Below are 144,179 nucleotides of genomic sequence, written 5' to 3'. Positions count from 1 at the left end.
AAAAAGATTTAACATTAGCTAATGTAGGTTTAATCCCTTCCTCATTTATAGTGTGACCCAAATAGTTTATTTGTTTATGAAGAATTTTACATTTTGATGGTTCAATCTTGAGGTTGTGCTGTTTTAATCCGTTTATAACTTTCACAAAATTCAGATTATGTTCCTCTTCTGATTCACCAAACACTACAATATCGTCCAAGTACACGAATGCCTTAACGGGTTGTATAGCGTAAAGGACAGTGTTCATAAGTTTCTGAAAAGTTGAAAGACTATTTTTCAAACCCATTGGCATTCTTAAAAAATCATAATGTCCTTTGAACGTTGAAAATGCTGTTTTCGCAGCGTCTTTACGTGCTATCGGTATTTGGAAAAACCCGGATTTCAGATCAATTGTGGAAAAATATTTACTTTGGCCAATGTTATCCATTATATCATCTATCCGAAGAATCGGATAAATGAAAGGCTTTGTAATTAAATTAATAGCTCGAAAATCAACAACAATTCGATATTTTCGTTCCCCATCAACATCAGATTTTTTTGGTATGCACATCACGGGAGCATTCCAAGGGCTCTTACTAGGTCTTATAATTTGTTGCTTTAACATTTCCTCTATATGTAACTCCATAATCGTATTTAATGCTGCCGGAAATCTATATAGGCGTTTGTAAATGGGAATATTAGAGTTTGTTTCTATTTCATGTGATGCTGCATCTGTATATGTTAAATTATCCCCTGGCAAATAAAATATATTTTTAAAATCATTAATGATATTTTTTATATCTTTCGCTGTAGTCTGTTCTAAATGATCAAGACTAATTTTTCTCAACAATTCCACGTATCTCTCAGAACCTATCAGTTGTATCTCCTTACTTGTTTCAACTACATCACAATCTATTTCTTGTTTCTCAATAAGTGGAAGTAGTTCGAAATCTTCTGGTGGGGATGCTAAATCGCATTCAATGCTATCAATAGGTAATTTTTCAATATTACTTTCATTGACCTCTCCGTTAACTGGAATTTTTAAGGATATGCTTTGAAAGTATTTATCGACTTTTACTGTGTATTTCTTTAGATATTCTACCCCCAAAATTCCTGGGACATTAAGTGTTTTAATTATATAAAATTATATTGGGTATGTTGACCTACCAATATGTAATTCAATTAGAATTGAACCTACTGTGTCGGATACTGTTCCATCAAAACTAGCAAATTTTATATTATCATTATAATCGATTGAAGATGCCCCAAGCTCTTTTGCTAATTCCAAACTTAGAAAGTTAAAGCAGGCTCCAGTATCAATTAAATAATAAATTTCTTTTGCTCCCATACATTTCGATAAAATTTTGGCCATTAATTTACCGTCTTTAATATAATCGATATTAAGCAATTCATTCTCTTCTACAAAATCGCTACATAAACCGTTGTCAGATTTATTCTGATGTTCTTGACATGAACCGAAGAAGAATATATTATTTTGGCTTGTAGGAACACCAGTGTTTTTATTAATATTACTAGTGCTCCTTGTTTTAGTTTTTTTGATTCACAGTCGGATTATCGGATTGTTGGTGATTGTGTGAGCTGTTAGAGTTAGTGTAGAGGTTGTTTTGAGAAGGCCCTTGTGTAAAATTATTTTGAGGTATTGTGTTTTGTGTGTTATTGTTTCTATATGGTGTAAAGTATCTTCTCGGACGTGAATAATTATTATTAAATTTAGGAGGATTAGTATTATATGCTGTACTGTTGTGTTGGGGTATCCCAAAATTATTAATATGTGAATGGTTTAAGCTACTGTTACCATTATCGCAGCGTTTTCTACTATCAGTGCTACAATCTACGTTAGGAGCAGTTTGGTTATTTGGATAGGTGTAATTATAGCAGTTTTGGTACGGGTTCATGGAACTCTCATTGCTGTAAGTTTCGAAAAATTGCGTGCGATTTAATCTTTCCTCGATCTTTCGGATATGTTCAATTTGCACTACCTCTTCCTGGAGACATTCCAAAAGTTCATTAAAACTGAGATGCTTATTGGTTCTCGCAAGAGTTTTTAATTCCGGGTTCTTTAAACCAGCCAAGAAATGTATTTTTAAGTTTTTAAGTGCGTATAAATCTTCCGTATTTGCTCTATCGTTATTAATAATATGTTCTTTAAGTTTCATCACTCTTTCTTTGTATGTATTCTTTGTATTCTTTGTCTATATTGTTCTTTGTAAAAAGGTTCATTGACCTCTTGTTGCAGCGTCTCGACTTGCTGGAAAATGGCTTCCAAGTTAAACTTTTCTCGAAACACTTTTATCAGATTCATTTCAACACTATTCCACGAATCATCCAAAATTCGATTAAAAGAACCCGCAGCCTCTCCCTTCAATTTGAACATTACCGTTCGTATAAGGTCTTCTTCTGATTCCCCTTCAGGAATTTGTTTCGCAAAATACTCTATTTGATATAGAAAACCGTCCAGATCTTTTGCTGTTCCGTGATATTCCGGAATGTAAAGCATTGATTTCTCTATCGGAAATTCATAAGCCACACTTGAAATTGTACCGTTTAACGCTCTCTCGATTTCGACACTTTGGTTAAGAAGCTCTGCTTTGAGGATCTGGAGGCGTTCTTTATAACTATATTCCTGATTCATACAGGATTCGCTAACAGTTGTGGAGTTTAAGTTGTATGTAGGTTGGAATGCACAAATATTAGTTAAGCTACCTGTATTAATTTGAATTGCTCTATTTCTAAGTGCTAACACCCTATTGTTCATCACCTTACGCACGAATTAAAATGAAGGATTTGGGAATAAATTACAAAGAGAAAGATCGTACAAACTATCTTAACTATTTATGTATTTTTTTTTAATTATATTTAAAACGAATTAACAAAAGATTAAAAAGAACTTATGTGTAGTATTATTCACTATAATTTAATATCACCTACTATAACGCTGCTATTTTCCGCCACCACTTACCCAAAAAAAAATTTCACCAGCTAATCCCGTTTTTTTGCACACCATGAGACTACCACCGCCATGCTTGAAAGTTTTGAAGCAGTACTTCGGATCAAGAGCACAATTAACAGGGCGCCGAACCAACCTGCGTCCGTCCGACCCCTATCGATTGAATTTCGACTCGTCTGACCACAAAACCCTGCGCCAATCCGCTTCATCGAAGAACATGTGCTCAATTGCAAATAGCACCCGTGCGTTTTTATGCGCAGGTGTTAAATTGGGCACTTTGACTGGCACTCGCGCGAGTAGCCCGGCACTGACCAATCTTCGCTGAACTGTTCTCGGCGTCACCGCCAATTTCAGTCTGCCTCGGATCTCTGGTGCCGAGCTAAACGGATGTTTCTTCGATATGTTTACAATCTTACGGTCTTCCTCCGCCGTGGTCTTCCGAGGACGTCCGGGTGACTTGCGCGTTTCGGTTGTCCGAAGCGCGTTCGCCACAAAAGTGCACGATCGTTCCATCACGAACTCGATCGTGCTGCGCTTAATGCCAGCAGCCGCCATTCGCTTAATGATATGGCGCTGATAATCGGTACAATGTTTACCGTGACCCATTGTAATAAAAATTGCTTGCTTAGACCGTCAAGAACACACTGGTTAAAAACTTGAACACGACTGATGCCGTGCACTGCCTGCGTTCTGCTTTTATACGCGATGAATCACATCGTTGTCGAGCAGCAAAAAATCGTATGGATAAAAACTATCAATGAGTAAGCGAGTGAGCATCTACCCATTCAAAACCAGAACAGAATACTGCCGCGCTCATGAAACATACAGGGTTTCCCACGATTTATTGGTCGGTTCCCATCAATTTTTGGTGGGTTCCCATATTTTGTTGATGCGTTCCCACGATTTTTTGGTCGTTTCCCAGAATTTTTTGGTCCAATTGTATTGATATCCAATCGGAAAATACCAATAAATTATGGGAACGAACCAAAAATCTATGGGATACGACCAAAAAATCGTGGGAACGCACCAAAAAATCATGGGAACTGACCAATAAATCGTGGGAAACCCTGTAACGCCCATTGAAAAGAACACCTGCGCGCTTGCTCAATGCACACACAAAATTTCCCATGCGCACACAACGTTCAACGCAGAGATGCACACAGGCCTTTCAATGGCGTGCACTGGCGAAACACCTGTGAGGGAATGCCGAGTTCATTGCTATTGTGCGCGTTTCCATTTCGCACCGCTGTCGCAATCACATTCATGAAACAGCACACCTGCGTTCTTGTCCGAAGAACATTTGCTGCTATCGATGCAAAATTTAGCTTTTATCCAAGTGTGAACGCACGCTGTTTCACATGATAACACACATTATCAGAATACTTTCAACGCAATATGACATCATGGCAAGCTACGTTTTTCAGACACAAACCCACGCACTCACACACACACACACACACACACACACACACACACACACACACACACACACACACACACACATACACACACACACACACACATGAGAAGGTGACCAATTAGTCCCAGAGGATCATATATAGACATGAGTATTTTCAAAATCTCTCTCTTTGTAGGTACTCGTCCCTGTAGTAATGTATGCGGCTCATATCGTGGAGAGATTTTGAACGTAAACACATGCGTCTCCGTGTTCCACCACATGCCGAGTACTTTCTCAGTCGCAAGTTCAACTTCGACAGATTATTATTATTATTATTTATTTCATCTTTAACGGGCCGTATGGCCTAATTAAGATGTAACAGTTCAATTAAAAAAAACATAGCAAAAACAAGATTTACATCGCAGATGCTTCTGCTCCAGGCTCAACCCGGTTCCTGTGCTAATTGGATACCTTCATCTTCAGTTTCTATACTAGAGAGCATTGATGACATGCTGTGTGCTGTAGTGCTCATATTTGATGCATTCGACAGCCCTTTGATATTGTTCTTCAAATCTTTCTGCGTTCAGATTTTTTACATAGTGCGCGGTGCTTGGAGAACATGCTGCACCAAACGTCATAACCTGTAGCACATATTGTTGAGGAGTGCTTCCAATTTTTCCATCATTCCAGAGAAACATCTGACTTCGTTGGTCTCGCGGGTTCATCCGCACTTGAAAAAAACATTTCTCTAAAGTCACCGGTTACTGCTACCTTATATTCCCGACAATTATAAAGGACCGTGAGCAGTCCTACAAGTTGATCCAGTCCGGTCAGTAAAAACTAATTTAGGCTGACCCCATTCACCTTTGCAGCTGCATCAAATACTCGTATCTTGCCAGGTTTGTTCGGGTTTGTGGCAGGAAAAATCGGTAGGAACCAGTCATTTGGCTTTTTGCTGCTTTGTTCTATCGGTGAAAGCTTTCTGATGTACCCTTTTTGCTCGTACTCTGCAATTTTGGAGTGCATGGCTTTATTCAGTTCTGGATTACGGCGCAGTTTTCTCTCCAGACATTCGTGACGCCTCAAAGCCATCGCTTTATTATCAGGAAGTTTTATTGTGTCGTACTTCCATGGAAGGCTCGCTTCGAAATGCCCATCTACCAACCGAACATTCGAAGAAAGAATTTTAAGCGCATGTTCTTCGTCATCAGAGCGCAATTGTTTCATTGGTCGATATACTCCTAGCGATTCTAAAGAGAAGTATTCTTTTAGAGCCAGATCCATCTCGTCGTCTTTTTTTTATAGCACGGGCAGATATGGACGTTCATAAATGTATTTCCGTCGTACCGGTTACAATCTGATGCGCCACTTGAACATGGCCTGTAAACTACCCATCCAAGTCGGGTTTTTGATGCTGACGGCTCGTTTGCCCCTCTTTCGACCGTTTTAAGGGTTTGGCTCAAGAAGCAATTATCAATGCCAATTAGGACCTTCGCAGTGGCATTTTGATATAATGGTAGTGGAAGACCTCTCAAATGGCTGTAGTGAGTCGCTTATTGCGTCGGTTCTACTGATTGATCACATAAGCCAAGGTTACGAATTGTATGGACCGTGTTCATGTCATATACGATAGATGACCCAACGCCAAATATCTTAACAGATAATTCTACGGACTCGTCTTCAACCCTGCTTTGGTTACCGGTCCACGATATGCACAATGTACGATGCTTGCCACTGATGCCTAGCTGTTTCAACAAGTCATGCTCCATAAACGTTGCCGACGATCCGTCATCTAAAATAGCGATAGTATCAACCTTCCTCCCATTCCCATATAACGTAACCGGCACATACTTGAACATAACTCCTCCGGAAGTAGCAGAGTGCACGTTACAGCTGGTGTTGACTCGACTCAATTCTGGCGGGATGTGTGATGATATTTGGTTGCTACCGGACGAGTGTAACAACTGATGATGACGGCGTTCGCACCCATTTACTCCGCACAACGTAGTTACTGAGCATGCTCCTGGGTGTTTGCGGAGGCACGTTCTACACAGTGACGCACGCTTTATAGTTGTCCAACGCGAACTCACATTCATGCCTAAGAACCTGCTGCAGTTGAACACGTTAGGACATCCATCCCCACACACAGAGCAACGCCACTTGTTGCCCTCAGTTGTAACTGGTTGTGATGTTGTTACTGCTGTCTGACCTGTGGAATGAATGCACTGATAAGCGTACTTACGGTCGTACTGACGGATATTATTGTCATGTTTCACCTCCCTACGACCGCTGGTATGCTTTACACCTCGACTGGCTGCGCGTACAAGCTCCTTCACCCACTTGTTGAAAACTGCCAGCGTGGTATGTGTACAGCGGTTCTGGTAATAGTACCAGTTCAGCCTTATATACGGCGGCAGCTTGTCCACCAGCTCCTTCAGCAGGGGTCCACCATCGAAATAGCTGTGCAGTCCAGATCCCGTTATCGATGCACAGAAGTTCCTCACAGCGACACCATAATCCACTAAAGCGTCAAACCGGTCTTCCTTCGGGGGCGGCATGCGGCGAATATTGGCCATCAGCGTGTTCACCACTAGTTCTGGACGGCCGTAGCACTCCTTCAAAATCTCGATCGCTTCAGGGATACTATCGGGATATAGCAGACAACTAGCAACTGCTTGACGAGCCTTTCCCTTCAAAGACGCCTGCAGCCGCAGCATATTTTCATCGTTTGTGTAGCCGCATATCGCCGCAGAGTGTTCATAGTTCGAAATGAACGCCATCCATTCCTTAGGGTCACCACTGAAGACAGGCAATTCACGACTCGTACATTTTCGCGCTGACACTTGACTCTGGTTAAATAACGGAAAGTTTGCAGAGTAACTTTGCGCTGTGGGGTGTGGTGTTGTCCTTTCTGGTATCACTGGCACAAATCTAACGGCTGGTCTGTACTGGTTAGCTAGCCTTTCATTAGGTATCGCGATTGGGCTTGTAGAAGGACGGTATGATTCTTCCAGTATGCGTTTTTTCTCCGCCATACGACATCGTTCACACCGTTCGATCGCGAGCAGTCTCTCTTCAAGCAGCTGTTGTTCGTACTGCTTATTGATCCGATGAAGTTCCTCTTCAATCGCTGTAGATTGCACGTTCGGTTTTCTACATGTCACAGGTGGCACTTCGACGGCGTAGGGAGGTAGGAGATGGTTATCCGAACGCATCGGCCCAGTAGCGGTGGCGGGAATATTAAATTCCAGTGGCCGTTGGTCCAGCTCTCCTACACGATCCGTATTATGCAGCCACTCCTCTATTTCCTGCTCCTTTTCAGCAATCGAAGACGTTGATTCTACAACAACGTCTGCTATCTCGCGTTCGATTGCCGCTAGCTCACGTTTAGCTTCGCGGGCTCTCCTCACCAACTCGTTCAGGGTGTCGTTTGCGGTTTTGATGATGCCCTCGACGATGGTCTCGATGACGCCCGTCCAGTGTCCGCAGGCCTGCAAGTAGAGTTGACCAACCGATCTGCACTGGTTCTGCTGGATCTGCCAGTACTGCTTGGCCTTCTAACAGAGGGGGGAAGCGGCTCCAGCCCTTCGAATAGAGGCTCTCCTTGATGAAAGATCGGCGTACGGGACATTCTGCAGGTGTTTTTGCAAGAAGCCGCGACACGAATATTTCCTCACGAATTAGGTATTTTCTTTTACTAAATTGTGCGATTAATCACGAAAGTATAGATATCACTCGCGAACACGTCTTCACGACCCGATGGCCTTCGAACGAAAAAGAATGATCTCCCGTTGCTTGATCCTTTGATCACTCTCTCGCCGGACGTTAGAGATCGCATTCCTCTTACATTACACGTGGCGGCGAGACGTGACGTCACGCGATTGGTCGAGAGAAAGATTATAGTATCAACGCGTTCGAATTCGTGTGCGAATAGATTCGCGTTCGGGCTTATAGAACGAACGTATTCTTCTTATAGCTTATAGCGAATTCGGCTTATAGAACGAACGCAAGTCGACTTCTTTCTCTGTTTCGAGTGGACCGTTTTATCGGTCACCAGCAGGCTTCACTATTCTCACTCGACCGTTTATTCTTTAAAGAGACCGTTTGTTCTGCGCACGGTGTATTTATCCCTTTTTTTCCCGCGATGGCCGTTGCGCCATCGCGTTACGCAGCGAACGTTGCCCTTTCTTAGATGTTCGAAATTCGAAGATCGATCTTGTCACCCTATCTAAACGTCTAAACCTATCTCCTGTCATTTTAGCTTGTTTACATTCCGCATGCCATAATAAAGGACACGCGGTTTGTCGGCACGGTTACTCGTAACAGTATGCGTGGGCAGGACCAGCAATCCAAGCATTTGAATGTGTGCGTGAATGGCGGTTTGTGCCGTGCTGAAAGTTTTTACTTTAGCTGCTGCTAGTGTAAAAACTTAAGGAAATCTTGAAGTAAAAATTTTTCACACGGAGCGCCTTCGGCAATTGTTGGCTGGGAACATGGCTTATACCACGAACGTACCAGAAAGGTATGCATGCTTCACCCATCAGGATCTAAAGGCAAGGACAAGGCAAAAGAGACACAGAAAACTTTCCTCACGGCTACACATGTCCTCTAGACGCGTTGTCTCTGCGTCTCGCTCGGTATCATAGCGGCATACGGCAGGTAAGCAGTACAAATGCTGCTACCTGATACGCACACATGTTTAACGAACACATCTATTCGGATTGGCTAGGTAAAGGGTTTACCCGACGGAGTAGCCGGAACGTGAAGGCGCAGACTTTTTCATGATTTTGTATGACTTCTGCTGTTTTGGACTGTACGTGTAGACACAGCCCAGTCCGCAAAATCGCCGCAATTCGCCGAAATCGCACATCACTCCCGCACATCCTTCCACAACGAAAGGTCTGGACAGACTGAGGATGCCTAACACCCGGATGAGTGCGATAGCAGAAAAAATCATGGTTGATCGAGAAAGATGGGTAGACTCGGTGTAGCGCAATCCGCTGGTAGATGCATGTGTGGGTGACCAACGAAATACTTCAGACCGCGCTCCTCGCGTTTTTCATCCATCATTTTTCGTCACACGCACACACCTCTACACGCGCGGCGGTTTGCCGTCCAAAATCTAGAGAGAGAGAGAAGACAGGGCATCTCGCTTTGGCACACAGAAAAATCTTTGAACAACTTCGGCTCTGCTACTTGGGAGGCTATCGCTCGAACCCTTGCTCGACGTTGAGTGGACCCAACAGACAAATCCGAAGTCGCTCGAAGGAAATAACCCAACGGTCAAAAGCCGAAGAATTTATATTGACCTTTGGCTTTTTCTATCTGTCTCTCGCTCTAATTTGAGTGATTTTTCCTTCGTGAGTATCCACGAGCTCCCTCGTGTGGTTGTTGTTGTTGGAAGTTGAAACCGAAACCCGCTCGTGCGCTGCCAAAATCAGCGAAGAACGAAATCGAGTGGCTCAAGCGAAAGAACGAAAAAAATGATGAACGACCCAACAGACAAATCCGAAGTCGCTCGAAGGAAATAAGGTTCGAGATGGGTTCGAGGGAGCTTATCGCTCGAACCCTTGCTCGACATTGAGCGGAAGCGATGGCTCGAACCTTTCTTCGTGTAAAAAGCCGAAGTTGGTTCGGGCTTCGAATGGGAAAAAAGTAAAACAACACACGCAAAGACACTGCGCAGTTTGATTTTGAGGCGTGCCTTTTTTTCGTGTTTGCCTTGGGGGGCAATTGGGGTGGGCGGGTTAAGGCTGAGCCCGCTTGTGCTTTGTGGAATCCTCTTTGCTGTCTGTTTTCCTGTGAACTGATGGAGAGTTATTTTTGTATATGGATTAAAGGGTACTTACTGCCGGGTCTTGATCCAGTGTTTGTGATAGAATAAATGTTTAGAACCAGCCGGTCAAACAGTCAAACTATTTACTAACAACGTATGATTTTTGTGTAGCATCACAGGCGTAAGTATCCGCGCAAGGAAAACCCGCTTACTGCTGAACATTTCAAATATGTGTGTAAGAAGAAAGCAGATTTTTTATGAATATCTTTGAAACTATTCATCGTATCCAAAACGATCTTCGAGAGTTAGATTCAGCAACTCAAAATATACTTAGAAAAAGTTTTTCATATATTTTTTTAATAACGGGTTCGGAAACTATTTCAAATGTTCAGAAACTTCGAACATCGAAAAATATCGATGGATTATATTGATCTTAGCATTGCGGCTTTTTTACACCGTTCCTTATGAAAATATTATCGATATAAACTTTCACGTGTCTTAACTGTATAAATTTATCAAATCAAAGACACTATAATTCTTAACACGATTGTAGGTTGCTACGGCCTACTCCGTCGTGTGGACTGTATTTCGTGGGAGCAGAACTCCCGAGCAAAAGCCTTTAAAAAGGCTGGCGCCTCGAAGGAAAACTCCGCTTCACTAACTACGGAATTTCCTACCGCGGTCTTGCCACTCTTATAGAAAATCGAATTTCTCTAAAAGAGCAATGCTCATCAAAAAGTTGAAGAGAGAACTTAGTAATTAATACTGGAATTCTAACTTGATTTATTGGTGATTTCTGGGGGGTTCTTATCAGGAGCCGACGTGCTCCGTTAGCGATACATACATTTTCCTGTTTAAATCCTGTTAAGTTGGCTATATTCCAACTGGATTCTTTGGGATTGAACTGGTCTAAATGGGAATTCTGTCTAATGGGAAAATACATGTAATGCGTGTTGCCTATGCATAGGCGTTGTTAATTCTTTGCCTAACTCGCGGGTGTGTTCTGCCTATCTCAAAATCCAACATTCTGCCACCTTAAAATTGAACAATTTTAATAATTTCTAATTGATAGGCAAAACACACAACCTAACTAGTGGCCTAGTGATGTTCATTTTTGTACTTGTGCGCAACGTTGCTACCCTAATCTTTCCATCTTTTCCTGGATGGACTTCCGTAACGCGTGCCAATGGCCATGTCGTTGGTGGCACATTGTCCTCTTTGATCAATACTAACGTACCTGGTTTAATCTCTTGTCCTTCGCTTATCCATTTCGAACGCGGCTGAAGCTGTTGAAGGTATTCCCTGGACCATCTTGTCCAAAAGTGGCGTTTTAGCTGTTGTATGAGGCGCCAGTGAGTAAGTCTGTTTTCAGGAACGGTCGTCGTTTCGGCGTCTGGAACCTGCTGCAGATGTGACCCAACCAAAAAATGGCCTGGGGTAAGGGCTGTTGCGTCAGATGGATCCTCCGTCATCGGGGTGAGAGGACGAGAATTCAAGCAACACTCGATCTCAGCCAATAACGTCGTCATATCTTCAAAAGATAGAGTGGTGTTTCCCAGAACTCGAACCAGGTGGTGCTTGTAAGTCCAATACCCGCGTACTGTCGACGCTTGAAGCGCCTGTTGAAGTATTGCACCCAATATGCCACAATCCTTCGAAGCCTGGAGAATGATGAGTATAGCGTAAAGATGCGATGTGGTGGTTTTTCTGTAACTGGACAAGCTACTGTGGTGACTCGCTGCTCTGCTGCTGCTGCTTCACATGATGATGGTAATGGTGATTCAGGCCACTGGTCCTCGGGTAGACAAATCCAGGAAGGACCCTGCCACCATAGCGGATTGTCTAGAAGGTCCTTGCTCAAGCAACCACGCGATGCTAAGTCCGCTGGATTGTCGACTCCGGGGATGTGCCGCCAAACACTTCCTTGGGTCAAGTGTTGCACTTGGGAGACGCGATTGGCGACGAATGGTTTCCAGCAATTTGGCGATGCTCGTAACCAATGAACTACGGTCATGGAATCCGTCCAGAAAGTTGCAGGAGACGAGAGCTTGACCGCTAATCTGACCCGATCATATAGCAAGCTGGCCAATTGTGCAGCGCACAATTCCAGTCGAGCAATGGAGTGTTTGCTATTTATCGGTCTCACCTTAGTTTTCGACGCGTACAGTTGCATCGTGATGTTCCCTTTGTCATCTCGGCTTCTGATGTAGCAGCATGCGCCATATCCCTTTTCCGATGCATCGCAGAAAAAATGGAACTGGCTTGATGTCGAATCGGGCCTGATGGCTACACGAGGAATGTGTAGATTTTGTAAATGTATCAACTGGTTGTGGAAGTTGATCCATTCTCCTTGTAGATGATGTGGCAACTCGTCATCCCATCCCCAGGGCTGTTGCTGCTCCGTTTGTAGGGTCCAGATGCGTTGGAGGAACTGCTTGGCCATGGCTTTTACGGGATCGACGATGCCCAAAGGATCATAGATCCTGGCGATGCACGATAGCACCTTTCTCTTGGTGATTGCCCCAATCACGTATGGGGTGTTGATTTTAAACTGCAACGTGTCAGATGCTGGGTCCCAAATCAAACCGAGGGTGGCGAGAAGTCCCTTCGATCCACTGGTAGCATAAAGGCTGGATGCTAATTTCTCCTGGTTCACTTCTGAAGTACTGATGGGTCGCTGGACGCCCACTTCCGCAGCTCGAATCCTGCACTAGCGTAGAGTTGCTCAGTTTGCAGCTGCAGCATCTGCGCCGCTTCAGATGATTGCCCGCCGGAAACGAAGTCATCTACGTAGAAGTCACAGGAACGTTCTGCGGCGACTGGAAACTCTCCTCCATGGTCCGCTACGATTTGTTGCAACGAACGCACTGCCAGGAATGGAGCGGATGCTGTCCCATATGTTACCGTGTTGAGCTCGTACTCCTGAATCGTATCGTTGGGTGAACTTCGCCAAATGATGCGTTGCAGTGATCGGTCCTTTGGATGAATCCAAACCTGCCGGTACATTTTGGTGACGTCAGCGGTAAGGGCGACTGGTTGAGTCCGGAACCGCAGCAAAATAGAAGTGGCATCTTGTTGAATTGTCGGTCCGACCATTAGTGTGTCGTTCAAAGACACACCCGTTGAAGATTTGCTCGATGCGTCAAACACCACTCGACACTTCGTCGTGGTGCTGTCGGTCTTGAAGACCGGATGATGTGGTAGATAAAACGATTCATCGTTCTTTGAAGAAGCTGCCACCTTGCTCATATGGCCTAAGCGAAGGTTCTCTTCCATGAAGTCCACATAGGCACGTTGGGTGTCGGGTTCTCGTTGAAGTCGACGTTCTATCGCTAGGAACCGTCGAAGTGCGATAGTCTTTGAATCGCCCAGCTTGCCAATCATTTCTGGCTTGCGTGGAAGCTGAACCATGTACCTGCCATCCTCTTCTCGTGTGGTGGTTGCAGTGTAGTGGTCCTCACAGGCTCGTTCTTCGATGCTCCAGCTCGGTGTGTTGCTCAGGTCTTCGATGGCGAAAAACTGCTTCATCAGGTTGTCCAACTCGTTCGTGTGTGTTGCCACCGCACACATTACTGGAGACATGGGTTCGGTGATGGTAGCACTGCCACTGACTACCCAACCAAATTCAGTTTCCTGAATGGTTGGCATGTTGTCACCCAGGGAGAGTCGTCCGGTCCTCAGGATCTCGAAGAAGTGTGTTGCTCCCAAGATGATGTCAATGGTTCCTGGCCGATTGAAGAATGGATCAGCCAAGATGCAGGTTTCAGGTATCTTCCAATGGCTGACATCAATCAGTTGAGTTGGTATGTCTGCTGACAGCTTCGGTAGCACAAGCAACTCCAATGATGCAGTATAGCTCGAGCATCGAGAATGGATGGTGGTTTCGATGGAATGTCGCACATTCGATCTTGTACTGCCACCAATACCTGATAGTGGAAGATTGATTAGCTTCCGCGGCAATTCCAGGAACTGTGCCAATCTGCCGGTGATGAAGTTGGATTGAGCTCCGCTATCCAAGAGAGCTCTTGCTGGATGGCTAACTCCGGCACGATCGGTGATGTTGAGCACTACTGTTGACAATAGCACTGTGGATGGCACTGCTGTCGTCAATGAAGTCATCGATGCCCCGATGAATGTTGGTTGAGCTGCATCGACTGGAAGCTGATGAGATGTTGCAGCGGCGTCTGGAGGCTGAAGAGATGGTGCTGCTGGAAGCTGCTCCCCATGAAGTAGATGATGATGACGTTTCTTGCAGATACGGCACGTCCATTTCGATCGGCACTGCGAAACCGGGTGTCCAGCGCTGAGGCAATTGAAACAGCGTTTCAATGACTGTACTTTACTTTTCCTATGCACTACGGACATCGCGATGAAGGTTGGACAGTTCTGAAGAGTATGATGCTGCTGGCACAGAACACACGATGGATTGGCAGCTGTGGTGGAGGTGAAAGCTTTGGTGCTTGTTGATTTCCGTGACGTCTCTGGCGTGCAGCTTTCGAGCACCTCACATTGACGATTGATGAAATCGAGAGTTTTGAAGAGATCCGGAAACTCTCCATGTTCCAACGAACTCTCCCATGCTTTCCTTGTGTCAGCGTCCATACATGAGCTGAGAAGATGTGTGATGATGAGGTTGCTGGTACTGTCGATAGTCTGCTTCATAAACACTAAGCCTTCCACATGACTCTTGCACGTCTCCGCTAGCTTCCGCAGGTCCTTTGCAGATTCTCGGGGTGCATGCTTCAGCTGAAGCAATCCTGCGATGTGCTTGTCGACAATCAGCCGAGGATTCTCAAAACGCCTCTCCAAGACGTCCCAAGCCGCCTGGAAGTTGTTGCCATTCAGAATGGACGTGTTCAGGATGCCAGCTGCTTTCCCTTGCAGCGCTTTGTTGAGATGGTGAAGTTTTACTGCATCCGAGTCATTAGTCCGCTTCATGATGTCTAAGAACATGGCCTTGAACGTTGGCCAGTGTTCGTATAGACCATCAAAAGTCGGCATTGGGATGTTGAGATGATGCTGAATGGAGACCGATGATGATGCAACTTCAGGAGGTGTTGTAGCTGACGATGGCTTTTTGTCGATTACGACCAACCTTGCTGCCTTAGAAGCATATAGTGAGTGGAATGCTTCGTCTTTTGCCAAATCTTCGTCTACGTCATCTGGCAATTCTTCGAGGATTAAATCCATGACATGGCTCTGCACCGCTTTCAGTTCTTCCAGCATACCTCGTTGGACTTGAGATATGCTGTCGTCTTTCTGTTCGGTGTTTATGTTTGCCAGCTTGCGGAATAAGCCTTTGTGTTTGGCGCGTAGACTTTGGATGTACTTTGAAGAGTTTGGCTGCGACGCTTCACGTCTTTCTTGACCATTGGCTTGTGCCATTTCGATGCCTTCCTGCTCTTCGATGATTTGCTGGTCTTCTTCTTCTACAGGAGGTGCACGTGAGACTGACATTTGGCAAGTCTAATTTCCACGTATTGACGATGATCGCTGTTGTCTTTGATGTACTTGAAGTAGGACCAACATGCCTGGGTGTCCGTCGAGGATGGGACCAACCCGCCTGGGTGTCCGTCAAGGATGAAATCAACCCGCCCGGTTGTCCGCTGAAGATGCATCCCTTGTTGCCGAAGAATGCAATCCGTCCGATTGCCGAGGATGGGACCAACCCGCCCGGTTGTCCGTCGAAGATGCAACCCTTGTTGCCGAAGAATGCAATCCGTCCGATTGCCGAGGATGGGACCAACCCGCCCGGTTGTCCGTCGAAGATGCAACCCTTGTTGCCGAAGAATGCAATCCGTCCGATTGCCGAGGATGGGACCCACCCGCCCGGTTGTCCGTCGAAGATGCAACCCTTGTTGCCGAAGAATGCAATCCGTCCGATTGCCGAGGATGGGACCAACCCGCCCGGTTGTCCGTCGAAGATGCAACCCTTGTTGCCGAAGAATGCAATCCGTCCGATTGCCGAGGATGGGACCAACCCGCCCGGTTGTCCGCTGAAGGTGCAACCCTTGTTGCCGAAGATGCAATCCGTCCGATTGCCGAGGATGGGACCAACCCGCCCGGTTGTCCGTCGAAGATGCAACCCTTGTTGCCGAAGAATGCAATCCGTCCGATTGCCGAGGATGGGACCAACCCGCTCGGTTGTCCGCTGAAGATGCAACCCTTGTTGCCGAAGATGCAATCCGTCCGATTACCAAGGATGGGACCTTGGTTCTGGTTGCGTAATCCGGTTCGAAGGACCAAAATGTAGGTTGCTACGGCCTACTCCGTCGTGTGGACTGTATTTCGTGGGAGCAGAACTCCCGAGCAAAAGCCTTTAAAAAGGCTGGCACCTCGAAGGAAAACTCCGCTTCACTAACTACGGAATTTCCTACCGCGGTCTTGCCACTCTTATAGAAAATCGAATTTCTCTAAAAGAGCAATGCTCATCAAAAAGTTGAAGAGAGAACTTAGTAATTAATACTGGAATTCTAACTTGATTTATTGGTGATTTCTGGGGGGTTCTTATCAGGAGCCGACGTGCTCCGTAAGCGATACATACATTTTCCTGTTTAAATCCTGTTAAGTTGGCTATAGTCCAACTGGATTCTTTGGGATTGAACTGGTCTAAATGGGAATTCTGTCTAATGGGAAAATACATGTAATGCGTGTTGCCTATGCATAGGCGTTGTTAATTCTTTGCCTAACTCGCGGGTGTGTTCTGCCTATCTCAAAATCCAACAACGATATGAGCTCGGAATATTTATTTAAAAATATTTCATTTTTACTCCCCAGAATTTCAAGATTGTCACATGAAATATGAATAAAAAATAAATGATAATAATATAAAACTGAAAATGTTTTAATAACAATAATAAAGGAAACAAATATTGCATAGAAAATACAGTTTTTCTACATCATAAGCATGAATCCCGCCGCGCGAAAAAGCAGCACACCCTTCCCTCAGTAGCCTTTGTATTCCACTGACCAACCCAAATAACCAAGATTGCGAAAATGCCACCAATTTCCTGTATCCAGTTGCATGAAACAAATCCAAAACACTGTCAGTTTGGTGGGTTAAACCACACATCTACAAAAGCGAATGAAGTGACAATGTTTGTTAAAGTCAGTTTTTTATTTATCACCCCAAAATGTGTTTAATTGTGCAAAGGAAGCAATGAAACTTATGTGTTTAAGTTCATTTGTTGTGAAACACATTTGTGTGAGATGTGGATGCGTGTGTTTGTTTACTTGCAAATGGACTGTTTCATTTCGATGGTCAGAGCACAGTTTATTTATTATTAATATTGCCGAAGTTATGCTGTGATGTAAGTGTATGAGTTTAAGTAATCGATGTGTTAAAATCATGTGCAGTATATTGACCTTAACCCGCACTTGATCCATATTTTTCTCGTCAACATGCTTGGAAAAGGTGGCAGGGTGGCCACTCGAATCAGGATTTAAATTTCCCGGTTTTTCCCGGTTTTTCCCGGTTTTTCCCCGGTTTTTCCCGGTTTTTATCGAATTTTTTTGGAGTTTTCCCGGTTCACTATGCTTCGTGTGCCGGTTTTATCGATACTTCAATTCCAAATTATTATGTCATACGTTTTCAAAAATCGTTATGTAGAGGATGGTAAGTAAACACGAGCATTACAGGACAAATGGACACTTGTCATGAAAACTGGATAAAATTTATTAGTGAGTTATTCAAAAATATAGTATCCAATCTGGAGGTGTCACAACACATTTGAGAACCATTTTTGGCATGATTTCTATCAAATTTGTACCAACTAATTTTCAATCATGCGCTCGTTTGTGGATCTAATTTGGCTACTATGGATCTTAAGCTATTTAAATATGCATTCTTTATATTTTTGGAAGTTTTTTATGAGCAAAAAACTGATGAAAAAACTACAAAAAAAAAATTACAAATATTGCTTTTTGATGGTTTTGCATCATGACACTAACGTGTAAAGACTTTAACCCGTGGCCAAGATATTTTTCATCGGCTATCAATTGTTGATTTACAGATGTAATCTTTTTTTTTTCTTTGGCTCAACAACCGATGCCGGTCAAGGCCTGCCAACCCACCACTTGTGGGGTTGGCTTTCAGTGACTTATTGATTTCCCCCCATAGCAGGATAGTCAGTCCTACGTATGGCGGCACGGTCTATTTGGGGCTTGAACCCATGACGGGCATTTTGTTAAGTCGTACGAGTTGACGACCATGAGACCGGCTCACAGATGTCATCACATAACCTTAAAAAAGTTGTTGTCCTGTTGTTGTCCTTACATGTTGTCCTTAAATGTTGTCCTTACACATTGGTTGTACACATGTTGATGGCCTGTGGTAAGTTGGAAACAATATACGAAACATCCCAATAATAGAAAATACACTTAGTACGATGATAAACAGTGATAGCAAAAGTTTGTGATAATTTCCCGGTTTTTTGGGAGAATTTCCCGGTTTTTCCCGGTTTTTCCCGGAAAAATAAAATTCACGGCTAATTCCCGGTTTTCCCGGTTTTCCCGGTTGAGTGGCCACCCTGAGGTGGGCTAAGCGTTAACAAGGTTAATATATCTTACAGGGTTTCCCGCGATTAATTGGTTGGTTTTCATCAATTTTTGGTGGGTTTCCATATATTTTTGGTGCGTTCCCACGATTTTTTTGCCGTTTCCCATAATTTGATGGTCGAATTGTATTGATAACCAATAAATCGTCGGAAACCCTGTATTAGAACTGACAGCTTCGATTGTTCTAAAATTTGGTGGGTTAACGACTGAATCGACCACCACTAACCCACGTGGGTATGAATTGGCTTTACAGTGGGTTAAGGCCGAGTTGGTTATTTGGGAAACCACGAGGAATTCTTCGGGTCTCTTCAACTGAACGAGAAAACCCCGCTGTTTCCCATCTTCTTCCATACATTCGCTCAACGCACACACACACATTGCGTTTGCAGCTGTAGAACTTGATGCAGAATGCATGCTTTCTTGCTCTGGCACAGAGTAAAAGGCTCGAGCGAATTCGGCTTTGTCTGTTGGGTCATGCTATATCATGAGCAGGCCAACAAGAGAGAGACAGAGAGTCAATATCATGACGAATCAATATTATGATGCGAAGTATACCGAGAGATAGCAACACAAATTGAGATTAAATAATCGCTGAATACATAAAAACTGAAGTTGTTTTTATATAAAAAGTTTTTCTAAGTAAATAATAATAAATCATACACACATGTGTAAAACCTGGAATTTTATCAATTTGAATAAAACGTTGAAGTTGTAACAAAGGCACAAAATCGCAAGACAGAAGAATAGACAGAAGGCTGAGGGTGTTGTAAGTACAACAATTCGTAACAATCTTCTCGTAGCAGCTGAAGAGTGCGGACGCGTCCTACCAAGCGCTCCCCGACTGACTCGTATTTTATACCCCCGTGATCAGTGCAGTGCAGAGTTACCTGTGTCCAAACAGTGCAGTGCTGGAAAGTGTTGTTCGTGTTTGTTGTTTCAGGAGTTTTGTGCTGTAGTATAGTGCGTGTGGGAAAAACAAACTTAGACATCCCTTTACGTCGTTCGTTGTTTTCACAGCGAGACGTTAAAGTTGAATATTTATCATTTTTAAGAACAATCCTAACGCACTTTACGTTGTTCGCTTTTCTCAAAGCGATACGTAAAGTGTTGTGCCCCAAGGTTGTAGCCTGTTTTATGAGTGCAGATAGTGGAAGTTTCTATGAAGTGAATGTTTAAAGACATTAGTCTGGTGGACTCTCTAAAGATATTTGTGTTCAGAAGTGAAGTGGTATTGTTATGCAGTGGACATTGTGGAAAACTTGAGACAGTGAAGTTTTTGAAGTGCCATTGCTGAGAGGGCCGACAATATGTTGGACCCTCCTCCTGCCGCGAGAGCTAATCCCCCTCACGGCACGAGTTCCCGGGCTAGGACATACCCGGATTGGTTTAACGGCGAGGAAGGAGAGCTAAAGTATCTTGTACTGACCACCGAAGAAGCAAAGCCGCTATCAGACCCGTTCATCGTAGGCAAAAGTCTACAACAACATGTTGGACGACCGGTAGAAGGTAACCTGATTAACAATAATTCCAAATACCTCTTGAAAACCCGATCATTGTCCCACTACAAAAAGCTATAAACACTAACTAAACTTATTAATGGAACACTTATCACCATCACACCCCACACTACACTTAATATCGTCCAATGCGTAATTTTCTCTACCGACCTTAAACATTAGAAGGATGAAGAAGTTTTAGCCAATTTAAAAGAACAACAAGTTACTGAAGGGCATCGTTTTACTCGTAAAGTTAATAGTGAAATAATACCTACCAATTCTTTCCTCCTCCGTATTGCTGCAACACGTGTCCCCTCTGCTACCCGCCTTGGACCACTCCAAGTGATTCCCCGTACATATTATCCCAAACCCATGCTTTGTCTTAATTGTGCTCACTATGGTCATACCAAGCTGAGATGCAAAACCTCACAGGTTTGCCACAATTATGGTATTCCTGCCCATGGTGAATGCACTGTTCCACTGAAATGTGTGAATTGCAAAGGCAACCAAAATTCTTTTGACAAATCCTGCCCATGTTATCTCAAGGAACATGAAGTAATTAAATATAAAATTGATTACAACGTGTCTTTCTTTGAAGCACGAAAATACATAGATTCCCAACTGCATGAACAGAGCGCAGTTCAACAAAGGCTCACTCTCGCTCAAGTTGTCTCCTCGAATCCAAAAACTAACGTTGCCCCATCCACTAAACCCGTCTCTAGGGACGAAGAAATAGCCAATCTTAAAAACAAAATGAAGAACTTTTGAAAAACTTAGTCCACCTGTTGCCACTCCTGACCCAAAAGACAAAATTATTGCCAGACTTAAACAAGAAAATGCTTATCTAAATGAGAAAATTGATCTACTAACAGAAACTATCAAAAACATGCAAATCGAACAAACCAAATTTTTTAACACTTTTAATCACAACAAAACCACTGATAAAGTTGAAACAATGGACCTATCCGTAGAGTCTGACTCTTCTTGCTCCTCGTCCCTTCTGGACGGAAGCAAAGCGACCTCTTCAAAGGCGCTTAAAAAACGAGCTCTCTCAAAGGGCTCCTCTTCCTCCGAGGTAAAAAAAACCTCCCTCCCTCCCAAAAATCTCCTTCACAAAAAATCCCCCACATCTTCCATGCCTTTCTCTTCCAATCCCCTAAATTCCGAGAGAGAGGAGCAGTGTTGCGAACGGTGATAGTCGTCGACATCAAATTTTATAAAATGATACTTTTTGAAGCATCGCATTCTAGATCCACGCATTCATTCGACAATCACAGAAAAAATATCATTTGACACGATGATATTTTTCTGCTACAATCATTTGACTTTTTGATTTTGCCGTACCTCAAGTGAACTAGATCTTCATCGAAAATGGGTCCTTTTTCGTGTTTTCGCGTGAATTTCTATACTCCTGTAAGAGAACACCATTTTCCGGGTTGACTGAGTGAAAATATCAAGTGGTCTAATGGCTAAGTATCGATAAATGCACGATAGAGCAGTTCTGGCGTCTCATGAAAAATGTCAAATGACATTCATTCTACAGTTTTTGCAATCATGTCATCGAAAAACCATTGATTGTTATTGCATAAATGATTGTCGCTTTTGGAAAGTCGTGTCATGGTAACCATGAATATCATGATCAAAAAATGATTTTGACACCCGCTTACTGCGAATATCATAAAAAAATGTCGACAATTAACAACACTGGAGAGGAGCCCCTTCTCTCTCCCGATAATGCCCCATTCATCGAGGTGAGGAAGACACAGAGGAAGAAAACTTCTAAACTACAATGACTACATCTGCTTTTTTAACAACTTCAAACATTCATTCTACAAATTCCCATCCTCCGTTAAATAATAATACACCTTTGTTTGCCATGTCCTGGAATATTAGGAGCATGAGCCGTAACTCTGATGAACCAAAAATTCTAATTACCCGCTACAACCCAACAATAGTCGCCTTACAAGAAATAATGACCATATCAAACCTAAAAAGTTCTCCATTCAATAACTATACCTGGCATTTTTTCCTAACACCAACCAACATGCATTACTCCGTTGTCATAGGCATACCAAACACATACCCTGTAACCCTGTTAATATTTTTACCAACATACCCGCAATAGGCGTTAAAATATCTTCACCAATAGAATCCACAATTGTTAGTCTCTACCTTCCCCCTTCACTATCTCCTTCTATTGTTGTTCAGGAAATGGAAACTATGTTATTATTATTATTATTATTATTATTATTTATTTAATCTTTAACGGGCCGTATGGCCTAATTAAGATGTAACAGTTCAATTAAAAATAAATAATAGCAAAAACAAGATTTGCATCGCAATTCACTGCGGCCACGGCAAAATCCAGAGACGTTCCTTGAAGCACTGAGTTGAGATGTCGAAGTCGAAGCAATCCGAAACAGTGTTGAAAACAGCCGACATGCGGAACATAGGGTCCGACCGACCAGCACTGGAACGGGGTTGAGCGAGCCGTAGAGTTTCTCTAGACCTAAGTATTCGGGATGGTGCGTAGATATCGACTCGATGCAACAAAGCCGATGAGTCGATAGAGCCATTTAGCAATCCTGCGATGAAAGAGCACTGTGCATTGCGTCTTCTAACCGAAAGAGGTTCAAGACCTAGAAGACGGCACCGCGCAGCATACGGAGGAAGATTATTGCGATCCTGCCAGGGAAGTAGGCGTAGGGCATATCTCGTGAGCTTACGTTGAATCGCCTCAAGTCGAGCAATTGAAGAAGCGGTAGTTGGGCTCCAGACTACGCACGAATATTCCAGAACCGAACGAACGATACAGTTGTACACAGCTTTGATGCACATGGGGTTGCGGAATTCATTAGTTGTCCGGATAACCACGCCAAGTAATTGATTTCCTCTGGCTACAACGTCATCGATATGCTGTTTAAAGTTCAAACTAGAGTCAAGCAGAACGCCCAGGTCTTTGGCATGATTCTGTCGATTAACTGCAGTGCCGTCCATGAAGTAGGTCCCAGTCACTGGGCTCCTGCATCGACTAAAAGACACACAGTAGCATTTCTCGATGCAGATAGTCAGTCCATTACGCTTGCACCACGAACAGAACATTTCGATGCAGTCTTGCAGGAATGTACAATCACCTGTGTTGTGAATAGGCGCAAAAGTTTTTGCGTCGTCGGCAAACAGACTGATACTGTCGGGAGGTAAAGCGAGGGTAACATCGTTGATAAACAATATGAACATAGCAACATAGCGGGCCAATATTGCTTCCTTGTGGCACACCCGAGCTGCTGACTATTTCTTTGGACATGTGCTTATCAATTTTCACGATGTATGTGCGATTAATTAGGTAAGACTTAAGCCACTGTACGAGCGAGCTGGGAACTCCTAGCTTATCGAGTTTAGCGAGAAGAATTGCGTGCGGAAGAGAGTCGAATGCTGCTTTCAGATCAGTATAAATTGCATCGACTTGAGCTCCGGCATCAATTTGACTAGTGCAATAGGTTACAAATTCAACCAGTTTCGTGGTAGTCGACTTTTTTGGCACGAATCCATGTTGATACGGGCTTAGGTAGCTGCGGCATGCATGTAGCAGATTTTTGTATATCACTAGTTCGAACACCTTGGCAATTGCACACAAAGATGTAATACCCCGGTAGTTGATGACATCTGTCCTGTCGCTCTTTTTGTAAATAGGAACCATCCAAGATTTCCTCCATGTTTTGGGAAAGTAGCCATTGGCTAGCGATGTATTGAACAATTTTGCAAGGATAGGTGCTACTGTCGTTTGACAGCGTTTCAGCACGGTAGAAGGAATTCCGTCGGGTCCAGGAGCGAAGGATGGCTTTAGTTGCGCTACGGCAGATAAAATGATCTCACTGTCGATGAAAGGAGTGCTCATGTTAATTGTGCCAGCCGGAGTGTTGACGAGAGCAGCATCAATGGTATCGGTATCATTCATGGCCGGTGAAAAGCAATCTGCGAAGCGATCCGCGAAGAGATTGCACATTTCATTAGTGTTGGCACTTGTTGCTCCTTTGTACGTAATGGATTTCGGTGTATGCGTGGATTTTGTTTTGCTGTTGTAGAAGCGCCAAAACGAGTCAGGCCACCTGCAGAGGTTACGTTGAATTTTACTAAAATATCTGCGATATCGAAACCTGTTATAGCTGCAGTATAAAGAGTGCGTGTCAAAGTAGATCGAGCGAGATCTTTGGCAGCGGCGCGTTTGGTAGTGACGATAAGCAGCTCTTTTTACACGTTTGAGTCGTTTGAGTGTGCGGTCCGCCCAGGGGGGGTTAGGTTTAGGACGCTGAACTGGGACGCATACAACAAAGGCTTGCAGCATGAAGGACGAGAATGAACATACTGCTTCGTCAAGTGAAACAAAATTGGAACAATGAAAGCTATTATTAAACATTGATATCATGTCGTTCAGTTTCACATAGTCAGCTTTAGCAAAGTTAATACGATAAAATGCGGTTGTCGTCGAGTTTTGTCGAGTCGTCGAATTGCGTCGGGTCGACGAGTTAATACGTATATTGAAGTCAAACGCTGGATGGTAGGAGTTAAGAGGTACAAACGGAACAACACTTGGAAAGACAGGCGAACACAATTTAGCTGCAGCATTGTTAGCGTAGAGCAGGTCAAGCATGCGTCCGTGCGAATTATTGATGTGATTAAGTTGCACTATACCGTTAAATTTAAATCCATCCACAAAGGTGTTGTTGGCCAGTGAGCGCGCAGTTGGTTCACAGTGCGTGATTGATGAGTATGCTGGCGAGGACGAAGGATCAGCTGTGGACCAGCTTATGCTAGGCTGATTGAAATCGCCAATAACAAACAGCAGATCCGAAGGCTTCAGTGTGAGAGTGAAGCCGCTGATACAATCATGTAGAGAGCAAAGAGTCGATATCTCGGAGCTAAGCTGCGGTGGAATGTATACTACCATGATGTACAGATGTGTGTTATTGCAGGTGATGCGCACACAAATATACTCGAGAGAACGATCACGGGAAGGTAATTCTATCGACTCGTATGCGTTAGAAACGGCTAGCAAAACACCACGGAGCCGCTGAGAGAGCGATCACAGCGGTAAACAGAGAAGTTGTTGTTGAAGAGAAGAGCAGATGGAATGTTGTCAACAAGCCAAGTTTCCGTGAGGGCGATAAGGTCGAAGTCAGCCTCCGATACAGTTAGGTGAAATTCTTTTGTTTTAGTACGCAAACCTCTAACGTTTTGATAATAGCAGCTTAAATACTCAGCGGTAGCGTTGTCATTGTGGTGGTTGGATAAAGCGGGTGTACGGTAAGTCAATTAAGCTGCGTTGTCAGAGCATGAGGCTTGGCGTGTTTGTTGCGTGCAATGAGCGGAACTTCGTCTAGTTGAGAAAAAGCGATCGATTGTAGACTGGTGCAGGTGCGGAGATGAAGCGCGGTGGTTTTGGGGCGGTCCAGAAACAAGTGTTGAGTTGGGTGCTTCCAAAGTATCATTCACCAGGGGGTGACACTGTTGTGATGATGTTGTTTCAAGACCAGGTGGAGTAGACGTGCGTGCTGCTAAACGGTGAGTCGTTGTTGGTGTGCGTGTGGTGTAGCGGTGATCAGTACTAGTAGCTGGTGTGCATGTTGTAAAGCGGTTTCGGGTGGCTATAGGAGATGAGGTTTGGTGGTCGTGTTGACGGGATGGAAAAAACTCACGTACACCGATACCGACGGGCCAAGTGGATGGTGTGAGTGCCGCATCTCGAAGGATAGCCGGGACTCTCAGTTTGAATGAAAGCCAATTCATGCTGTCCACACTAACCCCTCTTCTCAGCAGGCAATACGCTATAACGTCATCGGTGGCTAGGCGACGCTTTACAGAAGCGACCACTTGTTCCACAGTGACGGCCGTTGATAAGCGGGATAGGCGGATCCAGATCCTATCTGTGAATGGCTCACGAGGTGCAGCTTGAAGCGGTGATGATAACGGATCGGTTCCCACCAGTTCATGCGGTTGTGTAGGTGCCGGCTGGACGGCAATCGTGGTATTGGTGTATGCGTTTGGCGATGACGCGGCACAAAGGATGTTACCGCGACTGTTTACAATTCTGTTTGCACCAGGAGATGACGAATCCTCGATTAAGCGCCTCCGCTTTCTACCAGTAGCCGGTCGAGGATCAGGATTCCGAATGTGAGGCGTGGATGCAGTTTGAAGGAGGGTAAAACCACTGCGAACTTCGGCGACAATAGGCTCAACGAGCTTGCCGATAGCTGCTACAGCTGAGGTGAGGGCGGCTTGGAAACCGACCTGGGCGCCTATTTCTTTTACCGAACGGCAAATAAAAAAAATTCTTGGTTCATTTGCAAGGTGTGTGCGATGCGAATTATAAATTCACAATAATTGATGTTGGAGAGTATGGAAGATGCAGTGACAGTGGAGTTTTCAACAGCTCAGCTATGTTCAACATGCTGGAAACTGGGAAGTTGAAGCTCCCACAAGCCAAACCATTGCCAGGGACAGATGAAAACATGCCTCACGTTTTTCTAGGAGACCAAGGGTACCCTTTTAAAACGTATTTGTTGCGTCCATATGCAGCACACAACATAACACAAGAGCAAATCTATTTTAATTATAGATTAAGCAGGGCCAGACGATGCATCGAATGTGCTTTTGGCATCGCCACAAGCAAATGGCGGTGCCTTAAGACAGAATTACAGTTGACAGCGGAACACGTTGGTATTGTTATAAAAGCTGTTTGCCTTCTGCATAACATTTGCATAACGTTTCGAGACACTGATGATACAGTTTTGAATATTTGTGCAAATAGTACTCAAAATAATTCTAATGCCCGTGTTAATAGATCGTAAAGACATGGGCGGGGTAATAATCATCCATCGCGAATAGCCAGAGCGACGCGTGATCGCTTTAAAATGTATTTTAATGACGATAAAATATGATATGGAATAGATGATATAGTACTTAACATTTATGATTAGCTTTGCGGTTGCATACGTTTTCAATTGTAGATGCGATAAACATTGCACTTCACGGATTCACGGCTCGTTTCATTGACGGGATTGATATACGGTCGTCTTCCAATCTCGAAGCCCACTTGGTGGTTGTTGTATGCGTATAACTGATCGTATCAAAGATTTGGCTTGGTCAACAAGCATGTAATGTAGCGGTTGTAGCGCCGGATAAGTAAGTAAGTATACATACCAAAAGGCAATCATGGATTCCTTATATCCTTGCACTTACATCCCTGTTCAGCAATCCCGGTCTGCACGAGTTAAGAATCAGAAATATCGATGAACGTGGCAACATCATCGATGGTCCCGATCGCTTAGCTACCATCGATATGCACCGTTAGCAGTTAACCGGCTAGCAACAAAATCGCAAATAGACAAAATTTACCCCATGAGATAATTCGGACAACGGTGCAATCTGATACACTTCCCCCACACCTTCCCTTTTCCTCATCTACCCAACACTTGTCGATGAGAAAATAAATTAATTCATTCAGCAATTGGCATTTCACTAGGTGTAGCGTTTCGGATTGTGCTGTGAGTATTTTTTAGGTCGTGTGTGAAAAGTGTTAATATTATAAGTAAGTTGCGTTTGCGTTTATTAACCCACGCCAAAATATTACTGATTGTTAACGCTACAGTAAATTTCCGTCGAAAAAGGCCCTACGGCGCCAGCCCATCCCTTTTTATAGCGAATTGCGCCGCCTACGCTTTTCAACTTTCCAACTCGCGCGTGTAACCACTACTCGTCACCCCAATGCACAATGGGCATTTGCCGGGATGAAATTCAAAAAATCAACTTTGTAATAGCGCAATTCCAAATAGAAGGTTTTAATACTAAGGGTTAAACTAAGAAATATACCAAATATGAGTTCTTTATCTTTTCTGGTTCTCTAGAAAAGACCTCTCAAAGTTGAGACTTGTTAATAAAATGCAGAAAAATCTTCACTTTTTTGGAAAACTTTGAACCTTTGTAACTTTTTCAAATATGAACCGATTTTGATAAGTTTAGCCATTTTTCAAAGGATATTTAGGCAGCTTTATAAAAACATAAAAGATTTTTAGTTAAGTTAATTTTATGCAAAAATATACGATAATAACTGAAGAAACTTCATGAAAATTTTCATCATTTTAATTTTTGACTTGATGCCATCATGAAAGTGGCGTAGAGTGGCGTTGTCTCATATATGTCGCATGATAGTGTAATATATATACTGTCAATCTGTGAAGAAATATTCTGCGAAAGTTTGCGAACGCGAATTTTATTGAAGTTTTTCCACAACAACTTTTTAAAAAAACAGACACATGCGTAACTAGGCGGCTCCATAGGTGCCTAGTGTAGCGTATTTCGTGTATTCTACAAAAAATAAATTAAATAATTTATTCTACAAATAAATAAAAATAAATAAATAAATTACGAAGCTGTGTATGTAATTATCTAATACGTAATACGTATCTCATGTACTTATCTAATACGTAAATTGCTATTCTAACCTAGCTTTATTTTTAAATCTAATGAAGCAAATCAGAACCAAATACCTTTTGGTCCTACTCCAGATTATAGACGGATGTAAGGAAAATAATTCCAAAATTATATGCATAACAGGAAAACGTTATGAATGCACCAGCATCTATTGGCGTTTTGGACGAAGAAACTCCCAAAAGTCATGACAAACTAAATATAAGGATAGAGGGGAGTGTGCTGTAAAGAATATTTAGCAAGAAAGAAAATGCATCCAAAAGGACATTTTGTATAATGATCTGTATTCCTCTGATTTGTTAGCCAGTTCAATATCAGTAGCTAAACGCACTAAAACAAAGACAGAGTTTAACTTTACAAATGAAGTAAATACTATGTTTGTAGCTATCGTTGAATTCTGATTTTTTAGATAGTTGTAAAATCAACAACATCAGATTTTTATTTTTTAACTCCTTCTGAAGGCAGTTCAGGACTTGGAAAAGTATTGGATGAATTATGTGTGATATCAGTGGCCAGGAAAATGTGTAATTTCTATTTTTGTTAAACAACAGATTTAAAATTTTAACCTTCAAAGACAAACAATATGTGCTGCTTTTCATTACGAATTTAGGAACTACTTTATTTCAATGTACCTGCTCTATCAAAATATTTAAATGCCTTTATTCATATCTTTAGAAATGTGAACTAGAAGTCAGGAGCTTGTAATAGCATCCACCTAAGTTATGTATGTAAATTTTTAATACAGGTGGTCCCCGAGATACATGGTACCTCTTATACGTGGATTCGAAGATATGCGGTTATCCAAATTTGACAGTTCTTTGAGCAAATTGTACTGATTTGACACATCCATTGTGAAATACCAAATAATTTCCGTATTGAATGAATGTAAAATACTATTTAAAAAGGTTTAAAATTGTTCAATTCATTAGAAACATATCAAATAATTAATTTGGTGGCGAAAACCACTCCCTACTTGCAAAATTATACGAAAATTAGTGATATTTTGGCTGGAATTCACGAGATTCGACTTACGCGGAAATTCGAGATACGCGGTATATTGCGGTCGTTTTCGGTCCCCATTAACCGTGTATCTCGGGGACTGCCTGTATTTGTACTACCTGCGAGTAAAAGTGATGAGAATTAGCTACAATTGTCCTATACAAAACAGAAAATATTATCTTATTCAAAATTATTATGTTTTGTTCATATATTATAGAACATTACAGTATATTTTAAAATGGTTTATACTATTAGAAACAACAAATACAAGAAAAAAACACAACACATTAATAAAACTAAGCAAAGATCCCTTAAACCACTATTTTATGTATCGCCACCTGATGGTATGGATGCGAACTACATATAAAATGTTATTTACTATCATAATACTTTACTACAAACGATAAAAACTTACAATTTCTGCAAACATAATTTTATCCCGCAATTTGTTCTAAACTGCCCATTGTGCAATGTTTACGTTCTGTAATGTTTACGTTTTCCAACTCTAGTTAACAAAGTTTATTCCAAGTCCGAAACTTTAACTCACGCATACCTGCTGAGAATTTGTACATAAAACCGTTCTAATACTACGCTTCGCAATCAAAATGGTGTATAAACAAAAGAACAAGAAACTATTAATTATGTGGTAACTGAAACAAAGCAAAATGTTTTAATGATTCTATGAGAGAACTGCGGAATAAACTAAAGCCATTGAACAAAGCAAACGCTATTTTACACCGCTGGGTATTCTTTCTGTATGAGGCTGTTCAGATATAACATAAGCAGTGAAAGGTGACGCGGCCGATTCTTTTGTTTTTTCGGTGGTGCCTTGGCTTTTCACTGCACAACTGTGATTTTTGCGTAGCCAACAAATGAAACAAAACAAATCACCGACCTTCTCCGAATTTGAGTGTAGAAACTCGATTTTTTTTTCGGATATTCTTACTGTTGTTATTATACTTAGCCGGTCTCATGGTACAGTCGTCAACTCGTACGACTTAATAACATGCCCGTCATGGGTTCAAGCCCCAAATAGACCGTGCCGCCATACGTAGGACTGACTATCCTGCTATGGGGGGAAATCAATAAGTCACTGAAAGCCAACCCCACAAGTGGGTTGGCAGGCCTTGACCGGCATCGGTTGTTGAGCCAAAGAAGAAGAAGAAGAAGTTATTATACTTACCAGAAATTTTTAATTTTTTGGCAATCGCTTGCCACTCCTTACTCCGTAGATAAACATTTTTGCAATCCGGATCCTTGTGCAACTACAAGCATGTTTTTTGTTGCACTAAAGAGATCAGCAATTCCGTGTCGTTCGACATGTTTACTTTTCTGAAATGCAGGTGTCAACACGGCATCCGCACAATGTATCTACATCTAGACGTTTCAATTTGACAGCAGTGATTTGACAGACAGCTGCGGGCGTGTGGGCAGATACAAAAATTGATTCAGACGCACGCATAGCCGCTGCGGGTGTCAAATTCCATACATTTTCCGAAAACGCACGCACGCCCGCAGTAGCGATTACCGCTGTCCTACTGTCTTCAACGAACGCACCGTGTATCAGCTTGCCGGTCAGCAAAACTTCAATCCGAAAAGTTTACGTATGCATAACGTCGAAAGTTCCCACGGTTTGGCATAACTGGAAATCCGGTCCTCACCTGAAGCATCACATAGATAGCAATTGTTACGCAAGGTCAAATTCGATTTGTTTACCGCGCCAATCGCAAAGTTCTAACTCAGCGCTACCCCCAGGCCTATGACGCGAACCCGTACCGCACCAACAACATTTCTTCATCGCAATGAGGACGATGTTGATATCGAAAGGTGTTGATCTGAATTGATGTCGACATATGATGCGTGAAGTTGGGTCAATTTCAAGGTGGGTGTCAATTTCTATCACAACTGCTTTTCTGACCAACATCTCCTACGGAAGTCTTGCTGAAGTTTACGGAAGTTACAGCCAAGCATGAGGACGATAGTGATATAAAAAAGAACTGACCCTGAATGATGTCGTTATGTGATGCGTAAGGTTGAATCAATCTCATAGTGGGTGTAAGTACTGCTCCCGCTGATCGGCATCTCCCCCAGAAATCTTGTTAACGTTTACAGAAGTTACAGCCAAGCATAAGGACAATGTCGATCAGGATGAACCTGAATACTGAACGACACCACGATGATTGTAGTTCAACAGCTCAGTAGGCTACAACCGATGCCACAACACCCGAACATGACGCGGCGGTGGAGGTTGGTAGCGGGGTCAATCCATAAAGTGGCGGAAGGTAATGCACACGGTGAATCAGAGGAGATGACAACACGGCATTCGATGCACATGCAGTAACAGAAGTGATGCGCGAAGCTTTTTCAGTATTCCAAGTATGAGCGATGATAAAAGAATAGCCAGCGGCCGGATTCATACTAAATGGCGGCATCGTCATTGTCATTCAATATGAACAAGATGGCGACCAGACAAAATGCAAGTGCTGGAAGGCTGGTGTCTTTGGGGTTGCAGGGATCGAGATCGTTGTAGCTGGTGAATCTGGCGTGATCTGGCCTAGCCATCCCGCCATGCAATTGACAGCGATTTGCGCCATAGAAGTTCACAGCCCCAGAGCTCTCGCATTAAAGAGCTTGCGAGCCTTGGCAGTTTTTTTGCCGCTAGTTTTAGAAAAAGTGATCTTTTCGACATATAACATAGAAAAAAAAATTGTGAATAAAAAATTTATATTTTTTAAAATGTCTTAAGATTTCGAGCAGATGATACCATTTGCAACCCTCGCAATGTTTGACGGGATGAGGCAAATCGTTGCCTAAACATCGAATTTGCTGTCTATACCGACAATCACACACAGAAGTTTCTCATTTTTGCCCATCGTGATGGCAGATGGTAGTGTCATCTCACACACGAACACACAAACTCTTCGATTCACAATGTTGTACCATGGTGTTTACGACAGGAAAGCGAGTGAAAGCGATAAGACATATCCCACTCCTGAGATGTAAAACCTCGAATTTTATCAATTTGAATAAAACGTTGTAGTTATAACAAAGGCACAGAATCGCAAGACATAAGAATAAACAGAAGGCTGAAGGTGTTTTCAGTATAACTACAGTAGAACGTCGATTATCCGGGGGCGGATTAACCGTCGGGCGGCTTAACCGTGCGCATAATTGTGACAGCTGCCCAAACATGCGGCGAAAATTTGCAGCTATAGTCAAGTAAGCAACCATTTTTTTGTGCAGCTCTGTAGCGTCTAGTGGTATTTTCGGAATTAATTTTTGTTCATGAACAGTTGCTAAACCTCTAGTTCTTGATAAACAAAATATTCTACTAACGATTAATCGATAAATTCAATGGGAATTAATCATAAAACTAATGAATTTTATAATTTTTATATGAATTTGACATTTCTTGGCCGATTATCCGTGCAAATCGATTAACCGGCAACCGTCCGGTCCCGAGCTGCCCGGATAATCGACGTTCTAGTATCCTTAAGGGCCGTGTCTGTGCTTCGTCGCGTGCGATTTTATCGCACGTGCTGTCAAACGCTTTTTCGATTCATCTTACGATTATTTGATGATTTTAATAGTTTAACGATTATGAAAAATTAGTTTGTTGTTGTTCCTTCAAAATACCACACATATAGTTTGACAGATAACATCGGATGCGGCGTCCGACGAAATCTTTTTTTTTTTTATTCCGTCGTACGACGAAATCGCCGACGTTCCGACGTTATCTGTCAAATTCCATATAAAATTTTGACAGGCCTTCCGATAAAATCGCATCCGATGGTGCACAGACACGGGCCTAAACAGATGATCTTTATTTTGACATATCAGGTAATCGCACAGTTGTCACGGTGATGGTAATATTCCGATCCGGCATATTGGGAACTATGGTCTAATAAGTGGTCAAATCTCCAGGGTATTACACATCAGGTCTCGCACTCCATGCAACTTCAAAGCCCCAGCGCCCTCGTATTTAAGTAGCTTTTTTGCAGTTTTTTTGCTCTCAGTTTCACTGAGGGAATAGTCGTGCAAATTTAGATCCCAAATTTAAGTAGTTTTTTCTCCGTTTTTAGGCGCAACTGGCTAAAATACTTGTACAACATATTTATCCATCACTTGCATAACTTTTCCAGTCTAGTTTAAGTAAAAAATCATGGCAAAATAACATATTTTCTGAAGCGGCCAAATTGTCTGAAAATGCTTCCGTCAGCTGCCGCCAGATGCGCAAGTGTAAATATAAATTACACTAGGGAGTACGGACAATGCACCCCGGCCTTAACAACGCAACATATACAGTCTGTTCCCGAGTTAGGCCCGTGTCTTTGCTCCATCGCATGCGATTTTATCGCACGTGCTGTCAAACGCTTTTTCGTATAATATTGCGATTATTTGGATGATTTTAATAATATAACGATTATGAAAAATTAAGTTGAGATTGTTCCTACAAAACACCACACATTTAGTTTGACAGATAAAATCGGATGCGGCGTCCGACGAAATCAAAATTTTTTGATTCCGTCGTACGACGAAATCGCACGTCCGACGTTATCTGTCAAATCCCATATAAAATTTTGACAGGCCTTCCGATAAAATCGCATCCGATGGAGCACAGACACGGGCCTTACACGGTTCTCGACTTACGCGGATTCGGAGATACGCGGTTTTCTAAATTTGACAGATTAAATGTCAAATCAGTACAATTTGCTTCAAGTTAGGAATAAATGGCATTTTTGCTAACAAATAGAAACCGCTTAAAAGTCAGAAATATTAAAATTTTCTGCACGAATTATCTCAAATAAATGATAAAGTGTATAAAAGAACTAAATTAAATCAAAAACTCCGAGTAATCAATAGTATTTTAGTCAAAAAACGTGAAATTCGACATACGCGGATATTCGAGTTACGCGGATTCGTCGGGAACGCAGAAACCGCGTAACTCGGGAACAGACTGTAGCTAATTAAATATTTGAAATTTGATGTTTCTTTTAGATAAATCCACAAAAATTTAACGTGGGCTCTTGTTGAGGAATTAAAAAACAAAATATTTATGCGGGAACGATGTAATTGACCAATACAGGTGGTACCCGAGATACACGGTTAATTGGGACCGAAAACGGCCGCAAAATACCGCGCAACTCGAATTTCCGCGTAAGTCGAATCTCGTGATTTCCAGCTAAAATATCACTAATTTTCGTGTAATTTTGCAAGTAGGAGGCGGTTTTAGTCACTTTATGAATTGTTTGATATGGTTCTGACTGAATATAACAGTTTTAAACAATTTGAAATTGTTTTTAACATTCGGTCAAAACGGAAATTATTTGGCAATTTACAATTGATGTGTCAAATCAGTACAATTTGCTCAAAGAATTGTCAAATTTAGAAAACCGCTTATCTCCGAATCCGCGTATTAGAGGTACCGTGTATCTCGGGGACCGCCTGTACTTGCGAGTTATTTCGCGCAAGAAAAACTGTTGAAAACACTCGCAATGTTTTGCGGGTCTGGTTAAATTTTAACGATTTTTAATTTATACAGGGTTTTTCAATTGAGTTTACACAAGCAACATACTTTTTTTGCATCGTCTCAAAAAATTCTTGACTAGCATCCTATATTTCATACTGCGAGTAATGGACTTATGATTAAGAGCAATTGATTTCAGCAGACCGGTTGCTGACGCGGAGAGATCAGATTGTTTTTGACGGTTATCGGTAGGAAATGTAAATAAAATTCGGTAAATTTCGGTTAAAAACATCTTTTCATTCACTCCAAAAATCATTGAAGTCAATAGGGGAAGGTAGGTAAAGACGGAAACGTTGAGGGAAATGGTAAAAATCTAATGATAAATAGGTGCAACGACCATGAAAATGTGCATTCATTATCTGACACTAATGTTTTATCAGAAAATGTGTTGAAATTTTTAAGTTTCCATCGATTTTTTCGTTTTTTTCATGAATGAAAAACATGATTTTTTTCGTGCAGTTTTGAAATGTTTTGCCAAAAAAAAAAAAAAGTTTTGAACCTGATATGGGAAAGATGGACACCATGAAGGCTAAGATGAAACCTTTAGAAAACGTTGGAAATTGAGAGTTTTACAGTATTTTATTAAATTCTATCGCTTACCACGTCCTGGTACGTTTATAAACCAATTCTTGGCCAATTGCAACGACGATTCATTCAGCCGTGAAATTAGGAATTTTAAGCGGCGCTCCTAATAGAACGAAGCATGCAGAATCTAAGGCATCTTTTTTTAATTTCGGACACTAACAGTGGACGTTACACCAGCTTGCAGAATAACAATTTAAAACTTCGCTTTAGGAAATTATTCCGCGGAAAGTCCTCGACCACTGCATATTTGAGGGACTTGTTAATAGGTCCAGCAGTTTCTTACATTGAAGATTGAACTTTTTGATATCTGTAAACCCATAGAATCTTTCATCTATTCCTGAACGATTTGATATCAGTACTTTATCTTTTTTTTAATTAAAGTTGTCCAAGTCGTGACAAAACATTGGATTTCGTGAAGCGCCTCATCAGCGTCGAACGAGTAGTATCATAACGCATGATTGCTATTTTGACCGGTGTTTCATTTCTCGCTTATTTATTACTTTTTCTAGTTGCGTAATGGTTCATATCTTCAAAATACCCTTTGGTTTTAGATCATTTTGAATTTGTTGATCGGGGAACGCTGAACGTTAGCGGTAAACCGTTAGCGTTAGAACCGGTTTGTTCATACCGGTTCTATAGTTATAAGAATAATCACAACGTAGGAGAACTTCAAGAAGAGAACATCGGAAATAAAATCGAGCCGAATTAACTACCGCGATTAACACTCACACTATAGAGACGATACGAACATTGGTGCCGTTGACCAGGATCATTAGATAAAGTGTTAGTGCGGATACTGTGCAGAGTAGTGTGCAGTTAGTGACTTCCAAGTTTGCGTAAAATTCACGTGAAGGCGAAAAGTATCTGTGCAAAATTGTGCACAGTTAGTTTCCTGAAGAACGTAAGTGAATTACGCGTGGTTTAATTGTGCCCTGAAAGAGGCAATCTCGTGCTGATAGAGTGTAGGGAAAGTGTACACGCGGACGCGTACACACATGTACACGTACATTGGAAAGCGGGCAGAAACCTACCAGTAAGCCAGTGCAGCGAGAGTGTAAGGAGAGCGAGAGTAAGAGTAACGTGCACACGAAGCGCGCTATGGGAAAAGGTTGTTGAAAACAGATGGAAACGCGTGCGAAATTTAAAGTAAGGACGACAGTACCAGCAAACAAAATTACTTCGGTGAGCAAACAGATTCTTCGAAAATCTGCAGTGAAATACGTTACACCACTAAAGAAAAATACTGATACTCCGCTCAAAGAAAAGGTTGTAAAGAAAATGGCTGAATTAGAGTTGAAAGTACGCCGAAGAGATGCATGCATGGTTGCGCTAGACAGCCATGCGGTTTTCGTTGAAAACAAAATGAAAGGAGATAAATCGATATTGAAGTGCCGCCTCGATAATGTAAATGATTTATATAAACGATTTGATGAAAACCGTCAAGCGATCGAAGACGAGTGTCCGGCTGCTGAACTGCCAATGCATCAAGAAACGGCGAACAAATTTTTGGAATTATTCTACAAAACTAAAGCTGGCCTTCTTACTGCACTAGATGCAGAGTCAAGCTGTGATGAAAGGAAAATTGCGCCATTACTAGTAGAAAACAATGCACAAAGCATGAGGCTACCGAAAATCACTCTACCTGAATTTTCTGGAAAATTCGAAGATTGGCTGTCGTTTCATGATCTATTTGTCTCATTAGTGCATTTAAGTGGAACTCACAAAATGTGTTACATGCGGTCATCTCTAAAGGGTGAAGCACTAAAGGTCATTGACACATTTCCAACGTGTGATGCCAGTTATGAACCCGCATGGGAAATGCTAAAAAAGCGGTTTAACAACAAGTATGTTCTGACAAAACAACACGTGAATGCGATCATTAATTGGCCAAAATTGAGAAGCAAAGGCACCGAAGGCATACATAACTTAGTGGATGGATTTGAACGGCATACGAAACTGTTGTCCCAACTAGGGGAAGATGCATCAGGTTATGGTATGCTGCTAACTCAACTTTTGGTATCTAAGATAGATGAGGAAACCAAGCACGGTTGGGAGGTGCAGGTGGAAGCGACAGGTAAACACTCGATCAGGGAACTCTATGATTTTCTACATTCACAGACTAGAATTCTTGATGCGGCAGCGGCGGATTATCGTCTCACAGGAAGGCACCCTCAACGGCGTTTAGTGGCGAATGTCTTGGCTAGCAACTCACCAATAATTTGCGAAAATTGCAACGAAGCGCATCATCTAGGGCGATGTGGCGCTTTCCAATTATTAACACTCGAGGAGCGGGCTTCATTTGTAAGAGCGAGAAAATTGTGTAACAACTGTTTATCTCCTGGACATTGGGCGAAGACATGTAAGTCGAGATTCAGGTGCACTCATTGTTCTGGTAAGCATCATACCTTAATGCATGGTAATTTAAAGCTCGAACAGAGCATTCAGCCACAAGATCGACGTTTCGATGGACAGCACGAGGTAACCAATTTGACGGCTATTAGTATTCCGGTAGCAAAAGCGAATCAAGTGTTGCTATCTACGGCAATTATAAAGGTTAAATCAGCAAACGGGCAATGGATTTTTGTGAAAGCCCTATTAGATAATGGTGCACAAGTCAATTTGATGACAGAAGCCCTTTGTGAACGACTTGGTTTGGCGAAAAACATAAATGACATGCGGCTGTTTAGTGTTGGTAGGCGGAGTGTTTCTACCTCGAGATCCGTATCCACATCAATTGCTGCTCGAAAAGAGAAGTATGAGCAGTAGATGGATTTTGTGTTGATGCCGAGGATTACGGGATATCAACCAAGTGTAGACGTAGCAGCAATAAGAACCAACTTACCTAGAGATTTCGACTTTGCCGATCCAAATTTTGATAAAATGCAAGAGATAGAATTGCTTTTGGGATTGGAATTTTTTGTCGATTTTTTGTCAGTCGAAGGAAACCGACCTTATATTATAAAGGCCGAAGGACCACTACTAGCTTTAGTCAAAACTGTTTTTGGTTGAATCACCATGGGTAAAATACAGTGCATCCCTCGATGTAATATACCTGAAGCTAGCGTGTGTACTGTCAGCGATGAGTACGATTTTGCCAAACAGATAGAACGGTTTTTGGTAGTTGACGAGTTACCTGTTTCAACTAAACAATCTCAAGAAGAACGTGATTGTGAGGAGCATTTTCGGCAGTATCACACAAGAGACATAGAAGGTAGATACGTAGTGAAGCTTCCATTTAAGACTAATTTCAAGGAGATGATTGGGGGCTCTCTGGATACAGCACTTAAGCGTTTCCTGCAACTCGAGCGGCGATTCAAACGCGATACAGAGTTGAAAAGGGGCTATGAAGCTGTCATCGATGAGTATATGACTAGAGGATATCTGAACAAGATATCAGAAGAAAGAAAGGTCACACATTAGCCGATCTGTTATCTTCCACATCACCCGGTTTTAAAAGCATCCAGTACAAGCACGAAAATCAGGCCAATATTTGATGGTTCTGCTAAAACTTCATCGGGTTTCTCTTTAAATGATGCTCTACTTGTAGGACCGGTTGTTCAAGATCCCCTATTTGTTCTATTGCTGCGTTTTCGGATGCATCGTGTAGCATTGGTAGCAGATATAGATAAAATGTATCTGCAGGTAAAGGTACATGCGGATCAGACCCCTTTTCAGCGCATTCTTTGGCGATCGTCCGAAGAAAATCCAATTGGCACATACGAACTACAGAGAGTTACGTTTGGACTCAAATCATCATCGTTTTTAGCCACGCAAGTATTGTTACAGCTTGCTGTTGATGAAGGCGAAACATACCCCCTTGCTCAAAGGGCTCTGCGAGAAAATTTCTATGTAGATGATTTTATTGGCGGAGCGAATAGCGAAAACGAAGCTTTACAATTGCAAATGGAATTAATTGAAATATTAAGGAAGGGAGGCTTTGAATTGAAAAAGTGGTGCTCGAATAAGACATCGATAATGAAAGCTGTTCCTCCAGAAACACGGGCCACTGAAACACGGGCTCCTTCGACACCTGCTCCATTAACAAGGCGTTTGGCATATTCTATGGTTGCAAGACTGTTTGACCCCCTAGGATTAATTGCTCCGGTCATTTCTTGTGCCAAGATTCGCATGCAGCAGTTATGGATTGCAACTAAGGGCTGGGATGATCCTTTACCCATCGAGCTGGCTGAGTAATGGACTAAGTTCCAATCACAGCTACCGTTATTGTCGAAATTAACGGTTCCACGTTACATCGTAGCCACAGAAGCCTCAATATTTGAATTTCATTGCTTCCCGGATGCATCGGAAGCAGCGTATGGAGCTTGTTTGTTTGCACGATCGGTTGATGATGTGGGGAAGATAAAAACGATGTTATTGGCTGCCAAATCAAAACCATCCCCTTTGAAAAGAGTTAGTTTGGCTAGACTGGAGTTATGTGGTGCAGTAATGGCGGTAAAACTCTGGAAAAAGGTGACCAATGCGATGAAACTTGAACAAAACTCCACTTTCTTCTGGACGGACTCGATGGTCGTACTTCATTGGTTAAGGTCACCCTCCTATACCTGGACGACCTATGTTGCCAATCGCGTCGCTCTTGTGCAAGAAGAATGTGGAAATCACCAGTGGCTTCACGTAAAGGGATCGGAAAATCCGGCAGATATCGTATCAAGGGGCACTTTGCCCTAGGATTTATTGGAAAAAGCTGAGTGGTTCCATGGCCCAAAATGGTTACATTCTACAGACGTATACAACTTTTGGGAAAATGCAGACCACCTCGACCTACTTGCAGACGTTGTACCAGAAAGGCGAAAGGTAGTACTAACTGTATTGAAAGCAGAACAACATCCGATCTTGGATCGGATCTCAGAATATTGGAAGATGCTGCGTATCACAGCTGCGTATTCGCTGCATATTCGATATTTGCTGCGTATTCGAAAATTCGCAAATTACGACCATATTTGGATAAAGATGGTCTACTGCGAGTTGGTGACCGCCTAGGTCTTGGCAGCGCCTGTTACGCAGTAAAGCATCCTTGGATAATGCCAGCAACGGGAAATTTTTCGAGAGCAATCGTCGAAGCCTATCATCGTATGTCGTTGCATGGAGGACCTACATCAACACTTAGTTCTCTCAGGATGGAATATTGGATTCTTAAGGCGCGTACATTGGCAAATCATATTTATCGAAATTGTATTGTTTGTTTTAGGTTGAACCCTGAGCCCGTGTTTCAACCCTCCGGATAACTACCAATAGATCGTTGTTGTGCGAGTTTCGCATTGCGTTTGCTGCTTGGGAAAACTGACATATGTCACAGGGATTGGGTTTGTCGCTTGGGTTTGTATTTTTTGTGACAGTAGAATTCGGAGTGCGACACGCACACATTGAAGTGATAATAAATGAACTTTAGTCTTGCATGCGACATCAACGAAGAAAGATCGTCTTGTCCGTGAGGGCTCCCGATTTATGGTGAAAGAAAACCTACTACCCCACCCCCTCAAGTTACAGTCCACCGCTAGAGATACAACATTGTGGTCCTTCGAACCGGATAAAGTTACCCAGTGTTGTGATAAGTGGTTTGTCTTTCTCGCGTAAAGTCGGTACATGGGAACATCCGAGACCGGGTGTTAAGGGCTCTAGACGCCCTACAGTGACGTGACTTTTGGTGCGTTACTACTGACAAACAGATCGAACAGTATCCGTAAACGCGAGTGTTTTCGGTCAGTGCTGTTCGACGGAAGCAGCCTGAGGGCATTCCAGACAACAAGAAGGGAAAAGTGTTCTTTTAAGGAGAAGTGTTTGGCTTGGGTTTTAGCGGTTGCAAATGGCGTGCCGGTGCAAGTGAATGTGTGTTAGTGCGTTCAGCTTGGTTTCGGTTCGTGTGCAATTGCGCAGCGGAGCAAGCGAATGTACGTGTACGTGTATGCGCGTGTGTGTGTGACAGCTTAGCTTGGCGCGGATTCTTGTGCAAAGGCTTGATACCACGTTGATGGTGTGTGTGCATGTGTGACGAACGATGCCATCACCATTTACTCGATCGAAAAAGCTAAAACGAACACCAGTTAAGCGTGGGACGACATCACCGAAACCAACATCATCACAACAACAGCAGGTAGAAGACAATTCCGACGAAATGGAGGCACAGCTGAAAGTGTTGGAGAAGCAACGGGAAGCAGTGTGTGGAAAGCTTAGTCGTGTGTGTGCAGCTTTGTGTGACAGTGCAGAGCAGCCTAACCTCAACGTAAAAAACGTGCGTTTCCTTCAACTCCAGGAAAAGGCTTTAGAAAACATCTATAGTGAGTGCAACGAAATACAGAACAAAATCTACGAGTTAACGCTGCACGATGACCAGGACAAAGAGCAGAATGACAAATTTTTGCTTCAATTGTCTCTCCAAAGGCCATCAATTGCGATCATGTTTATCCAGTTCTTGCCGTCGTTGCGGTAAGAAACATCATAGCTTACTCCATGAAGATTCCCCAAGTCAGGTTGCAACTAACGTAGGTCAAACGACATCTAGTGAATCAGTGATAGAATAATCCCAAACAGCCTACGTACAAGCTGAAACACCGACAACCCTGTGCGCGAGTGACGTGGAACCGGAGAAGCAGACCGTCCTTTCGGCTGCCATTGTTTTAGTGGATGGTTTGTGCGATTCTCCCTACCCTTGTAGAGTGGTAGTAGACTCTGCTTCGCAGATGAACTTCGTCACTGAGCGATTTGCAAACCTTCTCTCCCTTAAGACAAAACCCGCCGACGTCACGGTCAGTGGTCTGAACGGCAATAGAACTCGCCTTTGCCGTAAACTGCGCACGACGATCAGGTCTCGTGCCAGTGACTTTACAGCTGAGTTAGACTTTCTAGTGACACCACGAATCACTGGGGAACTTCCGACGAAGTCTTTCGACATATCACAGTGGCCCATCTCGAGCGAACAGGTGCTGGCCGACCCTACCTTCAACAGAAGAGGACCTGTCGATATGCTGATTGGCGCTGGAAGTTTTTGGAACTTGATGCTTGACGGCCGATGTGAACTCGGCCCGAACCGACCTGCGCTGCGATACACAAAGCTGGGTTGGATCGCTGGAGGTGTGATCGCGAGCGACACGACGGTCGTTGCGCGTACACTTTGCCAAACTGTTGACGATGAGCCGCTCATCGAACTGCTGAGGAACTTCTAAAAGGTAGAATCCTGCGACGAGCTCCGCCCTTACCCGAAGGCGGATGACGAAGCGTGCCTGGAACACTTCCGGCGCACACACGAGCGAACTAAGGAGGGACGGTATGTAGTCCCCCCCGGACCCAGGATCGGTTTTTTATCTACCGCACCACTGCGTGCTGCGGCCTACGAGCACGACAACCAAGCTGCGAGTCGTGTTTGATGGATCAGCGAAGACGTCAACCGGCGTCTCGATCAACGACGTTTTGATGACTGGACCGACGGTTCAGAACGATCTTACTAAATTTTGCTTCGTTTCAGAGGATTTCAGTACGTTTTCACACTCGACATTCCGAAGATGTTTCGTCAAGTGGTGGTCCATCCGGATGACACAAGGTACCAGCGAATCTTTTGGAGGTACAATCGGAACGACCCACTTACGGTGCGAGAGCTGCTGACAGTTACGTATGGCTTGGGACCTTCCCCGTTTCAAGCAACCATGGCTCTGAAGCAAGCTGCAGAAGATCATCACGATGAGTTCCCAAGGGCCGCAGAGGTGGTCAATAGGGAGACATACATGGATCCTGACTGGTGCCGATACCCTTGCTGAGGCTTGCCAACTACAGTGAGATGTGACTGGACTACTAGCGAAAGCCTGCTTCAGCGCTCACAAGTGGTGCGCCAACCATTCAGATATCGTTTTAGGTGTAGCTGAAGAACAACGAGGAGACACTTTCGAGGTTACGGACGACACCTCGAAGACCATCGTTAAGACACTGGGCGTGACATGGAACCCGTTGGAGGACTGGTTCTCGGTGTCCGTTCCTGACTTTGACAACCCAGAAGGAATGACTCGAAGGAAACTTCTGAGTCAACTGGCCAAAATCGTCGACCCACTTGGATTCTTTGGCCCAGTAATCACCTACGCGAAGCTGATCTTGCGAGAAGTAGGTGAACTACAAATCGATTGGGACGACTCCATCCCAACCGAAATCGACGAGAAGTGACGAAACTTTCGGACCGAGATGACATCACTGAGGGAAATCCGAGTTCCGAGATGGATTTCCTGGAAGGATGTGTTCCAGCTGAGACTACAAGGGTTCGCTGACGCATCCGACCAAGCCTACGGTGCCTGCTTGTACGTGCAGGGCACTTTCATCGACGAGGAGTCCAAGATGCAGCTTGTTTGCAGCAAGTCTCGGATCCTACCGAGAAAACGAAGTCCGAAGGAGAAGGCCATCACGACCCCTCGAGCCGAACTGTTAGCGGCACTGTTACTGGCTCGAATGATCGTGAAGTTCCTGAACGCTACGGAGCTTAAGTTTGAATCAATACATCTTTGGAGCGACTCAAAAATCGTCTTAGCTTGGGTCAAGAAAACGCCAGAACTACTGCAGACATACGTATCAAATCGGGTAAGCGAGATCCAGCAGCTTAGCCAATCCTTCCACTGGCATTACATTTCCACACATGAGAACCCGGCCGATTTGATTTCACGTGGAGTTACACCGAGGAAATTGATTGGTTCAACTATTTGGTGGCGGCCCCAACCAACACAGCAACTCATCGAGGATGAGGACGAAGTGGAAATTCCGGATAATGAGCTACCGGAAATGCGAGCAGGAGTGGCTTTAGCCATGACTGTTCCGATCGAACGTTTTCCGGTCTTTGACAGGTTGAGCAGTTACACACAGATTGTAAGGAGTATGGCCTACTTGGTGCGACTAGCTAGGTTCATCAAGTCACGCAAAGGGGAGGTGGTAAAGGGCCGACTGACAGCGAAGGAAGTGCGTACAGCGACGCTCTTAATAGTACGGCTGGATCAACGCGAGACTTTCCAGCCCGAAATCATCGCACTTATGGACGGTGCGAATACAAAACATCGACTTAATGGACTACAAGCGTTTTTGGATCCTGACGATGGGATCATACGAGTTGGAGGCAGAATCAAGCGAGCCTTCATACCTTACGACAGTCGACATCAGATGCTGTTGCCGGCTAAGCATCCAATCACTGAAGCTCTCGTTCGCGAACTACACATCGGGCAAAGAGGTTTGCTTGCAGTTGTACGTCAACGGTACTGGCCACTGAATGTGAAGAATACAATTCGAAAGGTGGTACGGAAGTGCATCGTGTGTTTCAAGGCAAACCCGTTGAAGACGACGCAACTGATGGGTGACCTACCGTCGTATCGCGTCCAGCCAGCCCCCGTCTTTTCGAATACCGGTGTGGACTGCGCCGGTCCCTTCTGGATAAAATCAACGACTTCTCGCAAACCGCAAATCACTAAGGCGTACGTGTGCTTGTTTGTGTTTTTGCAGACTCGGGCGGTTCACTTGGAATTGGTTTCAGACTTGACTACAGACGCCTTTCTTGCGAGTTTCAGACGGTTCATCAGTCGACGTGGATGCCCAAAAACGATACGCTCTGACAACGCAACTAATTTTGTCGGTGCTAAAACCGAGCTACATGAACTTTGGCGTATGTTCCAGAACGATTGCGCTATGAAAAAGATCACCAACTATTGCGTCGACAAGGGCATTGACTGGTCGTTCATACCACCACGAAGCCCACACTTTGGCGGCATTTGGGAGGCTGGTGTGAAGCATGTCAAATACCACCGAAAACGTATTGTTGGCGATAGGAAGCTGTCTTACGAGGAGCTTTACACGACATTGACCCAGATAGAAGCGGTACTAAACTCTCGTCCCTTGGTACCGAGTTCAAATGACCCATCCGACTACACTGCGATCACGCCTCCACATTTTCTGATCGGACGTGATATGCAGACGGTTCCTGAACCTGACTACTCTACCTTGAAGGAAATCATCTCTCACGATGGCAGTTAGTGCAGTCCATGCTGCAACACTTCTGGAAACGATGGACCGCCAAGTATCTGCCGGAGCTGCAGAATCGATCGAAATGGCTGAAGTGGAAGGTGATTAAAGTAGGATCACTTGTGCTACTAGCTGACCAGAATGCGCCACTACTACCCAAGTAGCACAATCCTGTTAATAAACCGTTAAAAGTATGCCTAAAAGTATTACTTTTAGCTTTCCATACAGCAGTAATTCCAGGGCTTAAATTACTGCGTAACGTCATCTTTTCTTCGTCGATTTTCGTTCATTTTTTCGTTAAAATTCAAAATGGCGTCGGCATTTTTTAACGAAAATGATCAAATTTAACGAAACTACGAAAAGGATGGAATATATGCCTATCCTGCTCCATTACTTTATTGCCTGCTTCTCATACCCACAACCTCCTCGAGCTTCCTTTTTTGCCCTCGAACTGAATCGTTCGAGTATAAAGAATTCGTGGAAAATTTGGTACATTGCATGCATTGTTCTCACAGAATAAAACAATAAGTCAGAGGAGCAAGTTTTTTATTTTTCAATTGTATGAGGCTGAATATCACAAGCACTGCGTATTTTGCAATTCTGCAGGTATTGTGCTTAAATTTGCTCTTGGTCAGCTGATAACCTAGTGTCCTGTGTAAGGTAATATTTAAAGTAAGACATATAATTTAGTTTTAAAGTAATTGTTCATTTTTCACTATTAAAGGATCATAACAATGGGATTTTCCATTGTGGAGACCTTAGGCCCTAAGGGATATGGAGAATTATGTCTTGTGCCTGATGGATGGGTGCAGGGAACTAGTAGTGGAAAATATTACTTGTTATGGCCCAATATTCCCGGAAAATTGGCATCCAAACTGGTGCGAAATGCTAACAGTGTTCCTGAAAGTGGATGGACAAGACAAGAATGCTGTGTAAAAAGATCAAACATTTCGTCTTACGAGACTGGGACGAAAATTTTAGCTGAAATGTCTGACGAATCATCAACCGATTATATGGAACAAGGCACAACACAGCATATAACAATTGGAAATTATGAGCAAATATTCGCACAGCGCGTTTTAGAAAACGATGCTATGGAAACTGTAAACTACGATCTCGACACATCTAATTTTCATGAGGAATACTTAAACGATCACCTAGAAAATGAAAATGTTCCTGAAGAAAATTCGAAATGTTCTCATTGTCCATGTTTCGAAGCATTAGTAAAGTTCCAGAAAGAAGCATATGAAGATCTTCAAAAAGGGCAACAAAAAATTTTGAAAAAGATGAGCATAATAGAACGCCAAAATGAAATGCTGCTTAACACAACAGCCCAAGCTGTGGAAGTAAACGGAAGTAATATATTAGAATTTGAATTCAATCGTCTAACTAATAAGAAAGATCTAATGCAGTGCGATGAAAGATTAGGAGAAACAGATTATTTTCAACAGGTGTTGGATTGGCTGAAATCTAAAATCATAGATACGGATGCGGAAAATAGGATGCTGGAAGCCCTTGATTTAATTTTCGAAAAAACACTATTGGTAGAATGTAGTTGGACAGGTATAGGGAAAGGTTGCACTAAGTTTGAAATTAGACTGTTGAGAAATTTGATGAATTTGTTTCAGACTATTGGAAGCACTAAATTTCATAAGGTTAGCGAAAATATGCTATCAAAATTTTTTCAACGTAAATTGAAGCAAGCAAAACAACGATTGAATATTCAAGGAGTGCGTAAACCTACCAACCATAAGAGGCAGACTGAAAAAAATTAAAAAAAAAAACCGTTAATATTGCTTGAATTCCCTCTATACTGCATACTGCGTCCATACTGATTAACGCAACATACTAAACAACTCTTACACTTAATCGAACTTATGTTTATTTCTGGCAGTGATTTTTCAAAGAACTTAAAGAATCAATTATGATATATTCAAAGAATGAGAGTTTTTGAAGTTAAGAAATGCTAAGAGAATGAATTAATGGAATAAAAACTGTTTCCGAAAGTGGATCTAAATTTACTGCAACAAGCTTGCATTTTATGTCACTCACACTCAACTGGATATCATTCAACGATAAATCATTTGAGAATCCCTTGTAAATATTTAAAACACTTGATGGAAATGGTGATCTGAAAAAATCGGACTTGTTGTTGAGCATTCTTCCGCATACTTGAATCGAATTTCCAACTTGTGCTGCATTTGAAAATTTTGCAATACAATTTTCTTTGGTTAAAAACCATGAGTTGCATTCATCGTTACGTAATATGTAATCTAGTAATTTTAAAACTATCTTTCCATTCTTCTGCACAAATATGCTTGGCTTAGACACTTTTTTCGAAGCAAACGAAGTTGGTATATGAAACTCCTCTAACTCTGATAACCTTTTGAAAACTTGTTGAATTTCATTGTAACCTGACCTCATTAAAGCTTTTAATATCTGAAGATGATTTTCAAACGGATATGTAGAAAAGGAATACAACGGACCAAACTTCAAAACCTCCTCGCATATATGTTGCAAATTGTGAATATTACTTGTTAAATATCTTTCCCCGTAAAGAGCTTCGAAATCGATTACAAATCTATTTAGCATTTCTCCTGCCATTTTCCAATTATTTATGTATGCTTTTGACGACATCAATGTAATTGCACAAAAAAACAGTTTGAAATGTTCGAAATACATTTCAGACATTCGATCTTTCAAAATTACAATGCTGGCGTAATGGAGGAAACTTCCATACTCCGTTGCTTTCCAAAAACGCGCCATATCAACTCCTCGAAATGACCTATGTATTTCTACTGGAAGTCGAATTTTGACTAGCAAAGAAGATATTTCTTCCGCAAGTTGGGCTGACCACTTGGTTTTCAATCCTAATTTTCCATCCCTCCATCCTAAAACAAAACGGCGCATCATACCATAATGTATTAAGTGAAGAATATCTGCTACTGGTATGCCTTTAACAATGTCAAATTTTTTCAAATCAATGAATGGTGACCTACATTTGTGATGGTTTCCATATTCTTCACCTCTAAAACCTTTATCAGTTCTTGGAGGGGCGTTAACTCCTTTATAAACCATGCACCTACCATCCTCATTAAATTCTGCTTCGCATGTGCATTTGAGACATCCATCGGCAGAATTAAAATTCGCTACACCTGAATTGTCGAAACGATAAAATTAGTAACTTAACAATTGAATAGTTTAAAATTATTTTGCTACACTACCTTTGATAAACGATCTAGCAGGAGTATCTGCTATGACGGCTCGCACTCGAATTGCTATTTTTGTCTGGTTAATAATTGTTCCTCCATCAATAAGGGTATTTAATTCTGACACTAATTGCTTCAGATATTTATCCAGATCATTTGGCTTTGATCTTCCGGCATAAATTGCTATAGTAAATGGCGATAGTTGAGGCATTTCATAAATATTTGCCAATATAGGCCAGAACTGCGTTGGACTGCTTTTACTTAGTGGTAGTCCATCTATAAAGATGTTCAGCGAAAGAGTGCTTGGCACCTTAACAAAACTGATGAATCATTGGAAAATGTTTTAACAATATGCATCTTACCGCAAATGCTTGGTGAGGCCCTCTTTAACACCGCGATACCAAAACAGACCATCTCCAATTTTTGATATTTCTGGTCCATTTCTATTTGTTTTCAGGAAAGTTCTAGCATCCTTTGGTAGACACATGTTCATTTTTTTCCTCAATATTTTTAACAGCATATTCATTGAATAATGGGTTTGTTTGGTGCTCAATGCCCAATATTTCAAACAATCACTCGTGTCCATTTTATCAAAATCAGGCTCATCCAACATTGCATCGTCATCAGAATGTTTATCCAATCCTGTTTCATCATCAGACATGCTTTCTACATCACTGAACATATCATCATTGTTATTCGAAGAAGTATTAGATTCTGAAATATTGCTGTCATGTTTACTTCCAGTACTTTCACAAATAGCGTCGGACACATTATCATATGTAAGGGTATTGTCGTAAACAGATCGATCAGCAACACGCACGGACACTTTATGAAATTTATCTGAAACAAAAATACTTGCATTAATGCCATAAACCTGTCACGAAAAAGAATCATCATTCATAATGCATCACAGTCCACCATTTTAAGAAATTCCATATTCGATACCTTCAGATGGTCTAGCTGTAGTTGTATGCAGTAGTTGATTGTATTGGTCACCATTAATGCGTCTTACTCGTTCTACCCGGTCGCGAGCTCTATACAACTGGCCACTTTTTTTTATACGTTTTGATAACATGTTTTGATAAACACAGATTTACAACAGAGGAAAAAAAAGATTCACAACACATGCATTAGAAAGAAATAACCAAGAGATTAAACAATTCTTGGTTTTCGGACTTAATGTTAAAGACGGCTTGTTCACTGAGAGTGTATTAACATGAAGTGAAAAGACGCGCGAGTGTATTACGCATTATGACATGACACGCGATCGGAGAGTGCATTGCAGGGTTTCTAGTCGTGTTTTGCTCGATATCCTTTTTTATTCTTGTGATGATTTATTGCTTGCTCTCACTTTATTTTAAATTGTTTCCCCAATTAATTGAAATTATCGAACAATTTTTGAAACAAATGATGCAAATCATATTGGGAATGTTCAAAAATCTTGAAACGATTCCTAAACCAATTGAGAAACATACACAGGCACCATGGCAAAACTAAAATATTATTATTAAAAACCCTGTAACACGAGACGCGTTGAGCTTGACGAAACAACACATAACCTCAATAAGCATTTATCATGTACAGTATGATATCAACATACGCTTCACTCTACATAAACTATACGAGTATATGAGGTTAAACATCGTATTTAACCTTTTTTTAGCATAGCATCGCATGCGTTGAGTAAAATAGTTGTTTTATTACCAAAGAAAGTTGAAAATATGTCATAATCTGATTTATGTCATGGTGATTTTTATGATAATGTAGTTCACCACGAATCAAAGAAGAATAAACAACAGTAAAACAACTATACATTTATGATGAAAAATTGTATTAATATTTGTTTTTTTTTTATAATTGGATATATATTTGTTTTATTTTAACATTAATTAATTAAAACATTAATTGCATTTGTTGATTGCTGCCTGTATCGTTACAATACAGCAAGGAAAAAAATATGTGTAACGCTTCCAAACGTTACACTGTAACGCAAGCAAATGTCATATTCCCTTAAGAAACTCTATTTGATTTTTAACGGCCTTAAAATACTGTTAATAATCAAATAGAGTTTCTTAAGGCTACTTGGGTACAGTGACCACTTGCCAGAATCGTTGCCGCACATCCTGGAGACGATGGTACAATTCGTGTCGTTACCGTTAAGACAGCGAATGGAGCGGAATTCAAGCGTGCGGTAACTGAGGTCTGTTTTCTACCGTTAGACGAGGATGAAAATTGAAATGACATTTCAACGCCGGGGAGGATGTTGTGCGAGTTGCGCATTGCGTTTGCTACTTGGGAAAACTGACATATGTAACAGGGATTGGGTTTGTCGCTTGGGTTTGCATTTTTTTGTGACAGTAGAATTCGGAGTGCGACACGCACACATTGAAGTGATAATAAATGAACTTTAGTCTTGCATGCGACATCAACGAAGAAAGATCGTCTTGTCCGTGAGGGCACCCGATTTATGGTGAAAGAAAACTACTACCCCACCCCCTCAAGTTACAGTCCGCCGCTAGAGACACAACAATCGTATCACCCCATCGCGACCGTTTTAGATAGTGGGCATAGACTACTGCGGCCCAGTGTACCTCAAACCAGTCCATCGACGAGCTGCTCAACAGAAAGCTTACATCGCCGTGTTCGTGTTCTTCAGTGTAAAGGCCATACACATTGAGCTTGTAGAAGATTTGTCGACACAAGCATTCTTGGCAGCGTTTCGGCGATTCATCGCATGTCGGGGCGTTCCTGCGAAAGTATTTTCGGATAACGGATTGAACTTCAAAGGTGCCAGTAACTGTTTAAGGGAACTCTATGATATGTTTCAATGCGAGAAAAGTTTGAATGATATCCAGGTAGCAGCTACAAGACAAGGTATAGAATGGGAGTTTATTCCGCCTAGGACACCGAACTTTAGTGGCCTTTGGGAGGCGGCTGTAAAAGCAACCAAGAGAGGGCTTACGAAAGTAATAGGCACGCATAAATTAACCTTTGGTGAAATCGTTACGGTTCTATCGCAAGTGGAAGCACAATTAAATAGTAGACCATTAACGACATGTCCGAAGATCCTGAGGAAATAGATGTATTAACCCCAGGCCATTTTTTGATCCCAGAGGACGATATTACCCTAAAATCAGAAAATAGACTGCACAAATATCAGGTGCTTCAGCAAATAGTACAGCGTCATTGGAGAAGATGGAAGAAGGAATATTTATCCGAGTTACATAACGTTCAACAGCGTGATAGGAAGATTATTCCGATTAAAGTAGGCCAAATGATATTGTTAAAGGAAGACGACTCTATGCCTTTATCGTGGCCCTTAGGACGCATAGTAGAACCACATCCAGGACCAGATGGGATAGTTCGCATCGTGACGTTGAAAGCACGTGAAGGCATTTTAAAGCGTCCGGTGTCGAAAATTTGTCTGTTGCCGTTTGAGAGGTTTAATAATCAACCAGAAAAGAAAACTCTATAGTAAATTAAATAAATTTAGGTGGCCGCTATGTTCGGTTTTAGATCATATTGAATTTGTTGATCGGGGAACGCTGAACGTTAGCGGTAAACCGTTAGCGTTAGAACCGGTTTGTTCATACCGGTTCTATAGTTATAAAAATAATCACAACGTAGGAGAACTTCAAGAAGAGAACATCGGAAATGAAATCGAGCAGAATTAACTACCGCGATTAACACTCACACTATAGAGACGACACCCTTATTTCAGGTGTTTGAAAAAATACATATATTCATCACCAATTGATATAAGAAGTAAAATAGCTCAACAAATTTGGTGTCCATCTTTCCCTATGACAAAGTGTCCGTCTTTCCTGCATTGGTGTCAGGATGTTTAAACCAGCAGAAAACAAGATTTTTTAATTCTTTTATCCTCGTTCTTTTGCCAGTTTTTTTCTTAACAATCATGATAAATCTTTCATATAATAAAACTTCCAAAAATATAAACAATGCAAGTTACAGAGCTTAAGACCCTCAGTAATCAAATTAGATCCACAAAAGTGCGCACGGTTGAAAATTTGTTTTGTTCATGAATTTACCCAAATAGCCAGCTCGTACTTTATAGCTGATTTAGGGCTGTTTAATGAAAAATCGTTCCGATGTCGTACTTTTTGGCTGATTAAGAGATAGACGGTACTTTGCGGAACTATGGAGCTTTTTAACAGGCACATGGTACTTTTTAGAACTTTGCGGCTGATTAGCACTATGTGTAGGGTTCATGGTGGAACTTGAAGGCTTGTTAAGAAAGCGTACCGAACTTGGTGGAACTTTATAGCTTTTTAATGCATGACATCGGTACAAGGTGGCTCTTGTCAAAGTGTCAAACACGGACGCCGGCAATAATCTCATTGCTGCTGCACAAGTTAGATTCGTTAATTGAAGAATGAATATTGAGTGAAGTGATTGTGAATTATCAGTAAATTGTGTAAAAATTTGTATAATTCATCAATACAAAAGATTTAAAAATATACATATGTTTTTAAACGAAACAAATCTTGTTGTTTATTTCATCGATGACGCTTGCTTGAAAAAAAAACACAAAGAAAAATAATCCCTGGCATCGTGGCATAAGGAAGCTGCTTAGGAGCTGTTTGAAAGACCCACATCCCAAGCGCCACAGATTAAGCTTAAACGACTGGAAAATTTAATATCCATAGAAAAAAAATGAAAGCTCCACAGCTTCATTGGTTTGATCAATAGATGGCGTATTACAACTCATCATTATATTGCTATCCTTTTCTTGCAATGTGTTTCGACAAGTTTCTTCTTATTATGACCTATACAGCCTTATAACTTTCTGAGCAAAAATCTATATGAATGGTTGTTGATACGTGGGTATCAACACCAACGACCATTACTCAAATCTCACTTGCTTCTGTGCTGGTGGTTTTCGTTGGAGTTTAGTATTTAAACAATCGTATCGCCGTTCTAGTTCTAGCGATGCATAACTTCAATGCGAAACCATACAACAGTACACAGGAAATGAGAAAGCCCAAATAGCCAGCTTGAACTCCATAGCTGATTTGGGGCTGTTTAGCGAAAAATCGGTCCGATGTCGTACTTTGTGGCTGATTAAGAGATGAAACGGTACTTGGTGGAACCATAAAGCTTTTTAACAAGCACACGGTACCCTTTGGAACTTTGCGGCTGATTAGTATTATCTGCAGGGTTGACGATCGAACTTTAAGGCTTTTTAATAACGCGTACCGAACTTGGTGGAACTTCATAGCTATTTAAGACTGAAAGACGGTACTCTATGGAACTTTGCTGGCAAACTGACCAAAATATTATCATCTGTCAAATGACGGCGTCGTAAATCACCTGAGTGAAAAATTATTAACGGAATACACAAACAAACATGTTTTCGCGCGTTTTAAAAAGATCTGGAAAAATATATCGAAAACGCGACAGTATAAAGCGGTCATTATTTAATGTGAACAACTCCGTTGGGAGTGAAATATTTGGTACTACAGGTTTGTCGCGTTAGAACAGAATATAGATACATATTCTAAAAGCATATTTTTTTCTTTTTTGTTAGGGATAATTACTGCTGCAGATGTTCAATCTTCTGATAGTTCAGATTCTGAAGATGAATACGGGGCTGTAACAACGGATTCTAATGAGTTTGACACTATGGACTTTGAAGAAGGAATGCAATTTTGGGCTTTATACACCAACCAAACACATCAATCCATAAACATGATGTTAAAGTTATTAAAATCAAATATCGACTCAGTAAACCTTCCAGAAAATGCTAGAACGCTGCTTCGTACAAAGAGGACTCCGGCGGAAATAACAAAGATTGATGGAGGTCAATTTTGGTATAATGGAATCCAAAAATGTCTTTCATCCTTCTTTTGGTAAGATAATATATCTTTTTTGGTTATAATCAATATCTAACTCTAAAATTTAGTAAACAGGGACCACCATTCGAAACACTGTCGCTCAATTTATTTGTGGATGGTTTACCTCTTTACAAAAGTAGCAGTCTCCAGTTTTGGCCGATTCTCTTCAATATACATGATATGCCCAATGTTCGTCCAATGATTGCTGGGATTTTTTGCGGCAATACCAAGCCGGGAAATGCGGATGAATATTTGAAGAAATTGGTTGAAGAATTAAAGATAATATTGGTGAAAGGAACAACCATCAATGGTGTAACCATTGCAATCAAACTTCGAGCAGTTATAGCTGATTCTCCAGCTAGATGTTTTCTAAAAGGTAACAAAATAACAAAGCTAACATGAATTTTAGGTTTAAATATCATCAATCAATATTTATCATTACAGGAGTGACAAATTTCAATGGATATAATAGTTGCTTGAAATGCACATGCCACGGAGAATACAACCATGATTCACATACTGTTATTTTTAAAGGGGTGAATCATAAAATGCGCACAGATAAGAATTTCCGAGCTAAAGCATATAGACAACATCAGAAGAAATGTAGCCCATTGCTTGAAATTCCATTTTTGAATATGATTCGAGACATAATTGTATCAGATAGGTTACACCTGATAGATTTGGGAGTGCAGCGAAGATTGTTTCTAGGTTGGAGAGATGGTACACTAGGATTGCATGCAAAATTATCAGCTTCTGCCATCAGTGAAATTTCGGAATTGTTGCAACGCATCAAACTTCCATCAGAAATACACAGACCATTTAGAGGTCTGAACGTACTAAAATATTGGAAAGCAACAGAATTTAGTTCATTCTTGCATTATGCCGGAATAGTAGTGCTTAAAGATGTTTTACCGGATTATGTATATAACCACTTCTTGCTACTGTTTTGCTCTATTACAATGCTATCAACAAACGTGTATAAAAATAATTGGCATGTTGCAAACGAAATGTTAAAAGAATTCGTTGTCCAGTACAGTAATGTTTATGGAGACAAATTTCTCACAAGTACAGGGTTTTCCAGGAGTTCTCATAGCTGTGGGACACTTTATTGACTGCTTCTTACGTGAAATGAACTAAATGTAATGGGAATTGGACTCTATAGCACCCTTGTTGGACAAATCCAATAGGAATTTCCAATAAGAGCTGTCCAAAAAAGGTGCCATAGAGTCCAATTTTCATCATATGAAGTTCATTTTGCATAAGAAAGAGTCAAGGAAGTGTCTCACAACTATGAGAACCCCTGGAAAACCCTGTAATGTGCACAATCTTTTACATGTGTACGATGAAGTGTTTTTTTTCGGACCGTTAATTACTTTGTCAACTTACCCGTTTGAAAATTTGTTACAAGTTCTGAAAAACCTACTACGTGGTCGACGACAAGAGCTTCAACAAATTATAAACAGATTATCGGAGCTGGAAAATTTTTATCAGTACAAAGGAGAAACACAAAACACTAATAGCATAGATTTTAAAATGCAAGACAACGATCGCGATGGTTGGGTATTGACGAAACAGAAAAAAATTGTCCGGTTCATTAAATTAGATTCTAATTCTTCCTCTTTACATAGCTTTCATGGCAGAGAAGTCCTGAAGCAATGGGATTATTTTGAATACCCTATCAAATCATCTGCTTTAAATATTTATGCTGGGAAATTATCAACTTTGTCAGGGGCGGAAACTACGTTCAATTTTCACGATATCAAATGCAAGATAGTTGCAGTACAAACCAGGACACCCGATCTTTATGTTTTTATTCCTTTAATTCATACATTGAAATAATAAATTCACATAGTTTATTGTTATACAACAAAACAATGAATTCAAACAGATTCGAACTTGTGCTGTGTACTTTTTCGCAATCCCTTCGAATAAGCTCGTTTTGTTGCATTTTTGAGCTTTTTCATAAAAAAACGAGCCAAAACTTTATCGGTGACCACAGCCTCTTCTGTGCTGCCATGAAGTCTAAATAATTCAAGAATATTTTTATGTGTCATCATAGGAACTTTTTCTTTTCCCTTACCTATGCCGGTCCAACTACAGAGGGTCAAAAATTTTTTTGAAAAAATTAGATCCAAAATTTCTATCATCCTATTTTCGGGGGTGATTTCCCATATGTTATGTTCTAACCATGACGAAACTTCATTGAAATAATCTGGTTGGGCCAAGTTTGATTCTAAAATTGACAGCTCTTCTATGCTACTGACCACTTGAAATCCTATGTCATTTCTCTTGCGACGCATGGATACCGGAATAACTGTTTTATCTAGAAGAATATCCAATTTCGCCAAAACTGTAGACATTGCTCTTTCTAATTTTTCCAATCGTTCGTCAATACTAGGAGAAAGTTCAGGTGTGGTAATCACTGTTTTGTCTGCAAGAATATTTAATTTTGATAATACAATAAACAAAGTATTTTCTAATCTATCCAAGCGATCATTCGTACTGAGATTTGCAGGTTCCGAATCGTGTAGTTTAAGTTGGTCAACTTCACTGCTAGTTTCATCCTTTTCCAAATATTCCTCTTCCTCAAATTCTATTGAATTGTCTTCATTCAAGCATTCTATGGCCTCGTTACTCTCTTCTTTTGGCTGTTCCTCAACTAACATTTGTTGAAATCTGTTGTCTGGTTTGAAAGCATGTTGCTTCGTCTTTCTAGGTTTGCATAACTTTTCTTCGTGCACAACACTACAATCCGTTGATGAAACCAAACACATATCCTGTATAATGCGATTAGCTTGTGCGATTGTTTCCAGTCCTGTACGTTTTATCTTGCACATTATTCTCTCCCATGAATTAGAAGGCATGCTTGAATCATCTAGTAAAAGCGCGTTTAAACTATCGGCTCGCCGGACGTTTGGCCACATAAGGTAATTTATCCCTTTGCTTGTTCCTTGAATCCATGTTTCAGGGACGGCCAACAGCTCCTTGTGGCCTCTACCATCTACAGTTTCAACGATGTTAAAAGGCATTTTCCAGACTATATTTATGATGATGGAAATAGATACGTATGCCTGGAAAAGTCATCAATTGGAATTAGATATGCAACAAAATACAAAAAAAATCTTTCGTTCAACCTCACCGTAGATTTTCTGCTGCCTTTCTGCCCTGTGTGTTCTGCCTGAATGGTACGGGTTGTCGTTTGGAAATACATTGTTGGTTTTGTTCCAGGAATTTCTGAGACTCAGCGAATATCTGCAGTTTGTCTATGTGGTTGCAATGTTGTGATGATTTCGGATGGGTGAATTTATTTTTATAGCTATTTGATGTTACATCGAGACATCAGGGCAAATAGCTAACATAGGAAAGGGAAATGACATAGACACGGAGGTCGACTGTTCAAAACTCACTAATAAAGACAAATAACACTAAATTCTAACTATAACTATAACACACACATCAAACTAACTTAACACATTAAGCATATACAGCACATACATACAATGAATATCAGAAGAAAGCTCACATCAACCCAACACACCAACACATTCACACAATCCATGCCTGACAAGTGTGATAGCGCGCCTTTTTTTTTGAGGTTATGTAGTCTTACTTGACAACAAAACGCTAAGGCAAATTTTCTTGCAAATCCATGACACGAAGCTGCTTAACAGCTTTTTGAAAGTCCTGTCTGGAACTTTGATGCTGTTTATCTACTGCAAAAGGCGAATTAGAGCAGCGATCTTTAGCGTGCCAAAATGAGCTGCTTAAGCAATTCTGGCTATTTGGGTAACCAATTTCGCATATATTACACGAAAAATGTTCTCAAATGTGTTTTTTAACCTCCTGTTAGGATTCTACATTGTTGAATTTCTCAAAAATTACCTTTTTCATGCATTTTTGAGAACCCAAATAGCCTGCTCGTACTCCATAGCTGATTTGGGGCTGTTTAACGAAAAATCGTTCTGATGTCGTACTTTGTGGCTGATTAAAAGATAGACGGTACTTTGCGGAACTATGGAGCTTTTTAACAGGCACATGGTACTCTTTAGAACTTTGCAGCTGATTAGCACTATGTGTAGGGTTCACGATGGAACTTGAAAGCTTGTTAAGAAAGCGTACCGAACTTGGTGGAACTTTATAGCTTTTTAATGCATGACATCGGTACAAAGTGGCTCTTGTCAAATTGTCAAAGTCTCACGCCGTCAATCATCTCATTGCTGCTGCACAAGTTAGATTAGTTAATTGAAGGAGGAATATTGGGTGAAGTGATTGTGATTGTTCAGTAAATTGTGTAACATTTCGTATAATTCATGAATATTAAGGATTTAAAAATATACACATGAACACAAACAAAACAAATCCAGTTGTTTATTTCATCGATGACGCTTGCTTGAAAATAAAACACAAAGAAAAATATTCCCCAGCACCGTAGCATAAGAAAGCTGCTTAAGCGCTGTTTGAAAGACCCATCCAGAACTTTGATGCTGTTTAACTACTGCAAAAGGCGAATTCGAGCAGCGATCTTTAGTGCAAAAATGAGCTGCTTAAGCAATTCTGGCTATTTGGGAAGTGTCCGTCTCACCCGCAGTGTCCGTCTTTACCTACCTTCCCCTATGTATGGGTAAATACATTAAAAACTCTTTTCTTTTTTTTATTTGAAAAATTTAGTTTTATTGTGTTCAATCCTGTACTGGTATTCGATCGAAAATTGATATAACTACATATACGCTGAACAACTTGCTCAATGAACAACGGCCACGCTGAACAACTTGCTCAATCCTACTTATAGTTCGGTCATGCCTATGGGTCCACTACTGCATATTTCAATTTAACCGTTAAGTGCTTTTGATCTGGATTGTTCATTCATGAAATCCAAACAAAATCACCGAAAACATATCAGATAAAATATCTCTTATTTTGTGGATGATATAGATAGTAAAACAAATCCTTTAAAGTAATTGGTGGATGAAATTAAATAGTATCCACAGATTATTATTCAGGTAGATCTGTCACACCGAGTGTTATAAACGCGACGCTCTTAGGCTGTCATGCAGGGACCTGCAGAAATCAATTGCTGCTAGTCAATAATCCATTACTCGTAATCAAAAATAGATTATGATAGTCAAATACCTATTGCGACGATACAAAAAAAATATATACCACTAGTCTAAATTCAATTAAAATACCCTTTAACTATTTCTTTCGCGATGCCGGCTACTGCTTCCACACGACCATCTTTTGTACCGCGACATAATTTTGCGAGCTCTTTATTCTAAAAAAAAACCTTCTCAATTTTAGAACAAAATCAGGGGCAACCGAGTTTAAAGCGGCTTTGTGAGTTTTTCACAGACGAAATAACCCAGCTTAGCCATAATTTCGTGCTAAAACACAGACAGTTCCATCTATCATGGAAAGCGTCGCCAAACATTGTCGCAGAAGATTTTTTGGGTCGTCTAGACATGATAATGTGGTATTACATGATAATTATTTACATCTAGCAAGAGGATGCACCCGCGTTTGGATGCGATGATGAATTATCATCACTTTGATTTGATTGACTTTCATATCGGTTCTGCAAGGTAGATAATGCGGATAGCAGTCGATTGTTTGCCGCATCTAAGGCTGCAATTTGTTTTCCTTGAGCTTCAATTACACGTTGTTTGTGTGACAAAACTAAAGACATTTTGTATTGCTCTTGTCGCAGTTCTTCCTCCATAGTCAGCAATCTGAAATAAAAAAAATATATTCGTTAGATGTTTGGCTCTTTTAACATGTTGAGTGCACTAATGTTTCATTTTGAATGTCTTAAGTCTTTTTAGGCCGTTCACAAACATAAAGGAAGCGTGGTAGGCCCAAATTGAGATGAAAGGATGGCGTGGAAGCGTCCGCCATTACGGCCGGGATAACGGCTTGGCAGACGAAGAAGCAAGTCCGTGAGTGACTTCGGACACTCATTAGACAGGCTAAGACCGGAAAGCGGTTGTAGCGCCGGATAAGTAAGTAAGTATATAGTAAGGTTTTGTTTGATCACATATTATTTTAGCAAATTTAGAACAAGATTTTTTTTAATGTACAGTTTTGTTACCCATTTTTTAATAATATTGCCTTACACTGGTATTGTATTTCCTTCTTTTTTGCCCCAGACTCTCCAGTTAGCGTACCAAGGCGTTTTGAGCGTACTAGTTACAGTTCGGGTCTAGAGCTCTGAGTGAATAGACGTGTTTAGAGAGAGAAAGTGATCAAAAGTACAAGTCCAATACATCCGTCATGGCGTCAGGAAGAGCTTCGCTTAGAGTGGACTTCTCGAAGATGGCTGTGAAACCAACGTTAAAGGAAGTAATGGACTTCATCACTTCAAAACTGTGCAAGAACAGGTGAGTCATATTCAGCTATGAACAACATCCACATGCGCCTATATCGACGTAAAAGACCAGAGCTTGGCTCTGAAGATTGTGGAAGAACACGATGATAAGCATGCCCTTTTTTGTCAAGGCACACAAATATTCATTCCCATTACTATTTATATTTTATTTATTTTCTTTCAATTTGTTTTATTTATTTTATTTCATTCAAACTGCACGACATCTCTCCCCGGATTGCGGTTGAAGAAATTAAATACCGCTTTGAACGCTATGGGAAAGTGCTCCATATCTCTAAGGATATTGGAAAGAAGAAAAACGAGATTTTGGTCTACCAAACGGATATCGCTTTGTGAGAATTGTGATAGCAAAACCTATCCCTTCTTATATATAAATACAAGGTGAATCCACGCTGGCCATACACAGAGGTCAAAAACCCACATGATGATGTTGGCAACACGTACACCACAGTATAATGTGCAACTTAAATCTCCGGCTAATAAGTCAAAGAAACGACATTAACGATCGGCTAACCAATACTTACGCAGCAGCGACAGCCGTTAAGGTCTTATTAGACGGAGGAAAATACTGTCATTTCTCGATTGGCATTTATCGGTCAAACTTGGACATTGGCACAAAAATACCTCTCGTACGTGTAATAAGGCAAGAGAATTGTTCTGTCACCTTTCACATTTATTATTTAATTTATTGATTTTCTTGGCTTTATCCGAAAGAATCATTCGTTGTTTCTCATTTTTGTTGTTTGTATTCATCATTATAAAGAAATCCAATACGGTCTACCGACATTGACAGTAAAAATCTACTCTCGAGCAAATCGGAATTGAGCATGCCGAATTCCGATTTTCCGACTGGCATCTATCTGTCAAACCCTGTTTGAATGATAGATTCCAAAATCGAATGACAGTATTTTCCTCTGCCTAATAAGGCCTTTAGGGGACTGATAGGGGACTGATACACTTGTGACACGTTCCCTACACAACAAAACTTATTCCATACAAAACGGGCAAAATTTGGTTCCAATTCTGTTCCCACCTTGTGAGGCAGAAAAGATCCACGCAAATAATGAGACCCCAAATTTTGAGTGATTCAGGCCGAGGGGTATGAGGAAGCTTGAGGAAGCAAGGAGAAACGCGCTGCGATGAGAGTTCGCATTCTATTTTACACGCGCGCTTCACTAACATCAATGCAAATACCGTGCTTTGACGAGCCGTCTGTGAATGTGTGTGTCTTCTTTCAGCGAACTCAACAACTTGGAGCTGCTCGTCACATCGTGTTGTCTCGCTTACACTACAGCATCGAATGATCGCTCCGTATGTCCCCCCTCCTACGCGTACAAAACCACCAGTACAGCGCGACGCTTTGCCGGAGATGGTTGTGCGCGTTTTGTTTTAAGTCCCGCGCGCAGTGTTTGTACGCTGATGCGCATTTCGTTCAAAGTCTTGTGCGCTGGTGTGTTTTGGTGAAGTGTGAAGTGACCAAACAATGAGCACAGACGCACATGTAGTGCGTGGATTTACAGGTAAGATTTTGCTGAACAGAGGCAACGGAGATTGTCGACAAGTTTCCCGCAGCCTGGCTCGACCCGGTACTTTACAGTATGACGCCATTCGTGAAGGATTCTAAATGTGTTGTGAAAGTGTACTTTATGTTTCAATAAAGTGTTTAATGAACTAAAAAATGACCGTGTTTGTGTTTGTTGTTTGAACGAAGAAAACGAGAAACGAAAGAAACAAATATCTTTGGATGTGTTGGTAGCATGACTGGAAAGAACACGAACACTTTGAGAACTGCAGAGCGCACCGTGCGTTCCGGGTGGGGAGGGGGAGGGCTCGCGCGAGGGTGTAACTCATTCCTCCAAGAGTAACTACTAACGGGGACGGTACTTAAATCACTCAAAAAATACACTCATTTTGCCGGACGGCAACGTAACCACGCAAACAATGAGACCCCAAATTTTGAGTGATTCAGGCCGAGGGGTATGAGAAAGCTTGAGGAAGCAAGGAGAAACGCGCTGCGATGAGAGTTCGCATTCTGTTTTACACGCGCACTTCACTAACACCTATACAAATACCTTGCTTTGACGAGCCGTCTGTGAATGTGTATGTGTCTTTCAGCGAGCTCAACAACTTGGAGCTGCTCGTCACATCGTGTTGTCTCGCTTACACTACAGCATCTAACCATCGCTCCGTATGTCCCCCCTCCTACGCATACAAAACCACCAGTACAGCGCGACGCTTTGTCGGAGATGGTTGTGCGCGTTTTGTTCTAAGTCCCGCGCACAGTGTTTGTGCGTTGGTGCGCATTTCGTTCAAAGTCTTGTGCGCCGGTGTGTTATGGTGAAGTGTGAAGTGAACAAACAATGAGCACAGACGCACATGCAGTGCGTGGATCGACAGGTAAGAATTTGCTGAACAGAGGCAACGCAGATTGTCGACAAGTTTCCCGCAGCCTGGCTCGACCCGGTACTTTACAGTACGACGCCATTCGTAAGTATGAAGGATTCTAAATGTGTTGTGAAAGTGTAATTTATGTTTCAATAAAGTGTTAAATGAAATAAAAAATGACCGTGTTTGTGTTTGTTGTTAGAATAAGTGCGTATTTGCGATCGTGGCAATGCATGAAAGAAAACGAGAAACGAAAGAAACAAATATCTTTGGATGTGTTGGTAGCATGGCTCGAAAGAACACAAACACTTTGAGAACTGCAGAGCGCACTGTGCGTTACGGGTGGGGAGGGGGAGGGCTTGCGCGAGGGTGTAACTCATTCCTCTAAGAGTAACTGCTAACGGGGGACGGCACTCAAATCACTCAAAAAATACACTCATTTTGCCGGACGGGAAGCGTGAGTGAGTTGTCGCGTGTATAGTATGTGTGTGTGTTGTACACTCTCGAGCACTAATTTTTTTTGCTCTTCCCTGGAACCCACATATTCTACATTTTTCTGACTCTAAGCAACCAAAGTAGAACGGGAAGTAGAAGGCTACTTCATATTCTATTTTTCTTACTACTTCGCAGCGTTTTGAACCGCTTGGGTTGTTGGGGCCTGATGCAACAACGTATCTTTTTGGCGTAGTTATACGATTCACGGAAAATAACTTTGGATGCTCAGCAGACATCCAAGAAATATTCCATCACATCAAGATCATAAAGGAAGATCAGTGTGCACAAAAGTTCTTGTTTAGAGACACATCCTCAGACCCTCCTCAAGTGTACAAAATGGAGAAAAATTTAGACGCGGCCTTTGATAAAACTAATATCACTGATCCTAAGCTCTTCCAAATTAAAACAATGCCTAACATTCATTATAACACACTCAGCAAATTAGATAATACTATAACAAAGCAGCCGTAAGAATTCAGGTCCCACCGTTCATATAAAACAAATGTGACACACTTCTTGAAAACACCCGAAAGACGCATATTAAGCAAATCAGGAGTTACTGCAGGCAAACTAGGTGAACCGAGAACGCATAGCAACTTATTGCTAAAAGTGCAGTGTAGGCAAAGATCGACGAACGCACCCGGTCTTTAGCTAGAACAGTTTATACTTTCCAGAGCCTTCGTAAAAATTTTACAAGCGCAGTATAGGCACATAATGACAGACAACTCACTCCAATACAATGTTTAACTTGCACCTCATATCAATTAACTTTAATTAAGACAAAAACACATTCCCTAACCAAATGTACGAAAATTATTGAGTATAAATAAAACCAATTCCGACCGTGGCAGGTCAGATTCGTTCGGACTGTCAAGATAGGACGTTACGCTGCCTAAAAACTTAGCCTTCCAACTTATTTCAAGAGTTTAGTTATGTCCCCCTTCCCATGGTAAGGCTTCTAAACTCCAACGTTTCCAGTAAGGGAAATCCTTTCTGGGTTTCTATGATCGCCTGGACGATCAAGTGTCGAAAAGTCCGCTCGAACGAAGTTTTATTCCACCTAGGCTCATATTGGTAAAAACTGACCTACCGCGACGGTACTCGAGGTACAGTTGTACGATCATCGCATTACAAATGGTAAAAAGATCGAGTGAAGTTTTTGGAATATTAAAGGACTTCATGTTTGGAAGAGGTAGTTTTGATGAACAATAAGCATTGTTTAGGGTATATCGAATTCTTTAAAACCAATCAGCACCACGAAGAATTAGCACAAAAGATTGATGACAATATTAAACAAATTCATGCAGGAATAAGTGTCATAAGAAGGCAATTTAGCCCAAGCAAAATGAACGTCTTATATAAATTTACATCAAAAACAATAGCAACAGCAAACATGTTAACCCAAGGTATAATAAACAAATATCTAGAAATGAAGGTCAAGCCACACAATCCAGACGACGAAGAAAAAATCATCAGTAGAATTATGTCAAATCTTCCTGCAGGCTACATCGTATTAGGAGACTCCGCAATTAAAACAAAGAAAATCACGGAAGGAGAAATAACGATGTTAGTACAATACTATAGCATTGGCTGATAAATATGAGATGTTTCACGTCATTCCGATTCCAAACGTGAAAAAGAACACAATTTATAACGTTTACACAAAGGTTGATAGCAATCAATAAACATAGCTTTTTACAACCAAGGGAAAGGGGTTGAAAATTAATAGTATTCATAGTATTTCTTCAGTCATGTTCATTCAAAAAAGGTTAGATTGCGTAGCGTTGACATTTTATCAATCTCAAGTGAATAAGTCATGTCAAACAAACACGTTCAAGAAACCCTACACAGAATTTTAAGAACTAGGCAAGCCTAACAATATTTTATATTATACTTCAGAACCAAGCAAAATATTCATAGCAGCATACAAACAACGCAAGGGAAAATCAACCCGACGTTCGAAATTAAGGCCTAGGTCTTTCGTACATTTTTTAAGCCAACAATTGAAGTTTCGCCTCTGAGCGTTGAACAATCAAATAATAACAACGGCGCGAGTAAAACAGGCGACGTTTTACTTATAGGCTTAGCGATAGCAATAATCAGCAATTTTGTACTGATCAGCGTAATCGTATTTGTGTCAATACGAAAACGTAAAACCGTTACGATTCCAAGACCGCCACCGATAGATGCTTCAACAGCACAAACCACAAAGTTGTAACACCTTAGCGGGGATGTCACTGGCGGTTAAAATTTATGAAGATTACTACTAGGTCAAAACAATCGATCGATCGATCGAACGAACGCAATGGTTTGGCTGCGCTGACAAACTATAACAAACAATGCTGCAATCACGTGTCTGATCAATGGCCGATCGGCATGTTGGCGACGCAGCGTTTTTAGAAAATAAGAACAAAAAATGTAAATGTTTTGGAATTAATTGAGTATAAATGGGGAGCAATTACGGTAAATAAACACAGTGTTCAAATTAAGCCTTTCATCGCAGGCACTCCGAGGTAAGCTTCGCGTGTGACATAACCAAATCTGCAATCCACGACATAATAAAATGGTATAAAAACGAGGGTAGAATATCTAATAAAAAGCCTACCAACGAATAAAAACGCAAAATTCATAATAGAGATAAACGATTCTAGCGAATCCCTTCCTGACCTCTGTTCATTTAAAAAGTCACATTAGAGATACTCGAGGCGTTGATTCTTCAACAGTAAGGCTTTTCCAAAGGAAACATAATTTGTTCGGTAGAGTGGCAATTAAAAAAAAACAGTTATGGGGCCCTTTCCGTTTTAAGTTCGTAGGCTGAAATTTCAGCCTGTCAGCTGTTGTCATTGTATAGCAGTTTTCGAGCAGCTATCTAACTGGGTACAATATACAGGTTGGCTTATCCCAATGTGTATGAATTTAAAAGGCTGATTTCTATCGCTTCTGTTACTGAATTAAAATTTTAAAAGTGTTTTGTGTATTCGTCAAGCCTCCAGAAAGCTTGTTGAACAAAAATTTTAACCCATCTTGTCAAAAAGTGATATTTAAATTTGGTTATAAAAACATGCTATGAGACCACATGGGCTACATACACTTTGATTCTGGATTCCTTCACCAGATCTCTTTAATGCATCTTGGGATAAATGTAAACACCACCTTTTTTGCCATTTTTCGAGCAGGTATTCGAATCTAATTCTAGATTTTAGGCTAGAATAATCTAGACTGAAAATTACAGGCTAGTTTTATGTGTGGTTTTTTTTATAAAGTGTTTACATGATTTTAGACTCCAACTGTCAAACTCCATACAAAAAACAGACTAGAATCGTAAAGGGCCCCTATATCGGAAAAGAATAGAGTGCTCCGGCTCGAATTCGCTGAAAAATATATCGATAAATATATAGAATTTTGGTCTGAGGTAATCACGTTTGACTTATTGCAACCATACGTTTTTATTTTTTTATTTTGTATGTTATTATTGTCTTTGATAGACTGATTTTAGTGTAGTTCGTGAACAGAACCTTTTCAGATCTAATGACCACAGCTATGTGTGAAGAAATCCTGGTGAAGAGATTAATGGAAAATTCACCATAAAAACCGTTAAACACGGTGCAGGTTACATCATGCTATGGGGTTGTATGACTGCAAAAGGTGTTGGCAAAATGCATGTAATACGTGGAATTATGGATGCTACGTATTACATTGATATTCTGAAGGCAATTATTCAACCAAGTGTTGAACAATTGGGCATAGCCAGTGATTATGCGTTCTACCAGGGCAATGATCCGATGGACAAGGATTGGATGACAAAGATGTGGTTGTTATATAATTGCTCATTAGTACTAGCTACTCCTTCAGACCTCAATATAATTGGGCATATTAACTGAAAAAAAACAAAACGGAAGCCTTCCAATTTTTAAAAAGTCGGAAGAAATAATGAACGAAGAATGGCATAAAATTGATCCAAACTTTTATTTGAAATTGTCCCAAAGCATGCCAACAAAATTGCAGGCTATCATAAATGCCAACAAAATTTTACAAAACACTTTTATAACATTTCTTTCATACATTTTCAACGTGTCCGACTTTGAATGCCCATGATATGACGACTTTTTTGGTTTACTCCCCATTTTTATGAAAGACAAAAGAATTTTTGATGCTCTTTTGCTTTTGGCCGTACAGAAGGAAAGTAGAAGAAACCCACTGCACAGTTTTCATGACTTATAATAATTCTAAGAATCTGATAATTGTATCGTAAAGTAGTAAGAGCAGCCAAAACCGAAGTACCCGATTTAAAATACCCAGCACTGTATGTGTGTGAGATCCGAAAACTTGAGACAAATTTCGGCACATTCAAACATTTTCTTTTATCGCCACTATGTACCGTGCTACATGAAACTTAGAAGGTCTTTGAAGCATCAAATATGTTCAAATTAAAAATATATATTTGATTAGTGTTAGACGTTCTCCTACGCTTGTTTGAAATTAGCTTCTTAACCATCGATTGGCATGGGCATTAAATGGCCTCATCAGCAGCGGCACGCAAAAAATAAATCATCAATACACCATAATACTTTAAATCTTAAAATGAATCAGCTTCTCCCGCATCGTCAAGGTCGTCTAACACAAATAAATAAATGCTAACACTCACCAATTACAGGCGGTCCCCGAGATACACGGTTAATGGGGACCGAAAACGGCCGCAAAATACCGCGTATCTCGAATTTCCGCGTAAGTCGAATCTCGTGATTTCCATCCAAAATATCCCTAATTTTCGTGCAATTTTGCAAGTAGGGGTGGTTTTAGCCACCAAATTAATTGTTTGATATATTTCTACTGAATTGAACAGTTTTAAACCTTTTGAAATGGTATTTCACTTTTGATCAATACGGAAATTATTTGGTATTTCGCAATGGATATATCAAATCAGTACAATTTGCTCAAAGAACTGTCAAATTTGGAAAACCGCGTATCTCCGAATCCGCGTATAAGAGGTACCGAGTATCTCGGGGACCACCTGTACAATACACAACCGCAATGCACATATATAACAACGCATACACACAATCAGCCGACGGCGAAAGGCACGGCCTGAAGCGCAAGTAAGGCAAGGCAGGATGAAGGAGGGAGAGGAAGAGGACGAAAAAATGGGCGCCAATATTTTTGAAATTTTTGATTGTTTTTTTTTATTTTTGCTCCGCCGTTTGAAATAGTTCGTCTATTTCACCAACAGATGGCGCCAAAACTGCTAAACCCAGCGCAAATTTCCCTGAAGTCCAGCGCAAGAAACCGACCCATTTCCTGCGCAGAAAACTGTTCGATTTTGCGCAGCGGGGCTATCCCCCCCGACCGGCAAAGCGAAAGGCGAAATCATAGCGTTCGGAGAATTTTATCATGCCTTCCTTTTCTCTCCAACGGCAAATTTGTCAAGCAGCTCGTCGAGCTACCCGTCCCAGGCTCCGCCTAATACTCCTTGCCAGACCGGGCTGTCGAAGGTTTAGTTGTGTTGGTGCGTCAGACAGCCAAGCACTGTCAACCGTCGTCCGTGCTTTTTCCCTCCATTGCGCTATCTCTTTCTCGCGTGTGGTCAATGCTCATGAGTTGCTGTGGCGCTTACAAAAGCCGTTAACAAACATTACGGCATTGCATTTGAATTTTCACAAATCAAACCAAAAAAGCGAAATGAGTTCAAACGCTGCAATGTAAAAATGACGAAGGAATCGCTAGTTCACGCTGGAAGCTTTGCTGTGCAACGTGCAGAACCTTAATTGGCATTAACACGTTCACCCCGGCGCTAATTTTCATCAACTTTATTTTCTGCCGGCATCTAGAACGCAAGCTGATTGTAAAACCGGCATACTGGAAAGTTCACTGGGAGTCTCTGGGGCCTGCCATCGAACTCAACGTGTTAAGCATTAAGCATAACTTTGTTACCCTAAGCTTTTGCTTTCGTATGTAGTAGATTACACAGATATGCTGAGCTGTCTGCGCAAGTGTATAAGTGTGCGTGTGTGTGCAGCACTTTCGCCAAATGTGTTTTCTTCCGGAATGTTATGATCCATCGGTCAAAGAAAAGAAGGTTCATGACAGAGGCGGATTAAGGGAATTGGGGGCCCTAGGCGGAAAGATGAGTTGAGGCCCCTGTAAATGATAACTGATGACCGAGAGGAGGGGGTACTGGCATACAGCTGTTGAGAGATTTAACAGTATACTTAAATTGCCGACGGGAGGGAGAGGGGGGCGGTGGAGAGAGAGACCCCTTACGATCATCGGTCCCATGCCCTAAAATTGTTTCCTGGCAAAGGGGGGGGGGGGCACATGGTTCTCCAGACACGGGGCCCCAACGAACATCTATCCTAGGGCCCTTGTCGCTAATACTCTGTCCACTTGTAGACATACGGCATACTATAGACTAGCGATCTTCGGCGACCGCCTAGTCCGCCTACCGTTAGATCCGCCGCTGGTTCATGAAGGTGTTTTTTTTTATAGTGGAGGTACATCCTTCCCCCTGCTAACGTATGCATCGGACAGGAGACAGTGTGGCAGTTTGCAAGTTGCCCGGTGAATAGGAGCAATCCCGCGGCGCCTCATTCCTCACATCTGCATGCCCGTCGTGGGTTCTAACCGCGTATGAACCGTTCGTCGTAGTAAAAGCTGACTATCTGGCTATGTGGTACTCAAGCCCTGAAAAGGCCAATATGATCGCGTAGGCTAATACGCCAATAATAATAATAATAATAAGAAGAAGAAGAAGAAGAAGAAGAAGAAAAACTTAGCATAACATTCCACACCCGGGGAAGAGTTTGTCTTGACTTTGTTGCTGCAGGATCTACCGCTACGGCGCGACAAATCAACGGAATGAAATCGACCAAAACATGAACCTACCGAACCTTACCCATTCCAAGCCATTGTCGGTCACACGGCGTCATGATACCGACTCCAAGCCAACAAGCCACCAGATTCTGGACGGACAGGTGCAGCACCATACGCGCACCGTAATAAACAAATGCAGAATCCTCTTTAGTATGGATTCAATTCAAAATGTCGTTTCCACTTGCGCCCGCTAGCTGAATTGAAAAGAAATGTGCTACATATCACACGCACGTTTGCTTCGATCGTGTGTCTTTTTAATACCCCCAATAGCAGAGCCGGTCGCAAAGATGGTGTTGACAATCCAATGGTTGTGTTGTCTCTCAGGTAGCGAGATCGAAAATGGATGGACTTTGTAGCCGCAGCAGATGAAAATGTACCCATGAGAATATAACAGCTTTGAGGTTTCTACACGCACGCACACACGCACGCACAAACAAGCACGGACACATGCATGCACGCGCGTACGCCAGCACACATGCACACACGCACGCACACACATACACGCACGTACCCACCCACCCACGCCAGACACACGCATGTACGCGCGCACGTGAGCACGCACCAACGAAAGCGCGCACCCGAGCGCGCACCCACCTCCAATCCCCCGCCCCACCCGCATGATCGAGTACAGCTACCGTATCGGTAGAACTGCTGGTTCAGCTATCTTGTAGCGCATCCTCATTCAAAGCGCCGGGCGGGGTGGGGGATCCCGACATGATAGAGTGAACGGTCACTTTCCCCGCGCTGTGTGTGTGTGCACCCGAAAACTCGAGACAGATTTCGGCACATACAAAAACAAATATTTTATTGCCACTAGACACCGTGCTACATGATGCTTAGAAGGTCGTTGAAGCATCTAACATGTTCGAATAAAAAAATAGATTAGTATTAGACGTTCTCGTATGCTTGTTTTAAATAGGCGTCTAGACCCTTGATTGGCACGGGCATCAAATGGTCTCATCAGCAGCGGCACGAAATAAAATAAACCATCAATACACCGAAAACACATTGAATCCCAATCCAGCTTCTCCCGCATCGCATTGTCTCAAGGTTACACACTAATTAATAAATGCTAACACCCACCAATAACAATACACATCCGCAATGCACATATATGAATCAACGCATACACCACAAAAGCCAATCGGCGGAAGGCACGGACAGAAGCGCAAGTAAGGCAAGGCAGGGTGAGGGAGGGGGAAGAAGCGGACGAGAAAATGGGCGCCAATAATTTTAAATTTTTTGACCGTCCCTGGCTCCGCCTCATTCCCCTCGCCTGAACGCGCTGTGACATGTATCGATGTGTTGGTGTGTCAGACTGCCAATGGCTGTCCGCTGTCGTCCGTGCTCTTTCCATCCCTAGCGCTATCTCTTTCTCGCGTGTTGTCAATGCAAAGCGTGGAGAAAGGAACCGTTGAGAAATGAAAACAAACGCCAACAGAATTTTCACCAGTGCACATCTATCCTTCGCAAAGTGTTTGTAGTAAAAGCGTGAAAATGGAACGTAATCCAGACTAGTGTTGGCCGTTCCGGTCCGAACCTAGTAAAAAAGTTCCGTTCTTTATGTAGACCGTTCCGTTCCGATCCTTTATACAAAATCGTTCCGTTCCGTTCATTCCGTTCTTTCCGTTCTTTCCGTTCATTCCGTTCCGTTCCGTTCATTCCGTTCATTCCGTTCATTCCGTTCCGTTCCGTTCCGTTCATTTCGTTCTTTCCGTTCATTCCGTTCTTTCCGTTCATTCCGTTCCGTTCAATTCGTTCTTTCCGTTCACTCCGTTCCGGTCTTTGCCGGTTCAATATTGTTAGCAAGGTGCTATCGTTCGTGCGTTCCGTTCTTTAAAAAAACCGGCTTTGTCCGGCTGTTGCTTGCTGCGTGCAAGATAACTGTTCACTCTTTCTCGCACACAGTATGTGTTGCCTGTGCACTCTCCCATGCTCACAGGAATATTCATCGCACTTCGTCGCGTATCGTTTATAAAAATCGTGATAAGCGAGACCAAAAATGTTATTTGGTGTTATAGTGCAATTTGTAACATCTATTATACTTTTTGTTATAATTTAGCTTATCCTAACCAGACAAATAATTATTATAAAATTTAAATCTGTACTCATATGGCAGAACGGGTTGGAAGAGATGTATTATAATATGCGATTATGAACAACGAAAAATAAAATGTATTTATTTTTTATGCCACGATATCTGCTTGATCTTGGCACTCGGCATGATTCCAATACTGGGCCATTCGTTTCGAAGCATTCTGTTCCATTCGACAACCGTTTGAGTGCCGTGATCTTGTAAACGATTTATGTGAAAAAAAACTATTTGTTTTAAATAGTAAGTGAAATTCAAATAATAAGTCAATCTCGTGATACAATCATCAACTCGTACCACTCAATAACATCGGCATGGGTAAAAGCCTTGAATGGATCGTGCCCCAATACGCTGGGATGATTATCCTGCTATGGGCATTTAAGTTACTGATAGCCAAGCCTATTAGTGGTACAGAAAGGCTTTGACCGAAAATGGTCGTCGCATCTAAAAAGTTTAAAAATGCTAGATAATAAATGCATGCTTTATATTAGCACAGTTGGTACAGCTTCCTGGACATCAGGTTGAACCCATCTGGATTTGGTGATTTCAGAATGATGAATGCCTTTTCATATCCTGTCTCAGGTAACACCCCCCCCCCCCCCCCCCCCCCGGATGACAGTTTTGCTTCTAAGCCCTGAGTCGGTTCATTTGCACCCCAGGTTCACGTTCCGTTCTTTTTGAAAAATGAACTAGTTCCGTTCCGTTCCTTTTTTTAACGAAATTCCCAACACTAATCCAGACACAAAGAGTGGTTTGGTGTACCATGCAGCTGAACGGGCGTGTAAGCGGCGTTTTGAGGAGTTGGAGAGGGAATTCCGTCGTGCCCGGCAACCGGAGCTGCCGGCTTAGGGTGAGTACTTGGTGAACGGTTATGAGTGAGGTGAATGTAACGAGCAGTGTTGTAAAATGTGCTACGTGTCTATATTACAGAAAACCAAGCCGATGATGCTGAGCCATCGTACATGGAGCCCGGTCCGAGCTGTTTTACATACGATGCTGCTCCGCTTAGCGACATCGAGGAGGACAGCATGGCCGACGCAAGCAGCGGGGCAGAAAGTGACGACGTCGAAGACATCCATGTCGAGGTGCAAACGCCGGACCAACCGTACGAAGACCTTTCGTGCGAGGAAGGTTTGCGGCTGTGGGCCCTGCAAACTGGGCAAACTCATCGTAGTTTGAACCTTTTGCTGGGCCATTTGCGGCAGCATTTTCCCAACGCCAGATTGCCTAAGGATGCTCGGACGTTAATGAACACGCCCGCGTCCAGAGCACCGGAGACAGCCATTACGCATATCGCAGGGGAGACGCTGTGGTACCAGGTAAAGCCGGTACCAGGTACTAACCGTGCATTTGGTAAAGTGCTTATCCCATTTTTTTTATCGTTCCAGTGATGATCAGCCAACCCAGGAGGGGTTTGAGTTGAATTTTTTTGTGGACGGCCTGCCGCTGTACAAAAGTAGCCGGTCCCAATTCTGGCCCATCATGATGCAGGTTCACAACGTGCGAAATACTCCGGTGATGACGGTTGCGATTTTTTGTGGCGAATCGAAACCGTTAATCCTCGAGGAGTTTTTGGACCAGTTCGTGGACGAAATGAACCACCTTTTCATGAACGGCCTGGTAATTGGAACCCGCTTTTACTAGGTAGCCCCGTGTGCTTTCATAGCAGATGCTCCAGCACGTGCATTCATAAAAGGTTACTTACTTACTTATCCGGCACTACAACCGCTTTGCGGTCTTGGCCTGCCTCAGGAGTGTCCGAAACCGCTCACGGTCTCGCGCCTTCGTCTGCCAGTCCGTTATCCCGGCCTTAATGGCGGACGCCTCCATGCCATCTTGCCACCTCAATTTGGGCCTACCACGCCTCCTCTGTCCTTGTGGACGGCCTAAAAAGACTTTACGGGCTGGGTCGTCCGTTTCCATGCGTATAACATGGCCAGCCCACCGGAGCCTGGCGAGCTTTATACGCTGTACGACAGTGAGGTCGCCGTACATCTCGTATAGCTCGTCATTATAGCGGCTCCTTCATTGTCCTTCCACACATACGGGGCCAAGTATCCTTCTGAGCATCTTCCTCTCGAACGCGGCTAAGAGGGTTTCGTCAGATTTGGACAGTGTCCATGTCTCAGAGGCGTATGTGAGTACTGGTACTATATAGGTACTATATAGTCCCAGCTTCGTCCGTTGCGACAGGTTCTTTGAGGTGAACTGATTTTTCAGGCTGTAGAATGACCGGTTGGCAGCCAGCATCCTTGCGCGCAACTCAGCTTCCATGCTGTTGTCGTTGCTGACCTTTGACCCAAGATAGGTGAATTGTGGGACGACTTCAAAAGTGCGTTCACCTATCTGCACGTCACGCCTACGTAGATTCTGATTATTTGTTGGTGGGCCCGCTGATGTTGACACCATCAGTTTGGTCTTTGCCTCGTTTATCTGCAATCCGAGGCTCTCTGCCGCCTGCTCGATCCCTTGGTAGGCTTCTGCTACATAGGAGAGCCGCAGACCAATGATGTCTATATCATCAGCGTATGCCAGGATCTGGGTTGACTTATAGAAGATGGTTCCCGTAGTCTCCACCCTCGAGTCACGGATGGCTCTCTCTAGCGCCAGGTTGAATAAGAGACAAGCAAGCCCGTCCCCCTGGCGCAGACCTTTGGTGGTAGCAAAAGGTCCTGAGAGTTTTCCATCCACCCTCACCTGGCATGTGACGTTGGTCATAGTCATTCTAACTAGCCTTATCAGTTTGGCCGGGATTCCAAATGAGCTCATAGCGTCATACAGTTTTACCCTGGCTATGCTATCGTATGCGGTTTTGCAGTCTATGAAGAGATGGTATGTGTCGTTTTTGTATTCAGCCATCTTCTCCAAGATCTGCCGCATGGTGAAGATCTGATCAGTGGTAGATTTTCCGTTTCGGAATCCTCTTTGATAGTTTTCGACTATCTCTTTGACGTGCGGGTTAAGGCGATCCTGAAGGATCGGGGAGAATATTTTATAGGCGGTATTCAACACCGTAATACCCCTGTAGTTGTTGCAGTCCAACTTATCTCCCTTCTTGTATATGGGGTAGATGATGCCGAGATTCCAATCACAAGGCATCGATTCGCTATCCCACACCTCAGTAACAATTTGATGAATCTCGTTTTCTAGTCGTGCACCTCCATTCTTGACCAGTTCGGCTGCAATTCCGTCGGTTCCGGGTGCCTTGTTATTTTTCAGCCGACGGATAGCCTTTCGTGTTTCTTCTATGCTAGGTAGCAGTAGCATGTCACCATCTGCTAGTGGCGCTTCTAGCTGTTCGCTAAACTGGTTATTGAGTAGTTCATCAAAGTACTGAGCCCACCGCGAGAGGACCTCTGGCTGGTTACTGACCAGATCTCCATCCTTGTTGCGACAGCAGGTTACCTTAGGTACAACGTTGTTTCGGTGACCTGCTATCGCTTGGTAAAACTTTCGTGTCGATCCGTACGCCTCTCTGGTTTGCTCGAGTTCCCGCATGTTTTGCTCTTCCAAAGCATGCTTCTTGGAGCGGTGAACTCTTCTCTCATAAAAGGTAGGTTGTTGATAAAGTGCCTTCTACATATACAGTGCAATGTGTGTCCGCTTAACACGCACAGTGAAATACGGTACTATGCATTATTTCTAATTATTTTTCGTTTCATTTTCTTGCAGGTGTTAAAGGGCATAATGCATACAGCAGGTGCCAGAAGTGCACGATCGTAGGGGTGTTGGACGGACACCGGATGTACTTCACGTATGATGCGGAACGCCAGCCACGAAACCACAGTGACTTTTGCGATAACAAATATCTGTCACACGTCAACAAACGCACCCCCCTTACCAGACTATTAGGTTGTGATATCGTGGCCGATTTTGTGTCGGCCGAAGATATGCACCTACTGTACAAGGGCGTGGAGGCCAAGTTGATCGATTTGTGGATAAACGGCTTCTCTGGCTTGCCGTGTTACTTGCCACGCCGGCAACAACGTCAAGTGTCGGAGCACTTGCGCCTGTTAAAGCTCCCTACAGATTATCAACGCAAGCGGCGCGACCTGCGATACGTCCAACTCTGGAAAATTTCCGAGTATAGGATGTTTCTGCTGGTTGCCGGTTTCGTGGTTCTGGAGGGTAGACTTGACGATGCAGCGTACCAACACTTCATGTTGTTGACGATGGCTGTAACATTCATGACCACCACCTACCACCGCACAAAATGGGCAAAGGCTGACTCATTTATGCATAGGTTTGTGGCAGCCTATGGAGATTTGTACAGTCCAGTGCTTCTGAATAGCAACGTGCATAACCTGCTGCACGTTTACGAGGACGTGTGCAGGTTTGAGGGTTTAAAAACCATATCGGCCTTCATTTTTGAGGCATTTTTGCACGACCTCAAAAAGTTGGTACATTCCGGGAGGCACAGACTAGTCCAAGCGGTCCATCGTTTGCTGGAACTGCAACATATTAATGTTGCCAAGCGCCAGCAAAACCAACAAAAGGTGGACGAGCAATCGGTGCGGACGGTTGGTGTCGACACCATAGCTACCGTACGGGAGGGCTTCACGCTGCGGCAAAATTTCCGCGACCAGTGGTGTATGGCCAACTCGGGCGAGGTGGTCCGGTACGAAACGGCCACAAAATCGGGCAACGAAATCACAGTGCAGGGAAATGGTTTCTTGAGCCAGGTGCCTGCATTTACAGAACCGTGCCTCTCGACGGAAGCGAATGTTTACTCGGCCAGCATGAACGACTTAAACACAGGTACCCTGAAACACTAGCCCAGCAGTACCTTGATGTGCAAGTTAGCTGCAGTGCAGACAGCGCGGGCCGTAAATAATGAGAAATAGTTTAGTTACACAGGTGAAAGGAGAATTGTGATTGTAAAAAATATACCTCTTCCCGTATTTCTCACGTAGCCCAAGTTTGTGTTTTGTGCTTTAGATAAATAGGGTAAATAATGAGAAATAGTTTTGTCACACAGGTGTTCATTGTAATTGTAAAAAATATGCCTCTTCCCATATCTCTCCCGTAGACCAACTTTGTGTATTGTGTTTCAGATCAATCGGGTGAATAGTAATCAAGTTTTGGTTGGTTGTTTTGTGAAAGAATCAAAATGTTATTTTCGTAGTCATAATCATAATATATTTACATTCTTTTAATACTTTAATGTATACGTCTTTAACTGTAACTAACTTAACTTAACTTTGAAATTAATTTACTAACCTAATGAAATGTTGTCACTAAACTATCTTAAACTTAAACATAACCTTACTTAAACTAACTGGCTTATTTAACGTATCGCAATACGCGTATGAAAAAGTTGCTAACGTATGCTGTTGTTATGGACGAATTCCCCATGATGCCGCTTTCCGGAACAGCTCACATACGTTCGGGAAATGGGACATCGCTATTTTATCGTTCCTCGCAGACCAACGGCATCTCAACACAAATGTGGCATCCAGTACCAGCTCCTTCAGCTGCTTCAGCCGCTTGTCCATATGTCTGGACGTGATGTTGCTGTGCAGCCAACTCACGCAATTCCTCATATATTCCCTGTCGCTCAACTTGCGCTCCAAGTCGTTCAGCTCGTCCTCCGACCGTACAGGCTGCAGCGTGAAGTCCTCCGGGACGGGACGCGAACTTCCATCCTCATCGCTAAATAGAGTTTGCTGCATTCGGTTTACCACGGCCTCCAACACAGCCGTGGTTTTCCGGACAACAGCGACCTCTTTCTGCAAGGATTCGTTTTGCGCCGTTAAAACGTCCAAGCGGCGATTTATGTCGGCTGCCTGCTTGGCTGACTGGTTGGCGTTCTCGGTTATCAACCGGTACAAATCGGAGACGGTGGCTGAATCAACAGGGACTAATGGAGCGACGGTCCGTGTTGCGGTAGAAGCGGCGGTGGGAGCGGTGAAATCGTCGGTGGGAGCGGTGAAATCGTCGGTGGGAGCGGTGAAATCGTCGGTGGGAGCGATAAAATCGGCGATGGGAGCGGTGAAATCGGCGGTGGGAGTTGCGGTGGAAACGGTGGTGGCCCGAGCGGCGGTTGAGGCGGTGGTGGTTCGAGTTGCGGTGGGAGCAGCGGTCCGAGTTACGATGAGAGCAGCGGTCCGAGTTGCGGTGGGAGCAGCGGTCCGAGTTGCGGTGGGAGCAGCGGTCCGAGTTGCGGTGGGACCAGCGGTCCGAGTTACGATGGGAGCAGCGGTCCGAATTACGATGGGAGCGGTGGTGACCCGAGCGGCGGTTGAAGCGGGCTGCTGCAACCGGGATAGGTATAACGGTGCCCCCAACCTGATCGTAGGCAGGCCTGCGGTTGTCGCGAGTTGAAAACCCATAACTTTCACGGCACTGTCTTTACTTGAACCAGCGCTTTGGGATTCCTGTCGGGAAACGGTGGGGATGGAAACGGCATGGGAACCGCTACTTTGAGGTGGCACAAATGATTCCTCCAATTCTCTCTGCTTCTTAAACTCTTTCAAGCCCTCCGCTGTCATGACCGTCGGACGCTTGGTCGGTAGTAGGACAGACTGGTTTGGGACCGCGGAGGTGCCTGGGCTGGAGGTGGTGCTGGCGGAGACAGAGGCGGCGGTGGTCCTGGTGATGGCAGTGGTGGTGATGGTTGTGGCCGGTGCCGGCCAATCTGCCTCATCGAACGGCAGCACGGGTCCAGTGATGTTTTTTTTTAGATCTCATTGTTTGCTAGGATAAATAAAAAAAATAAATTAGAATCGTACACGTTACCGGTAACCGCGGTCAAATGGTCTAAACGGAACCGGTATGAAGGAAGATCACCGAGAGTAGAACACTCCAGCGATCGAAACAACACACGGTAAGTAAAACCAGGAATAAAAAAATATATATACAACTCACCAATATATCCGTTACTAATCCGCAACCACAAATAACACAACAGCACTCTGATCGTTGGTGTGAGGAGGCTAGCTAGCACGTATACAATTGTTCAACACTTGAGAAGGATATGATACAGAGGAGCGCAACGTACGCGCAATAAATACCCTGGGGCGAGGGGGTGAGGTACGGGAACACACCCGGGAGCGAGGAGGGGAGGTAAAGAAATATACCTGCACAGTCAGGCAAAGGGGATTTCCCATTCGCGCTCTCGCTCCGTCTAGTCCGAACTGCCCGAACTGCCCGAACTGCGCGACCCAGCGCAGGGATCGCTGAAGTCCAGCGCGGGAGACCAGTCAAAATCTGCGCTGGCCAGCGCAGGCTTTGGTACATTTCCTGCGCAGGAAACTGCTCGAATTTGCGCAGCGGGTTTGGTACATTTCCTGCGCATGAAACTGCTCGAATTTGCGCAGCGGGGCTTGGATAGCTCGAAAAAGATTAGCTACAGGCTGCTAGACTTCCCCTACCTCAGTGAAAATGTATGTTTGACAGATATTTTCTGGTAGAATATGCCGCGTGAGAACGCGGCTATTGAACAATTATACTATTGGAACCCCTCATAGCGGGTACCCCGTATAACGAGTTTTCGCATAACAAGAAAATCTAAATGCTCCAGAAATACCTCTCTTAACGAGTAAAATCTCGCATAACGAGCAATTTCATTTTCGTTCCCGATTTCTAAAAGGGGCAGTATATAGTTGTAGAGGAAAAGTGTATGTGAGTTGACACATTACACTGTTATCCGAGTCATTTTCTAATGTGAACGGCATTATGCAACAATCCCAGCACTCGCAAGTAATGACAGCTTTTGAAAAACATATTGTAAGTTTTAAATAATGCTGTTCACATTGAAAACCGTACCGGTAAACAGTGTAACGCCCACTACCGGACCAAAACTCACAAAGTCATACAAAAGTCTAAAAAATCGGGGCGGGCTATCAGCGCATTAACTCCACGTCCAGATAACTCTTTTCAGATCAGATAGCGGAGCTAAGAACTTTGCTGCGCTTAACGACAGGTGGAGTAAGTGAGATGGAGTATCAGTTTAATAACTCCATTTCCTTCCTTCTTATTTCACAATATTGGAGGCGCTTTTAGGCTACGGCCGTGGAAGTGTGCCTCACTTTATTTTAGTGTTTAGTGTACCTCACTAAGAAGCGTGAGTTTCACAAGTCTGAGATGTATTGATTAGTGTGTTCTTGCATGCATTCTTGCATTCTCGTGAAGGCGAGTATTTCGATACTAAGAATTGATCAATGCATTACTGTTGTCACTTGGGGGTTGTGATGCATATAATCCCTAGATACATGCACTTTTCTTGACCTGGAATCAATTATTTCTTTTTTCATAAAAATTGTATTGAAAATAACCTCCCACATAACGAGTGAGTCATTGGGACGGATTAATCTCGTTATGAGGAGTTCCACTGAATATGATTGAAAAGTCAATCGTATATACTTAAACTGATACGTACCTTCCTATTATGCTTCGAATTTTACTGTCGCTTTGCTGTGTAATCGCTGCCAGTTTATTGGCGTTTCCTTCTGCTGGCTCAGACATTTCTAGTTTTTTACGCATGGAGTCTAATGATGCCTGTAGCCTCTGAATTTCTCTCTCACACTGCTCAACTGATTTATTGGCATTCCTTCGCCTTCTGGTGTCATTTTCGCGGAAAATATTTGTATGGGTTGTAGTACACATGCTAAAATTATGATGTTGCGCTGTGTGCTGGTTCAAGTTGAAAGTTTTCGTTTTTTCACTTTCAGTTTCGTCGGTAGAGCTATCTGATAGGGCTCGTGCACACTCTATCGATAGACGTCGATGAAGGCGGCTTTGAAAACTTTGATTTCTTTGATGGTTTGTCAAAGCAGTATCGACACCGCTATTTCCACATAGTGCATGGCCAACGATATCCGATACATCATCCTTATCATACTGAAACGAAAATGTAATATTTTTATTTGTTTATCTGTTTAAACATTATAAGTTGTTATTCCGCATAATCCAATAATCACTTTCGAAACAACCCTAAATGGCTGAATACGATGGATGGAATGGTAATTGTTACCGCAAGGCCAGACGAGGTGAAATACACAGCGAAATGAACTATTTGAGAGGTAAAATATCTGTTAGACAACGCATCACAGCAACCAGCTAATGTGCAATGTAAACAAACAACGGGTACAAAATCGCAACTAAATCCCTTAAAAAAATCAATATCAAGTATATCGTTATTTTCAATCAAACAGCTCATTGTTGTTCCTCTTAAGAACATATTCTTTTTAAGTGATTTTCAAAAGCAGATGTTGTATCTCCCCCAACCCTTTAGCTATCACTACTATAAAATTCTAGGCAAGGCTGATCAGCGTTACTTTCCAGCTTGGATTTTTTTTGTTTAGTTTACATCCATACAATGCAATACAATACAACCGCTTTGGTTATGGAAAACGCAACGCCGACTTCGTTTTTAGTGTTTTGATAGGTATGGAGAAGAATGATCCTCACTGTGAATGATCCTCACTGTCGTACAGCGTATAAAGCTCGCCAGGCTCCGGTGGGCTGGCCATGTTATACGCATGGAAACGGACGACCCAGCCCGTAAAGTCTTTTTAGGCCGTCCACAAGGACAGAGGAGGCGTGGTAGGCCCAAATTGAGGTGGCAAGATGGCGTGGAGGCGTCCGCCATTAAGGCCGGGATAACGGACTGGCAGACGAAGGCGCGAGACCGTGAGCGGTTTCGGACACTCCTGAGGCAGGCCAAGACCGCAAAGCGGTTGTAGTGCCGGATAATCGAAATCGAATCGAATCGGAGAAGAATGATACAAATTACAGTCCAAATTTAATAATTAGACGTTTTTCTGTAATCTTTCGAGATTTTTCTATACATGGGCCTAAATTTTGGTTTAGGCATATCTAAAGATTGTCTTCTACGACGCGAAGGTAAAGTTTTCCAATAAGTGGTCCAAAGAACTGGATGCGGAAGCATTAAAACGCAGCAAAAACATTCATACGAAAAAGTAACTGAAAAAGTAACTGAAATAAATAACCTTCTTTTAGGAGTAACGGGTCATTCCGGCCTATACAGGCTTTTGATACTTAGTACCACTGAGCCGGATAGTCAATCCTTGCTAAGGGCCATGGGATGGGCATGTTAAGATGTCCGAGTTGACGACTCCCCGCTGGACCCCTCGATGTAACAAAATATAAAAATAGGAAAACTGGACTGGATGGTTCCATTAGTGCGTATCAAGTGGGAGCAGTATCAGGGCTCGGAATCAGGATCTGTTCCATGACTGACATGGAATCTTAATCATTTCAAGGGGTTCAGTTCCAGTACCGAAAGGTATATGTTGCAGGATGTGCATAGAGTCAGGATCAGTTCCAGTACCGTTATGGAATCAGTGTAGGTTTTGGTGTGGGTTCGGGATCAATTCCAATGCCGGTACGGTTTTGGAGTCGTTATGCCGGTATATATACAATTTCAGTACCGGTAGGGTAAATGTACCAATAGTGGTGCAATTTGTAGGGGAACAGATGTGCTTTAATAGAATTAAAGTGTCAGGAAGGTGCATTTATGAATATTTTAACACATTGCAATTTAAATATGTATTATATTGGCTATCACAAGCATTTTTACCATCAAACACAACACATTTACGAAAAAAGTATATTTTTATGACGACTTCGTTGTACCTATAATGGTGGTATGGTTCATATAGTTGTCGTATTGTGTTACTATAGTGTTGGTAACCAGAAATACCTAAAAAACTGTGCATAATATAACTGTTCTATTTGGCGTAACGTCCTACGCGGATATGCCGGCCTAAACAAAGCTTTCGAGACTTAATTCATTACCACGTAGCCGGATAGTCAATCCTAGCTACGGGGGGACGGTCCATTCTGGGCTTGAACCCATGACGGGCCCAGAATGGAAACCCATGAATCGTTCGAGTTGACGACTGTACTACGGGACCGCTACATGCCCCTTGTATAATATACATCCAACTTAGTTTGAAGCTGTTTTCATTTGAATTGTAAGAATCATATCCATAATAGTGATTTCTTACATAATTTGACCGTAAAAAATTTATAGTGTGATTGGTGATGCAAACATTCAAAAACTGGGAAGAGTATGCTTGATTCAATATCTATTTTTCACTCAGTTGGATGTGCGAATTTTGGACTTTTTTGGTAAATTACTAACAGGAAATTCATTTCAGTTCCTTATTTTTGGGGAAAAAATACGAAATGTCAACAATATTGCAGAAAAAAAATCTAAAATGCCCTGTTTTTACTAATTTTATATCTATACCCACTATTTCAACATGCCTATTTTATGTACCTATAATGTAAATATGGTAAAAACTCAAAAGAATGTGAAAATATGGTCAAAAGACAATGACTTTTAGAAAATCAGTAACATTTTATGAAAGCTATGTTAAAATAATAATAATTGCGTTGTTATGTGGTCATTAAAATATTTATTTTGCATTATTGATTATGAATTTTGTTACGAAATCCTATGGATTTTGAGAGAATGTTGACACATTTAACAAAATATAGGATTTTTCTATCACTGTTATGGAACTGTTATAGCTTTAAAAAACAGAGAACATCAAACAATGACATATACTACATATATTAATTGCACTTAAGTTATCGTATGATGGGCATCTTAGAGCCATACTACCACTATTGGTACTACCACCCCTATAGGTACTTTTATTCTAAGATATATATTAGGGTTAAGATATATTTCAGATCCGGAATGGGAATGGGATCAACTACACGACCGGAAAGGATCAAGATCAGTAAAAATTACCAGTAAGGGTTTAGGATCAGTTCCAAGATCAGGTTCATGTCTAATTATAACACCTATATGGGAATGGAATCAGTTCCAGCACCTGAATAAGTTGTATCAAATTTCAGATTCTACATGGGTTCTTGGTTAATGCATCACCTAGAATTAAAAACCACATGGAATTTGCGTTGTATTTTAAGAAAAATGTTACATGCAGGTTAGTATATACCCCAGAAATTATCTTGCATAACCCTGTAACCGGGCCAAATTAACTAGTACCTGTTAAAATTTTCGCTTGTCACATAGTTCATTTCGCTATATATTTCACTTCTTCAGGCCGCACGGTTAGATATCATAGTATACAACATTGTGTTGTTGCATCTAAGTAGTCTATAGGATAGAATAAATGTTTTTAGTTTTCTGTGTTAATTCAATATATACAGAACAGTTTAAGTTGTGTCCACCATTTATTTGAAATTCCAACAGGTTATGGGCCCAGGCCGTCTACGCTGATAAAGGTATTGGATTTTTCGAGGAAAATGGCTGATAATGTGGCGTTTGCGAAATTGAATTGTACCAACTACAAGAATTGGAGCTTCAGAATGAAACTTCTTCTCATAAAGAAAGGATGTTGGTCAGTCGCGAAAGAAGATAAACCGGAACCAATAACGGCAGCTTGGAGTAAACTGGATGAGCTGGTCATGGCTCATATCGTATTATGCATGGAAGACAACCAGTCCATATCAAAAAGGCGGGCAATGCAGCGGATGCATGGAAACAACTGGAGACATCCATGTGAAGAAAACTATGTCGACGAAGGTATCGATAATGCAAAAAATCTGTGGCTCGCGTTTAAAAAAAGGTGGCGATATCGATGCGCAGATCACGAAACTAACGGAGTTATTTGAAAAATGTATACATTTGTCTCCCAAAAAAACTTGGTGACCAATGAGTGATTGCTATTTTATTAAGTAGTCTACCCGAGGAGTATGATGTACTTGTAACAGCATTAGAAGCTCGTCCGGATGAATATTTCACGTTGAACCTAGTGAAGGGAAAACTTATTGACGAGTGGCAAAAACATAAAAAATCGAGCTGATTTTGAATTAACGGAAACAGCACTTCAAATAGGCAGGATCAAAGAAAATGATGTTACAACGTGTTTCTTCTGTAAACGGTCAGGACATCATAAAGCGCAGTGCGAGAAATTTAAAAGATGGAAAGACAAAAATCAGCAGTTTAGTGACAGAGAAAAAACAAATATTGTTTCAAATATAACACATGAAGATAGCGAAAATTGGGCATTTACAACCAGAAGAATATCTCTATCACCGCGCGGCCACATGAGGTGAAATACACAGCGAAATGAACTAGTGATGTGCAGTGTAGACAAATAACGTGCACAAAATCGTAACTAATTCCATTAAAGAACTTCAATGTTAAATATTTCGTTAATTTTTATTCAACAATTCATCATTTCTTTCATTTTGGGAATGTTATGCTTAAGAAGATATCCTTTTAAAATTAATTTCGAAAGCGGATGTTGTATCACCCCCAACCCTTTAGTAGCAGCTGTCAGATATTTCACCTGTCAAATAGTTCATTTCGCTGTATATTTCACCTCATGTGGCTGCGCGGTCAGAGAAACTGAGGCTACTAGATTCGGGCGCTACTTGTCACATCTCGAATGAAAGAAGTTTTTTTGAGATTTTGGATGAAACTTTCGAGGAAGCAGTAAGCGTAGCGAATGGAATGATATCAAAATCAAAACAGACGTGGATCAGGTAGGCTGATCGTGTTCGATGGAAGCGGAAATGAACGAATTGTGACGTTGAAGTATGTACTATTTGTGCCGAGTATGAAATCGAATCTAGTATCAGTGAAACGTCTAGTACAAGAAGGATACGCCATCACATTTAACCAGACTGGTGCACAAATCCAGCGTGGTAGAATAATCTTTGCAGTGGCTAAGATTTTTGGTAATTTGTTCGTATCATGCTTGGGAGAGAAGAAAATTCAGCAGCTATGGTTAATTCAACTGATTGTATACACTTTTGGCATCGTCGTTTGGGACATGTTGGATGTCATAGTATTTCAAAAATGACGGAACTATCAAGAGGAATTATATTCAAGAATTGTACTGAGAATTATATTCAAGAATTGTACTGTACTTCAAGAATTGTTATCCTGAAAGTAAAAATGCAGCGAATTCCGTTCTCAAAGCAATCTGAACGAAAAACAAATGCACTGATGGATCTAGTTCATACAGATGTTTTTGGACCTATGCGCAATGCAACTTAGGGAGGAAAGGTATTTATTAATATTTATAGATGACCGGAGCAGATATACAGTCATTTATATGTTACATAAAAAAACCGAGACAATAAAAAAATGTAAACAATACTTTTAACTGGTTAAGACTAGACATGGGCAAAATGAATCAGAACTGAATGATTCATTCCAATCTTTACACTGAGTGAACGAGTACCGCACCGCCAGATAAATGGAAATGATTCTTCCGCACGCTAGCGGTGCGGTATTGATTCTCCGTGCGGACGCTCTCCCTATCGACTATGAAAGTGTGCGATACATCTCCGTACGCTAGCGGTGCGGTATTGATTCTCCGTGCGGACGCTCTCTCTGTCGACTATGAAAGTGTGCGATACATCTCCGCACGCTAGCGGTGCGGTATTGATTCTTTGTGTGGACGTTCTCCGAGCCGACTATGAATGTGTGCGATACATCTCCGCACGCTAGCGGTGCGGTAATGATTCTTTGTGCGGACGTTCTCCGCGCCGACTATGAATGTGTGCGATACATCTCCGCACGCTAGCGGTGCGGTATTGGTTCTCCGTGCGGAAACTCTCCATACCGATCATGAAAGTGTGCAACAAACCACCGCACGCGGTGCGGAGTTCATTCTCCTACTCAGAAAATCAGCATGCTTTTTCGATCTGATAGTGTGTTAACTAGAACGAGAAAGCTTCTGTTATCCATGTCTTCTTTCCCGTTCCGCAAAATAGCAATACACTCTCGCTCTATGTAGTTTTTTTTCACCAGACCGAAACTGCAGGTAATTTTCCATATGTTTGAAGCACCCGATGTCGGCTCTGAATTTATGAAGAAGATTCTCCTCATGGACTATAGTTAACCACAGTTTATTAAACTGTACGATTAATTGAATGAGTGTTATGAATCCGTTGTTTTGAACGGCGATAAAGTTACATTTTTATAAAAAATACTTTAAACGAGTAGAACACAAAATGAATAATGATATAAGGAAATAAAACAAATCGTGATAAATTTAAAGTTTACATGAGCATTAAAACAACTTTGATTTCCTTTTTCTATGTTTGTAAATGTAACTTTATAAAAATAAAAAAATAAAATCGTTTGGATATTTTTGCAGCATATAATCGATATTTAAAAACGTACCGCACCTCAGGCGTGCGAAAGAATCACCGCACGCGTTCAGTTCATTCCACTGAGCGAACTGGACCACACCTGATCTTTAAAAAGAATCATTTTTCCCATGACTAGTTAAGACACAATTCGGCAAGAAGCCCAAAATATTACGATCTGATCGCGGTGGTGAATTTACTGGAACGATTTTAAAGGATTTTCTTGCAAATCAGGGAATAATTCCGCAACTAATAGCCGTATCAAAAGCTTATCGTCTAATACAGCGGTCGGCAAAGTCCGGCCCGCGAGCAAAATGCGGCCCGCCACAACATTCAATCCGGCCTGCGAAAGAATTTGACTGATTTTGAAAGATGAGAAGAAACGAAGAAACGAAACGATCGTACACAAATTACTGAAGATCTTTTAGTATACCATATTAAACCATCGTACTTTTTCAACTTTTACTTTAATTACTATGGAATGACGGACCGTTCAGTATGTTCGAGCTCGAGGTCAATATCCCCGTAACTTTAGCATGCTAATGTAAAAAACTTTAAAACTTGCACTTTAAAAGTGCAGTTTGTCGCTTGTGCTTTGTGACTTGTCGGAGCTGGTATGAATTAAACTCTACAAGTTTCATTTAACCATGGTTTGTGGTTCGATTTGCACCGCCACCGTGTACCTGATAATGACTGTGACGAAAATATGCCATTTTCGGCTGGCTGTAGAAAAAAAACTAGGAAAGATAATTTCTTTTCTTTTACATCTGTTGAAAGGGAATTATTTCAGATTACTTGCACAAATAAGTTAAAGATTTTGTGAATTGCCTTTCGTCAGTTATTAGGAATTTTCACCATGGTGGACGGAGACATGATTTACGGACATGCATGATTTAAGTTCTACCTTCGATTTTCATCAATTCCTCCTAAGTTTTTGCTACAAAATTGTTAGAGTAGAGTTTTTGCATCAGTTTGCGGACTAGGGTGTTATATCGAAATTCTGTTGAAATTCACCTGAAATGATTGCATTGAGTTTTCGCCTAATTGTTTGCCACAGCGAAGCCAGTGGATGCAATTCCTAATTCCTGATCTGTTTCTTCATGTTTCCCAGGTATTATTTTACTGTTTGGTGGGTTGCATCGATTTTCCGGTCCAGCTAACGCAGTAATGTAGCCACTTGCCCCTCTGTCTTCATTTCAGCTTCTTTGTTCTTCCTCAAAAATGAACCTGGGCTTTCTTACGATGCTTTCGTTGTTGCCTTATAGTTCCAAGACGTTGGCGACCAAAATGCAAAAACGGGTATATACGACGTCCAAAACGTTTGATTCACTTTTTGGCCATCATGGTTAGAGTTCGACTGATAGAGGAGTCAAATTTTGTCTGTTAACTAATGGGATACTACTGGTCAAAGTGTAATAAACGTTTTGTTAGTGCGGGTTAAGATAAACCCATGAAAAATCGATAATTGTTGTCCATTTTTTAATGCAACCGTTATGTAATATTAACATCATTTCAACACCATAATAAGCCTATCGAAATGAAGGTCGCATACGAAATTTAATGATTTATATTTTTGTATATTAAAAAAAATGTTAATAAGTAGGTTATATCAATTTTGAACCATGCTTGGATGACACGATTATAGGAAAACAGCAATAATACCAATCACATTGCTTGATATCATTAATCAATTATTTTGTTTTGTAAAATTTAATAAATTAATAATTAAATCACAATAATTGAATTACCGCATTCTCCTGGCCCGCGGCTTCAGATCATTAACTAAATTTGGGCCGTTGCCTCAAAAGTTTGCGGACCGCTGGTCTAATAGACACTACAACTGGTAAAATTACTATAGGCCGTGATGTTAAATTTATAGAATCGCACAATTACCAAATACCTCAACAAAATTAAGAAAAATAAAAAAATGTAATCAAGTAGTAGTGTCACTGCTCGATAATTCTAAAGAACTAAATTTCAACCCAATGAATATGTTGAAGCTCTAGGGGAGTTCAATATGATGAAACCAGAAGAAAAAGAACCACGAAATTTAAAAGAAGCTCTTGAAAGTGACGACAAAGAAGAATGGATAAAAGCAATGCTAGAATAACTAAATGCATTGAAAACTAACGACTCATGGGATTTAGTTGAATCACCAAACAGAAGACGTCCAATTGGTTGCAAGTGGGTATACAAGATAAAACGAGATGAGAAAGGTAACATTTGTCGATACAAAGCACGATTGGTGGCAAACGGTTTTAGTCAGCGTTATGGAGTAGATTATGATGAAGTTTTTGCACCAGTCGTTCGGCAAATTACATTTAGGACATTCTTGTGCATTGTCGGAAAAAGACAAATTCTTGTAAAGCAATACGACGTAAAAACAGCTTTTTTGCACGACGACCTTAAGGAGGAGATTTATATGGAACAGCCACCAGGCTTTGTAATTAAAGGTCAAGAAAATAAGCTACGTCGTTTGAAGAAAAATATGTATGGATTAATACAAGCAGCTAAAATTTGGAACGATCGTTTGAATACAGTTTTACAGCAGAAAGGGTTCAGTGCTTGCGATTCAGATCCTTGATAATAAGATTCAGATCGTGTAAAGATGAGACAATTATCAATCAAGTAGGTCAAGCACTTTCAAGATCGTTTGAAATAAGAAGTTTGGGTTACATTCGTTATTATCTTGTAATCCAAGTTGAGCGTAATGAAGCTGGTGATTTTTATATAAATCAGAAAAAATATATTAACGAAGTAGTTATATCGAGTGGATTAGAACAAGCAAAAACTTCGAATGTGCAATTGGATACGGGATACGGAAAACAGGAACTAGCAGAATTTCTACAAGATAACGAATTATACCGTAAGTTAGTAGGACAATTGCTGTACGCTTCAACCAATACCAGGTCGGATATATCAGCTCCTGTATCGATCCTGAGCCAAAAGATTTCAAAACCCACGAAAAATGATTGGATAGAATTGAAAAGGATAGTGAGATATCTCAAAGGAACAACTGACGTAAAGTTACGTCTTTCCGATTGCAACACAGATTCTGAACTTCTGGGTTACGCAGATGCAGATTGGGCGAAATGCAGAGTCGATTGGAAATCAAAAAGCGGATACATATTTCAATTTTGTGGTGGAACAATATCTTGGAGCTATAGAAAACAGACCTGTGTTGCGTTATCAACTGCATAAACAGAATTTATTTCGTTTTCTGAAGCGTCACAAGAGGCAATTTGGCTACAAAAGTTGTTGAAAAATCTTGGAGAAGAACATTTAAACATTATCATGTATGAAGATAATCAAAGCTGTTTGCAGTTGTTAAAATCGGAGAAATATAGCAATCGGACGAAACACATTGATACTAGGTACCACTTTGCGAAACATTTGAAGAAACTCGGCATAGTTAAATGTGTGTATTGTCGACTGAATAATTGCTTGCTGACATGTTAACGAAACCAATATCGAGAATCCGCATCGAGACTCTGAGAAAATTTTGTGGTTAATATTTGCATAATGAATATTGTATTGTATTTGCACAGCGTTGAGGAGGAGTGTTAGACATCATAGTATACGTTATGTTGTTGCATCTAAGTTGTCTATAGAATATAATATTTTTTTTTTAGTTTTGAATTAACATGTTTACTTCAATATATACAGAACAGTTTAATTTGTGTCTACCATTTATGTGAAATTCCAACAGTAACATCATAATATCTCAACGAAAAAGGTGCAGAAAATAACTATAAACGGTCAATACAAAATTGAGCTTACCTGCATCAATGGATTAGTTCGCGGCATACGCCTGCATCCTAATCGACATCCAAATAAACTCGTAGAAGCTTGATCATAATCGTTAGCATTGCTTATCGAAATATGATTTCGTTCTAAAGCTGATACGTTTCCCGTGACTAACGAATCAATATCATTAAAGTTTTCTGATGTGGTATTGCTGACTCGTTCATCGTCGCTCGACTCACTTTGTATGCTATCACCACTTCTGCGGATACCATGTATAGCTTTTCTTTTCTGTCGTGAATGAGGATTAGTACGATTTATTCCAAAATACTCTACAGCATCTGATAAATCGTTATGTTCATCAATTCCAAGGCTGGTGCATTCAGTTGTTTTGCTTGCAATCGGACTTTTACATGGTGACAAGACATCGTACGAGATATCAACGTAATTGTTGTTTAAAATTCTGTTCACATTGCTTTGTTCATATGGCGTTTTACGATCGTAAAAGTGATGAACGGTTCCGTGTGATGTGACGAGCGGATCGCTTTTATTGGATAGCTGCATGTTAATACTGGATACTGGTAAATCTGCTTTGGCGATTGCTTGATCATTCATGCATAATTTTTGACTTGTTTCTATATTGCAACTAATAAGGGTAGATGTTAATTCACGTGATGGTATTGCTCTATTAGTAACTATACTATGTTGCTCGCCAGTTGATTCTACCGGACTTGAGCTCGTCGATTGCGTAGGGATACTTTGATAGCCGGAACTACATATGTTCGAGATTTGACTAATAGACGCATTGCTACCGTTGGAAGGTATATTTGCTTTGGTATTTGTACCACATGGATCGCATCCACCACGGTTGGAAACACTTTCGCTAAACGAAGTTTGATTTTGTTCATCAGCATAATTTAACAAATCTTCCAAATCTTCTAGACTCATTGGCATTTTGGATGGGTTGAATGTTGTTGGCAACTGACGCGGTACAAACGAAGATATTGTTGTGATATTAGAAGCTTTCAGCGCAGGTGCTGGGTAGATATATTGAGAATATTGCTGTTCTCGATTTGTATCATTGTGCGGAATACCCAAATTAAATGCATTCTTATCCAAGTCGCTAAGATTAGAGCCTGGACTTGTAAGACGTTGGTGAGACCCTTCTTGAATTCGATTGTTAGCGATGTAATGACAACACGATATGTGTTTGAATAATGGCGTGGGACTTTTCCTGTTCATTGGATTGGTGAGATCGATGTCAATTTGGATAAGATTCTTATTGGTTCCATTTAACCTTGAATTTCCGTTGACTTCGTGATCGTTCCCTACCGAGTTACTGCCTTCTAGACAAGTATTTTCGCCAATGGAAACGCTTGTCGTATAATTGTTATAACGTGGTAACGTATTGGCTCGAATATCACCTTGTACATTATTCGATTTTTCTTTTTCGTTTCGCAAACTGTTCGACGTCATGCTGTTCACGGCACCGAAAGATGTAGCTCCTCTAGATGAATAAGTCCGTAAACTACCATTACAGATGATGTTCGAGCCATATTGGCTATTGAAATTAAGCTTGCCCATTGCACATACGTCGTCATTTTTATCTGTGGCATCTTTGTGCAACTGTTTTGTGTTATTGACTAATGAGTTAGTAGAAGTACTCGTAGAATAATGCAGAGAAAAATTAGATGAATGTGTCGACGGTTGAAGAGTATTTGACGATTGTAAGGTACATTCGTTTTTGAGCATTTTTGGGTTTCTCTTCGTGGAATATTCTTTGGATAACATTTTGGCGGAACCAGCACTTTGAAGAATGTCTTCTTTTTTTGATAGTAAGTTTTCTTTGATCTGAACATTGTGCGGTTTTCCAGTACAATATTGATCAGCATTTAATGTTGTGCAATTTACTTGCTTGCAATGCGTAATCGTCGCAAGAATTGCTGGCAGTGGCTGAATTTCATATTGTTTATCTGCTGGTAGGTTTAGCACTATTTCGTACAGTAAGCTATGCAAAATGGACAACTGTTTACCCTGATCGATACATCCAGACCAATCCATAAAATTGTCTCGATTACTAAAATTGGAGCACGATATGTCGTAAAGAAACTGCTTCATACGTGGTGCTTCTTGTTCCAGAAAATCGTTTAAAAATTCCATAAAATTTTCTTTTCCTTGAAACCGTGTGAAATTTGCCAACGTTTGGAGTGTCTTGGCAACAAGAGTCAAATTTCGTGTTGCACGCGCTGGTGGAAGCTCATTAGTGATGTTAAACAAACTAGGTGACATAATGGCTGGGCATAAGAAACGCAGAAATATAGAAGCGCTTATTAAATTGTCTGCCATGTCTTCGCGATCCAAATCATGTAATCGTTCACGAAATGTTGCAAAACAATCTCTTAGCTGCTTGGGAAAATTCTTACTACTCTCAGCAATTGCTATCCACACGGATTTAACAGTTCTTCGAAGCGCCTGCTGTTGACGCGATAACGATCCATTCACTTTAGTTGGATCTACTTCGCAATCTCGATCGGACGCAATTATTTCCGTTATCTGAATAGACAACGTGTCCTGTAAGTATTGCTCTCCGATGAGCTTAAGAAACGCTTCCATACTTTTCGTGGCTAAAGAATTGCCGCGAAACGTTAGTCTTTGATCACCAACTCGCAATAAATCTAACGCAACCACATCAGACAAAAATATAGCAGCCATTCCTTGAGAATGCATTTGAAGTACCAATGCTTGTCCAATATCTTCTTTTGCTTTAACTCCGATGATTGGTTCAATAACTTCGCAAACTTTTATGTAATTTTTCTTCAAAAATTCGTTAAATTCTCCGTAGACATCCAATGGCATAATATCAATCGATTGGTAACGACATTTGATTCTAAGTGTTGGTGCGGGATCTTTGGATGAGCTTTTTATTACGTTGTCCTGTTTCTCCATCGAAATTTGATACCAATCTTCGGAAAAAGTTCTCGCTGCAACTTTTTCAATGGGAATGGCTACCGATCCAACGAGCACATGTTGATCTTTTTTTTTCTTCTTTTCTGCTTCTCGATACACATTTACGGTGATAATGCTTGCTTTTGGAATATCTGGGAAATCGAAGTATTCACCCCAAAAAAGGAGATCTGCTCGCAATTTTACGGATGTTCGACCGTATAACGTTTTATCGATATATATCTCACAAAAGTAACGCTTTTTTGGTGGTAATGATTTTGCTTCATAAACCCACATTTTCAATGAATTATCTAGTCGTCGCCGATTGTCTTTGTTTGGAGAGATAGATTTACGCAAGCTATGTATCCATATATCACGTTCTTGCCGTGTCCCACAGCAGTAATAACGCTCTTCACGCGAAATACCTCGCACTTGAAAACAATGGCGTCTACCAAGGACAGACGAATGCACAGGAACCACTTCGATAGTTTCGTTGCAAGCTAAATCAATATTAGACATTACTACGTGAGTGGATAGCAGACTTTCGTGTGACCTAGAACCCCTGATACCTCCTTGTCCACGTTTTGAACGTTCTAATTTAATTACAGATTTAGTCCGTTTTAATGGAATAGATCGAAAGGATCTGAAAAAATATATATTAAAAAATAAGAATTATTGTTCAACAACAATATTTGTGCTACGTGAATAACCTTTTAGAGAAGAAATTTGTAAATCTTGATGTTGACTCTCCCTTTTGACCCATAACAGGTGTGCCAGGTGCTGATCCTCGACGACACGCCTTTTCATACGATGTGTCTGAAACACGAAGAAACAACATAAAAAAATCATAGTTTTTAACGCATTAAATTATAAGGTAAGATAAAATAACAACAGAATAATAAACAATACAGGGTTTCAAATCATATAAGGCAATAATTCAATCACTAAGGGAATGTTGCAAGCATGCGGAGGAAACTCCACAGTATCCTTGCTAAATTTCCTAGTCGATTACAACACTCCCCTATATAATTGCAACCAATTTGTCGATTGTCCCTACCGATTTGCACATTTCCCTAAGTGATTGAACTATTCCTTTATATGATTCCCTGTAATTGTATAATACATTCTAGATTTTGTAAATCTAATTCTTTACAACAAGAACAGTGCAGTAATCGCAACACTTTGTTCAATTTTCTTAGACTTTCTGCCGCCGTTTCTTTTTCTATGTAAAAGGTACGCGATTACGCGACAGTGATTACGCATCAGAGTTCAGTTTCTTGATTCTCTGTAATTATGAGGTATCACTGAAACTTTATATCAAAACCGTAAAATCAAGCCATCTTCCCTGTTTTTGTGTAATGATTTACTAGCCAAGGATTACAACAGATTTTTTTTTTCGGTTTGTTGCATATTAATGTAGGCAAACTTTATAACCAAAAGAACCAAATTCTATAACAATACTTGGAGACTTCCACGTGAAGCGCCAAATTGAAAAACTCCCAACAGAAAAGAAAAAAGAAGGAATATGAACAATTAATAACGTAGTAATAACGTACTCATAATAATAAAAATAAAAATTAATATAATAATAATAATAATAAAATAATAATAATAATAATAATCATAAAAAAATAATAATAATCATAAAATAATAATAGTATTAATAGTAATAACAATAATATTAATAAATTGGAGAAAACCATCTTATAGACAGTAAAGAGCCGTATGCGACTCGCGAGCCATGCTTTGTCGAGATCAATGGGAATATTATAATTAATTTTCATTTAGCATAAGGAATTTGAATTCATGTTGAAGTGTCCAGGCATACATAATTAAACACAGATAGTAATACCTCTATACGTAGGGCTGACTATCCTGCTATGGATAAATAACTGAAAGCCAAGCTTACTAATAGTTAAGGCAGGCCTTGGCCGACAACGGTTGTTGTGCCAAAGAAAAAAAAGAGAAGAAAAGTAAAATATACCTCAATAGATCCAGACAGACAACGGCAGTTGTGTCAAAAACGAAATAGAAATTTTAAACTCATTGTTCTGACTGATCAATTCTAGATTTAAACTCATGTTTGCGTTTAGATCACGAGGATTGACTCAAATTTCTTTAAAACATAAGAACAAGTTTCATGTTTACCTGAATGTACAGCGTTTTCTTCCACTTTCTCGTCTTTACATGAAATAAAGATATCTCTTATCATATGATCTAATTGTGCAGGTTTTTCCAATATACGGCATAGTCGAGTGTATTCTAATTCTTTGACTGGTATTCGAAGCAGACTTGTGTTACAACCGTTTTGATCAACGCATTTAGAAGTAAGGCTTTTCAGCAATGAATTGCTTCTCGTAATTTTGGTGGAATGGGTTCGCCGTATGAAACTGATAGATTTTGTAGGACTAATCATATAATCCATGGCAGGTGCGGGAAGTTTGGAAGATAGTCCTGCAATACTACTCGATTTTTTATTATCGAACGAGCTGTTGTTCCCAATGCGTGATGAGGAATGGTGTAAGAAAGAACTCTTCGGTGGCATTGAATTCACAAGAAATAAATTCTGTGGCAACGTCTTGGATTTGTCTTTTGTCGTTAGTATTGAATTGTCTGACATTGTATTGGACTGTTCTCTTCTAATCAAATCACATACGATTCCACTGCAGCTTGCGAGTTTTTCTATGGCGATACCATGATCCTTTGATAGATTGGATAAGATGTTGCTTCGGCTTCGCGATTTTCCCAACCGAAACGGTGTTGACGTATTCGGTTGAAGGCGACGAGAAGTTTGTTCCTCATGGCACTTTGTTTCGTCATCGTCTATGTTTACACTAGCGTTCAAAACCACACCATAGCGTTTTATTTTGTTTTCTTGTTCACTTTTACATGCCGCATGGTCCAAATTGTCATTAAATGAATCATTCAAACTCCAAGCAAAGCTACATGCACTCAAGTCCGGTTGATAGGTGCTCTCTATAGAAAAAAGCTGGCTATCCTGCGAGCACTCTTTTTCAACAGAAACTGTGGTTTCTGCGATCTCATGTATACTTTCAATTTCCTCAGATGTTGGGGTGGTCAATGGTACATAGAATGTTGATCTTCGGCGTGAAGATTCCGCGGTGGACGAGAATAACGCGTCGGAAGCCATACGTAAAATTCCAAAACTGAATTAACTTCAATATTTTCGCTCTGCCAATAATTATGATAATGTAGTTCGATTTTATTAAACTAACGTTAGTTCAATTTGTAAAATAAAGGATTCCTGCTGATTCAAACGATTCTTATCAATCGAATCCGACATTTATGTTCGACGATAAAATTTCTTTTTCATTTTAAATCATTTATACTCTGTTCGCAGTGCTCTAGACTCTGTGGCATATGCTTAGAAATAACACTATTTTTTAAAATCAAAAATGACCGACACCCAAAGTCACCTAATATGATGAGTTCTATGAGTTGAACTTGAAGCAATTGGTTCAGCTGAAACTGATGGAACAGCCACACACATACAAACACACACGCACACACGCACATACCCACCCACACAAACACACACACACACACACACACACACACACACACACACACACACACACACACACACACACACACACACACACACACACACACACACACCACACACACACACCACACACACACACACACACACACACACACACCACACACACACAAACACACACACACACATAATATATATATATATATATATATATATATATATATATATATATATATATATATATATATATATATATATATATATATATATATATATATATATATATATATATATATATATATATATATATATATATATATATATATATATATATATATATATATATATATATATATATATATTAGAGCCTACATCTTCAGACTTGGACTTGCGTCATGGAAATTTTTTTATTTTTTTTATATAATGCGTATTAGCTCGTGCACACTAAACACAAAAGGCTAAAAGGCACAACACGTAGTATGTATAAGCAGTCAAGATAGATTGCTTATCTTGGAATGTTGACAATTGGTTGTTTGATAAAACATTTACTTGTATTCACTGTTCTCACAACTCATTACGCACAACAATGGTCATATATTGTTTTATTTGTAATACATTACGCACAGCAACTGACTCGCGCACCAAGTATGAAGTTTCTCTTTCTCTAAGCGAACTGTGAGCATTAAGAAAGCAATCCCAACCAACAAAAGTGACATCCTATCTTGCTCTAGATGGTATAATTGTGCGTTAAGTAGAGCAAGACAGAATAGTTCGTTTGCTGAATGGGATATGCTTTCGTTTGATATGCTCACATATTTCTATCGTTCTCTCTGTTTCTCATTTCAATTACAGGCGGTCTCCGAGTTACACGGTTAATGGAGACCGAAAACGGCCGCAAAATACCGCGTATCTCGATTTTCCGCGTAAGTTGAATCTCGTAATTTTCAGCCAAAATATCACTAATTTTCCTGCAAATTTTGTAAGTTGAGGGTGGTTTTAACCACCAAATTAATTATTTCATATCCCAGGTGACATTTGCTCGAAATTGTTTTTCGATACCAGCTCGATTAGTACTAGATACGCCTGAAATTGTGAATTTGTGTGTGATCAAGTGTTTTGAAAGCGCTAACCGCAGGACTCTACACAGCATAACACGGAGCACAACATAACAACTGACAGCTGCCAAACGCTTCACTAAACGCTTGGGAAAGGAGGTAAAGCGTTTCATTAACTGTCGGTCATCGCAGTACCCGCACAACAAAATCGAGCAGTTTTTGTGCTCGGGTTCTAGCTCGCTTTCCGCCGAAACCGATCGAGAAAGCGAGCAGAAACGTCCGAAAAACCGATCGAAGCTCTTGATCGATTGAAGCGTTTACGGTCGTTCGAGAGAGCGCGCTGTATGTGTTTATCTCTTACTGACGAAAAAAAGCTCCGATACACGACCAAGTTGGCGCAAAAACGAAAATGGCCGAAAAACAGTTCACATCTACGTTCTCTTTCTCCCCTCCTTCCCCTCCTATAAAATGGCTACATGACCAACTATAACCATAGGAAACATCATTTCCGAGCGAATCTACAAGAAAACATCGAAAAAGCCGCATCACAGTTGATTTTAAAGGCCTTTTTCTAAATTCCCTTAAACTGGTGCAGTTTACAGGGTTTTCCATTCCAATTAACAACTGTCCACAGTCAACTAACAATCCTTGATTTAAAAAACACGATTGTCTACCACTTACAAACAAGTCAAGCCGTTTTTGGTAAACTGTCCATTTCAATTTCACAATTGTCGTCTTCGAAAACACACGTCAGATGCGGCACGGGTTAGTTTTAGTTATTCTTGGAGCGTTATAGTTTTTAAGTTATTTTGGGACGTTGTATTTTTTTTCATTTGCTACCAGTAAAAGCACTGATTAATGTACAAATTTCTGCATTGTATTAAAAATTAAAATATAGATAAAACTGCCTAACATGTCCATGTTGCTCAGCTTTCCCCATTTCAAGTGACACACGTTCCAGCCAAAACCAAAACAACCCGTGCCGCCCAGCTGCGCAAAGCGATAGGAGAAATCATGGGGTTCGGAGAATTTTATCATGCCTTCCTTTTCTCTCCTACGGCAAATTTGTCAAGCAGCTCGTCGAGCTACCCGTCCCTTGCTCCGCCTCATACCCCTTGCCTGTCGAAGGGCTGTCGAAGGTTTAGTTGTGTTGGTGCGTCAGACAGCCAATCGCTGTCAACCGTCGTCCGTGCTTTTTCCCTCCATAGCGCTATCTCTTTCTCGCGTGTGGTCAATGCTCATGAGTTGCTGTGGCGCTTAAAAAAGCCGTTAACAAACATTGCGGCAATGCATTTGAATTTTCACAAATCAAACCAAAAAAGCGCAATGAGTTCAAACGCTGCAATGTAAAAATGACGAAGGAATCGCTAGTTCACGCTGGAGGCTTTGCTGTGCAACGCGCAGAACTTTAATTGGCATTAACACGTTCAGCCTGGCGCTAATTTTCATCAACATTCCGTTCTGCCGGCATCTAGAACGCAAGCTGATTGTAAAACCGGCATACTGGAAAGTTCACTGGCAGTCCCTGCCCTACCAGCATTAAACGGCTTTGAAGGCATTTAAGGCCTTAGTCGCCTTAGAAGGCGAATAAAGATTTCAACCGAAACTTTCACGGATGTAACGGGTTCTCTTCGAAATCTTTAAACTTTTTGATTCAACGAGAACAGATAGCTTGCCGCCATCTTAGCTTGTTTATGTACCGGTTTTGGACCCTTACTAATGTAACTGCCAAATAGAGCAATGACAACGCTTTTGGTTCCGAACCGATAAAGCGTGTGATCAAATCCTGATTTTTATGATCTTTTTTGTGTTTATTTCTTTTTAAATTAATATTTTCTTGCTATAATTAATACAAACAAAATTTATGTGAAGCTAAATTAAAATAATACCTTTCCCCATAATAATTACACTATGTTCACCCTTCATTATCAGGATGGGAGAAATATCCCTACCAGCATTAAACGGCTTTGAAGGCATTCAGAAGGCATTTAAGGCCTTAGTCGCCTTAGAAGGCGAATTAAGATTTCAACCGAAACTTTCAAGGCTGTAACGGGTTCTTTTCGAAATATTTCAACTTTTTGATTCAACAAGAACAGATAGCTTGCCGCCATCTTTGCTTGTATATATACTGGTTTTGCACCCTTACTAATGTAACTGCCAAATAGAGCAGCGACAACGCTTTTGGTTCCGAACCGAGAAAGCGTGTGTTCAAATCCTGATTTTTTATGATCTTTTTTCTGTGCTTATTTCTTTTTATATTAAAATTTTCTTGCTATAATGAATATAAACAAACTTTATGTGAAGCAAAATGAAAATAATACCTTTTTAAAAAACATAATAATTACTCTATCTTCACCCATCATGATCAGGATGGGAGAAATATGCATCTCATTTCTCATTTTATTAGATTTATCGAAATGAGTTTGATATATTAACACCTTTCAACGGGTTGGTCTTTAACAACCGAATAATGCAGACCATCATTAATAAAGTGAAATAGCTCAGATCTTAACGCAAGAGAACATAACACGTAAATCGTGCTATCGAATCTCACGCTCATAACTGGGAACACTACAACAGTGCAGTGTTGAAGACACTTGTAAGGTTTTCTTTTGACAGTTGCAATTTCAAATTTCAAATTAAAAGCGAAATTTTTCATTGACATATTTCAAAGGCATTTATTTAATTACTGCTCAATGCACTGCTGATCGCCTTCAATTCACCGGCGATTACAAGGCGATTAGAAAGCATTTAACGGAAATTTGCGGGTAGGGTGGGGCCTGCCATCGAACTCAACGTGGTAAGCATTAAGCATAACTTTGTTACGCTAAGCTTTTGCTTTCGTATGTAGTAGATTACACAGATATGCTGAGCTGTCTGCGCAAGCGTATAAGTGTGCGTGTGTGTGCAGCACTTTCGCCAAATGTGTTTTCTTCCGGAATGTTATGATCCATCGGTCAAAGAAAAGAAGGTTCATGACAGAGGCGGATTAGGGTAATCAGGGGCCCTAGGCGGAAAGATGAGTTGAGGCCCCTGTAAATGATAACTGATGACCGAGAGGAGAGGGTACTGGCATACAGCTGTTGGGAGATTGAACAGTATACTTAAATTGCCGACGGGAGGGAGAGGGGGGGCGGTGGAGAGAGAGACCCCTTACGATCATCGGTTCCATGCCCTAAAATTGTTTCCTGGCAAAGGGGGAGGGGGGGGGGCACTTGGTTCTCCAGACACGGGGCTCCAACGAACATCTATCCTAGGGCCCTTGTCGCTAATACTCTGTCCACTTGTAGACATACGGCATACTATAGACTAGCGATCTTCGGCGACCGCCTAGTCCGCCTACCGTTAGATCCGCCGCTGGTTCATGAAGGTGTTTTTTTATAGTGGAGGTGCATCCTTCCCCCTGCTAACGTATGCATCGGACAGGAGACAGTGTGGCAATTTGCAAGTTGCCCGGTGAATAGGAGCGGTCCCGCGGCACCTCATTCCTCAAATCTGCATGCCCGTCGTGGGTTCTAACCGCGTATGAACCGTTCGCCGTAGTAAAAGCTGACTATCTGGCTATGTGGTACTCAAGCCCTGAAAAGGCCAATATGATCGCGTAGGCTAATACGCCAATAATAATAATAATAATAATAATAATAATAATAATAATAATAATAATAATAATAAGAAGAAGAAGAACAAGAAGAATAAAAACTTAGCATAACATTCCACACCCCGGAAGAGTTTGTCTTGACTTTATTGATGCAGGATCTACCGCTACTGCGCGACAAATCAACGGAATGAAATCGACCAAAACATGAACCTACCGAACCTTACCCATTCCAAGCCATTGCCGGTCACACGGCGTCATGATACCGACTCCAAGCCAACAAGCCACCAGATTCTGGACGGACAGGTGCAGCACCATACGCGCACCGTAATAAACAAATCCAGAATCCTCTTTAGTATGGATTCAATTTGAAATGTCGTTTCCACTTGCGCCCGCTAGCTGAATTGGAAAGAAATGTACTACATATCACACGCACGTTTGCTTCGATCGTGTGTCTTTTTAATACCCCCAATAGCAGAGCCGGTCGCAAAGATGGTGGTGACAATCCAATGGTTGTGTTGTCTCTCAGGTAGCGAGATCGAAAATGGATGGACTTTGTAGCCGCAGCGGATGAAAATGTACTCATGAGAATATAACAGCTTTGAGGTTTCTACACGCACGCACACACGCACGCACAAACAAGCACGGACACATGCATGCACGCGCGTACGCCAGCACGCATGCACACACGCACGCACACACCCACCCACCCACGCCAGACACATGCATGTACGCGCGCACGTGAGCACGCACCAACGAAAGCGCGCACCCGAGCGCGCACCCACCTCCAATCCCCCGCCCCACCCGCATGATCGAGTACAGCTACCGTATCGGTAGAACTGCTGGTTCAGCTATCTTGTAGCGCATCCTCATTCAAAGCGCCGGGCGGGGTGGGGGATCGCGACATGTTAGAGTGAACGGTCACTTTCCCCACGCTGTGTGTGTGCGCGTGTCGCTCGACCCGAAAACTCGAGACAGATTTCGGCACATACAAAAACAAATATTTTATTGCCACTAGACACCGTGCTACATGATGCTTAGAAGGTCGTTGAAGCATCTAACATGTTCAAATTTTAAAAAAAAATATTAGATTAGTGTTAGACGTTCTCCTACGCTTGTTTTAAATAGGCTTCGTCACCCTCGATTGGCACGGGCATCGAATGGTCTCATCAGCAGCGGCACGAAATAAAATAAACCATCAATACACCGATAACACTTTGAATTCCAAACCAGCTTCTCCCGCATCGTCTCAAGGTCACATAAAAATTAATAAATGCTAACACCCACCAATAACAATACACAACCGCAATGCAGATACATGAATCAACGCATACACCGCATTCAATTAAATTGAAAGCAGTGAGTTTTGGCGTCATTGTTTGCTGCTGCGAAGCCAGAGGACGCGATTTTTGCTTCCTGATATATATGTTCATGTTTCTCAATAACTATTTCACTGTTTAGCGGGTTGTATCGATCTCCCGGTCCAGATAACGCATTAATGTAGACACTTGTCCCTCTGTCTTCATTTTTTGCATCTTTTGGAACCTCAAAAATGAACCTGGGCTTTCTTTTGATGCTTTGATGGTTGCCTAATAGTGCCAAAATGTTGGCGACCAAAACGCCGTAACGTTCTTATGCGACGACAAACTTCTGTACTAAGTCAATTTAAGACGCTACGGGGTGTTATTCGTTGATCGCGCACGCTTCTAAGTTGGTTGGTTTCCTTTTTTGGCCATCATGGTTAGAGTTCGATTGATAGAGGTGTTAAGGTGAGGTGACTGATAGAGGTGTTCTATTGTCTCATGGGATACTACTATTCAAAGTGCAAATAACATTTTGTTAAAGCGGGTAAAGATAACCCTTTGATAAACCCATGAATTTGTCAATTTTCAACCGTCAACCGTTATTTAATTTTAACATTGTTTCAAAATCACGTCAATAAGATTTTCGGAATGAAGGAAATCGCATACGAAATTGCATATTCATGAGATACACTAAAGCCTGGTTACAATAATTTTATTTAAAGTTTTGCATGCGACTTTGCGATGGGGAGAGCATTTGACTTTCGCCAACGCAATGCATGCAATACAATGTTTTAAATATAGTAAAATAGCTCCACACATTTTCACGCGATAATTCGTTTATGTTGTTTTATTCATTCTTCTTAATTTCACACAGATCAGTTGATTTCTCTTCAAACTATTTGAGCGATATTTTCAATCGTATTTGAAAGCAAAAGCGAACATTTAAAACCCCTGTTGTTTTAACGAGAACGACGATCCACACTGTTGCTGTTTACGAGTTCAACGATTGTCAAAGTGCTTTATCATAAAGAATCAGTTATCAATATATCTGACATGGAATGACTTGTCCATAAAGCCTTTTAATAATTACTGACTCTACGTTTGCTTCGATATTTTTTAGCCGTTACGACTTTTGTATCATCCCCGGAATATCCGCAATATTTTTTGGGGCGTGGAAGGATGGGGACTTATCACATTTTTGGCCATCTATTGCCGATTCTCAAATGATTAAAGATTACAATTAGCTTTTAAACACACATGTGTGTGTGTGTGTGTGTGTGTGTGTGTGTGTGTGTGTGCGTGCGTGCGTGCGTGCGTGCGTGCGTGCGTGCGTGCGTGTGTGTGTGTGTGTGTGTGTGTGTGTGTGTGTGTGTGTGTGTGTGTGTGTGTGTGTGTGTGTGTGTGTGTTGTGTGTGTGTGTGTGTGTGTGTGTGTGTGTGTGTGTGTGTGTGTGTGTGTGTGTGTGTGTGTGTGTGTGTGTGTGTGTGTGTGTGTGTGTGTGTGTGTGTGTGTGTGTGTGTGTGTGTGTGTGTGTGTGTGTGTGTGTGTGTGTGTGTGTGTGTGTGTGTGTGTGTGTGTGTGTGTGTGTGTGTGTGTGTGTGTGTGTGGAAACCCCAAAACTATTTGATTCTGATGCGTACATTTTCATCCGCGGATTTTCTACGGCGGACGGTCCATACGCGGTTAGAACCCACGACTGGCATGCAAATGCGAGGAATGATGACAGTGCCGCGGGACCGCTCCTATCCAGCGGACAACTTGCATACTGTAACACTATCTCCTGCCCGATGCATACGCAGCAGGCAGGAGGAAGGATGCACCTCCACTATAAAAAAACACCTTCATGAACCAGCGGCGGATCTAACGGTAGGCGGACTAGGCGGTCGCCGAAGATCGCTAGTCTATAGTATGCCGTATGTCTACAAGTGGACAGAGTATTAGCGACAAGGGCCCTAGGATAGATGTTCGTTGGGGCCCCGTGTCTGGAGAACCAAGTGCCCCCCCCCCCTTTGCCAGGAAACAATTTTAGGGCATGGAACCGATGATCGTAAGGGGTCTCTCTCTCCACCGCCCCCCCTCTCCCTCCCGTCGGCAATTTAAGTATACTGTTCAATCTCCCAACAGCTGTGTACCAGTACCCCCTCCTCTCGGTCATCAGTTATCATTTACAGGGACCTCTACTCATCTTTCCGCCTAATCCGCCTCTGTCATGAACACCTTGTTTTCTTTGACCGATGGATCATAACATTCCGGAAGAAAACAAATTTGGCGAAAGTGCTGCACCCACACGCACACTTATACGCTTGCGCAGACAGCTCAGTCTATCTGTGTAATCTACTACATACGAAAGCAAAAGCTTAGGGTAACAAAGTCATGCTTAATGCTTAACACGTTCAGTTCGATGGCAGGCCCCAGGGACTGCCAGTGAACTTTCCAGTATGCCGGTTTTACAATCAGCTTGCGTTCTAGATGCCGGCAGAACGGAATGTTGATGAAAATTAGCGCCGGGCTGAACGTGTTAATGCCAATTAAGGTTCTGCGCGTTGCACAGCAAAGCCTCCAGCGTGAACTAGCGATTCCTTCGTCATTTTTACATTGCGCTTTTTTGGTTTGATTTGTGAAAATTCAAATGCATTGCCGCAATGTTTGTTAACGGCTTTTTTAAGCGCCACAGCAACTCATGAGCATTGACCACACGCGAGAAAGAGATAGCGCTATGGAGGGAAAAAGCACGGACGACGGTTGACAGCGATTGGCTGTCTGACGCACCAACACAACTAAACCTTCGACAGCCCTTCGACAGGCAAGGGGTATGAGGCGGAGCCAGGGACGGGTAGCTCGACGAGCTGCTTGACAAATTTGCCCTAGGAGGGAAAAATAAGGCATGAGAAAATTCGCAGAAGGCCATGAGTTCTTCCGTCGCTTTGCACAGCGGGGTTTAAGGGAATTTGCTCGAATTCCCGATTATTCGTGCTCGAAAATGTCAATTGGGATATTTCTACTGAATTGATCAGTGTTAACCTTTAAGTTGGCAACCGGATACCCGGGTATTTTTTTCAGCTTCGAACTGCAATAACTTTTGATTCATTGCTTTTATTGACCTGAAATTTTCCGTAGCATCCCAACTTTTAATTTATGATTTTTTGGTTCATAAGTTGTAATTTTAAACAGCCTGTAAGTATTTTATTTTGATTTTTTTTAAACTTTACCACGTAAGTTGGCAACCAGCATACCCGGGTATTCCATACATTTTGTATGGAGAATGACGTTTCTCTTCTTCCTCTTTTCGTATTGTGCTTATTTTCGAGTCAAATTCAAGCGATTCCAAATTTATATTTGACCGTTATTTTTATCAAAAAACGAAAAAAAACTTCATGAATAAATGAAATAGAAGAGAATATACCCAAGCGCCACAGATTAAGCTTAAACGACTGGAAAATTGAATATCCATAGAAAAAAATGAAAGCTCCACAGCTTCATTGGTTTGATCAGTAGATGGCGTATTACAACTCATCATTATATTGCTATCCTTTTCTTGCAATGTGTTTCGACAAGTTGCATTTTATTATGACCTATATAGCCTTCTAACTTTCTGAGCAAAAATCTATATAAATGGTCGTGTGGTTAGATACGTGGGTATCAACACCAATGACCATTGCTCAAATCTCACTTGCTTCAGTGCTGGTGGTTTCCGTTGGAGTTTAGTATTTAAACAATCGTATCGCCGTTCTAGTTCTAGCGATGCATAACTTCAATGCGAAACCATACAACAGTACAGAGGAAATGAGGAAACTCTCCTCCAAGCGATGAAGCTCAACTGGTTGGGGTATCCCACCAACAGATAGCGCCACCAGCTTTTTTGCTATTTTTAGAATGCATGAGTCGTTTGGCGTCTGCTAAACGAAGTCTTTCTATATTCCGTTTAGGTAGAGAACTTTAGTCGTTTAGAAGCCGTTTAGTGGTCGTTTAGTGGATTTGTGGCACTTGGGTATGGTCAGCATTACTTGCTTGCAGCATTAAAATATAGAAAGCATTGTTTACCTATGAAAATCGTTAATATTTTGCATCAAAACGTGTGGAATACCCGGGTATGCCGGTTGCCAACTTACGTGTGTAAATCTGGTTGCCAACTCTACGGTTAAACCTATTACATTAGATCAATACGGAAATTATTTGGTAGAGGCGGTCCCTGAGATACACGGTTAATGGGGACCAAAAACGGTCGCAAAATACCGCGTATCTCGAATTTCCGCGTCCGCGAATCTCGTGATTCCAGCCAAAATATCACTAATTTTCGTGTAATTTTGCAAGGAGCCATCAAATTAATTATTTGATATATTTTTACTGAACTGAACAGTTTTAAACCTGTTGAAATGGCATTTTAAATTCGATCAATACGGAAATTATTTGGTATTTCACAATGGATGTGTCAAATCAGTACGATTTGCTCAAAGAACTGTCAAATTTGGAAAACCGCGTATCTCAGAATCCGCGTATAAGAGGTACCGTGTATCTCGGGGACCGCCTGTATTTCACAATGGATATGTCAAATCAGTATAATTTGCTCAAAGAACTGTCAAATTTGGAAAACTGCGTATCTCCGAATCCGCGTAGAAGAGGTAACGTGTATCTCGGGGAACGCCTGTACATGCGACCCTCGAGATACGACCCTTTGACTTACCACGATTGTACGATTTTATTTTTGACAGTTAAAAGCAGTCATTTAAGCGGTCATCGCGCACAGCTAAAACCCAAATAGCCAGCTCGAACTCCATAGATGATTAGGGTCTGTTTAACGAAAAATCGTTCCGATGTCGTACTTTGTGGGTGATTAAGAAATGAAACGGTACTTGGTGGAACCATAAAGCTTTTTAACAAGCACACAGTACGCTTTGGAACTTTGCGCCGAATTAGCACTATGTGTAGGGATCATCCCAAGTAGCCTTAAGAAACTATTTTTGATTATTAACAGTTTTTTAAAGCCGTTTAAAATCAAATATAGTTTCTTAAGAGAATATGATCGCGAGGCTAGATGAGGTGAAATATACAACGAAATGAACTATTTGACAGGCGAAATATCTGACAGATAAAGCCTCACAGCAACCAGCTGATGTGCAATGTAAACAAATAACGTGCACAAAATTGTAACTAAATCCATTGAATAACTTCAATATCCAGTACTTCGTCAATTTTGAGCCAACAGTTCATAATTTCTTCCAATTACAGTAGAACTTCGATTATCCGGAGGCAGATTAACCGGCGGGCGGCTTAACCGTGCGCATCCCAAGCGCCACAGATTAAGCTTAAACGACTGGAAAATTGAATATCCATAGAAAAAAAATGAAAGCTCTACAGCTTCATTGGTTTGATCAATAGATGGCGTATTACAATTCATCATTATATTGCTATCCTTTTCTTGCAATGTGTTTCGCTACAATACCTATTATATAGCCTTATAACTTTCTGAGCAAAAATCTATATGAATGGTCGTGTGGTCAGATACGTGGGTATCAACACCAACGACCATTACTCAAATCTCACTTACTTCAGTGCTGGTGGTTTCCGTTGGAGTTTAGTATTTAAACAATCGTATCGCCGTTCTAGTTCTAGCGATGCATAACTTCAATGCGAAACCATACAACAGTACAGAGGAAATGAGGAAACTCTCCTCCAAGCGATGAAGCTCAACTGGTTGGGGTATCCCACCAACAGATAGCGCCACCAGCTTTTTTGCTATTTTTAGAATGCATGAGTCGTTTGGCGTCTGCTAAACGAAGTCTTTCTATATTCCGTTTAGGTAGAGAGCTTGAGTCGTTTAGAAGCCGTTTAGTGGTCTTTTAGTGGATTTGTGGCACTTGGGATAAATGTAACAGCTGTTCAAACCTACAGCCAACATTTGCAACGATAGTCAAGTGGTTAGCAACCAGATTTTTGTGCAGCTCTGTAGTGTCTAGTGGTTTTCTCGAAATTCAGTTTTGTTCATAAACAGTTGTTAAATCTATAGTTATTGATTAAAATAAAATTTTACAAATGATTAATCGATTGATTCAAGGTGAATTTATCATAAAACTAGTGAATTTTATAATTTTCATATGAATTTGACATTTCTTGGACCATTTATACGTGCAAATCGATTAATCGGCTACCGTCTGGTCCCGAGTAGCCCGGATAATCGACGTTCTACTATAGTGAATGTTCTGCTCAAGAAGATATTTTTTTGAAGTGAATTTCGAATGCGGATATTGTGTCTCCCCCAACCCTTTAGCTGAATCTGTCAGATATTTCACCTGTCAGAATAGTTCATTTCGCTCAAGGTGCAAGTTAGAATGTATAATGAGGTGTAGTTATAGCGCTTTTGGCGATCCCCCCCCCCTGGGCACCGTTTTTGACAGATGGTTTTCCGCTTGCATATGTATTGATGGATTGTTTACGTTTTGCATGGTCAATATTTGGTGGAGATCAATTTGGGTGAATATTTTAGTTTATTAGAACACAGCACGTGATTTAAAATGGAAATTTTCCTTCGAGAACTTGAAGCGTTCGCCAAACGCGGAAAACGAACTGTCAGTTTTCTTCGTCGATTCTTCTTCCACCTGGCTGTCACAACGGGCTTATAACTTGACCTGATATCTTTACGGTCCTTGTCAAGGTGGATTTAAAAATATCAGTTGGCGGACTCTTGTGCATTTTGACAATTCGCCACTTGACGTAAGGTCCCCAGGATTCAAACTTTGTTTACATTTATTATTTTTGTTCATTTAATTTATCTACCCCATTGTAAGACGTTATATTTTATTTTCCGCACAAAGCTACATCATACCGCACAAGTCCTATCTTGTCGACTTCTAAACATCGTATGTCTGCCCATCTGACGTTTTCACTGGTGTCAAAAGTGACACACAAACTAAGGTTATTAAAGTGTGACGTGTGTAGCGAGGTTTATATAACTAGCGAACTAAATTCAATGTTTACACCATTTTTTTTCGAATAAATATTCCTTAAAAATATATTTTGAACTTTTTGAGTTCTTATTTAACATTGAAACATCGATTAAAGTGTGTTATTTTGTGTTATTCCACGATTTTTTTCTATAATTCATTGTGTTTTCAACATTTTTGATGATAAATACTAAGAAATCATAATTTTTTTCAATTTTCAATTAATTCCTCATTATTTTCGAGCCGCATGGACAATCTACGTGAGATTACTCTTACTCACATGATTTTAAATTTCTTGCGTAAACTAATCATCAAATCTTTTGTTAATACAGGTGTCCCCCGAGATACGACTGTATTTGGGACCGAAAGAAAGTCCCAACGCAAGGCGTAAGTCGAAAAAGCCGTATGTCGAATATCTGTCAATGTAAAGTTTATAACCGAAGTTGAAGAGTCGAAATCTATCATATCGTGTTTTTTATTTGAAACAATGTTCGATAATGTATTAATTTTACACAAAAAGTCGTTTACACGATATAGATATTCAAGATTGGCTAGTAGTGGAATCCTTGGAAATGTGTGTGTAGCGGTTATCAGCTCAGAAATTCAAAAATATACATCAATTTCTTCTCGATGACAACTTTTCACTGTCAAAATCAAAATCGTCGTATCTGCGAATCGTCGTAACTCGAGGGGGTCGTAACTCGGGGGACGCCTGTATATCTCATTTTTTCGATAAAATCAATAGACACACAAAAATGCACATAATAACAAACAAATTTGTTCTATTTGCTAAGCTTTGTGTGCGGAAACCAATGGTTAACGGTTTTAAAATGACGTAAAGTCCCTCAACTATGGCGAACCCTCAAAGACCCTTATTCACCACCTGATATTTTTAATCCACCTTTATTTCGCTGTATATCCCAAGCTCCCGACCACGCTGGTTTTCGCTGGTCTTTTCGGGGATAATTCGTTAACGAATTATCCCCGAAAAGACCAACGAAATACAGATCATTTTCGGGGATAGTGAACACACGTGAAAGATGAACCCATGCAAAAAAGAGCTAAAAATAGAAATGAACATTCGGATTCACTCCCTCCACTCATGATCATGCTTCATCCTTGATGCTACCAACCACATCGCTAGTTCTACTTCGAATCACTTTGCCAGTTGCGCCACCATATTATTATTCATTATCGTGCTATTTACTGGTTTGTTTGTATGAAGGGGTACTGATACTAAAAGAATTAAAAGAAATAAATAAAACAATAAAAATAACAGATTAACTATTAAACACGCATTTCTAACAATGAGTAAATGGGTTTGAAGTTATTGGAGCTGGATGTTTTAAAAATTAAATAAAACTTTAAATCATAAAAAAAAACAAAAAAAATGGAATTGAACTCAGGTCGACCATGGTACAAACATTACACCATTAACATTTGACCATAACTAGTTCATGAACATGAATTGTTATCTATCACTTTTAAACCCTTCAAATATAGTACAATGAACAAAGAGATGTGTAAAAGTTCATCGATGCGTGTGAGAGAGTAGGGCTGATGAATAGAAAGAGATGGCATGAGTTTGTGTTCATTATCCCCGAAAAATTTCGCTTGGGATTTCACCTCATGAACAAGGTGTTATAAATGACAATGTGAAGTTGTTCAGAGCAAAATGACATTTCTCGACTTGACATATCTCTTCCGGGGGCTCCGGTATAAAAATCGGGGAGGGCTGGTGCGGGGTAATTAAATTTATATGCAGAGAGTGACAGATGTCCCCCACAATGTCACCCAGCAAAAGCGATAAAAATCAACCTTCTAAATACATTATCCTTGCTCATGAAGCCGAGCGGTGACATCCCTACTAGCAATGAGAATGAAAAAGTGTGCGACTTTCAGGCGAGGGGCATGTAGAAGCATGGGGAGACGGTTGGAAATACGCGGAATTACGCGGAAGCGCGAGCGTGTTTTGGTTTCTACACAGTTTTTGCACTCACACAATTAAACATGTGTGAATGTGTGCGTTCACTTTAAGTCTGCGCGCTCAGTTTGGTTTTCTCGCAGCGGCATGCGGGTATCGGTGTCTCGCTCGCACTAGTGCAGCGAGTGTTCCTCTGTGCGCTCCCTTTCTTGCCACCACAAGAAATCGTCAGTTCAGTTCAAGCGTTCGCCGTGAAAGGCCGCGCGCGTATTAGCTTATGTCCCGGGCGCTCGAAGATTCGCTAAGTGTTGTGCACATTGAAATGAAGCTACGCTTATCTTTCATTATTTATCTTAAATGTGTGATTTGCGCTGCTTCATTTCAATTTTTTTTGCTGTATTGAACATCAACAACGGTATTCATGCAGTTAAGCGACTATTTGAAATACGATGATTTTTTAATATAACGAATGTGTGTGGTTTGAAGCAAGATTGTGTGGAGCTATGTATTTAAATGTTCTTTTATTCGCAATAAAAGTGATAAAATATAAACCGAGTTTGATGTGTTCAAGTTTTTGTTTTGATTCGGGTGCACCAAGTCCGTGTGAAGGAAAGCGCACAGCGCGCTACGAAAGAAACGAGCGGGAGGGGGTGTCAGTCCAACGCAGCGCAATTCGCTGGAATAGGAGTTCAGCTCTGCGCAAGCCGAAAGAAACGGGAAGGAAGGGGTATGATGAAACAGCGCGAGCGAGCGTTCTTTACAGCGAGAGCGCCTCGTGTATTTTAAAGGCAAGCAAGAGAGCGCATTCTCTCCGTGGTAGCGCTCCATCCGCCATTTTTAATTTCGAGCCCAAAACAACGGACTTCGGATCCGATCTTGGGCGGGACCCCCACCGCGTGTTTCTACCTACCCCTCGCCTGAAAATTTCGTTCTCTTTGTCTATCGGGGCCACATACATGAATGCAGCGTGGTGGTGGTGTTGCGGTGTTCCACAGAGCGGAAACATATTCTAACGGTCAATGTGTTGACCGTTATTCGCTATCACTTCCTTACAGCGTAGGGCCATATCGCCGATGAGGTTACGGCATTCGCTTCTGTCTATGCGTTTTCACATAGCCTTGCAGCGTCTCCATAGCGAATCGGCAGAACGTGCATGCTTGTTCTTAAGCTGACGCTTGAGAGTTGACTACAGATTCTCAATCGGGTTGAGGTCTGGACTCAACGCAGGCCACGGTAGAACTTGCACATCCTCGTTTGCCAAAAAACATTTAACTAATCGCGATGTATGCTTTGAGTCGTTATCGTGCTGAAAGATGTAATGCTCTTCGTTTCCGAATTTTTGTCGGGCGTGTGGCAACATCTTACGACGTAGTGTCCTACGTCTAAATCCTACAGCTAAATGCTCTTCGGCAAACCGAATGCGCGCTTCTACGTGGTGCGGCATTAGCTTACGAACCATTCGTGGTTTCCGGGCACAGAACCCACCGGCGTGTAAACGGCGCGACACCGTTTTCGCCGAAACTTGCAATCTAAGCTCCTGCTTAATACGATTGCAAGTTTTGAAAGGGTCCGCCCTGATTATCTCAACCATCTGCGCGTCAACGTCAGCCGTTGTTTTTCGCGGACGACCTGTGGATTTACCCGTAGCCTCGCTACGAATGGCGTTGTCCACAAACGTCCGCGAACGGCCGAACGCCTTGCAGATGGTTTTGATAGGCACGTTCTCACGATACAAACCCTGAATATGTTTCCGCTCCTCTGGAGTGCAGTGCTTTCCGCGACCCATGATGAACTTGTGGAATTTTCAAATCGCAAACTTTCACTTTACCACTGAATGAAGAATGAAGCGCAACACGGTTTGGATCTCTTTTTATACTACCAAAAAACGCTGCCGTTACTCAAAACTCAGATAAGTAGCGCACCACAAATGCGAGTATAAAAGGCAAACAAACAGCGATTGCAAATTCAGTACGCCTCAAACGTTAGGCGAAAGAACTCCGCAGGAGCCAAAGCCTCTCTAAACCATACTAACAACAACAAACGCCTCGATCTGTTGGCGATAAGAGGCCAACGAACTCCGCAGGAGCCAAAGCCTCTCTAAACCATACTAACAACAACAACAACTGTTTTCGATGACACACCTATTGCACGCAAAAAAACACGCAACAAATTTTTTTCCTATCTTTTTGTCCACCGGTGTACCTCAGGAACATGAACCGGGTGTTGGTCGAAACGCGTACGCTGGCATCAGGTTGGAAGAGTAGTAATGGCTTCACTCAACTGGCTGTGCAGTTTCCTAATTAAATCCTTTCGTTGGTGGTCAGGTTGGCGATGAAAACGGCGATAGAGCAGGATATGAATACATTTTTCAGGAAAGAACCGCTTTGAATACTCAGTGGTGGCATCGTCGGTGCAACGTTTTACTGTATCCGTACGGTTGTACGTGGATTCATTTGTTGAGACAAGTAGTGCTCTCATCAACGAAGAGTAAGATCGAATCCGTACGGCTGTACGTGGAGACGATTGTTGCAGCATTATTCTCGGCGAAAAGTTTGATGGTATCCGTACGGTTGTACGTGGACACGGTAGCTGGCATATACATTACTCTCCTCGTTGAAAAGATCGGTAGTATTCGTACGCGGATGTACGTGGATACGGTTAATGGCATACGACGTTGGTGGTGTGAATATTTACACTTACAGCAGTTTGCATCAGATGTAGGTCGATGTGCAAAAGTAGTGCGTAGAACGATGTGCGTAGATATTTGTGCAAAAACTACGTCGAGCGTTGCGCGTTGGTTAGATCAATTGCTGGGATTTCATGTTGAGCGGAACGCAGCAGACGGGGCACGGTAGGGGGTAATCGATGTAGGCACGCTGAGGAAGCGTGTGCTGGATCAAATGTAGCACCACACCGCACTATTTTCACTGACTCACCAAAAAGTCCGAAAGATCACGTCGGGGTCACCAGTTTAGTGCTTTATTGTACATGTTACAAATTGCGCACTATAAAGCGAGGTGATTCTTCGGACTCGACGTACGTCCATCGCGTTAGAAGTGCGGAAGCAGAAAGAGGATGAAGATCTCAACTTGACGTCTGACATCGAGTGGGCCAGTGCTGCCAGAAAAGGCGCATTTTCTTCTGTTGTTGCCAATTATACACGTCCTCCAGTTATAGGTTGGATGACAAAATCGTGATGCACACGGTGGCCTTAGATGACGATTGGATGACAACTGTAGTGCGTGGATGAGGTACGCTACATGTGTGTTATATCTCAACACAATAGCTCTTTTCTGTTCGACTGTTCGTATGCGACTGACTGTATTTCCTGCTTATACACCAATACTCTTATTACTACTTACAACTACTTACGCCTACTCTTACACATATACACTCATACTATTCACATACTACATTCTCCCCCTTAACGAAGTTTCTATCCAATCTTTACACTTCTCCCCCTTAAACGAAGTTTACTTATTTTGGGTATTTAAAACGCGGTTGCCCTTCTAATCTTTTTGATCTTCGTACGGGTGGTGGACTCGACTCACTTCTTTTTCTTTTGTAAGACCATTTGTTTGATATAGGTATTCTATTTACTATAAACTTATCATGCATTGTTTTTCGTCTTAATTGATTTTTGTGTACTTTACGTATTATTCCATTAATGCTTATTAGGTACACGACTTCGCCTATTCGCTTTTTCACTACCGCTGGAATCCATCTCAGAATTTCTTTAAAATGATTCCTGTAATATACCTCTTCTTCTTCATGAAATGCATCTTCAACAGTTCTTTTTACACTATCTTTTGTTTGCTCCTTGCATTCATCGTTAATCTCTCTTTTGTGTGCTGTTGTAGGGTTAATTTTTGCGATAATGGTATGTGGTACATATCAAAACACTTTTCCGCTTGGTGTCGCTTTTGTTACTGTGCATGGATTGTTTCTATAGTTTAACAAAAATTGATTTAGTTTCCTCTGTAGATTTAGTACTTTAAATCTTGCATCTAACAGATATTTCTTCAATGCATCTTTGACTGTTCGCACTGCCCTTTCAGCTAATCCATTAGATTGTGGATGATACGGTGGTGATTTACTGACCTTAATACCTTTTGACTTTAAGAACATGACAAACTTTTCTGAATTAAAGGGAGGCCCATTGTCTGATACTATCTCTTCTGGCACTCCGAAACATGCGAAACATGTTTCTATGACTTCAATTACATATTCTGCTCTTATACTTTTCATAATTTTCACTTCTATGAATTTCGAGAAACTGTCTACCATTATCATTAACGTACTATTTTCGAAATAAAAAAAATCAATATGAATTCTCTCAAACGGACGTAAGCTTTTTGGCCATTTTGTTGTAACTACTTCCTTCGGAATGATCTGTCTTGACTGGCAAATTTGACACAACGTAATGAAATTATGAAAATCCTTATCCATGTTTTTCCACCAAACTAATTTTCTTGCTGCCATTTTCATTCTCACTAGACCATCATGATTATCGTGGAACAATTTTACTATTTCCTCTCTCAGTTTTTCTGGGACTATCACTCGATCGTTGAATAGAAGTATTCCATTTTCGATTCCCAAATTGTTTTTGATTTTAAAATACTCTTTTAACTGAACTGACTCATTTTTTGACCAACCGTATTTTACGTTCTTATAAACTTGTTGTAATAATACATCGTTCTGCTGATATTTTCTTATCATCTCAATGTCTAAAATTTCATTTGATGATAGTGCATTCAATGAAACTTCTACTTCTTCTATTATTGATTCTTCTGCTAATGGTAACCTACTCATAGCATCTACATGACCCATATTTTTCCCCGGTCTATGCTCAATTATATACTCGTAATTCGCTAATATTAATGCCCAACGGCTTAATCTCGCCACAGCTATTGATGACGTTGCTCTCGAAGGCTTAAAAATTTCCTTCACTCCTGCATTATCCGTTACTAGTTTAAACTTTACCCCGTAAATATACTTGTGGAATTTTTGCACTCCGTAAATTACCGCTAACGCTTCTTTTTGAACTTGTGCATAGTTTTTTTGTGCTTGTGTTAGAGTCGCAGACGCAAAATAAATTGGCTTCTCTTGTCCACCTATTTCATGCGATAATACCGCACCTACCCCATAGGGACTAGCATCTACCGTTAATATTATCGGTTTTTCAGGATCATACGGTTGTAATACGTAATTTGCCTTTAGCAGTGATTTCGTTTTATCGAAAGACTCCTGACATTCTTTGGACCACTCAAATTTAACATTTTTCCGTAACAATTCGTGTAATGGTCTTAGTAAATTTGCTAAATTTGGCAAAAACCTTCCATAATAGTTTAACATCCCCAAATATGCTTGTAATTGCATTACGTTTACAGGTGCTGGGGCATTATCAATCGCTTTAACTTTATCTGCGTTTGGCGTAATTCCGTCTTCCGTTATAACGTAACCTAAGTATTCTATCTTCGTTTTGAAAAATTCCGATTTTTTTTCATTTATCTTAACTTTGTATTTTTCAAGCCTCTTTAACACTTCCATTAGATTTTCCATGCATTCTTTTTTCGTTTTTCCTCCTACCAAAATATCATCCATATATGCTATACCTGGTGTTCGTATAAGTATTTGATCAATGATTGATTGAAATATAGCCGGAGCTGATTGCACTCCGAACGGCATCCTTGTGTACTTATACAACCCTTTATGTGTATTTATGGTACAAATATCTTGCGCATTTTTTGATAACCTCACTTGTAAATATGCTCCGGTAAGATCTATCTTACAAAATATTCTCCAGTTTGCAATCTTAGCCAATATATCATCTATTTTAGGCAATGGATAGTGTTCAACGGAAAGATATCGGTTTATTGTCGCTTTTCCATCAATACAAATACGTACCGAGCCATCGCTCTTTTCCACCACTACTATCGGACTTGCCCAAGCCGATGATCTGGTTGGTATCAATATTCCATCTTTCACTAAATTCTCTATGTTTTCTTCTACCTTTGCCACAAGTGCGTACGGCACCGCATATGCCTTATGAAATATTGGAGTGTAGTTTGGTTTTAATATCAAATTTGCTTCGAAATCTTCGATCGTTTCTTTATGGTTACCATCAATCAAACTAGGAAATTTCTCTCTCATTTCATTATTCCAATTACTTTCTTCGATTTGGTTTAACTTAAACGTTTTTCTCCATTCCGGGAATAAGACATCTAAACCATCTCGCCCTAATAATGCACTTCCTTTATCTCCAGTTGGAATTATTACAATTTGCAATTTAACCGTTTTATTATTTCGTGTCGCATCCACTACCATTTTACCCAAAGGGATTAACCTTTGCCCTGACGCCGTTATAAAACGTAATTGTGTTGGTTCTAACTTCACATTTATAAATTTCTCGAGGTAAATGTCCTCTGGTAACACCGTATTACACGCTCCGCAATCAATCTCGAATACTACATCGATACCGTTAACGTTTAACACACACTCTTCTGGTTCACTTAACTTATATTCGTTTGATATGTGTGCTAGCGAAACCTCTCTCTCGTACGTTTTCAAACTTTGCACTCGCATATTCTTACTTCTACAACACGACGACACATGCCCGATCTTCTTGCATATAAAACAGTGCCACGATCGTGCTGGACATGTTTGTGTATTGTGTAGTCTCCCACACCGGTAACACTTTCTCTCGATTGCGTGCACGTTGCTCTGCTTGTGTGGGTGATAACTGCTCCCGACGTGGTTGTAGTGCTGCGCACCGACGCTACTTCTTGGCGCGTGCCTAATTGCCGCCATTTCTCTAGGCTGCACCTTTACTGCAAAAGTCTCGTTCTGCTCTTCCGCCGCTTCCCACGTTCTCGCGATGCTTTCGGCTTGCTCGAAAGTCAGGTCAGACTCTCTTAGCAGGCGCTTCCTCAGACCGTCGTCTCGTACACCAGCCACCAATTGATCACGCAACATCTCCGATAAAAACGATTGGAACTTGCATGTTTGTGCATTAGCCTTCAATTCCACTACGTACTCAGCAATGGAATGTTCTTTCTGCATGCAGTGACGGAAATTGTAACGCTCAGCCACCACATTCACTTTTTGCTCCAATTGTTCTTTAAGCTTTATACACAGCTTTTCATAATTGCACAATTTCGGCTCCTCCGGTGATACCATCTTCGATATCAGACTGTATAGTGACGCTCCTCCTAGTGTTAACAGCATCACTGTCTTTTTAGACGCCTCTATCTCGTTCACTTGAAAGAATATGTCCATTCTTTCCAAATATTCCCGAATACTTTCCCCCATGACGAAGGATTCTATTTCACCAATCAACGACATATTTGGACTATTTTACTTTCTGCTGACTATAGACTTTAGCACACGGACCGAATTATCCTCGTCGCCAACTGTTATATCTCAACACAATAGCTCTTTTCTGTTCGACTGTTCGTATGCGACTGACTGTATTTCCTGCTTATACACCAATACTCTTATTACTACTTACAACTACTTACGCCTACTCTTACACATATACACTCATACTATTCACACACTACAATGTGTAATTGTGTGAGTGCAAAAACTGTGTAGAAACCAAAACACGCTCGCGCCTCCGCGTATTTCCGCGTATTTCCAACCGTCTCCCCATGCTTCTACATGCCTCTCGCCTGAAAGACGCACACTTTTTCATTCTCATTGCTAGTAGGGGCTACAAATGACAGCTACAAATTTCCATTGTTCTCGATCTGTCAGCTCGTCGCCGCTCGTAACCCGATGTATGCGGGTTACGAGCGGCGACAAGTGACGTATCTTCCACCTGCTATGTTTACATTACTGTTTCAAGTGTTGAAGAGAGGGATGATCATCGAATTCAATTTTTAAATTTGAGTGAAATAAAATTCAAAATACGTGCTTATTTAAGCTACTGATAAAATAAATACAAATTATTAACAATATTTTTATGTAATGTTTTATTTGAGGGCAATAATAATATTGAGAATAAAATGAGGCTTAAACAAACGTATACGAAAACAAAAATGTTGGATACATTATGTGGGGATGTGTTGGTATTGTGTTTGGAGATTCCTTGGAAGTTTTCAGGCGGACATTTTCGATTAGCAGTCAACCACGCCAGCACTTAACAATGGAAGGAGCTAAAACCGCCCAAAAAATCGAATAAAAATGTAAGTTACACCTTTTCTCATAGAACGACACCCTAAATTATTTGTTGTTTTATTATTTAAGCCTATTCAAGATGAGGAAAAAGTCATTGAATTGATCAATTTGGTGAAAACTTATCTGTTGCCCGACCTCTCCGCCGCACCGACCAGCCGCGAAGGTAGCTGGTGCCTGGGTCCGCCGTGGAGACGAGCAGCAATTCGAACTAAGCCCCGCTTCACTAACACCGCCAGGAACTCCGCCTTCGAGATCCCTTTGGCAAAAGTTCGCGCCTCACAGCGACTGCCTTCCAGCTAGTTTCCCCAGGCTTTCGGGGGGCTATGCAGATGGAAGGGGAACCTTTACCGCAGAAACTCTCAAGAGGAGAAGCTCAAGGAGTAGAGAGTGAGCGAGCAGAGATCGGATTCGACTTCGCCTTTCTGCCTACTGGTGTCCGCCGAGGATTACCACTGGAGGGGTCCTATAGCGGATCAATAAGCTTTCGAAGATTATATCGTTTCGGGAGTGAAATAATATATTGCGTTTCGTTTCTCTTGCTTAGCTCATTTTGTTTATTTTCAGTTAGGAAAGGGATGATTTTACAGCGTGTTTTCCTAGCGATGGATAACATCCTTTTCTAGGAAAAATATTCTTCCTTAGGCGAGGCGAAAAATATATTAGGATCGAACGCGATCCTCTACTACCGCGCCCTGGACACCTATCTCTAACGCTAAATTATGTTTCTAATTCTGTGTAGTGCATACTAGGTTTTTATTAGGAAATTCCTGGCCTTAGTCGAAAAATGTCCTGATGAGGACGAAGGGAAAAATATTTATTCGAGGATCGAACGCAATCCTTTTTAATAGTGTACCGTATTCCTGCCGCATGCACTACCTAGTACGCTCGGATACTAGGCGCTTAGAGCCATAGAGGATGCTCTATTTTAATTTACTTATCTGCCTATCGTACGCGCTACTACCACCATCACATACACAGCGCGTTCGCTCGCTTGTGCTCGCATCTGATAAGCCTGAGCGACATCCTTCCCCTCGTAATACAACCCGTTGGTTGGATTACCTGTACCTTCGTGAATGGCTTTCAATTCTATTGATTACACCTGTTTGATTTAGCAACGCTAGTTGTTCCATTATTAAACCCTTTTCTTTTCCTGCTATGTAAGTTTAATATGTGTTCCTTCGCAGTGACATGCAGCAACGCTACCTTTACCGCTGGACGTTTGATTATACCGCTGGCGGTCTGCACTGCTACCGATCGTACTTGGTCGTCTGCAGCTCGATGCACTTCAACTATCCGCCCTTTTAGCCATTTTCCCGGAGGCGCGTTGTCGTCCGATAGTACCACGATGTCATCCACCTTCAAGGGTACCACTTTGCTCGTCCATTTGTCTCTCTTAAGAAGCGTTGGTAAATACTCCTTTTTCCATTTGTCCCAGAAGATTTTAGAGTGGTGTTGGACTAATTTGTATTGCTGACGTTCGATGCTAGAGGTAGTCAGCGCCATAGGTGGAATTGCAGTACCACTCCTACCTATCAAAAAATGAAAAGGGGTTAAGATCTCCTCTTCGTCTCTAGTGGTGGGTATGTGTGTTAATGGCCGTGAATTCAAAATGAATTCAATCTGAAGTAACGTAGCCATTAACGTTTCTGGTGAGGGTTTCCTCAGCCTGTATTCTTCCATCATCTGTCGAAGTCCCTTCTTTATAGTCTGGATCTGCCGTTCCCAGATTCCGCCAAAGTGTGGAGCCGATGGCGGGTTGAAATGCCACTCAATTTTGAACTGCAACGCTGCTTCCTTGCCCATCCAGGCATCTATATCCATCAGTAGTTGACGTAGTTCTCGTTCTGCTCCGACGAAATTCGTCCCGTTGTCGCTGTAAAGGTGGCTGACTTTTCCTCGTCGGTGCTGAAAGTTCTTTAGACAGACTAGGAAGCTATCTATATCCAGCTTCTTTGCCAGCTCAAGGTGTACAGCTCGCGTTGACATGCACATGAACAGTACACCCCAACGCTTCTCCGTCGAACGTTTTACAGCTACTTCTAACGGTCCAAAGTAGTCTACGCCGGTGTGCAGGAATGGTGGGTTGTATGGCGTAGCGCGATATTCTGGAAGCGGGGCCATCATCGGAGAAACTGGTTTCGCAGAGTGCAGGATGCACCACTGGCAGCATCGTTTTACGTTGTTTAGGACTGCTCTCACATTGATTATCCAGAACTCTTGTCGTAATTCGCCGTCACAACATTGTCCGCCTGATGTAATGTCCTCTCATGATAATCACGAACAACAAGTTTGGTGATTCGATGTTTCTGAGGCAAGATGATTGGAGTTCTTGCTGATGACGGCATGGCCTGGATTTTCTCCAATCTGCTTCTGGAACGGATGACACCTCTTTCATCCATAAAAGGAACTAACTTGTTTAGCGCACTTTCCCTTTTCACATTTTGACCATTTCCTAAAGCCTTGATCTCTTCAGGAAAGCCATGTGATTGCGCCATTTTATAAAGATATGATCGTGCTGCTTCTGCATCCGACATCTTGATCGTCGGATCAAATGACCTTTTGTTGATTATGTACTGGACAAATTTTCGAAGAAATATCGTGTGGCGAACCAGTCTTGTCCAGCTAGAATAGTTTTCTACGGATATTAATTCGCCTGATTCTGACATGGTCAATACCATCTCTTCTTGGGTCTCATACTCTCGCTTTGACGTAGGCTAATCAAACTCTGGTTTCAATAGGAACTCGGGTCCATATTTCCACAGATTCTCGTTGTTCGTGATTTTGGTTGCCGCGTCTGCAGGATTTTCCTTACTTGGCACCCAACGCCACTGGTCCATTGTCGTTGTTTCTAGAATTTCACTCACACGATGGGTTACAAATTGTTGGCACTTCCGTTTTCTATTTTTGATCCACCCGAGGACAGTTTGGGAATCACTCCAAAATACGGACCGGTTAATCTCAATGCGAAGTTCCGCTATCACTGTCTTCGCTAGTCGAGTTCCTAGTAGCGCTGCCTGTAGCTCAAGACGAGGAATTGACAGCTGTTTAATGGGTGCCACTCGCGCTTTTGCCGCAAGTAGATGATTTGTGAAGATGTTGCCATCATAGCTTCTCGCGTAAACGCACGCGGCGAAGACGTCTTTAGATGCATCGACGAACGTATGGATCTCCGTAAACAAGGCTGCTGCTGGTCTGATGCACCGTGGTACGACGAAGTCACCGATGTTGTTTAACTGCTTCAACCAACTACGCCAGGCGTCAGCTAGGTCTGACGGTATTTGCTGGTCCCAATCTTTTACTGCGATGTGTATTCCACGTAACTGTATTCGTCCTTGAATGGTGATATGGCTTATCAAGCCTGCTGGGTCGTAGACGCTCATTACCAAACTTACTGCTTCTCTCTTTGTTGGGTTTCGTTGTGAACGCAGCAAATCGTTTCGTACATGCAGTTTGTTGAGGTTGTAGCCGAAAACGTCTGACTTGGTGTTCCAATATACCCCGAGAATCTTTTCATAGGGTCCGTTCTTTTCCTCAAACGAAACAATGGTTTCACCGACCTGCCTTCTGTCTGCTGGAATTGACTGTAGAAGCGTATCCGAATTACTTATGAAGTTGCGGATATAAAACCCGGCATGTTCGTGAACATTAATCACTTGATTGGTTGTTTCTTGGGCAATAGCGTCAGAGGTAAAACTATCGATGTAGTCATCCACGTAGTGCTGGCTCACGATGGCGTCGTATGCCAAGGGGTGGGACGCCTTGTGACGAGAAGCGTTTTCGTTTTTTACGGCCTGAGCACACGCTGGAGAACAGGTAGCGCCAAACGTCATTACTTGCATAACAAATATTTCTGGTGTTTTCTGCTCGTTGCATTCTCGCCATAGTATGCTTTGTGCGTATTGGTCCTCCGAACGCACCTTCACCTGGTGAAACATCTCTTTGATGTCACCAGCAACTGCTGTGTTGCCTTCCCGAAATCTCAATAATACTCCGAAGAGTGATGTCGTTGCATCGGGTCCTGCCAACAGTTGCGAATAAAGAGATATTCCCTGCACTTTCGATGCTGCGTCGAAGACTATGCGAGGTTTTGGTTCTTGTTTGTTCGAGTTTGTCACAATAAAGTGTGGCAAATAGTACACTCGGGTAGGTGGTTTCAATAGTTCTGCTGCCGTTAGCTTTCGCAAATAACCCTTTGAGATATACTCCTTGAATGTGCGCAACGCCCATTCCTTTAGTTTGGGTTGTTTTTGCAGTTGCCCTTCTAGGCTCTGTAATCTGCCTAGAGCGTTCCTATAGCTGTCGGGGAATTGAACTTCATTCGTTCTCCATAAAAGCCCAATCTCGTACCTCCCGTTCTCGTACTTCATCGTTTGTTTGATGATATTGCAAGCTCTTTCATGTTCTTCGCTGCATACTTGTTTAGCTTCCAGCTTTACCCCAAAATCTTCCGTAGAGAAGTAGTTTTTTAACATTGTGTTCATGCTTTCTTCTTCTTGCATGATCATTACTCGTTCTGGATCGTCACTGAGTACGTTTTCTTTTCCGAATACTAACCAGCCAAGTTTAGTCTTTATCCCGATGGGCTGGTTGTCTAACCCTGTTTTCCGATCAAGCGGAAGGATTAGTTGGCTGTGGTTAAGGCCGATTAGCAAGGTTGGTCTCACATCTGCAAAGCTCTTCAGTGGAATGCTTGAAAGATGAGGATATTCTTTTTTAAGTCTTTCTGCATTAATGGTCTGCATAGGAAGGTTCAAGTTCATGAGCGTTCTTGCATCATCTATGAAGTGTTCTACGTTGTTGCTTCCAGTTACGTTGAACTTTACTCTATGACTCTTCGAATCACAAATTTCTATATTGCCAGTCCACTTCAGTTTAAGGGGATCGCAATCTCCCTTTAGATCCAGTTTTTTGGCTATATTTTCCTCTAAAAGTGTTAATGAGGAACCTGGGTCAAGGAATGTGTATGTACTGACGGCTAAAGTCCCGTTTCGTAGGGTAACTGGCACTATCTGATAATATATTTTTTGTTTCGCCCTTGAAACTTCGTCATGTTGTAGATGATGATATGATGTTTGGGCGTTGCTTTCACTATATATGATAGGATGGTGCTCCCTTACAACTTCGTGGTGTTGATTTACTGATTGTGCTCTATTTTCGTTATGCATTAAGGGGTGGTGCGGTCCCGTACACCCGTTCACACCACAGCCCTTCCAAATGCTGCAATCAGTAAGCTTATGGTTCGTGAAGCGTAAACAGCCGTGACACAGACCAGCCCTTACTATTGTCTTCCATCTTTCGCTGATCGTCTTCGCTTTGAACGTCTCACACTGTGGTAACGAATGGTCGTTCGCGCATTCCACACAGCGCAGCTTTGACTTGTTATTTCGTTTTGGGATTGCTTGAGGTTGCTTGCGTTCCAACTCACCTTCGTGGATGCAAACATGATCTCGTCCCGCTGGTTTTATTACGCGTCGAATCTTTCGAGCAGCGATTTTTAGCCATTCATTCACTTCATTGATCGTGGCATCTCTTTCCGACTCTGCCACGTCGAACCACTGAAGCTGGTACGACATCGGCAGTTTTGCCACAATGTCATCGATGAGTCTATCGTTCAAATAGTGAGTGCAATTCAGAGCCGTTATGTTGGTTACCAAATTGTCTATGGCGTCTGAAAGTTCTGGTATTTTGGACGTATTATCAATACGCACCTTCAGCACGTCTTTAACCAGATCGCGATACACCAATTCTGGCCTGCCGAAGGACTCTTCTAACCTATCGATGATTGCCAGAACGTTCTGCGGATCAAGCATCAAAGGTTTCACGCTTTTCTCCGCTTCCCCTCGTAGGGAGCGCTGAATTCTGTGCAAATTCTCTAGCTGCGAGAAATTTCCATGTTTTGATGTATCCAGCAGCGTTTTTTTTAAATAGCGGCCAATCCTTAGGCTTCCCATCAAAACTGGGTAGTGAGAGAATGCTCTCCCTCTTTATGAGCACCTCAAGCGCCTTTTCACCATGGTTGGGCTCAATCGCTGCATTCTTTAGAGCTTTTACGAGCTCCTGTATAAGCGACCGATCGTTGTTGCCAGCCGTGGCCGGTTCTTCCATTTTCGAAGTGCTCGGACGTAGAACGCACTTGATACACAAAAAAGGTTCATCCGGCGTTGGGGGTACGCTTAGCTTCGCGCACTCCAGGTGGAACCACCGGTCACAGTCGTCACACTGGACCATATGTTCCGTTTCTTCGTCCGGGTCGTGGCATAATCTACATGCCCCTTTCTTGTTGTCCACAAAAAATTCCTTCCTCGTGGTCGTTTTTATGGGCGCCGTCGTGGTCGCCCTTTTAGATACCGTCGTGGCCGTCTGGCTGGTATCTTGCTTCGTAGCCATTTCACCTGCTTCGTTGCGGGGTTGCCGAGTACCGCTGATGTCGTCTACCGGAATTCTCGATGAAATGCGATGGTCTGGCAGCGCCGTCCGTTGTAACACTGTCTGTGCTCAGGATACGATCATCCACCAGCTCCTATTCCTCCACCGGTCCGATCACGCTATTGGGTCTCGTACGAACCTCCTTGGTTCGCGGTACGTATCCGCACGCCTAGAGTCGTCTAAGCGTTTGGGAACTAACGGATGCTAGTTCCTCTCTGGAGCCACCAATGTTGCCCGACCTCTCCGCCGCACCGACCAGCCGCGAAGGTAGCTGGTGCCTGGGTCCGCCGTGGAGACGAGCAGCAATTCGAACTAAGCCCCGCTTCACTAACACCGCCAGGAACTCCGCCTTCGAGATCCCTTTGGCAAAAGTTCGCGCCTCACAGCGACTGCCTTCCAACTAGTTTCCCCAGGCTTTCGGGGGGCTATGCAGATGGAAGGGGAACCTTTACCGCAGAAACTCTCAAGAGGAGAAGCTCAAGGAGTAGAGAGTGAGCGAGCAGAGATCGGATTCGACTTCGCCTTTCTGCCTACTGGTGTCCGCCGAGGATTACCACTGGAGGGGTCCTATAGCGGATCAATAAGCTTTCGAAGATTATATCGTTTCGGGAGTGAAATAATATATTGCGTTTCGTTTCTCTTGCTTAGCTCATTTTGTTTATTTTCAGTTAGGAAAGGGATGATTTTACAGCGTGTTTTCCTAGCGATGGATAACATCCTTTTCTAGGAAAAATATTCTTCCTTAGGCGAGGCGAAAAATATATTAGGATCGAACGCGATCCTCTACTACCGCGCCCTGGACACCTATCTCTAACGCTAAATTATGTTTCTAATTCTGTGTAGTGCATACTAGGATTTTATTAGGAAATTCCTGGCCTTAGTCGAAAAATGTCCTGATGAGGACGAAGGGAAAAATATTTATTCGAGGATCGAACGCAATCCTTTTTAATAGTGTACCGTATTCCTGCCGCATGCACTACCTAGTACGCTCGGATACTAGGCGCTTAGAGCCATAGAGGATGCTCTATTCTAATTTACTTATCTGCCTATCGTACGCGCTACTACCACCATCACATACACAGCGCGTTCGCTCGCTTGTGCTCGCATCTGATAAGCCTGAGCGACATTATCCGTGCATCTGGTTAGATACTGATCGCCAGTATAAAAATAATGAAATAAGGCATCAAGCCTGGCAACAGATAGCATCCGTGCTGGAGGAGGATCCACAGTGTGTTCATGCCAAATGGAGGAATTTAATGAATTCCTACCGGCGGACAAAAAAGGAGATCGCTTTGAGTCAGACAACAGGTTCCGGTGAGTAAATTTTGCTATTTTATTACTTCATATTTGTTAAGATCGTTTCTTTTGTATAAATATTCAGGTTCCAGCGAGCTATTGAAGGAGGTTTGGTATGCCTACGAGCATATGTCGTTTCTACATGAAACGAAAGCTCCACGTCGTGCAATCAATACTGTAAGTAGACAGTGTTTACGTATCGTATTGTGGAGGAATAAATTAATATAGCGTTTCTGTTCTCATGCCAGGCAAATCTTGAAGGAACTTCTCGGGAACCTGTTGTTATCTCGACCGCTCCTGCAACCGCCGCTTCATGCAGTTCAACTGCCTCAACAACAGCCACGACAACTGCCACAACATCCTCCACTGGCTCCTCTAGTGGCATGCTAGAGGGTCGCACAGCGTCCAAAGGACGCAAAAGAAAGTTAAGTGAAACGACTCGATCAAGTCAGATTAGCGAATGCTTGACAGCCATTCAAAGCATTGCTAATACTGCTACTGCTGCTGCACCTTGCACAAAAGCCAGGGCTCTGGGCAACTTTGTATAAGCACAAGTTGCCACCTTCGAAGACAAACATCCAGAGTTCTGTGCTAAACTGATCAGGTCCATAACGACGGTCATGAATGATCAAATTGATCAATTTTATGCGGACCAACATGCCTCCTCGATGCATGATCATGCATATCTGTAGGTTTAAAATTTAAGTGTTAATATAGTTTAAGTGTTTGTTGGAATTTAAGAATTTTATAAATAAGTGAATTATGTATTGTTATGTATTATGTATTGTTAAGATAGTTTAAGTGTTTTTGGAATTAATGAATTTTATGAATTACTGAATTGAGCATTGTAATTATTTTCCATGAACTGTGAAAATCCGAAATTTCTGTTTTTACTGTCCAGGAGTAACGGTCCAAAAAGGCCGTATTGCTTAAGATAATTCCTGTTTATAAAAAAAAACTTTTTCGTATCGTTCATAGTAATAATGACATTTATTTTGTATGTATGCCTTACATTTAATGTTTGCATCGGTTTAGCATAACGATAGGAACTTTATTAGTTTCAGTTATTCTTCCTTGGTTTTTCAGATTGTATGCACACATTGAGTTAATTGCCATGTAAAGAATTCTACTATTCTTTAAAAAATAATATTAGTATATAGTTCACCACACTTAGCTTATAACTTGCGAGGCTTGTTCAAATAAACGGTGCCTTTATTTATACAGAATGCTACAAATCACAAATAAATGTTTTTTATTTCCACGAAAGGAAAATATAAAACGTGTTAGAAAAAATAGGAAGCATTCATAAAGATTTCGCAATGCACACAAAAATCAAATACAAATTTGCTTTCGCTTAATACCATAATTCTAATTAGTACGTGGTTATTTACATGCTTCCGAAAATTACATAACTCTACGAGGTTGCGGTAAATCAAATTGTAATGGATCATTAAACTTTAAATGTCGTGCTAAGTGTAATCGCATGTTTTGCAACACTCTAGACGGCCTCAACGGAACGTGTCGAAGAGGTAACATTGTAGTAGGGTCAACGTTAGACTCTTGAGAGGAAGAGGATCTAGATGCCGTATTCCTTCTGGGTGCAAGAAGAGTTGTATTATAACTCCAAAGCAAGTGCCGACGTCTAAAGTTGTGTAGATGAATTGTTGCCAGAACGATTTTTTCAGCTACTTGTGGTTCTAATTCCATTGGTTTTGCTAAAACTCGCCAGACCTTTACATCAATGCCAAAACCGTTTTCTACCGCTCGACGAGCTCGCGAATGTCTGTAGTTAAAGTGGCGTTCTATTGAGTTCGCGGTGTGCATTCCAGCAAAAGGCCGGAGACAATATTCTTTCAATGCAAACGCTTGATCACCCAAAAAAAAAAAAAAAAAAATAGGGAACCTCGATCTCGTAAGGAACTTGTAAAATTTCAGGAGCGGGTATATTTAGCTCCCGGCGCTCCAGTTTCTGGTTTATAGCACTGTTTGCTAACACTTCACCATCAGAAATTCGACCCTGGCAACCGACGTCAGCAAATATAAAATTTGAATTAGCATCCACTATGCCTAGCAAAACAATGCTGAAAGTGCTCTTATAGTTGAAAAACTGGCTTCCGCTATTAGCTGGTTGTTTTAAGGTGACATGTTTTCCATCAATGGCACCAATTACATGAGGAAAATTCCATTGTTCCTCGAATCCTTTTGAAATCTTCAACCATTCTGTAGCAGTAGACGGCAACTGTAAAGAAAAGTTATTTGAAAAAAATATTATTAAACAACGTTTTGTTCTTCTTCTTCTATTTGGCGTAACGTCCTACGCGGACATGCCGGCCTATATACAGGCTTTCGGGACTTAATTCATTACCACGTAGTCGGATAGCCAATCCTAGCTTCGGGGGGACGGTCCGTTCTAGGTTTGAACCCATGGCGGATGTGTTATTGAGTCCTTCGAGTTGACGACTGTACCAGGACCGCCCCGTTTTGTTATAATCATTACAATAACTCATACTGTTGTGGGCAGCCGTGTCGACCCCTGGACTTGCCGTGGCAGTTGCGCTGCCACCGGTCAACGTCCAGGAGGACGACAGTGTACACGCACACTGTCGCACACACTACCCAAGTAGCAACCGAAGCTTTTTTCTCCCAGTTTCAACCCCCTCATGTCCACAAACTGCCTTCGCTTACTATTCCTATCCCGTTTCTACATTCCACAACGTTTGTTGCGTTCTCACTCATCAGGGTGTTAGTCAATTCTCTCTTGCCACACGAAGAGAATTCTCCTGCACACTTCGTGTGTTTGATTCTACCCATCCCTGTTGAACACACGTCATTTTCTTCCATCGCACTCATCAGGGTGTTTGCTCTTTTCCATCCAAGCCAAAGAGCGACTTCAGTGTGCTCTGAACCGTGGACGTGAGAGCGTGTGTTTGTGTGCTGCGTGAACTATTTTTCCTGCGTGAAACACTTTCCATACTGCGCCATCCGCGGTGTTCTTTCTGCTTTATCGGAGGACAAATTGTTATCATCTAATTGTTTCGGTAAGTGTCCTTTTCTAAGTGTCTAGTGTTATGTGACATTTATTCTAATTAAAACATTGCACTTTACATGTTTCAGATGTGTGCTGCTACCGCTAGCTGTTCTCCAAACCTCTTCAAATTGCGACACTGTGTGCACAGGCGTTCAAGGTTCAATTGATCCTCGAGCACAAAGGTAAGTTTGTCACATCTTTAAATCAAGAGTAATTATTTTAACAAAGTGTGTCTATTAATTGTGTACTTTCATCAACAGCCTTCATACAACACCGCGGTTGAGGCGCGTCAAATCTGATGACATCTTTCCTGAACCAAGCAGGCTGAACACGCGCATCACCACGGGCTCCAGCGCGGTGTGAAGAGGAAAGAAGAAAAGACAGAATTGGAAACAGCCGCGCCAGGCTTCCAACCACCGTGTGTGTGTATGTAAGTATGTGAGAACACATGTGTGAATCCTCTTGTGGGAACTGCAAAAAGAAGAGAATAAAGAGTGTGAAGCAGCTAGACTGCCGCAACCAAATCAAGAGAGTGAATTCTCATTTCAATCCGAAAAACTGGGAGAGAGTGATGACATACGAGAGAGAATAAAACTAGAAACACGAGAGAGGGCCATACGAAGCGCTTTCGGGTTTTTTTTCGCCTTCGCGCACATTTTGCTTTATGCGCGCGACTAAGTGAGCCTTGATGAGCGCGATGGCTCCCATACTGTCCACTTGTAAACATACGGCATACTATATACTAGAGATCTTCGGCGACCGCCTAGTCCGCCTACTGTTAGATCCGCCGTTGGTTCATGAAGGTGTTATTTTATAGTGGAGGTGCATCCTTCCCCCTGCCTGCAGCGTATGCATCGGGCAGGAGATAGTGTTACAGTATGCAAGTTGCCCGCTGGATAGGAGCGGTCCCGCGGCACCGCTATCATTCCTCGCATCTGCATGCCCGTCCTGGGTTCTAACCGCGTATGAACTGTCCGCCGTAGCAAGGGCTGACTATCCGGCTCCGTGGTATAAAAGTCCTGAAAAAGCCTGCACGGTCGCGTTGGCCATAATGACAAAAATAATAATAAAAAAAAAATAATAATAATAATAATAATAATAATAATAAAAAATAATAATAATAATAATAATAATAATAATAATAACAAAAATAATAATATAATAATAATAATAATAATAATAATAATAATAATAATAATAATAATAAGAATGATAATAATAATAATAATAATAATTATAATTATAATAATAATAATAATAATAATAATAATAATAATAATAATAATAATAATAATAATAATAATAATAATATAATAATAATAATAATAATATAATAATAATAATAATAATAATAATAATAATAATAAATAAAATAATAATTATAATAATAAATATAATAATAATAATAATAAATATAATAATAATAATAATAATAATAATAATAATTCTGAACAGAAGAATAATAATTCGTTCTGTGCGATTTCACAAAAAAAACGAAAAGGATAATTGAGTGTTTCTACTACACTGATGTACACAAAGGTTATCCGTGTAAAAAATATTCGACCGCATGTCCTCGGCACGGACCAGTGTGTTCGAGAAGTGTGCCGCATATTCAGCATTGCATCCGATGAATTCAGGTATCATCAACGTTTTCAAGCATCATACCGCAGTCTTGGCTTTGCCTAAGACAGATTCGCGAAAGAGTCCCGCTGTCTTGAGATAAAGTGTGAAACCCTGTAAATCGCCAACTGAAGGTGCGACTACTTTTTTGTAGCTTCTTTTTATTAATATTAATACATTTTTTAGGTAAGGCGCTGGTGATCGTGAACGGGTGCAGGAGGCATCGTTGTCACTGCTCTCGTGGAGTATACTGGACAACATGGACGAATTTCCTATGAGAAACATAAAATGCAAAATGACCGGTTCGTGTACAACGGCACCCTACAACACTAGCACTGTGTTGATGCTAGAGATGGCTAGTGATAGATTCTCGATCTCGCACTCACGGCTCCTCACCGTTTCCGAAGATTGCTATTCTGGCTCCGATTCTGGCTGTATCAAACCGACAGTTCCAACCGAAGCCATCTGAAGCCGTCTGGAGCCGTCGTATTCGACGGTCGGAGCTGCCCAGAAAATAATGAAACTTCAGCTTTTTTTTTATTCATGCAACTTCTACTTAACCAACATGATTTTCCTTTTTATCAAATTTCAGCGCAGCTGCTGGTGTCCTCGGAACGATGATCCTGCGGGTGGTAGTTAAAACGCAAAGGTGGTAGCTATAACCCCATTGGCCGTACAATTGGCCGTGCGATGGCGCCATCTAAACATGCTGCTCTGCACGTTCTCGAGCTCTACGAGTCCTTTCTTATCGCATCCGGTCTGCTTCTCGTTGTTTTTCAGTTGGCGCATCCTGCTTCTACTCGGATTTACATAAGTAAGTAATTTGTTATTTGTTATTTATTAATTAATATTCAACGGACCCCGAGTGGCCCCCCTCGCCATAGAATTGTAGCGACCAGAGCGCCATCTGGTGCGCACACCTAGAACTACCGACCAAAAATTTTTAGCGGGCTAGTTAGGCAGGGACTGCACATAAAGCTAGAGCAGGACAAGCACTGGTAGAAAGCTTCACCGCAGCTATAAAAACGGTGGCTTGCTCCATACACGTTCTCTCTCGTCCTAAACGTTTCAACACCGACACGCGCATATCCGTCCGACTTAACCAATACATTCTCTTCTCCGGCAACTCACGATCGAGTAACATCAAATTTCGCGTCTCTCCCGAATTCACCGTTCCGCGGCATAGTGCTAGTGAAAATTACTAATAAACCGAATGCTTGTAAAACGTAGTTCGCAAAGCGTGTTGCGTATCCATTATTAAAAAAAGTAGGGATTTGTGGCGCCCCTAAAGAATTAAACGTTAATTGCTAGCGGGGTTTAAAATGAGTGAAGTTCAAATCTCGTTCGTCAAACGTCAAACGTCACTGTGACTGGTCGAAGATTCTCTGCGCTCCGACTATTTTCAATATTATTCCGTGAAAACCTATTTCTTTGCTGAACCTGTTGCTGGTGTAGGTGACTTCACTACCTGGTTTTGTTTAACAACTGGATTATTCACCGTCAAACACCTGGAAACGTTTTCCGGCCCACAATCATTACGTCGCTTCAACATCACAATCAATCGCTCATCCACAACGCAATGGCCGGTATTTGTTCCGCCTGCGCTAACGTCATCGTAGCTGCTAATCGCATTGTGAAATGCCAGGGTTGGTGCAACTCTGAGTTTCACTTCTCATCCAGCGGACTTTCTGAGGAAATGTCCGCTACTATAGAGTACTGTGCACAACTGTTATGGGCCTGTAAAGCTTTCTAAAGATTCACAAGGATCCGCGTACGGCCGTGTTGAGGTCATCCCCCCCGTACACTCACACTTTTGTCGACCTACTGTTCAGGATAGCCGACCTTAAAGTTAGCCTCCGTAGCGAGCTGTCACAACAGATCACAGATAATAAGCGCGAGCTCCTGAAAGTCCCAACTAACAAAATCGACATGCTTTCTCATTCTACCCAATAGATCAGTAAACCTGAGAGAGCGAGAAAGCATGTCGATTCTGTCGCTTGGGGTGCTGAAGGATGAGATCTGTTCTTTTCTATTTTCGTCGAACATCGCCACTGATTTGCCGTCACAACAACCAATTCATCGCAAACCAGCATTATCGAATCCTGGACTATTTACTTCAGAGGTCCACAATATTACATCGTCACAACATTTTCTATCCTTAGCCGCTTCACTTAGTGTAAGTGCGAGCGGACATTCGTCTAACACTACCATGCCATCACCTAATAAACCGCTATCACCACTACTTAGAGGATCCGGATCGCCGCTTGAGAGTTCCGTGACTACCGGACCAATAATAATAACACTAATACTTTCGCAGCCGCCGATAAAAGTTCGATGCTTCAACCTACACTCGATCACCCTGTCACTCTCACTACAGACACTTATCGTAATCCTCTCCCACGGTTTGGATTGAGCACTCCGATACCAACTGCCAATACAGATCCGCCCGCGCAGCCTGTTGCGACTTCATATGATATAACCACCACAGATGCAGCTTTGTTTACAACCGAACCACAACAGGACCTTAATGAGCGAATGCTTTTCACTACCACACCTACCAGCACGCCTCCGGAATGCTTAACCCCCCCCCCCCCCCCCAAAAGACCGAAGCGCGGAAACGCTAAACGGACTGATGATTCTGCCGACGCCGGGCCGTCAGACGAATAGCAATCTAGCACTGCATCCGGCAATGCTCCTGAGAATCCCGATGCTCCGAATCCACGCGTTGATATTTCGAATTCACCTGGTTTGGTACTTCCTAGCCTCTCATTGTTCTACCAAAATGTACGTGGTTTAGGTACGAAAACCACTAATCTTCGTCTGGCGTTGTCAGAATCCGAATACGATTTCATCATTCTCACCGAAACTTATCGACGAATATTATCACATCTACAGGTGCGATAGGAATCCCTCCAACAGTGGCCTCTCACGCGGTGAGGGTGTGTTAATTGCTTGTTCTACATCAATACCGACATGTGAAATCGCATCGCCTAATAGCACACTTGAACAATTGTGATTGAAAACATTGCTGCCAGACGTCTCTGTTTACATCGGCGTTGTTTACATTCCGCCTAGTCATGCGAAATACCCTGCTGTGTTGAATGCTTTGTATGATAGTGTACGTGACATCTCGAACCGCATTAAAGAGAGCTATTTATTATACGTTATCGGCGATTTCAATAACCCCGACATCATATGGGAGCTGACAAATACATCGGATACCGAGGATAGCTCTCCGTGTTTCACTTTTTCGCACTATGCACCGATATGCAACTCCGTGGCCAATACAGACTTCATTGATGGGATGAATAGCAACGGTTTATTTCAATTGAATGGCATTGTTAATCAATTTGGACGCCAATTGGATCTAGTTTTTTTGCAAACTCAGCCGCAGTAAATACTTTGTGCGACTCGATCACCTCCCTTCAGAACCCTGCGAATGGTACACTGTCCCGAGGGAATTCCTACCCATACGTCTCACGCTGTTGCAATCCACTTCTTAGTGAAGACAGTCATCATCCTTCGTTGGATATTGTTGGAACCTTACAACAGCAAAATAGGATGGTTCCAACGACCTGTCGACATATGCGTTGGGAATTGGTGAGAGAGGAAAAGAAATGGGAAAAAGAGAGAATATTTTTAAAGAAATAGGCTAAAAAGACTCGCAAGATTAGCCAGAGCGTTATTTACAAACGAACTGGCGGAATAAAAAGACATATTTTTTGGCAACACCTAAAGTACCATCAAAAGGCTTTAACGTGTTCGGCATTGAATTATTTTTCCGCTTCGTTTTTTAACAGATATGGTGATTCGTTTTCCCATGCAATTCTCCCGTAGCGCAAACAACCAGTCCCGCAGCAGTCGTAATTTTTTCAAAACGAATGTGGAACGTATGAATTCTCTAATAGCGTCGTTTGATCTTGATTTCGACTGTTCCAATTTTACGACGATCGACGAAGCCACGGAATCCTTTAGCGCGTTTATGCGCTCAGCGATTAATTCCTGCGTTCCTGTTGCCCATCCTAAACCTGGTCCCGATTAGTCAAACGCATCCCTTCGACGGCTAAAGAAAATAAAATCTAAAGCTTACGATGATTACCACAGAACCAGATCAGCATTGCATAGGAGAATATTTTTTGATGCACTGAATAATTATCGGCAACAAAATCGTGTGCTCTATCGCTCCTACATACGCCGCACTGAAAGACAACTTTTTACGAAACCGACGCGGTTCTGGATCTTCTGGAACAAACGACGCAACATAAGTGGTATTCCTTCATCCCTGAGCTACAATGGAGTAACTAGTACTGTTGGAACCTCTTCGCAAGGTACCCAACGACCTGTCGTAAACGCGCGTTTTTAAATATATTATCAGTTCGGGTTTCAACCGATCGCGTTCGGTTCGGCAAGGAAAGCATAAAAAGGGCGACAGGACACGGAGAAGGTCTCTAAACCAAAAGCGGGGTCGAAGACTAATTTTTTGGCAAACGTAGAACAATAAATCGTTTCGGCAAAGAATTTACACCGCGTTGGCTTTCATTTCGCAACAAGTACTGATACGTCCGATATTTGCGACACTTTTGCCAACCGCTTCGCTGATGCATTCACTGTTCCAGTCGATGACCAAAACTTACTTGCTGAAGCCACGAACAATACGCCTTCCGATGTGATTGATTTTATTTTACCGTCGATTGATGAAGTCACCGTAGTTCATGCACTCAATAATTTAAAACCGACTACTTCATCTGGGACTGATAGCATTCCAGCGTACATCTTAAAACACTGCCGCCACTCAGTTGCACCCATCTTATCGATAATATTTAATGCTTCATTAGCGCGAGGAATCTACCAGGCGTCATGGTCTACCATGTGCTAAGGTGTTTGAACTAATTCTGTAAAAACCGCTACTCACTGCGGTACACAACTACTTGAGCCCGAGTCAGCACGGTTTTTTACCAACGAGGTCTTCCACAACTAATCTTATATATATATATATATATATATATATATATATATATATATATATATATATATATATATATATATATATATATATATATATATATATATATATATATATATATATATATATATATATATATATATATATATATATATATATATATATATATATATATATATATATATATATATATATATATATATATATATACAATCATACATAAATAAGTGACATCCTCAACATATAATCGTATGGATATTATTCTTATCCCAATTGAACAGTAAACGATGTCTTTATGCTAAGTATTATGTTATGTGTTAATCTTCAATAGTTGTTAATTTCTCGGTACAATCTTGTTTGATGACATTACTCGAGAATATATTAGAAAATATCTCTGCAATAGTTCTTCTGTTTGACTAAACGACCTGCACCAGCAAAGTCCAGACCGCGGGCCAAATATGGCCCGACGCAACATTAGATCCAGCCCGCGAAGAGATTTGTCCATTGGTTTAATTCATAGCTTCTAGTGCAAATTTTAGCTATTTTTTCCTGCAAACGCAATACCCTAAATTTGCCCCACAGCATGTTCTGCCGGATTCACTGCTGTAGAACCTAGACGTTGGTATCTGTCGGAAGTAGCCTCATAACCCAAATAACCAAGATACCGAAAACGTCACCAATTTCTTGTACTAAAAATTATGTTCTATCAAACAAAGCCAAAACACAATCAGTTTGGTGGGTTTGCAGCCACATTAGCGGCCACTTCAATATTGTTGAAGTCAGTTTTTTATGCACGGTTAATTTTTTCGCTCTTCGCGAATGGACACTATCATTTCGCTGGTCAGTGCATAGTTTATAGACTAAAAATATTGCTGAAGTTGAAGTGCAGTGATGTACGTGAATGAATTTAATCAATCGAGGAGTTAAAACCCAAATAACCAAGATACGGAAAACACTACCAATTTTCTGAACTAAAAATCCAGTTGCATCGAACAAAGCCAAAAAACTGTCAGTTTGGTGGGTTAAACCACATATCTACAGAAGCGGCCACTTCAATGTTTGTTAGAGTCAGTTTTTTTTATGCACGGGTAATTCATTTACTCAACATGTATCACCCCAAAATGTGTTTAATTGTGCAAAGGAAGCTATAAAACTTGTGTGTTTAGGTTCATTTGTTCTAAAACATATTTGTGTAAGATGTGTATATGTGTGTTTGTTTACTAGTTTACTACTTATTTATTAATAATATTGCCGAAGTTATGCTATGATGTAAGTGAATGAGTTAAAGTAATCGATGTGTTAATATCATGTTCAGCATGTTGACCTTAGCCCGCACATGATCTATCTTTTTCTCGTCAACATGTTTGGAAAAGGTAGGCCAAGCGTGGGCAAGGTCAATACATCTTATTACAACTGACAGCTCCAATTGTTCTAAAATTTGGTGGGTTAACACGACATCCGCCACATTGATAATATTATTAAGAAAATGGCGAAAAAATGCGGGGTTATTTGTCGACTAAAAAAAGTCTTAAGTGTTTTTGCAAAGATACAGCTTTACAAGTCTCTTATGGCTCCACATCTGGATTTTTGTCCGTCAATTCTCTTTATAGCTAATGCAGGACGAATGACAAGAATGCAAAAACTACAAAAAAGAGCAATGCGAGCTATTCTAGGATGCGGATGGTATACGTCGTCATTGATTATGCTGGATACCCTAAAATGGAAGTCGGTGAAACAGCGGGTAATGTACCAAACAATGATTTTTGTTTATAAACTCCTGAACAGTCACTTGCCTCAATATCTTTGTGATCGGGTTGTTCGAGGATTAAATGTGCACGACTACAACACCAGAAGAGCAACAGACCCGAGAGTTCCTAAGGTTGAGACAGCATCAGCAATGAACTCTTTGTTTTTCAAAGGCATACAAACTTTTAATATGATGCCCAGAGTGGTTTGTAATGCAGAGACTATACCCCAATTTAGGAGACTGTGTGCAACTCACATCAAGGCCACTATCGTATGAGGTATGACTGTTGTGACAATAGTAAGTAAGTAGATTAATTTAGAAAAGACGAAATCCGCGAAAGCGTGAATGAAATATAAATTGATAAATAAATGTGTTAGTCACTTGTTGTGTAAACCTCACTTGTCATCACCAGCTTTGATGCTGATGATGATTTTAGCTTTTTTTTGCTTTTAATTCTTTCTATATATCATTTTAAAATTAAATTTAAAAAAAAAGTTAAAATGCTTAAGTTAACTTTCCTGGAGGTAGTGGTCTGGTCCAATGCAACCCGAAACGTGAATCGTCATAAATTGAACAGTAACGGAATAAGGAAAAAGTACGATGTGAGATAGTTTTGAAACTGGTTCTCTATCGCCATTAGTTGGATGTAGGTTGAACCGGCTATACAAGAGAAACGAAAGCAGGTACCATGTATTGAGACCGACCATGACTGCTTCATAAAGAGGAATATACATTTTGTAGCCACCACGTTCTTGAAATACTTACGTGCCTTATGATTTGATTATTTGCTTAATAACTAATTTATAACAACACAATTATCGATAAGATACAATCGTTCCTCTCAATACTATATCGGGGTAAGAGGTGGGACTCATCATCATCATCATCATCTTGGATATTTGGGATGGTAGTTTATAAATCGCCAACAGAAGGTGTAACTACATTTTAATTGCTTCTATTCATCAATGTTTTTTTACAAGTTGAGCGCAAGTTCAATCTGCGTATGATACTGCATCCGGTATATTCTCGGCTGTATCATTCGTGGACGTTTGCAGACTACTGGCCCATTGTTGTCTGCTGTGCAAAACATACCATGCAAAACGACTGGTTCCTGTGCACTGGGACCAACAACACTGGCACTGTGTTGGTGCTAATGATGGCTAGCGATGGGTTCCCCGAATTGCATCCACGGCTCCGAACATTGCTACTCCAGCTCCGGTTCCGATAAAATCTTATCAACGGTTCCATGGAGTAGGCTCCGGACGGCTCCAACGGCTCCAACGGCTCCGACTATTGCGAACATTTCTACGCTTCCTACGGTTCCAGACTTCTCCCGATGGCTCCTAACGGTTCCGAGATTGGAGTTTTGCGTATAACGAATCTTTCCAAATAGCCAGCATGAACTCCATAGCTGATTTGGGGCTGTTTAACGAAAAACCGATCCGATGTCGAACTTTGTGGGTGATTAAGAGATGAAACGGTACTTGGTGGAACCATAAAGCTTTTTAACAAGCACACGGTGCTCTTTGGAATTTTGCGGCTGATTAGCACTATGTGTAGGGTTCATGATAGAGCCTTAAGGCTTTTTAATAGTGTTTACCGAACTTGATGGAACTTTATAGCTTTTTAATGCATGACATCGGTACAAGGTGGGTCTTGTCAAAGTGTCAAAGAGAGACGCCGTCAATCATCTCATTGCTGCTGTACAAGTTAGATAAGTTAATTAAAGAAGGAATATTGAGTGAAGTGATTGTGATTTTTTAGTAGACTATATAAAATTATGTGAAATTCAAGAGCTTTTAGAATTTTGAAATAAACATGCACATAACAAACTACAAATCGTGTTGTTTATTTCATTGATGTCTTGCTTGAAAATAAAACGCAAAGAAAAATAATCCCTGGCACCGTGGCATAAGGAAGCTGCTTAGGCGCTATTTAAAAGACCCACCTGGAACTTTGATGCTGTTTATCTACTGCAAAAGGCGAATTCAAGCAGCGATCTTTAGCATGCCAAAATTGGCTGCTTAAACAATTTTGGCTATTTGGGTTACAATGTAGTAAGTCTCGTGCTTTAGGTGGAGGTACACTAAAGAGCATAAATCAATATTTTATGTACAAAATAAAGCTATAATATCAATAAACATTAGTAAATCGGAATCTGCAGTTTCATCTTGCTTGATAAGAGTACAGGCGTCCCCCGAGTTACGACCTCCTCGAGTTACGACGATTCGCAGATACGACGATTTTGATTTTGACAGTTAAAAGATGTCAGTGACAAGAAATTGATGTATTTTTTGAATTTCTGGGCTGATAATCGTTATACACACATTTCCAAAGATTCCACAATTACCCTATCTTGAATATCTATATTGTGTACGGCTTTTAAAATATAATTATTACATTATCGAACATTATTTTGAATAAAATACACGATATCATAAATTCCAACTCATCAAATTCGATTATAAACTTAGTATTCATAGATATTCGACATACGACTTTTTCGACTTACGCCTTGCTTTGGGACATTTTTTCGGTCCCAAATACAGTCGTATCTCGGGGGACACCTGTATAAATATTTTTTACAAAACATCAATATATGAAATAGAAAGATTGGACATACAAAGGATAGATGAATTGTAAATCTGTGTCTGATTAAAATTAAATTGTCTTTGTAGAACAAAAACGAACAGCATAGTAATTGAAAAATGCAAAAATCCTCTCAGAACTATATTTTACGACTGCCATGTATGTTTAGTTCACATGGCGTTATGCTAAAAGTATACATGAAGAAGATTAGAATTGTGCTGGTTAAGGGCAGTCTTCACGACTAAACAAAAGTTACAGTTAGTGCTTACGATTATCCTTCTATTGTTTAATGTACACAATCATACATAAATAAGTGACATCCTCAACATATAATCGTATGGATATTATTCTTATCCCAATTGAACAGTAAACGATGCCTTTATGCTAAGTATTATGTTATGTGTTAATCTTCAATAGTTGTTAATTTCTCGGTACAATCTTGTTTGATGACATTACTCGAGAATATATTAGAAAATATCTCTGCAATAGTTCTTCTGTTTGACTAAACGACCTGCACCAGCAAAGTCCAGACCGCGGGCCAAATATGGCCCGACGCAACATTAGATCCAGCCCGCGAAGATATTTGCCCATTGGTTTAATTCATAGCTTCTAGTGCAAATTTTAGCTATTTTTTCCTGCAAACGCAATACCCTAAATTTGCCCCACAGCATGTTCTGCCGGATTCACTGCTGTAGAACCTAGACGTTGGTATCTGTCGGAAGTAGCCTCATAACCCAAATAACCAAGATACCGAAAACGTCACCAATTTCTTGTACTAAAAATTATGTTCCATCAAACAAAGCCAAAACACAATCAGTTTGGTGGGTTTGCAGCCACATTAGCGGCCACTTCAATATTGTTGAAGTCAGTTTTTTATGCACGGGTAATTCATTTACTCAACATGTATCACCCCAAAATGTGTTTAATTGTGCAAAGGAAGCTATAAAACTTGTGTGTTTAGGTTCATTTGTTCTAAAACATATTTGTGTAAGATGTGTATATGTGTGTTTGTTTACTAGTTTACTACTTATTTATTAATAATATTGCCGAAGTTATGCTATGATGTAAGTGAATGAGTTAAAGTAATCGATGTGTTAATATCATGTTCAGCATGTTGACCTTAGCCCGCACATGATCTATCTTTTTCTCGT

At 41.5% G+C, this 144,179-nt stretch overlaps 7 protein-coding genes across 21 annotated transcripts; 2 read left to right on the top strand and 5 right to left on the bottom strand.

The window, feature by feature from the left end:
* Positions 1-12,774: 12,774 nt before the first annotated feature.
* On the bottom strand, positions 12,775-15,579 carry LOC121591330. The gene has a single exon (XM_041911706.1). It carries the CDS (start codon positions 15,577-15,579, stop codon positions 12,775-12,777), a length of 2,805 nt encoding a protein of 934 aa, XP_041767640.1.
* A 15,537-nt stretch (positions 15,580-31,116) lies between these two features.
* On the top strand, positions 31,117-55,956 carry LOC121593323. 4 transcript variants are annotated; one of them, XM_041915579.1, is made up of 4 exons: positions 31,117-31,539; positions 54,520-54,841; positions 54,895-55,202; positions 55,271-55,956. In XM_041915579.1, the coding sequence occupies exons 2-4, from the start codon at positions 54,615-54,617 to the stop codon at positions 55,936-55,938; spliced, it is 1,203 nt and encodes a 400-aa protein (XP_041771513.1). In that variant the 5' UTR covers positions 31,117-31,539; positions 54,520-54,614; the 3' UTR covers positions 55,939-55,956. The 4 variants fall into 4 exon arrangements, 3 of the variants coding, with proteins under 3 accessions (XP_041771513.1, XP_041771514.1, XP_041771512.1); XM_041915580.1 differs by lacking the exon at positions 31,117-31,539 and adding an exon at positions 54,034-54,454 and having other exon boundaries at positions 54,902-55,202; XM_041915578.1 differs by lacking the exon at positions 31,117-31,539 and adding an exon at positions 54,034-54,454.
* LOC121591326 lies at positions 43,951-45,774 on the top strand. Its single transcript, XM_041911682.1, has one exon. The coding sequence runs from the start codon at positions 43,951-43,953 to the stop codon at positions 45,772-45,774; it is 1,824 nt and encodes a 607-aa protein (XP_041767616.1).
* Positions 46,292-50,182, bottom strand: LOC121593324. Its single transcript, XM_041915581.1, has 5 exons — positions 49,917-50,182; positions 49,334-49,811; positions 48,987-49,291; positions 48,849-48,917; positions 46,292-46,662 (listed from the first exon to the last, which is right to left on the bottom strand). Exons 1-5 carry the CDS (start codon positions 50,044-50,046, stop codon positions 46,595-46,597), a joined length of 1,050 nt encoding a protein of 349 aa, XP_041771515.1. The 5' UTR covers positions 50,047-50,182; the 3' UTR covers positions 46,292-46,594.
* A 650-nt stretch (positions 55,957-56,606) lies between the features above and the next one.
* On the bottom strand, positions 56,607-58,770 carry LOC121594322. 3 transcript variants are annotated; one of them, XM_041917449.1, is made up of 3 exons: positions 57,966-58,770; positions 57,330-57,897; positions 56,607-57,257 (listed from the first exon to the last, which is right to left on the bottom strand). In XM_041917449.1, exons 1-3 carry the CDS (start codon positions 58,035-58,037, stop codon positions 56,707-56,709), a joined length of 1,191 nt encoding a protein of 396 aa, XP_041773383.1. In that variant the 5' UTR covers positions 58,038-58,770; the 3' UTR covers positions 56,607-56,706. The 3 variants fall into 3 exon arrangements, with proteins under 3 accessions (XP_041773383.1, XP_041773382.1, XP_041773384.1); XM_041917450.1 differs by having other exon boundaries at positions 56,706-56,848; positions 56,907-57,897; positions 57,966-58,765; XM_041917448.1 differs by having other exon boundaries at positions 56,607-57,897; positions 57,966-58,767.
* A 706-nt stretch (positions 58,771-59,476) lies between these two features.
* On the bottom strand, positions 59,477-99,101 carry LOC121591377 (ras GTPase-activating protein raskol). 10 transcript variants are annotated; one of them, XM_041911784.1, is made up of 6 exons: positions 98,912-99,101; positions 96,988-98,006; positions 95,550-95,655; positions 91,933-95,482; positions 81,425-81,885; positions 59,477-60,552 (listed from the first exon to the last, which is right to left on the bottom strand). In XM_041911784.1, exons 1-6 carry the CDS (start codon positions 98,935-98,937, stop codon positions 60,321-60,323), a joined length of 5,394 nt encoding a protein of 1,797 aa, XP_041767718.1. In that variant the 5' UTR covers positions 98,938-99,101; the 3' UTR covers positions 59,477-60,320. The 10 variants fall into 10 exon arrangements, with proteins under 10 accessions (XP_041767718.1, XP_041767719.1, XP_041767722.1 ...); XM_041911785.1 differs by having other exon boundaries at positions 59,478-60,552; positions 96,988-98,031; XM_041911788.1 differs by having other exon boundaries at positions 59,478-60,552; positions 96,988-97,940.
* Positions 76,525-80,251, bottom strand: LOC121591379 (mucin-5AC-like). The gene is made up of 2 exons (XM_041911795.1): positions 79,912-80,251; positions 76,525-79,740 (listed from the first exon to the last, which is right to left on the bottom strand). The coding sequence occupies exon 2, from the start codon at positions 79,533-79,535 to the stop codon at positions 78,381-78,383; it is 1,155 nt and encodes a 384-aa protein (XP_041767729.1). The 5' UTR covers positions 79,536-79,740; positions 79,912-80,251; the 3' UTR covers positions 76,525-78,380.
* Positions 99,102-144,179: the final 45,078 nt, after the last annotated feature.

The sequence above is a fragment of the Anopheles merus genome, chromosome 2L (genome assembly GCF_017562075.2).
Source record: "Anopheles merus strain MAF chromosome 2L, AmerM5.1, whole genome shotgun sequence".
Classification (NCBI taxonomy): domain Eukaryota; kingdom Metazoa; phylum Arthropoda; class Insecta; order Diptera; family Culicidae; genus Anopheles; species Anopheles merus.
This window is presented reverse-complemented; position numbering and strand designations above follow the sequence as displayed.

Bases quoted from the DNA above. Each gene is read 5' to 3' on its own strand.
- LOC121591377 (XM_041911784.1), bottom strand. From the start codon at position 98,937: ATGAGTTGTGAGAACAGTGAATACAA. The intron at 95,483-95,549 runs GTTATTCACGTA...ATATTTTTTCAG, and splicing joins ACAAATTTCTTCTCTAAAAG to ATCCTTTCGATCTATTCCAT. The intron at 81,886-91,932 runs GTAAGCTCAATT...TTTTCGTTTCAG, and splicing joins GAACTAATCCATTGATGCAG to TATGATAAGGATGATGTATC.
- LOC121593324 (XM_041915581.1), bottom strand. From the start codon at position 50,046: ATGTTATCAAAACGTATAAAAAAAAGTGGCCAGTTGTATAGAGCTCGC. The intron at 49,812-49,916 runs GTATCGAATATG...TTTTTGTTTCAG, and splicing joins TACAGCTAGACCATCTGAAG to ATAAATTTCATAAAGTGTCC. The intron at 49,292-49,333 runs GTAAGATGCATA...ATGATTCATCAG, and splicing joins GGCCTCACCAAGCATTTGCG to TTTTGTTAAGGTGCCAAGCA.
- LOC121591326 (XM_041911682.1), top strand. From the start codon at position 43,951: ATGACATCACTGAGGGAAATCCGAGTTCCGAGATGGATTTCCTGGAAG.
- LOC121591330 (XM_041911706.1), bottom strand. From the start codon at position 15,579: ATGTCAGTCTCACGTGCACCTCCTGTAGAAGAAGAAGACCAGCAAATC.
- LOC121591379 (XM_041911795.1), bottom strand. From the start codon at position 79,535: ATGACAGCGGAGGGCTTGAAAGAGTTTAAGAAGCAGAGAGAATTGGAG.
- LOC121594322 (XM_041917448.1), bottom strand. From the start codon at position 58,037: ATGTATTTCCAAACGACAACCCGTACCATTCAGGCAGAACACACAGGG. The intron at 57,898-57,965 runs GTGAGGTTGAAC...TGACTTTTCCAG, and splicing joins AAGGCAGCAGAAAATCTACG to GCATACGTATCTATTTCCAT.
- LOC121593323 (XM_041915578.1), top strand. From the start codon at position 54,340: ATGTTTTCGCGCGTTTTAAAAAGATCTGGAAAAATATATCGAAAACGC. The intron at 54,455-54,519 runs GTTTGTCGCGTT...CTTTTTTGTTAG, and splicing joins TGAAATATTTGGTACTACAG to GGATAATTACTGCTGCAGAT. The intron at 55,203-55,270 runs GTAACAAAATAA...TTATCATTACAG, and splicing joins AGCTAGATGTTTTCTAAAAG to GAGTGACAAATTTCAATGGA.